A 144,179-nucleotide genomic window follows, 5' to 3' on the forward strand; every position below is an offset into this window, starting at 1 on the left:
AGAAGAGCAAGCCAAAGGTGATAAATTATGCTGCTTATATCCATGACAACCTGGTGAAGATGGGCAACAAAAATCCCACCTACATTGTGTCAGGTGAACTGATAACAAAAGTGGTTTATGGAGCACTGCATGCCAAGGGAAACTGGCCAGAACTTCCTTCACAGAATGATTGGCTAAGGTTGAAAGAAGATAAAGAAGAAGAACCACCCAAGGGACCAAGAGTAGCCACAAGGTTGAAGCATCGGCTAGAGACCGTGCTAGAAGAGCCACCAGAGCCGAAGAAAGAAAAGAAGGAAAGTGTACAAGTGCCGATCAAGGAGACCAAGTCACAGAAAGCGGCATGGCTAGAAAGATTGATGGAAAGCTTCAAAGCCGAAAGAGCACTGAAAGGAGATTTGAGCGAGCTTTGGAAGCCCTCACTAGAAGCCATGTCGGGATCATCCCGAAGGGTGCACAGAGATAGATTTGAAGACTACATCAAAAACTTCGAGATCCTGGATGCTACAACAGAAAATATTTCGAATGTTCCTTTTACAGAAGAAGAAGTGGATGAAGTACGACGGCAACTGCTAGAAGAGCAGAAGGCTAAGAAAGAGAGCAAAAGACCAAGGCGGACCGGGACTTCAAGAAGAAGCCACCAACTCCACCGTCAAGCCCGGAGTCCAACCCACTGCCATCACCACCTCCTCTTAGCCCTCCACAAACCCAACAAAAGGAGGAGCTAGACACATCTGATGAACACGAAGATTTTAAGCAAGAAAAGAGCCAAGGGGAAGAGCATAAAGAAGAAGTTAAGCCCAAAGATAAGCAGCCAAAGCCAGAGGAAAGAAAGTTTAACACATTCCTTGATCTACTAGCTGCGAGGTATTCAAGAGAAGAGGCAGCTACTATGGCATTTGAGCTGGCAAGCACAAGACCCAAAGAACCGATGCAGAGCCTGTGGTTAGTAGAACTGAAAGAGATGGCCACTGATACAGTGGACCTACATCCACCTACCAATGACTGGGATGTGGTGATGCACAAGCTAACCGGGCTCAGGGGCAAAATCATTGGCCACGAAGAGTGAGATTGCTAATCTCAAAACCACTGAAGTTCAGATCAAGTCTGAAGTTGACTCTCTTTAAAAACAGGGCCAACAGTATATAGAGAAAGAAGCAGAGCTGCAAGCCAGTCTGGCTATGGCATTACAAAGATGCCAGGAGATGGAACGAGAAAATCAGGCTACAGATCAAAGACTTCAAAGAGCTGAAGAAGAATACAAGAAAATCAGCAAGTCCTTGACAGATGCAGAGAGGGAAAGGGACAACCTAACCCTGCAACTTGCTGAAGAATCCAAAGAAGTGGAAGCCATGAGGAATGCCAAAGAGAAGGCAGAGATAGAGCATGAAGTAAGCCAGGATGAGGTCATCGAGCTGAAAGATCAGATTAAAGTCAAAGATCAAACCATCCCCAATGGCTACGAGCATCTCCTGCCAGAGTCAGAGCTACTAGCTCGACTCACACCACTTCAGAGACTGATTTATATGAAGAACAAATGAAGAAGCTCCAAAAGGAGTTAACCCTGGAGAAGCGGCAAAGACTGATGTTGGCTGAGGGCTCTATGTAATGCAGAACCGACTGGAAGAAGAGCACAAGGCTATGCAAAATGATCTTGAAGCCATCAAGATAAAGCTCGAGGAGGCGAAAAAGATAAATGCCGATCTGAACGACCTCCTTGTGAATATGGGAGAGCAAGCAGAAGAGAAGAAGAAAACATTTCATAAGAAGATAGAAGAGCTGAGAGGCCAGCAACAAACCGAAGAGCAGCAGTTTAGCACTGGGCCAACAACCATGGAGGGAATAGACATAGAGAATGTGGCAGATCCAGTGGACACCACCATGCAAGAGGAAATCCTTGTGGGACCCTCACAAGAGCCACAAGATCTGACCCAAGAAGAAGAAGAGAAGTTGCAAAAGGCCATAGAAGCGGCAGTCAGAGACACAACCAAAGAAGCCTTGGAATTGGAGCAGAGGGTCTTTAAATCAATGACTATTCAGAAGATAGATGCCAGCAACCTTCGGCATGAATGGCTACAGCCCTCTCTCCCATATCCTCTGCTGAAATATGAAGCTGCCACGATCAACAAGCGGATCAGAGAGGAGCCAACAGTGCCAATGTACAAAGCAGACATCTCCAAACCTGAAGGGGTCAAGTTAATAGTCGACTCTCAGCCCAGGTGGAGAAAGGCATGACTGACAAAGTATCCACAGTATCTAATCCATCTGGTAGAGGCACCTAAAGTGAGCAGAGACAACCTCAATTTCTGCCCCCTACCAAGGATGAGGACGTGGAAAGCCCACGAGTTGCTGCAGAAAAGCCAACCCACTTGGCTAAATTACCCGAAGCTGCCAGGCTCGAAGGCAAGCGAGAGAATAAGTGAGCAATACATGGTGAAAACCCTCACGGGCGCCATCAAATTGTTCACTGGCTCGCCTGACCTATCTTGCATCATGATGAGAAAGACATGTAAAACACTTTTGGCAATCTTCAAGACCTTCAAACCAGGCCAGGCAACTGACAGTATCTTCTTCTTTCAAGATACATAAAGATGTGCATACCATCTGTCTCGTCAGCGTTCTCACGAGGTGATACATGCATTGTATCAAAGGATCATGTTTTTGCCATCCTATCACCTCCAAGCCTTTGAAGAAGCCTTCTACACCGGCTTCTTCACAATCAGCACAGATATATTCAGCCCGACGCTATTAGCTCAACATGCAAGATATGAGTCACTTCTCAAGATGAGAGAAAGCCTACGTTGAAGAAGCAGCTAAACAGCCATGTCGGGGACGACATGAACAAGGAGGGGGGGAGTGTTAGCGGCTGGACACACCCTACGGAAAATGACTGCTCGACACATTATTATTTTTTATAATTATTCATTTATTGAGAAAACCCGACATTTCACCTTTGTAAATATTGGGGCTTACAGAAGTTTCCAGATTGTATCCCAGTTTTGACATTTAGATTGAGTAGATGGTTAAATTGGAACATTAGGGTTTGAGATTGTAAGGTATTTATACCACTTTTTGACCTTAATGAAGAACCTTTGTCATTTTTAAAAAGTGAAGTCTGTGAGTGAGCGTACTGTGTACGAGAGAGAGTGAGAGCTTCATCTTGACGCTACGCGTGCACCGGTGGTCGGAATTGAGTGGGGAGAAGTGTAGCGTGTTGCCCCCGACGAGAGCTACGTGCCAATACCTACATTGCGCGTGTACGGTCCGGTTTTGCGAGCTCGACCTATGAGCTTCATCTGGTGATTCGGTGAGCATACGTTATCTGTTTTCGCATTTCAGCATATCCAAGCGTTCGCATTGAGTAGAGCTACACATTAGGCACTTTAGTTTTCGAAAACGACGACCTGCAAATTTCGGCTAGACATCCTACGTAATTTTGCACCAGGTGTTTAGGGTTGGGATTTTGGTTCTTAGACCTTAGGGAGAGCAACCTATTGGTGTTAGTAGGGTCTCCTTCAAGTTCTTTGGCGTTTCGAGACCGTTTGATGGGTATTTGGCTCTTGGAAGCGTTGTAGGAAATCTCCTCTTATGCTCCTAAAGGCTGTAGCTTAGACATTGGGTAGAGACCTCTGTAGGAATTAGTCAAGAGTCGGTCGAGTGTAGATTGACACCGTATGCTTGCTTCCACGCGCCTACGGGTCGAGCTTCGTCCTTAGGTGACAAATCTTGTTAGGTGAGTTCACGCTGTGCTGACGTCCATCGCGGCGTATCCGCCAACAGCAAGAAGACTCTCTCTCTCCTTCTGAAGCTTTTAATGGAAAGCTTACCACGTACTCCATGCTTGTGAGAAGGGAAGCCTACACCAACAACTCTTGGCTTTGTGATGCAAATCCAACCAAGAGCCAAGCTTCAATGCATGCTCATCTCCTCTACCATGCTAATTACTAAGCTAAGCTATGCTTATATGAGTGACTATGTGAGGACATGTACATCTTTCTCGTAAGACTACTCCTTCTTCCTCTCAGTCTACTCTCATACCCCGCTAGCTCTCACCATCTTCGAAGGTGTGTGAGGTCTTGGGTCTGAGATCGTGAGGGAATTGATGTTGTGTTTGATAAGTGTATTGCTTAGTGCTTGAAGTTTCCATCTTCATTGCACTAGCTAGTATTGAAGGAACACAAAGAATTGTATTGTAAAATGTCTCTCTTGATGGGAGAAACCATAATACAAAGCCTTTTGGAGGGGGGACTGGCTCCATGAAAACCCGGTCCTCAAATGTTGTCAATTGCTTAATTTCTCTCTCTTTTGAAGTATTGTTCATGCTATCTAACTAGGTGTTATACTTTTTGTTGCTCTATCCACCTAAGCACTCTTGTTATTCTCATTAGGAATCTATTCTAATGAAATGCTCACTATGTTCATGCTATTTTCCGCTACACACAAGTTACTAGACTATTAAATGTTACAGAATTCTTGCCCGTCGTGTGCCTTAATCGAGCCTTGGGAAACTTAAGCAAGACCCAGTCATTTTGTTTAAAGGTTAGGGCTCTTCTGTGCTTATCAACAGTAGCCTTTTGCCTTTTTTGAGAGATGGATATAGCATCCTTAATCTTTTGGAAAGATAGGCTATATTCATCTGCAGCGAAGATCTTCCCTTGTACCTTGAGTAGCAGGGACTTTTTGATCTTCCCTCTATCACCTCAAAAGGTGCTTTTCCCGTGGAAGTATGTACAATGTTATTGTAAGCATACTCCACTAAGGGTAAGTACTTCTCCCATTGGGACTTTTGATCTACTTCTGTGACATAAGCTTTTAGTAGATCAAGAATTGTTAGGTTAGCTATTTCACTTTGGCCATCCGTTTGAGATGATAGGCCAAAGAGAAGTTTAGCCTTGTACTTAAATTCTCAAAGAGACCCTTCCAAAAATTACTGGTCATTCCAGAATCTCTATTCGAAACTATAGACATTGGCAAGCCATGGTATTTGAAGATTTGTGATATAAAGAGGGTTGCCATTTGATGGGCTTTAATAGTCTTTTTGACAGGTATGAAATGTGCTTGTTTGTTAAACCTTTCTACTATCGTCCATATTCCTGTATTCCCATGGATAGACTTGGGGAATCCAAAGATAAAATCCATGGATATGCTCTCCCACGGTGAATTATGGATTGGCAAGGGTTGAAGCAATCGAGGTTGCTTCCCTCTATCAAACTTCCTCTTTTGGCATACCACACATTTGAAACATACTCTTGTATGTTTGCTTTCATGGCATGCCAATAGAAATATGTTTCTATCCCTTTAGGGTAGTATGAATCCCTCTATGCCCCGCATAAGGAGGGGCATGAGATTCATACATTAGTTTCTCACGTAGTGAGTTAGTAACGCATAGTCTATTGCCATAGATAAGATAACCATCATGTAGGGTAAATGGTTCTTCCTTCTTTCCTAGTGCAAGGGCTGAAATCACATCTCTAAAATCGGAATCGATAGCGTACTCATGTATCATAAAAGATAGATCATTGTGAGCTGCTATGGATACCGCATTCACTCTCGGTCATCTTGAGAGTGCATCGGCTACTTGATTATGCTTGCCAGCAATGTAAGCAATATGAAAATGAAATTGTGATAGACTTGAATAACTTCTCCATCAAGCGGTTAAATGTGGCTAGTGCATTGGTCCAGCCAAAAGACATGACAATGTACTCGTAAAGACCAAACATAGTGCGAAATGCGGTCTTTACAATGTCTTGATCAACTATCCTTATTTGATGGTAGCCACTTTTTAGGTCAATTCTACTGAAGTAGGTCGACCCTTGTAGCTTATCAAATAGGTCTTCTACCCGTGGAATGGGAAACCTATTCTTGATAGTGATCCTATTTAGTGCTCTACAGTCGACACGCATATGATACTGTTGAAGATGATGAAATAGGAAACAGAAGGAAGACAACAACTCAGAGTAGGAAGAAGATGGAGAAGGAGAAGACACGGAGCTTGCGTATGAGATCTCTGTAGTCTCTCTCTCTGTATTAGAATAATAGTGTCTACAAACTCAGAGCTACAAAGCTTATATGAAACCCTAAGAGATAAGGTGTCCTTTCACACCGAATGTCTAGGGGGAAAAACCCAGTGGGAGAAAAGTGCCCCTGATGAAGCGCGTATACACACTAACACTACTACATGTCTACAAATCCCCCCTGTAGTGATAGTGTGAATCCGTACAAGGTAGCAGATCATCATGTGTATGAGAGTAAGCCCAAAGCTTTTCGGAAAGCTTCAAACTTTTCTCGTGATAACGCCTTCATAAATAGATCTGCAATGTTATCCTGTGTAGGACAGTAAGTTAGTGTGATCTCCCCTGCATGTAGCCTTTTCCTGACATAGTGGTAGTGAACCTCTATGTGCTTTGTTCTTGCATGAAATACTGGATTCCTTGCAACTGCCATAGCACTCTGACTGTCAGTGAAAATGGTAGTGGGTGCCTGTTGACACTCACAAAGATCTGCCAATAACCTGCGTATCCATACACAATCAACTGTTGCCGTGAAAGCTGCCCTTTACTCAGCTTCACAAGTTGATGTAGCCACTGTGGGTTGCTTCTTGCTTAGCCAAGATATACATGCATTTCCCAAGAAAAAACAATTGCCACTTGTGGAATGTCATGTGTCAAAATCACCAGCCCAATCTGAATCGCTGTAACCAAGAAGCTGCATAGAACTGTGCTTTCCATACATATCCCCCCTTGGAAAGAACATGGCAAGATTAGGGGTACCTGAAAGGTAACGAAGTATGTGCTTCACAGCCTACCAATGATGCATACCTGGGCTGTGCATAAATCTGCTTGCTTGTGAAACCCCAAATTGAATGTCTGGACGAGTGTTGCCTACCAAATATATCAAGCAACCAACCGCTGCTGCATAAGTATGTACATCAAAAGGTTCTCCAGCATCGTGCATGCTCAACTTTGATCCAGTTTCTACAGGTGTAGAGATTGGTTTACAATTTTGCATACCAAACTTGTCCAAAATTTTATGCAAATATTTTGCCTGCAACATGTATATGCCACCCTCTGATTGCACAAACTGAATACCCAAGTAATAATGTAGCAAACCAAGATCAGACATCTCAAAGGTTTTTCTCAAAGCATCTTTAAACGCTTCAATTTCATCTGCAGTATTGCCTGTAAGAAGCATATCATCCACATAAAGTGTTAGCATAATGAGAACTCCATCTCTCTTTTTGACATACAAAGTACTTTCTGTTGGACTATTCTGAAATCCCTGGCCAATCAAATAAGTATGTATCTTCTCATACCATGCTCTTGGAGCCTGTTTGAGACCATACAAAGCTTTACGCAATCTACATACCTTTTGCTCTTGACCTTTTACAATAAAACCACTTGGTTGACTTACATAAACTTCTTCCTGCAAATCACCATTCAAAAAAGCAGTTTTGATATCCAACTGATGCACTTTCCAACCATGATGAGCAACAATTGCAACTAGTGATCTAATTGTGGACGCACGAGAAGTAGGAGCAAAGGTTTCATCATAATCTATGCCTTTCTGTTGCGCATAGCCTTTTGCCACAAGCCTTGCTTTGTACCTGTCAACAATACCATCTTGTTTCCTTTTTACCTTAAAAACCCACTTTGTACCAATAGGCTTTTTACCTGTAGGCAAGTCCACTAGATCCCATGTATGATTCTTATGAATAGAATCAATTTCTTGCTGCATAGCATCTTTCCACTGAACACACTCTAAAGCTTGTTCAAATGAATCAGGCTCATCTGCATCACAAAGAGTGCTAAAGCAAGCCAAATCTACTTGCTCTCTGCCAAAAGTAGTACCAGCATGTGTTTTTCGTGGCAACGGTGCATCCAACTTGCTATCCTGCAAAGTTTTCTGAACCCATTTAGGCAAGGTTCTTTCTTCTCTAAGAACTTCTTGCTCTTCACACACAATTTCCTCTACATCATGAGGTGTCACATGCTGATCAAAAGATTGATTAAGATTATCAACCTATTGTGATTCTTGATTCTCCACAAAAGAAGGAAGCAAACCTTCAAATACATCATGTGTCTGCATATGCGGTACATCAAAAGCAACCATAGGTTGAGCAGTAGTTTCTGCAAAAATCTACACAAAATCTCAGCACAAAGCTAAGACAAGCTGCTTCCCAAAAGAACTATTTACCTGAAGAAAATCTGTCAAAAAGCACACCCTCTTGATCTAAACGCCTCCGAAAAGTAACTTCTGCTACGCTGCTCAGAACAAAATTCTGAGGGCTCGAACGGCTTCGAAAGGGGGTTAAACCACGGGTCGCCTGCTCAGAATACTCCCGGAACGTCGAGGATGCTCCCACGAGCAAATTTTCTGAAAACTGCCTAAAAACTGCGATTGCGCGCGCGGACGCGAAAACGCAAGTAGAGGCTCTGGAAATCACCTCGCTCTGATACCAATTGTTGAAGATGATGAAACAGGAAACAGAAGGAAGACAACAACTCAGAGTAGGAAGAAGATGGAGAAGGAGAAGACACAGAGCTTGCGTACGAGATCTCTGTAGTCTCTCTCTCTGTATTAGAATAATAGTGTATACAAACTCAGAGCTACAAAGCTTATATGAAACCCTAAGAGATAAGGTGTCCTTTCACACCGGATGTCCAGGGGGAAAAACCCAGTGGGAGAAAAGTGCCCCTGGTGAAGCGCGTATACACACTAACACTACTACATGTCTACAGATATGTGTCGTCTTTCTTTTGCACTAATAACACTGGTGAACAAAAAGGAGATGAGCTAGGCCTAACCATGCCCTTCTCAACTAACTCATGCACTTGCCACATAATCTCCTCTCGTTGAGCTTGGGAAACTCTATAGGGAGGTTTATTAGGTGGTGAACTTCCCGGAAGAAGTTCAATTGCATGGTCATCATTACCTCATTTAGGAGGTAGTTCACAAGGGATATCATCAATAAAAACATCTTGGAACCCTTTAAGGAAATTGGATAACTCTAATTTCTTTTGATTGTTTATATTTTCTTTTGCTAAAGCATTAGGTTCATTTTGAGAATCTTTAACAAAAAACATGTACACGGAAATAAAGCTCTTTATTGACTTATTGAAAGCTTGCTTATGTACAAGAGGTATGGTACTACCCAACTCCTTAGCATCTATGTACATATCTTTTTCCCTAAACCTAAAGTAGATTTTCCTTTCAGGGAATTTAACATTGGCATCCATGTGATAAATCCATGGTGCCCCTAGGATTACATCGTCATGCTTGAGAGGAGAGATAAAGAAATCCTCCTTGTCCACATAGCTTTGGACATGGAGCCTCAATTTTCTGATTAAGGGAGTGAATGAGGCTTCTTGCCCCTTGAAAGCACCATCGGCAGGTAGGATATCTCCCATCTCATAGGCTTGGATGCCTAGCTTGGTGGCCAACTCTGTGGATATGAAATTGTGAGTAGAACCATGGTCAAAGAGAATAAAAGCATCATGTTTTCTTACCTTTCCCCAAGCATGGCATAGAAGAGATCCTTTGTGATGAGCATCCTCTTCTTGAATTTCAACCAAGGTAGCTCTAGGAGGCTCTAGGAAAAAGCACGATAGGTGTGCCCTTGCTCCCCGCACTTGAAACAACGGTTACATTTCCGATAAACGCTCAAGCTCTTCAAGAGAGATTTTATTTTTGCCTTTATAAACATCCTTCTCCTTAGCTTTGTTGTTGTTGGCGTTGCCTTTGAGAGACTTTTGGATGTTGTCCTTCCCCTTAGGCTCGTTACGGTCCTTGTTTTCAGTGGGCTTAAGATTTCTCTTAGCCCCTTGTTGGAAGTTGATTTGTGAAGCCACCATGGTATGGTGTATGACCGCAGATATGGTGCATGGCCTTTGGGAGCTAACATACTCCGCCATATCCTCAGTTCAACCCGCACAAAATTGTTGTTTTGCTCTCCAAAATCCATCTTTTTGAAGACAGTGGCTTTGAGATGTAAATCTTAAAACTTGTCTACATATTTGTGAATAGATTCGTACGGAGAGAGCTTCAAGTTTTGCCATTCGGTGAGTACTTTGTCTTTGGAATCGATAGCAAAAAACTGCTTCAGAGTGGAAGCTCTTAAAGATTTCCATGTTCATGGAGCTTCACCGTTTGCTTGTAGGCTACACCACCATTGCCTGGCAGACTTTTGAAAATGAAGAGCTACATGGTGTAGCTTAGAGGACTCCATGAAGCCGTCATCTCCAAACGCCGCATCAAACTGTTGGATAAAGGCAAAGACTTTGTCGGTAGCACCAAAAGTGCCATCATAGGTAAGGAAAGAGATGTTCTTTTCTCCCTCTTTGAACTTTTTGAGCTTGGACGACCTCTTCCAGGCGGCATAGGATTTACTATGGCCTCTTCTTTTAGGTGGTTCAAGAGCTGCACCATCACTTTCTTCAGAAGGGGAAGAGTATGAGGAGGATGGAGAAGAGGGTGACCTCTTTCTTGCCTTTTTCTTCCCTTGTTCCTCCTTGTCTGCACCATCACTTTCTTCAGAAGAGGAAGAGGATGAAGAAGATGGAGAAGAGGGTGACCTCTTTCTTGCCTTTTTCTTCTCTTGTTTTCTCTCGTCCCTCTTTGAATTATGGAGTAGAGAAGTGTGCGATGGTCTTCTCCATTTAGAGGTGTTGGAGAGCGTTTTGCCCATCTTCTTCGTAGAGCCATCTCCGCCGAGGTGGCAAGAGACTCACTTCTTTCTCATTCCTTCAATGGGGGCTCTACCGTTGAAACTTGGGTTCTCCTTTGGAAAGGAGATATGTCATCGAGTAGTAGATTCTTGAGCCCTTCGTACGGATCCTCTTCTTCTTCCCTTATTGGAGAGAGTCCTCTTTTGGAAGTCTCACCAGGAATTTCCTAGGTATTCTCTCTTCTTGGTGGAGAGTTTGGAGAATACCATAGTTGCACAATTGTTGTAGCACTTCACCTTGGAGGGATGGGTTGCCCAGGGCTTAATGAAGCCTACAAACATGATAGTTTACAAGCATAGGGCATCATTAGTTGCTCTTTCATTAGCAAAATCAAAGCTATCAACATTCATTTCAATCTCTTTCCCCTTGTCAGCTAGACTAGCAAATTTTAAGTATAAATTTTTACTTGTACTTTGGAACTTCAATCCTTAGTTGCAACTCCTCTTTACCTTCAAATATAAGCACTCAAGCATCTATACCCGTGGCTCGAATATTATTAATTGCAAGGAATAGAAGAGAGGGTCCACAAAGCCAAGATAGCACCGGTTCCTGTCAAGCTCCTAATAGCTCAATAATGGTTAAGCCATAGGCAAGCCCCATAGGACTCCATTATTAAGACCATAGCTCTCGACGGTGTCCCCGTTAATTGCATAAAGCAGGCGTGCTTCAAGGATGAAAAGTCCCTATAATAACACCAACCATTTGTAGCAAGCTTGAGGACCTTTCTTCTTGAGCAAGAAAAGAGAAACCAATAGCTCTGATACCAATGTAACATCTAATGCACTAGTAACTTGTGTGTAGCGGAAATTGATAACATAGTGAGCATTTCATTAAGAGCAAGTTCCTAATGAGCATAGATAGAGTACTTAATTTGAGAAAGCAACATAGCAATTTAAACCTAGTAAATTCGGCATTGACAATACTTGAAAAGAGAGAGAAATAGAACAATTGACAACATTTGAGGACTGGATTTACATGCAGCCAGTCCCCCATTCATAAAGGCTTTGTATTATAGTTTCTCCCATCAAAGGAGACTTTTGTACAATACAATCTTTGTGTTCCTTGATAAAACTAGTTGGTGTAATGAAGGTGGAAGCTTCATACACCAAATTATGCTTGAAAAACACACCTACTGTCCCTAGCCTCAGTGCCAAGACCTCACACACATTCAAAAATGGTTAGAGCTAGCAGGGAATGAGGATAGATTGAGAGGAAGAAGAGGTATCTTACGAGAAAGAAGTATTCTTCTCACATAATGACTCCAATTGTCATAATAACTAATATCTAATTCTCCTAAATGATTTTCTCATGTTAAACTGACTATGTACCAAGGGAGAAAAAGCTAGAATATTGATTAGGCTGGCAGACCGGTCACAATAGGGATCGAAAGAAGGGGAAATAGGGATCCAAAGGGGGGCCATATGCAAAAGAGCAATGTGCATCAATGGGCTTCAAAGACCCCAAGGTTCATCCCATTAAGACTTCCAAAATGCTAAGGTTCCAAAATTAAATGAAATCTTCAATGGTCAAACCTTAGGGAAAATTGGATGCTCGTGAGAAGACTCAAAAGTCTTCCCACATCCCTATCCAGGAGGGGGCGAGCCATTTTTGTAGGGGATGAGAGAGAAACACACACACACACACGCTCTTCCAAGATCCTGTTACACAAAGGGCATAGTGGACACATGTCAGCTTCCTAGCCCAGTTGCCCCCAAGGTGCATTCAAATCCTATTGGATGGCCATAGAGGTGGACCAATGAGAATTAGGCTAGAGTACATTTAGTTTAATTCATTTTAAAACACTTGATAAAAGAATTAATAGAAATTAAACTCTCTGGAAGACTATTGGACAGTCTCCCAAGGGGTCCAATGACCATTCAGCAGCCCAATGGCTTGCATGATTCCTATTGGCCAGAAGACTAAGAGGTCCAATGAGAGATTAATTGAATTATTTAAATACCTAAAGCTCTCACAAAAGGGGAAACGGGGACACATGTGACAAGGCTAGCAATTATGATTCTAATTTCCTATTGGCTAAGCTTGGCATGAGCCAATGAGGGGCCAGCAAGAGGGGTCGACCAAGAGAGAGAGGGGGCTGATTTTTGCAAGGCATTATCACACACACACTCACACAAACTCATGTGTGAAGTAAAGAAGACGATCTCCTTCTCAAGCTTTAATGGAAATCTCATCATCTACTCCAAGCTTGTGAGAAGGGAGGCCTACACCAACAACTCTTGGCTTTGTGATGCAAATCCAACCAAGAGCCAAGCTCCAATGCATGATCATATCCTCTACCATGCTAATTACTAAGCTATGCTAAGCTATTGAGAGTGATTATGTGAGGAGACATACTTCTTTCTCGTAAGAATACTTCTTCTTCCTCTCAATCTACTCTCATACCCCGCTAGCTCTCACCATCTTCGAAGGTGTGTGAGGTATTGGGAACCGTGAGGGAATTGATGTTGTGTTTTCAAGTTTAAGCTTGGTGCTTAAAGCTTCCATCTTCATTGCACCAGCAAGTTATTGAAGGAACACAAAGTATTGTATTGTAAAATGTCTCCCTTGATGGGGGATAACCTATAATACAAAGCCTTTTAAAGGGGGGACCGGCTCCATGTAAATCCGGTCCTCAACTGTTGTCAATAGCTTAATTTCTCTCTCTTTTTGAAGTATTGTTCATGCCTATCTAACTAGGTGTTATGCTTTTGTTTCTCTCTCCATCCAAGCACTCTTTCTATGCTCATTAGGAATCTATTCTTAATGAAATGCTCACTATGTCTATGTTATTTTCCGCTACACACAAGTTACTAGACCATTAATTGTTACATTGGTATCAGAGCACAAGGTTTCTCTTTTCTGGCTCAAGAAGAGAGGTCCTCAAGCTAACTATAAATGGTTGGTCTTATTAATTGCAATTGAGTAAGTAGAATAGGGATTTTTTAGCCTTGCAGTGCGCCTACTTCGTGCAGATAACGGGGCATGATCATCGAGAGCTATGATCTTAACAGTGGAGTCCTATGGGGCTTGCCTACGGCTTAACCACTATTGAGCTATTAGAAGCTTGACAGGAGCCGGTGCTATTTTGGTGGTGAAAGACCCTCTCTTCTATTCCTCGCAATTAGTGATATTCGAGCCACGGGTACAGGAGCTTGAGTGCTTTTTCTAAAGGGGTTAAGAGGAGTCGCAACTTGGGCTTGAAGTGCCAAAGTACACTTAAAAATTTTACACCTAAAATTTGTTAGAATGGCTGATGATAGTAAAGAGAGTGAAATTAATGTTGATAACTTTGATTTTGCTAATGAACAAGCTACTAATGATGCCCCTATGCATTCAATTACCTTGTTACTAGGCCTCAACAAGCCATGGGCAATCCATCCCTCCAAGGTGAAGTGAAACAGTAGCTACGTGCTCATGGGATTCTCCAAACTCCCCACCAAGAAGAGAGAGTACATAGGAAGCCTCCTTGTGAGACTTCCAAAAGAGGCCTCTCTCCGATAAGGGAAGAAGAAGAGGATCCCTACAAAGGGCTCAAAAATCTACTACTTGACAACGCATCTCCTTCCCAAAGAAGAACTCAAGTTTCAATGGTAGAGCCCCCACCAAAAGAATGAGAAAGAAGTGTCTCATGCCACCTCGGCGGAGATGGCTCCACAAAGACGGTGGGCAAAACGCTCTCCAGTACCCCCTGAACGGAGAAGACCATCGCACACTTCTCTACACCATAATTCAAAGAGGGACGAGAGAAAACAAGAGAAGAAAAAGGCGAGAAAGAGATCACCCTCTTCTCCATATTCTTCATCCTCTTCCTCTTATGAAGAAAGCGATGGTGCAGACAAGGAGGAACAAGGGAAGAACAAGGCGAGAAAGAGGTCACCCTCTTCTCCATCCTCCTCAAATTCTTCCTCTTCTGAAGAAAGTGATGGTGCAGCTCTTGAACCACCTAAAAGAAGAATCCATAGGAAATCCTATGCCCCGTGGAAGAGTTCATCCAAGCTCAAAAAGTTCAAAGAGGGAGGAAAGAACATCTCTTTCCTTACCTACGATGGCACCTTTGGTGCTACGGACAAAGTCTTGGCCTTTATCCAACAATCCAATGCGGCGTTTGGAGATGAGGGCTTCATGGAGTCCTCTAAGCTACGCCATGTAGCTTTGCATTTTCAAAAGTCCGCCAGGCAATGGTGGTCTAGCCCATGGGCAAACGGTGAAGCTCCACAAACATGAAAGCTTTAAGAGCTTCCATCATGAAGTAGTTTTTGGCAACCGATGCCAAAGACAAAGTACTCACTGAATGGCGAAGCTTGAAGCTTTCTCCCTACGAATCTATCCACAAACATGTAGACAAGTTTTGGGACTTACATCTCAAAGCCACTGTCTTCAAAAAGATGGATTTTGAAGAGCAAAAATAACAATTTTGTGCGGGTTTAACTGAAGATATGGTGGAGTATGTCAACTCCCAAAGGCCACGCACCATATTTGCGGTCATATACCATACTATGGTGGCTTCACGAATCAATTTCCTACAAGGGGCTAAGAGAAATCTTAAGCCCATGAAAAACAAGGACCGTAATAACGAGCCTAAGGGGAAGGACCATGTACAAAAGTCTCCCAAAGGCAACGCCAACGACAACAAAGCTAAGTTGAAGGGAGTTTATGAAGGCAAAAGTAAACTCTCTCCTGAAGAGCTTGAGCGTTATCATAAAGATAACCGTTGTTTCAAGTGCGGGGAGCAAGGACATGCTTATCATGCTTGTCCCCACAAGAATACATGAAATGAGCCTCCTAGAGCTACCTTGGTTGAAATCCAAAGGATCTCCTCTATGCCATGCTTCGGGAAAGGTAAGAGAACATGATGCTTTTATTCTCTTTGACCCTGGTTCTACTCACAATTTCATATCCATAGAGTTGGCCACCAAGCTAGGCATCCAAGCCTATGAGATCGGAGATGTCCTACTTGCCGATGGTGCTTTCAAGGGGCAAGAAGCCTCGGTCACTCTGTTAATTGGTAAATTGAGGCTCCATGTCCAAAACTATGTGGACAAGGAGGATTTCTTTATCTCTCCTCTCAAGCACGAGGATGTAATCCTAGGGGCACCATGGTTTGATCGCATGGCTGCCAATGTTAAATTCCCTAAAAGGCAAATCTACTTTAGGTTCAGGAAAAAAGATATATACATAGATGCTAAGGAGTTGGGTAACACCATACCCATTGTACATACGCAACCTTTCAATGAGTCAATAAAGAGCTCTATTTCCGTATACATGATTTTTGTTAAAGATTCTCAAAATGAACCTAATGCTTTAGCAAAAGAAAATATAAACAATCACAAGGAATTAGAGTTATCCAATTATCTCAAGGGATTTCAAGATGTCTTTATTGATGACATCCCTTGTGAACTACCTCTCCTAAACGAGGAAATGATGACCATGCAATTGAACTTCTTCCAGGAAGTTCACTGCCTAATAAACCTCCTTATAGAGTTTCTCAAGCTCAACAAGAGGAGACTATGCGGCAAGTGCATGATTTAGTTGAGAAGGGCATGGTTAGGCCTAGCTCATCTCCATTTTGTTCACTGGTTTTATTAGTGCAAAAGAAAGACGGCACATATCATATGTGTGTCGATAGAGCACTAAATAGGATCACTATCAAAAATAGGTTTCCCGTTCAACGGGCAGAAGACCTATTTGATAAGCTACAAGGATTGACCTAAAAAGTGGCTACCATCAAATAAGGATAGTTGATCAAGACATTGTAAAGACCGCATTTCGCACTATGTTTGGTCTTTACGACTACATTGTCATGCCTTTTGGCTTGACCAATGCACCAATCACATTTAACCGCTTGAGGGAGAAGCTATCCAGGCCTCATCAAAGCTTTATTGGAGTGTTCTTTGATGATATAATCATCTACTCTAATTCACTAGACGAACACAAGCAACATCTCCAGGTAATATTTCAAGTCTTACAAGAGAATAAACTTTATATTAATCAAAAGAAAAGTGATTTTTTCTTACAAGAGATTCATTATTTAGGTCACATTATCTCTCAAGATTGCATCCAAATGGATCCATCAAAGCTAGAGATAATAAAAGGATGGCCTAATCCAAGGAGTCTACATGAACTAAGAAGCTTTATAGGTATGTGTCATACTCTAGATGCTTTATAGAAAAATTCTCACAAATCGTGGGACCATTACATGACCTAACAAACAAAAACAGTAGGTATGCATGGTCTGCCAAGGAGAACAATGCTTTCGAAAAGCTTAAAGGAAAGCTTATCTCTCAACCTGTGCTTACACTACCGGATCTCTCAAGGCCATTTGAGGTCCAATGTGACGCTTGTGGTGATTGTCTTGGAGCTATTTTGCTCCAAGAAGGGCATGCCATAGCCTATGAAAGTTGAAGGCTCGACCCTGTTGAGAAAGCTCTAGGCATATATGAAAAGGAACTCCTCACAGTTCTACATGCCTTAGACTCGTGGAAGCACTATTTATTGGGGATTCCTTTCATTCTACAAACAGATCACCAAAGCCTTAAGTACTTCATGACGCAAACCAAGCTCTCTGACAAACAAATGAGGTGGGAAAGTTTCCTTTTGCAATTTCATTTTCATATTGCTCACATTGCTGGCAAGCATAATCAAGTAGTCGATGCACTCTCAAGACGACCGAGAGTAAATGCGGTTTCCATAGCAACTCACAATGATCTATCTTCTATGATAGAAGAGTACACGATTGATCCCGATTTTAGAGATGTGATTTTAGCCCTTGCACTAGGGAAGAAAGAAGAACCATTTACCCTACAAGATGGTTATCTTATATGGTAATAGACTATGCATTACTAACTCACTATGTGAGTGTATGAATCCCATGCTCCTCCTTATGCGGGGCATAGAGGGATTCAGTCTACCCTAAAAGGGATAGAAACATATTCTATTGGCCTGCCATGAAAGCAAACATACACGAGTATGTTTCAAAATGTGTGAGATGTCAAAAGGAGAAGTTTGATAGAGGGAAGCAACCTGGATTGCTTCAACCTTTGCCAATCCCTAATTCACCATGCGAGAGCATATCCATGGATTTTATCTTTGGATTGCCCAAGTCTATCCATGGGAATACAAGAATATGGACGATAGTAGACAAGTTTAGCAAACAAGCACATTTCATACCTATCAAAAAGACTATCAAAGCCCATCAAATGGCAACCCTCTTTATATCACAAATCTTTAAGTACCATGGCTTGCCAATGTCCATAGTGTCAGATAGAGATCCTAGAATGACTAGTAATTTTTGAAAGGGTCTCTTTGAGAATTTTAGGTACAAGGCTAAACTTCTCTTCGGCCTATCATCCTCAAACGGATGGCCAAAGTGAAATAACTAAGCTAACAATTCTTGACCTACTAAAAGCCTATGTAACAGAAGTAGATCAAAGGTCCCAATGGGAGAAGTACTTACCCTTAGTGGAGTATGCTTACAATAACACTCTACATACTTCCACGGGAAAAGAACCTTTCGAGGTAATTGAGGGAAGATCAAAAAGCCCCAGCTACTTAAGGTACACAGGAAGATCTTTGCTTCTGCAGATGAGTATAGTCGAGACCTACAAGAATCTTTCCAAAAGATTAAGGATGCTATCTCTATCTCACCACGAAGGCAAAAGGCTGCTGCTGATAAGCACAGAAGATCTCAAGCCTTTAAACAAAATGATCGGGTCTTACTTAAATTTCCCAAGGCTCGATTAAGGCATACGACTGACAAGAATCCTACGGGACACCAAAAGTACTATGGTAAATTAGCAAAAAGGTACTATGGTCCCTTCCAGATTCTTGGACCAATCAATGAGATCGCCTATCAACTCAAGTTGCCCAGTCATTGGCTCATACACAATGCTTTCCATGTGAGCCTACTAAAGCCTTACAAAGGAGAGCCACCTCAAGAACCAACTATTGAAGACCCACTGGAGATCGAGGACCAACAAGAGGTGTTGCAGTCCAAGTCCATTCTCCGACATGAAGACAAGGTATTGAGAGGCAGTAAGATTATCCGACGTTATCTTATTAAATTTAAGAACTATCCTTTTGAAGATGCTAGATGGATGCAAGGCATACAATTAAAGGATAACCTAAACCTTTTCAATGCTTACAATGATTCCCTAGAGTAAGCAAATGTAAAAATGTTTGAATGAACAAAGTTTTGTCTTATAAGACTCTCTTTTTCTTTATAGTGCACACATATTAATAAATATGCATGCTTAGGATCATGTTTGCGGAGATGATGTCTCCCGAACACCAAGTAGAGCTTGTCACTCTACTATGGAAGATTGATACGGACTAATGTGCAGACATGCTTGCGGTAGCTAATGCTCTCAAGCACCAAATGGACTAGTCATCCATTATGGGACGATGTAGTAGGCTAAAATAGGGATCCTCTACCCACTAGCAAACAGACTAATGACTAGGCTGTATCTTCTCTACCTCATAGTCAAGGACGACTATGATTTCTAAAGAGAGGTAATTTCATAATAACTAATATGTAATTCTCTTAAATGATTTTCTCATGTTAAACTGATCATTTAATATGGGGAAGTACCAAGGGAGAAAAAGCTAGAATATTGGTTAGGTTGGCAGACCGGTCATAGTAGGGATCCAAAGGAGGGAAAATAGGGATCCAAATGGGGGCCGTCTATAAAAGAGAAATGTGCATCATTGGGCTTCAGAGACCCTAAGGTTCAGCCCATTAAGACTTCCAAAATGCTAAGGTTCCAAAATTAAATGAAATCTTCAATGGTCAAACCTTAGGGAAAATTGGATGCTTGTGGGAAGACTCAAAAGTCTTCCCACATACCTATCCAAGAGGGGCGAGCCATTTTTGTAGGAGATGAGAGAGAAACACACACACACTCTTCCAAGCTCTCTTTACACAAAGGGCATAGTGGACACATGTCAACTTCCTAGCCCAGTTGCCCCCAAGTGCATTCAAATCCTAGTGGGTGGCCATAGAGGTGGACCAATGAGAACTAGGCTAGAGTACATTTAGTTTAATTCATTTAAAAACACTTGATAAAAGAACCAATAGAAATTAAGCTCTCTAGAAGACTATTGGATAGTCTCCCAAGGGGTTCAATGAGCATTCAACAATCCAATGGCTTGCCTGATTCCTATTGGCCAGAAGACTAAGAGATTCACTGAGAGATTAATTGAATTATTTAAATACCTAAAGCTCTCACAAAAGGGGAAAGGGGGACACATGTGACAAGGCTAGCGATTATGCTTCTAATTTCCTACTGGCTAAGCTTGGCATGAGCCAATGAGGGGCAAGCAAGAGGAATTAGCAAGAGGGGTCGACCAAGAGAGAGGGGGGGCTAATTTTTGCAAGGCATTATCACACACACACACTCACACAAACTCATGTGTGAAGTAAAGAAGACTATCTCCTTCTCAAGCTTTAATGAAAAGCTCATCATCTACTCCAAGCTTGTGAGAAGGGGGGCCTACACCAACAACTCTTGGCTTTGTGATGCAAATCTAACCAAGAGCCAAGTTCCAATGCATTCTCATATCCTCTACCATGCTAATTAATTAGCTATGCTAAGCTATTGAGAGTGAGACATACTTCTTTCTCATAAGAATATTTCTTCTTCCTCTCGATCTACTTTCATACCCCGCTAGCTCTCACCATCTTCGAAGCTGTGTGAGGTCTTGGGTCTGAGACCGTGAGGGAATTGATGTTGTGTTTCCAAGTGTAAGCTTGGTGCTTAAAGATTCCATATTCATTGCACCAGCAAGTTATTGAAGGAACACAAAGTATTGTATTGTAAAATGTCTCCCTTTATGGGGAAACCTATAATACAAAGCCTTTTGGAGGGGGACCGGCTCCATGTAAATCCGGTCCTCAACTTTTGTCAATAGCTTAATTTCTCTCTCTTTTTGAAGTATTGTTCATGCCTATCTAAGTACGTGTTATGCTTTTGTTGCTCTCTCCATCCAAGCACTCTTGCTATGCTCATTAGGAATCTATTCTTAATGAAATGCTCACTATGTCTATGTTATTTTCCGCTACACACAAGTTACTAGACCATTAAACATTACACTAATAGCATAGCTTAGCTTAGTAATTAGCATGGTAGAGGAGATGAGCATGCCATTGAAGCTTGGCTCTTGGTTGGTTTTGCATTCCATAGTCAAGAGTTGTTGGTGTAGGCCTCTACTTCTCAATGCTTGGAGAAGGAGATGGAGTTCTTGCTCAACATATAACATGTGTGTGTGTGTGTGTGTGTGTGTGTGTGTGTGTGTGTGTGTGTGTGTGTGTGTGTGTGTGTGTGTGTGTGTGTGTGTGTGTGTGTGTGTGTGTGTGTGTGTGTGTGTGTGTGTGTAGCAAAGTGTGAGTCTAAAAATGCCAAGCTCTCTCTCTCACTTGGTCCACCCCTCTTAATTTTTGCTCATGCTGCTCTCGTTGGCTCCTGCAAAGCTTAGCCAAACACAAATTAGAAGCATAATTGATAGCCTTGTGACACGTGTCCCCCTTTCCCCTTTTGTGAGAGCTTTAGGTAATTAAATAATTCAGCTAAACTCTGATTGGACATCTTAGTCTTCTGGCCAATAGGAACCAGGCAAGCCATTGGGCTGTTGAATGCTCATTGGACCCCTTGGTAGACTGTCCAATAGTTTTCTAGGGAGCTTAATTTCTATTAGTTCGTTTATCAAGAATTTTTTAATTGATTAGACTAATTTTACTCTAGCCTAATTCTCATTGGTCCACCTCGCCATCCAATAGGATTTGAGGGGTGGTTGGTGTGCAACAAAGATAGAGAGAGTGCGAGAGAGAGAGAGAGAGAGAGAGAGAGAGAGAGAGAGAGAGAGAGAGAGAGAGAGAGAGAGAGAGAGAGAGAGAGAGAGAGACAGAGAGAGAGAGAGAGAGCATGATACAGGGATGTGGGGTGGAGCTCCCAAATCTCATTGTATGAGAACGGTGTGAGAATAAGTGAGAGCTCCTTATTCTTTGTATGTATAAAGATAAGGAGATAAATGTGGGTGATTGCTGGACACTTGTCGACGGACACGGGCAAAGCACGGTGAGGTACACTGCTTTTACCTAACATTCTCCCACTAAAGGCTGTGTGCCAATAAGTGGCAATAAGATTAGCCTACAACTAGTATATACAAGAGGTGAAAGAAGAAAACTCTCAACCTATGCCCACTGGCTCACTCCAAACATGTGAGTGCATCTGTAACTGCTCTAGTGGAAATGCAACATACATACCACTAGGGCTAGATCCACAATGACACTCCTAATGCAGGTATCGAGTGATGACCTGCATGTCTCAATGCCAGTGTCAATCATCGCACAACTGACAACTCCCACTGCAAATGCACCAACCATATAAGCAAGATCAGGTCTCAAGACCAAAAGGTCAGACATGAGAGACTCAAAATCCGATGAAACATGCACCATGTGTGCCAACCTATCCCTATCAGCAACCTCAGTGCCATATACATCCTCATCAGGAACCACCTGACTATGCATCACCATGTCAGCATCGTTTGGCAAAGGCATATCTACTGAGAATGACTGCAAAATCAAAAGATCAACACCACTGCAATCACACACAACTATCTGAAGGACGCTGTCAACCTCAAACATATTAGACGCATCATATAACAATGCATCGGTCTCTGGCTCAACTGATGTCACCTCAACTGATGACTGACCAAGCTGTGCGTCTCCAAAGATACCATTGTTTGCATGAATGTCACCACAAGACAAATGCACAACCTACTCTCCATGCAGCACATCCGCAAAGACACACCTCGTCTCTCGCTCCAAACATGACAGCAAATACAAAGAAACTGCACCGCCTCCTGTGTCAAAAATATGTAAAGGGTATACCAGACCACTCTTAGCACCTCTGGCTATCACTGGTGATCTCCTATGCATCTGAAATGACCACTCTCCAAGCAGTACACAATGTGCACTACTCTGCAATTGACGCACTGAAATGAGACTCTGGCTAAGTCCTAGTACATAACGTATATCTCGTAGCGTAAGCAATGCACCGCTAGGTAAAGACATGCATACATCTCTAACACCCTCTATGTCATATGTTGAACCATTAGCAAACTGTACACAACCATGTCTCCCACTAGAGAAAGAGAAAAATAAATCACGACGTGGCATCACGTGAAAAAACTACATGCTTGTCTAGTAGAAAACACGTAGACAATGTGCTATCCCAAGACACAAAGTAGTCTGAAGGCAAGATAGACTCAAAAGTGAGATGCTCGTCACATGCATATTCTCTAGCATTTGTCCTCATAGTATCACCATGCACCTGCCTCTTTCACTCCCTCATATGCCTGAATCAATGGTGCCAAATATGCCCATCGTGGTCGTAGTGCCAACATGTCAGTTGCGATCGTGAGCAAGAACCACCTCTAATCTAAAGTGTCTCCATATCCATGTCAAAACTATGGCAAACAATGCTCGAGATCACAAGACACTCTCCCACCCAAGAGCAAACCACTACCTCAAGCAAAGAAGGTGAGCAAATGGTCAAGCTCACTAGCCTCTGCAATAGGCATACATATTTGGTAAAATTTTGGCAGAGTCTCCTCTACAACTGGAGCAAAAAACTCAATAGTAAATTGCAATGGAGACAACAAATGCCCAAATTGCCCATCCGGGAATGTCCTCATCCAAAATCACCTCACAAAGTCATACACAGAGCCAAACAAATGACATACATATGTGAGTGAAAATTGCTGCCAAAATGTGTCAATGAATGTGCAATGTGCTAGAAAATCGTAGCATTCACCACCTGTGTAAAAGTGGGAGTCAAAACTCAACCACTATCAAGAGGAACAAGAAATGTACTTGTAGAGTAACACAAGCTCGTGTATGGTTGAAAAATATGGCTGCAAATCATCCCCAAAGCAACCCCAAATTCAAATCTTAAATAGCTGAAGAAACAGGTCACAATTGTGCTACAAATTAGCTTACAATTGAGCCAAACATAGGCACCTGCAAAGAGGGAATGATGGCTGAAAAATTCAGCTCACAAAGGACCCTCAAACCTGCTTGTAAACCTGTCAATGTAAGATCTAAGCTCGATCACAAACTATGGCAAGTAAACTCCAACCACTATCCCACAAAACCATAAAAGCAAAAGCTCAAGACACCTGCTGTGTCAAAACCGATATGCAAGCCAAAACACTGCAAAAGATGTCCTCAACTGCAAATGGCAACACCTGTGGGAGTACTAGACTCAACCTGTAGTAGCTAGGAGTCAAAACTGGAAGCTCCAAATGGTTGAGCACTCATAGCTCAAGACCAAAAATGCAGAGCAAAACACGACCGTGATGTATCACTCAAAAGGAAAAGCACAACATATAAATTCTGAGTGCTACAAGCAATCACAATCTCGATTGCACCAACGATACGCATAAAACTGCTGGGAAAATGTCACTAGAGTTTCGTCAGCAAAATGGCTACAAAACCAGTTACCAAAGTGACTACACGCTCAAAACCATGAGCAACCAAAGCACATCAAACTGCACTTCAAATGCATGCACCAATCTCCACACTTTGCATACATCATTGCAAACACCTGCAAATCTAGTACACAAATACTTGCTCTACCTGTGAGACTGCCAAAAAAACATGCTCAAGGCATACATTGTCAAGCTCAAATTGCAATCACGTGAGTCTCCCTAAGCATTTGACCACACAGATCATACATCATATCCTCCCACCTGTGAGCAAACTTGCAGCCAATACCACTCTCACATCCGAGAGCAAACCATGTGTGGAATCCTTGACACACAATAAACAGTTGCTGCTGCAAAAATTTTAGAGGTCAAAATCAGTCCAAATGGACATCACCATTGCATTTGGAGTGTGCCAAAGCCCCAGGTTACACCCTAACCTTGCATAAATCGCATTTCGTATGCAAAAGTTACGCAAAAACACTGTTTTTGGAACCCAAAAAATGACATGCGGAAATAAAAATCTGCATTCTTCCTGCAAGTATGGATGCAAAAAAGCATACACTTTCAATACACCCTCCTTTCAAGTTTGTTAATGTCCTTCAAGCTTCCATGAGCACAGATCTGGTGGTTACCCACCGATCTCAAGCTTCCACCAAAAACAAGCTCACCATAGTCAAAAGCTCACTTCTTTGTTGCACTCCATCTGTCGCAAAGCCAAAGCTCAAATACCAATTTTGAAAGAATGGATCGTAGGCGTGCGTGTGGGCAGTGAATGTGGAGAGAGAGAGAGAGAGAGAGAGAGAGAGAGAGAGAAAGAGAGAGAGAGAGAGAGAGAGAGAGAGAGAGAGAACGACACAGGGATGTGGGGTGGAGCTCCCAAATCTCACTGTATAAGAACATTGTGAGAATGAGTGAGATCTCCTTATTCTTTGTATGTATAAAGAATAAGGAGATAAATGTGGACGGTCGGACACTGGTTGGCAGACACAGACAAAGCACGGTGAGACACATCGGCTTTACCTAACATGATCCTCTAGTGACACAGTGCCTATTCAACAAGCAGGGAAGCCTTTCATGTTTTTTTGAAGAATTTGACATGCTGACATGCAATTACATAATATATCCCTATTGTGAAGGGTAAGTCTTAACTCCTAACAATTTTTTATAGGCCAGTGCAGTCTTATTATCTTCAATATTTTGGAGAAAGATGTTATATTTATGAACTCACTGCCAAGTATTCATGGGAGAAGTAAAGTTTAAGCCTGAAGTATGATCTATGCTTGATGGCCCCTTGTTTTTTATCAGTAGCTCTTTGATTGATGTCTACTTGCAATGCTGCCAAACTTATTGTTGGTCACCGGAGTACCACAAACAAGGATTACAATATAGAATCCTTCAAGTACTACAATAAAAAGGTGTCTTTACAAACAGACTCAACATCGTGTGGATGAAGGGTGCTTGCCAACATATGGAGATATCTTGAGTCAAGGTGTAGGATGACTACACTCATTGTAATTGTGCATCACATGTGCCATTGATTTGTTTTGAATTTTTAACTTATGTACTCATGTTCTTTATTTATTTTTTCTATTTGCTACAGTTGCATGAATATCCAGAGTCTTGGGTCACATGGGTGAAAGAGAAGGGTGTTTCTATGGTCTTGAAAAGATCAATAAATCCAAATAAGCCATGCAAGCAAGGAAGGGGAAAAGGAGCATGATTGCAGGCTCGTAGCAACGTAATGTGGTTAAATAAGATGTTGCTTATTGTGCAATCTATAGCTAGACATGTTGGTGTTTGAGTTTGATAGCATCGGGTTCCATTATCTTGGCAATGGCTACACTTCTATGTTGTTTAATCATGCGTGCTCTCTTAATGGTTAAGACTTTGTAGTGCAAATTCTACAAAATGAGAAGGGTTGTGATCATGTAAGTTGATGGGATATGCGTGCAAGAAGTCCAGATTTTTGAGGTTCTTGGTGTTGTGTGATAGGTTGTTGTCATAGTGTCTCTCACTATACGAGGACCACTACTTTGGCTTTGTCTGGGGCTTCATCTTCTGTAGCTCGTGCATAAGGATGGATGAGCTACCCTTCAAGAAACTTAAATCCTTAATAATAAAAAATCTCAAGCTAGAGTTGCATGAGACATGATGAATTGAGGCATGAGGAGCCTCATGAGCGCCTTAGTTAATGGCCTCCCAGCTCATGAGGAGCCTCATGAGCGCCTTAGTTAATGGCCTCCCAGCATACGGAGATGATGGAGGATGCTCTTGTGTCTCCAACTTCTTTATATGTTGGAAATGTTTAAAGATCAGCAAGAAAAGGTTGTATACTATGAAGGTGGTCCAAAATATAGGCACCAATGCCAACCATTGTGACCTCATCCATCATGAGGGATTGTGTAAGGGTTTGTGTATTGTGGACCTTGGAAAGTTGAAATTGATGCAAGAATGAGGTCCCATCGTCGATAAGTGGAAGTACTTCAAATTTTGATACCACAGTTGTCAAATAAGTGGAGACAAAGAGTCCATATTGTGGGCCTCAATGGAGAGGGCTTTGTTGCTATGTGAAAGCCCTCAATGGAGAGGGCTTTGTTGCTGTGAAATTTTCAAGTTGAGGCAATGGAACTCTTTTCAGCTGCTCAAGTGAGCAAAAGAGGCAATCTAATCAAGATGATGCCAATTGCTCCAATCAAAGGGACTATCCCTTACCCTTCAAGTATGCTAGGATTAACTAGAACCATTTCACCCTTTTTGCAGCACAAAAGAGCTCAAAAATCAAAGGGACTATCCCTTGGCCTTCAAGTATGCCATGGAGTTGGATTAATAAGAATCACTTCACCATTTCTACAGCATAAAAGAGCTGAGAAAATGCAGTAGGTTATAGACAGTCCAAGAATAGTAATTATGGTTAATTTTGTGATGGATAGCGGTCTCAATCAGCAGCTGACGTAGATTTAGGTCCCTCATAGTTGTGAATCTGTAGGCACATCCAAAGCTACCCACGATACACGTTCTTCTACAGAGGAAGACCTCAAGTAGGTGAAATTTGATGAAAGTTGCAAAAGCATTCTGGACTTAGTGCAGGAGCATAGAGGCAAGGGGGAAAGATATGGACATATTGGTCTTACTGTCTGTGATGAAGTTGAAGTTACTGTTGACAATGGTGAAGTGCACTTATCTTCAATAGCTCATTTAGCCCCAACAATGCAGGTTGCATCTCAAAATGACTCTTCATGTTCCTTTCTTGTAACAATCACTCTATACACCGAGCAAGAGAATAATCAGGCTCACAATCGCAAGCGCTGGAACATAGTTGGGTGTGCAAGAAAGATAACAGATGCAATACACAAGCAATTATGTTGTAAAAGGTACTATCACGGCTTGGGGTCATCATCAATGTCAAGGAAAGGTTCGTCTTAGCTTGGGCTAGAACTTGCATTGAATCTTTAAATTATTTTGAACACAATAAAGAGTAAGAAAAAGTGATGAAATCACAAGGCTTGCCCTTGAGAGGAGTGAAAGGTAAAGACTACTTTTGAAATTTTAAAAAAGTGAAAATCTTGAGGCCTCCAAGTATATTCACATGGAGATGTAACAAAGCATCTTGAGAATAACTGCAAACAAGGAAATACATCAAGTGCACAAATATTTCTAGGTAGCTTGAGTAACATTTAATGCACTAGTAACTTGTGTGTAGCGGAAAATGATAAGCATTTCATTAAGAACAAGTTCCTAATGATCATAGAGAGAGTACTTAGTTGGAGAAAGCAACATAGCAATTACACCTAGCTAGTTTGGCATAGACAATACTTGAAAAGAGAAAGTACTTAGTTGGAGAAAGCAACATAGCAATTACACCTAGATAGTTTGGCATAGACAATACTTGAAAAGAGAGAGAAATACAACAGTTGAGGACCGAATTTACATGGAGCCGGTCCCCCCTCCAAAAATCTTTGTATTATAGCTTTTTCGATCAAGGGAGACTTTTGTACAATACAATCTTTGTGTTCCGTGACAAAACCCATTGGTGCAATGAAGATGGAAGCTTCATGCACCAAATTATGCTTGAAAAACACACCTAGTGGGCCTAGCCTCAGTCCCAAGACCTCACACACCTTCAAAGATGGTGAGAGCTAGCAGGGAATGAGGAAAGATGAAGAGGAAGAAGATGTATCTTACAAGAAAGAAGTATTCTCCTCAAATAATCACTCTTATAGCATAGCTTAGCTTAGTAATTAGCACGGTAGAGGAGATGAGCATGCCATTGAAGCATGGCTCTTCGTTGGATTTGCATTCATAGCCAAGAGTTGTTAGTGTAGGCCTCTACTTCTCAATGCTTGGAGAAGGAGATGGAGTTCTTGCTCAACACATGAGTAGTCTTGTGACAAGTGTCCCCCTTTCCCCTTTTGTGAAAGCTTTAGGTAATTAAAATAATTTATGTAAACTCTCATTGGACCTTTTAGTCTTCTGGCCAATAGGAATCAAGCAAGCCATTGGGTCGATGGATGCTCATTGGACCCCTTGGTAGACTATCTAATAGTCTTCTAGGGAGCTTAATTTCTATTGGTTCCTTTATCAAGAATATTTAAATTGATTAGACTAATTTTACTCTAGCCTAATTCTCACTGGTCCACCTGTATGGCCATCCAATAGGATTGGAGGGGAGACTGGGGGCATATAGGCTAGGAGCCTTCCATGTGTCCATTATTCCCTTTGTGTAAAGGGAGAGCTTGGGAGTGTGTGTGTGTGTGTGTGTGTGTGTTTCTCTCTTCCCCTACATGTAGGGCTCGCCTCCTCCTTCCTAGGAATGTGGGAAGACTTTTTAGTCTTCCCATAACCATCCAATTTTCCCCACTTTTGGCCATTGGGCTTTTTTAATTCAATTTTGGAACCTTAGCCTATGGAAGTCTTAATGGAGCTGAACCTTAGGTCTTTTAAGCTCCATTGATGGACATTGCTCTTTTGCAGACTGTCCCCCTTTGGATCCTTATTTTCCCTCCTTTGGATCCTTGTTGAGACCGGTATGGCAGTCTTACCAATATTCTAGCTTTTACTCACTTGGTACCTCCCCATATTAAATGATCAGTTTAACATGAGAAAATCATTTGGGAGAATTAGATATTAGTTTTTATGACATTCCCTCTCTCTTGAAATCATAGTCGTCCTTGACTATGAGATAGAGAAGATACAGCAGTCATTAGTCGGTTTGCTAGCGGGTAGAGGATCCCTATTTTACCCTACGACACTGTTCCCAAATGAATGACTAGTCCATTTGGTGCTTGGAGCCTTAGCTGCCGCAAGCATGTTTGCACATTAGTCCATATCAATCTTCCATAGTAGATTGACAAGCTCTACTATGTGTTCGGGAGACGTCGTCTCCACAAACATGATCCTAAGCATGCATACTTATTAAAATTTGTGCACAATAAAGAAAAAGAGAGTCTTATAAGACAAAAAACTTTGTTCATTTTATACATATTTACATTTGCTTACTCGGGAATCATTGTGCTGCAACACCTCTTCTTGGTCCTCGATCTTCGGTGGGTCTTCAATGGTTGCTTCTTGAGGTGGCTCTCCTTTGTAAGGCTTTAGTAGGCTCAGGTGGAAAGCATTGTGTATGAGCCAATGGTTGGGAAACTTGAGCTGATAGGCCATTGGCCTAAGAATTCAAAAGGGCCATAGTACCTTTTTGCTAACTTAGCATAGTACTTTTTGTGTCTTGTAGGGTTCTTGCTCGTCGTGTGCCTTAATTGAGGGTTGGGAAACTTAAGTAAGACCCAATCATTTTGTTTAAAGGCTAGAGCTCTTATGTGCTTATCTCAGCAGCAGTCTTTTGCCTTTGCTGAGATATGGATATAGCATCCTTAATCTTTTGGGAAGATTCTTGCAGATCTCGGCTATATTCATCTGCAGCAAAGATCTTCCCATGTACTTTGAGTAGTAGGGGACTTTTTTTTCTTCCCTTGATCACCTCAAAACGTGCTTTTCCCGTGGAAGTATGTACAGTGTTATTGTAAGCATACTCCACTAAACGTAAGTACTTCTCCCATTGGGACTTTTCATTTACTTTTGTAACATAAGCTTTTAGTAGATCAAGAATTGTTAGGTTAGCTATTTCACTTTGGCCATCTGTTTGAGGGTGATAGGCCGAAGAGAAGTTTAGCATTGTACCTAAATTCTCAAAGAGACCCTTCCAAAAATTACTGGTCATTCTAGGATCTCTATCTGGCACTATGGACATTGGCAAGCCGTGGTACTTGAATATTTATGATATAAAGAGGGTTGACATTTCATGGGCTTTGATAGTATTTTTGTCAAGTATGAAATGTGCTTGTTTGCTACACCTGTCCACTATCATCCATATTCCTATATTCCCATGGATAGAATTGGGAAATTCAAAGATAAAATCCATGCATATGCTCTGCCATGGTGAATTAGGGATTGGAAAAGGTTGAAGCAGTCCAGGTTGCTTCCCTCTATCAAACTTTGTCTTTTGGCATACCACACATTTTGAAACATACTCTTGTATGTTTGCTTTCATGGTGACATGCCAATAGAAGTATGTTTCTATCCCTCTTAGGGTAGATTGAATCCCTCTATTGCCCACATAAGGAGGAGCATGAAATTCATACATTACTTTCTCACATAGTGAGTTAGTAACACATATTCTGTTTCCATAGAGAAGATAATCATCTTGTAAGGTAAATGGTTCTTCTTGCTTCCCTAATTCAAGGGCTGAAACCACATCTTTAAAATTGGGATAGATAGCATACTCATCTATCATAGAAGACAGATCATTGTGAGTTGCTATGGGATAGCGTTCACTCTTGATCATCTTGAGAGTGCATCGGCTACTTGATTATGCTTGCCAGCAATGTGAGCAATATAAAAATGGAATTGCAAAAGGAAATTTTCCCACCTCATTTGTTTGTCGGAGAGCTTGTTCTGTGTCATAAAGTACTTAAGGCTTTGGTGATCCGTTTGCAGAATGAAAGGAGTCCCCAATAAATAGTGCTTCCACGAGTCTAGAGCATGTAGAACTGCTAAGAGTTCCTTCTCATATATACCTAGCGCTTGCTCAACAAAGTTGAGCCTTTGACTTTCATAGGCTATGGCGTGCCCTTCTTGGAGCAAAATAGCTCCAAGGCAATCACCACAGGCGTTGCATTGGACCTCAAATGGCTTTGAGAGATCCGGCAGTGTAAGCACAGGTTGAGATATAAGCTTCTCTTTAAGCTTTTTGAAAGCATTGTTCTCCTTGGTGGACCATATATACTTAGAGTTTTTCTTTGTTAGGTCATGTAATGGTCTCGCAATTTGTGAGAACTTTTCTATGAAGCATCTATAGTATGCACACATACCTATAAAGCATCTTAGTTCATGCAAATTCCTAGGATTAGGCCATCCTTTTATTACCTCTAACTTTGATGGATCCATTTGGATGCCATCTTGAGAGATAATGTGACCTAAATATTGAATCTCTTGTAAGAAAAATTCACTTTTCTTTCGATTTATATAAAGCTTATTCTCTCATAAAACTTGAAATATTACCTAGAGGTGTTGCTTGTGTTCATCTAATGAATTAGAGTAGTGTTAAGTATGGAGCCTGATTTACCTTGTAATCTTCTATGGTAAAAGCGCACATTTGTAAGGCCCCCATTATGAGGAGAAGCCATCGTGCGTGAAGGAAAATCACTTGCCGAAAACCAAAATTTTCACGGCCAAACATCAGAGGCAACTTTAGGGGCCTCGGGGGCGGAAGCCCCTGAGACTTTTTTTTTCCTCGCCAGAATATTCCTTTTCGCCGGAATATTATGGCCGGACGACGGCCGAAAAGTGGTCGAAAAACAATCGTCGGTTGGCCGGTGGTCAGAAGTCAATGGCTGGTGGCCGGTGACCAAATTCAATGGCCGGTGGCCGAATTCAAAAGCGGACTTGTCTTCTCAAGGGCGGCCACACATGGGCGGATTGGAGGGTCCGATTTGGACTTATCTACACAAGGGCGGCCACACATGGGCGGATTGGAGGGTCCGATTTGGACTTATCTACACAAGGGCGGCTACACATGGCTGCCTCTCATGAGAGAGGGCAGCCCTTTTGGCCTATAAAAGGAGGCCATTTCTACACACATTTCATAGTGTGAGGTTGATGCAACAAGGTGGGTGTGAGGTGGTGAGAGTGAAGCAAGGCGGGAGCTCTATTAAGGGTATAATCCCTTTGTAAATTACTTCTTGTTTTGAAGTACTAAAGCCATTGAGTGGATGCTTTCCCGTGGACGTAGCCCACATTGGGTGAACCACGTATATCGTGTGTACTCTCTCTCTCTCTCTCTCTCTCTCTCTCTCTCTCTCTCTCTCTCTCTCTCTCTCTCTCTCTCTCTCTACTCTATCATCTCGTGTATGTAAACTTGTCTCTCTCCATCAAGTAATCTACTCAATTATCTATTTAGCTACGTCTTATTTCCTAACAAGTAGATGATTATATCATCAAAGAACACTCTAGTAAAGCTTCAATGAGGCCTGAATAGCTTCTCCATCAGACGGTTGAATGTGGCTAGTGCATTGGTCAAGCCAAAAGGCGTGACAATGTACTTGTAAAGACCAAACGTAGTGCAAAATTTGGTATTCACAATGTCTTGATCAACTATCCTTATTTGATGATAGCCACTTTTTAGGTCAATCCTACTGAAGTAGGTCGATCCCTGTAGCTTATCAAATAGGTCTTCTACCCGTAGAACGGGAAATCTATTCTTGATAGTGATCCTATTTAGTGCTCTATAGTTGACACACATACGATATGTGCCATCTTTCTTTTGCATTAATAAAACTGGAGAAAAAATGGAGATGATCTAGGCCTAACCATTCCTTTCTGAATCAACTCATGCACTTGCAGCATAATCTCCTCTTGTTGAGCTTGAGAAACTCAACAAGAAGGTTTATTAGGCGGGTGAGCTTCCTGGAAGAAGCTCAATTGCATGGTCGGCATCCCCTCGTTTGGGAGGTAGCTCACAAGGGATGTCATCAATAAAAACATCTTGGAATCCATTTAGGAAATTAGATAACTCTAATTCCTTTTGATTCCCTATATCTTCTTTTGCTAAAACATTAGGTTCATTTTGAGAGTCTTTAACAAAAATCATGTACACGGAAATAGAGCTCTTTATTGACTTATTAAAAGCTTGCTTATGTACAATGGGTATGGTGCTACTTGACTCCTTAGCATCTATGTACATATCTTTTTCCTTGTACCTAAAGTAGATTTTCCTTTCAGGGAATTTAACATTGGCAGCCATGCGATCAAACCATGGTGCCCCTAGGATTACATCCTCATGCTTGAGAGGAGAGATGAAGAAATCCTCCTTGTCCACGTAGCTTTGGACATAGAGCCTCAATTTCCCAATTAAGGGAGTGGCTGAGACTTCTTGTCCCTTGAAAGCACCATCGGCATCAGATAGGACATCTCCCATCTCATAGGCTTGGATGCCTAGCTTGGTGCCAACTCCATGGATATGATGTTGTGAGTAGAACCAGGATCAAAGAGAATGAAAGCATCATTTTTTCTTACCTTTCCCCAACAATGACATAGAGGAGATCCTTTGTGATGAGCATCCTCTTCTTGAACTTTGACTATAGAAGCTCTATGAGGCTCATTATGTGTATTCTTGTGGGGCAAGCACGATAGGCATGCCCTTGCTCCCCGCACTTGTAACAACAGTTATCTTTTCGATAACACTCTAGCTCTTCAGGAGAGAGTTTATTTTTTCCTTTATAAACTCCCTTCTCCTTGGCTTTGTTGTTGTTGGAGTTGCCTTTGTGAGACTTTTGGACATTGTCCTTCCCCCTAGGATCACTACGGTCCTTGCTTTCCATGGGCTTAAGATTTCTCTTAGCCCTTGTTGGAAATTGATTCTTGAAGCCACCATGGTATGGTGTATGACCAAAGATATGGTGCAAGGCCTTTGGGAGTTAACATACTCTGCCATATCCTTAGATAAACCCGCACAAATTTGTTGTTTTTGCTCTCCAAAATCCATCTTGTTGTAGATAGTGGCTTTGAGTTGTAAATCCCAAAACTTGTCTACATATTTGTGAATAGATTCATAGGGAGAGAGCTTCAAGATTCTCCGTTTGGTGAGTACTTTTTCTTTGGCATCGCTAGCCAAAAACTGTCTCATGATGGAAGCTCTTAAAGCTTCCCATGTTCGTGGAGCTTCACCGTTTGCTCGTAGGCTAGACCACCATTTCCTGGAGAACTTTTGAAAGTGCTACAACAATTTCACACCTATGGTATTCTCCAAATTCCCCACCAAGAAGAGAGACTACCTAGGAAAGCAACATAGTAATTACACCTAGCTAGTTTGGAATAGACAATACTTGAAAAGAGAGAGAAATAGAACAATTGAAAACAGTTGAGGACCAGATTTACATGGAGACGCCCCCCCCCTCCAAAAAGGCTTTGTATTATAGCTTCTCCCATCAAGGGAGACTTTTGTACAATACAATCTTTGTGTTTAATGACAAAACTTGTTGGTGCAATGAAGATGGAAGCTTCATGCATCAAATTATGCTTGAAAAACACACCTAGTGGGCCTAGCCTTAGTCCCAAGACCTCACACACCTTCAAAGATGGTGAGAGCTAGCAAGGAATGAGGAAAGATGAAGAGGAAGAAGATGTATCTTACGAGAAATAAGTATTCTCCTCACATAATCACTCTTATAGCATAGCTTAGCTTAGTAATTAGCAGGGTAGAGAAGATGAGCATGACATTAAAGCTTGTCTCTTGGTTGGATTTGCATTCCATAGCCAAGAGTTGTTGGTGTAGGCCTCTACTTCTCAATGCTTGGAGAAGGAGATGGAGTTCTTGCTCAGCACATGAGTTGTGTGTGTGAGTAGAAAAATTAGCTAGCCTAAAAATGCCAACTCTCTCTCTTCTTGATCGGCCCCTCTTCCCATTTTCTCTTGACGGCTTCCCATTGGCTCCTATAGAGCTCAGCCAATAGCAATTAAGAAGCATAGTTGATAGTCTTGTGAAAAGTGTCTCCCTTTCCCCTTCTGTGAGAGATTTAGGTAAGTAAAATAATTTATTTAAACTCTCATTAGACCTTTTAGTCTTCTGGACAATAGGAATCAAGCAAGTCATTGGGCTACTATATGCTCATTGGACCCCTTGGTAGACTGTCCAATAGTCTTCTAGGGAGTTTAATTTCTATTGGTTCTTTTATCAAGCAGTTTTAAATTGATTAGAATAATTTTTCTCTAGCCTAATTCTCAATGGTCCACCTCTATGGCCATCCAATAGGATTTGAGGGGAGATTGGGGGCATCTGTACTAGGAGCCTGTCATGTGTCCATTATTCCCTTTGTGTAAAGGGAGAGCTTGGGCATGTGTGTGTGTGTGTGTGTGTGTGTGTGTGTGTGTGTGTGTGTGTGTGTGTGTGTGTGTGTGTGTGTGTGTGTGTGTGTGTGTGTGTGTGTTTGTGTGTGTGTTTTTCTCTCGCTTCCCCTGCCTTTAGGGCTTGCCCCTTCCTTCCTAGGGATGTGGGAAGACTTTTTAGTCTTCCCATAACCATCCAATTTCCCACTTTTGGCCATTGGACTTTTTTAATTAAATTTTGGAACCTTAGCCTATGGAAGTCTTAATGGAGCTAAACCTTAGGTCTTTTAAGCTCCATTCATGCGCATTGCTCTTTTGCATACTGTCCCCCTTTGGATCCCTATTTTCCCTCCTTTGGATCCCTGCTAAGACCGGTCAGGCAGCCTTACCAATATTCTAGATTTTACTCCCCTGGTACCTCCCCATATTAAATGATCAATTTAACATGAGAATATCATTTGGGAGAATTAGATATTAGTTTTTATGATAGCTTGCCTAAGTTAACTTTGTTGATAGTAATGAAGATGTACCCCTATGGAGAAACAAAAAGGACATGAACTAGGACAACAAGGCTAAGTAGCAAGAGGGTAAATATTTGGAAGCTTTTATACCCAAACTTAGATGAGAGCATAAAGATTATCCAAACACCTTGTAAGCTCTTCAAATTATTTAACAATTGTTCAGACAAATCATATTTAGAAATAAGCAAGACCGTAAGTATAATTTTTGAGCTAATGAATCTTGATTTCCCACCATAAGTTCCAAAAGGTCAGAAGTATATAATCCATCTTACAGTATGTTATTGGCAGACTGCCCACAACTAGTCTAAGATTAAATTTCAACATATTTGACTGGTGTAGTCTCACCAAAAAAAAAAAAGCCCAGAGGAGCTTGTGGGGACTAGCTTCCTGGAGAAAAAAGAAGATTAGTAGACCAGCATGTTGAAAATGCTCCTATCTTTTAGAACAATGCAAAGGCTAACTTTTGGGAATTGAAACAAGCACATGCCATGTCCTTACATTGGTAGGTTACTTGCAGCGCAAAGATTACTAGCATAATGAGCAGTGTGTAGCCATGGAATTCTTGGGAGCAATTGTGGTCATTTTGATAAATCTTGCCATTATAGCCACATGGAAAGCTATTGATGCCAAACATTTTTTTCTTCCTTTTTTTGTAAAGGGGCATTAACTAAGCACTGTCTTATGTACATGCAAGCCATGGGAAAGATAGTTGACATTTGTTTTTCTATTTCTATAAAGAGAGATAGTGAGTAGTGGGTCAAACACAATCTTTCTTATCTTCTTTTGTAGACAGTTGTGATTTTGCACCTTGTTACAAAGGTATGCAATTTGCCTTGAATAAGCACGGCATGATTTTTATTGTTTGTTGACTATGGTGAGTTAAGTCTTATTACTTTTTGGTAAACACTATTTTCTTTGCGGATTTCCTTGTCACAAGCTCTACTTCACATATACTGGCTCATGTTTTACTTTTTATACTTTGCATATATATCCTGAACTTTTATTTTGTAGACACGCCTCGTGATTTTATCACTTTTTTACTAAAAATAGAAAAGAAAAAATTGGCTTGTTTTTTTCTTTGCAATTTTTCCATTGGTAGATCGATAAAGTAGTGCTTGCTATGATTATAAATTCCTTGGGAGTAAGAGACATCTTACTCAGATACTTGCGTGATCTTGGGAACGAGAGAGAGAGAGAGGAACATTGGTAGCAGTTGGGGATGTCAAGGTGACAAGGACAACAGCTTGATGATGGGAAGACCTGCTTGAGTGGGAGAACCAAAAGCACTCAAGGCAGGGGCAAGGTGCTATAGTAGTACCACTTATCGGCACATTCGCCTTTAAGTGGGATATTGTTGGGGTAAAGACAGTGTGTCTCTTATCCCGGTCGGTCACGTCAGAGACGTCCGACCACCCATTACTTGTACACACCTTATTCTTTACTAGATACAAGAATAAGGGGCTCTCTCACACACATTGTGTTGAGTTGATCCACCCACATCCTGTGTTCTCTCTCTCTCTCTCTCTCTCTCTCTCTCTCTCTCTCTCTCTCTCTCTCTCTCTCTCTCTCTCCCCCCCCCCCCCTTCTCACTCTCCGCACATGCACCGCATTCGCGCACTCACGTTGTCTGTCATCCTAGAGATCACACATAGTTTGGCGGCCTTATAGTAGTATGTACAGTAGGTAAGGGAGGAAACCCGTCTCAGCCTATGCCCGTTGGCTCTTTCAAATCCAATGCATGCCCTCATGTAGGCTCTAGCGGTGTGCAAAAGAGTATCCCTACTAGAATCAACATGCATATCTTGTAGGTATTCTGTAATGATCTGCATCGCTCCATGATGCATCATGCTAGTGTCACTCACCACACGATTGATAACCCCAATTGCAAAGGCTCCCACTACAATTGTTATGTCGAGTCTCAACACTAAGAGGTTGTATATGATAGTCCTAAAGACTAATGACAAATGTGTAATCTCTACCAACATGTCCATGTCAATCGCATCACTCCCATGTGCAGTGACCTCTGCCACTCTATCCACAGTAGGTATCTCAACCCTCACTATATCACCACTAGAACTAGTCGCATATGGACGCATCAATCCTGACTCAAGGGTAGTCTTCACTCCCTCATCATCCATAGGGACTGCATCCTCATGTCCTGGCATCACCATATCAGCCTCTAGCATGAGCATGTCAAAGATCTCCATATCCCTCATCTCTGTGGTAGGAGGCATCTCTGTCCTAAGAGTATCAATCCATTGTGTCTCGCTAGAGCATGGCCGTTCTAACTCGCTATCTACATACATGTCGTGCATAGAACTCTGAAGCTCAACCGCAAAAGTACATATTTGTAAAGTCATTGAGACTGCATTGTCTCGCACATGTAACTCACTGCTCTCCTTCGTGACTGACAAAGCATCCAAATCTGTCACCACCATCAGTCACTGCTCTAGTCATGCACTCAAAGAGCTGTCCTGCTCTACATGTCTGTCCTCATGCATGCACAATGAGCAAAGTGTCACTCTGCTCATCAACAAAGCGTACTCGCCTAGAATGCAAACGTTTGCATGGAAACGAACTCACAAAGACTATGGCCTCTCTAACACTAAGAACATAGAGAAGAGTCAAACAAGCACCATGATGGCCCCATGCTATCACAAGAGAACCTCTCCTCATCAAGTAAGACTCATCAGTCAATTGAACATGACACCCATGATTGCTAAGTTATGAGATGGAGATCAAACTCCTGTACACATCACACACATACTGAACATCATGGAACACAAGCATACTCCCACTCGCAAAGTGAAAATGAACATCACCCACACCATGAATACCATCCTTTCTTAGAGCAGAAAATGACTCCCAGTGAGGAGTAACATGGTGCAAAGCACTGCTATCCAAATGTCAATCATTAAACAAAGTCCATGCATGTCTAGGTGAACTTGTGGAAGTAGGAGTGTCTACCACACTTGTACTCTCAGCAACAACCAATGGAAACCTCCGATGTCTCCAATGCGTGAAACAGCGTCTCTTCATGTGCCATGTCTATCACAACGCCAGCAAACCACATGTCTGTGCCTATGAGATCTGCCTGATACACCAACCTGTGTATCCAATGACAAACTGCCAGTGCAAGATGCCATAGCTGAGTGCAAACGAGTCTATAGATTAGTCCACACAAAGCGTAAATGCATTGTCCACAAAAGCATAACTGCTCAAAAATATGTAAAATAAATCCAGCTGATCAAACACCTACTACCAAAACAACGGCAAACATCGCATGAAGCGCATAACCCTCTGCCACAACCAAGAACCAATCATGTATAATAAGTGACCATACGCAATGAGAGTGCAAGCAAAATGACCATCTGCATAGGCACAAGCCAAAACTTGGCTAAAACAGCTCTCTAGCACTTGTCTCACAAAAGCCAAAAAATTTGGTGAAAAATCGGCAGAGTCTCCTCTGTGATTGGAGTAAAATCTCAATGCAAATCTCAACCATAAAACCATATGTAAGATTCCAAAGTGGGAGAATCTATTGACCACTACAAACTGACAAAAAATTTTCAACAAAAGTTATGGCAAATTGGAAGTAAACCACACCGCTATAGTCTCTGAAAGAGGACTTTAAATCATGAACCATAACACTCAATGACAATGAGTAGAAATGTCAAAATGGCTCCACAATCTCACATACAATGGCAATCCGCACTCAATGTACATCCACAAAGTGACCGCGTATAAACAAGCACCAGAAGAGTTGCAATCTAGAAACCTAATCAATGCAAAAACAATGCTCTCAAGCGAGCTCACCGGCACTCAAAAGTGCTCGCCAAAATATACATGTATAATGGACATCAACCATGCGCCACAACCATATGAAAATCCATTCACAAGATCAAAATAAAGCACAAAATCACTACCAAAGTATCATGTGAACATTTGTGAAAGAAGCTCCACATGTGTGCTCGAAAAACCGCATCTCTCAAGAGGCGCTTTGATCATGTGTGAACGCCTCCGTGCTTCGTTGCCCAAATCTACCAAAAAATCCTCAAACCACAAGCTCTACACAAACTGAAATTTCATCTTCATTTTAGAATTTACGCACCCAACTTTGAGCATATGTCGTGCTTCCAAAAGTGCATCACACTCGCACACTATGTAAAACAAAAAACCTGAAATTTTCGTATACAATAAATTTGAGCTGAATATCAGCAAAATGGTGAGAAATTTGCAGAAAGTTTCTTTTGCAAAGTTGTAGATCACATCAAAACAGAGGGGCTTAGCGGGCAGAATATTCAGATCTGCATTATACAAGCAAAAAAATTAAATTTTAAAACAATGATGTTGCGCACACAATTTTTAGGGCAACACCTTCACCTACACACTGTCTTCCACACACTTTTCTAAGCTTCCACAAGAGCATACATCACTCTCACCTCAACTCACAAGCTCCCATTGCATTCTCACAAAGCTTCCAAGATTTCTTGATCTCTTCACCGCCGAGAGAGAGCAAGCTACACCTCAAAGCTCTCGACACCCAATTGTGTGTGCGCGAATGCGGTGCGTGTGTCGGGAGAGAGAGAGAGAGAGAGAGAGAGAGAGAGAGAGAGAGAGAGAGAGAGAGAGAGAGAGAGAGAGAGAGAGAGAGAGAGAGAGAGAGAACACAAGATAGGGGTGGACTAGCTCAACAAAATGTGTATGGGAGAGCCTCTTATTCTTCTATCTAGTAAAGAAAAAGGCGCCTTTACCCCAATAGACAGAGGGTGAAGAGGGGCAAGTGGACACAGTGAGCGGGGTAGCCTGTTTGGGATGTAGATATATGGCTACAATGGAAGCATGGCTTATGGAGCTACTTTGAAGGAGGCCCAAGGAGGAAGTGGTTGCCCTGACTCCACCCATAGCACTCATCTATGAGCCGTACAGCCTCCTTCGCCACACAGGCTTGCACCCAGCTCAACCACTTCCTCTCCTTTGGACATTTCACATCTTGATTTTCAATCTGATGGCTCTTGCAAGTCCCCTTTTCTCCAAAGTAGTGACCATTAGAAAAATTTTGAACTCATTTTTGGGCCTTTTAAGAGTGCCACATCATCAAAGTTGTACAAAAGAAAGCAACCCGGTAGACCCCTCTAAATATTGCTTAGAACCCCATAATATGACCTATCATTGGAAAGTTCTTGAAAAATGGATTCTAAAGAGCCAAGGTCCGAAAATTTTGGATGACTTCTATGAAAGTTATGACATTTTTTTTCAATCAGCCAGGTTTTTTTACCGTTACGGTAATCTAAAATCACCTTTTTCTAGATCTACATGAAGGCAATGTCCGATACATGCATGCTATATATCAATAGATAGCATTTGAAGAGTAGATTCTAAATAGCCAACCTCCGACAAGTTTGGATCTTATTTGCAAAAAATTTATCGATCCCCACTTTTTAAAAGCTATTCCACATCAACAATTCTTACAAGGCCCATTTTTTAGTCCAAACTTTTCCTAATGATGAGAGGTCTTCTCGAAGTTGGGGGATAAGCCGCCAAAGAAGGCACACAATTCCTTGGTTCTGTCTTCTCTCTTTACCCTTTTTTGGCATGCATAGAGGAGAGAGACAGCCATGTCATTATAGTAGAGGATAATCTTCTTGTTGGGGTTTCAGGCCTCAATGGAGAAGATAATGCCAGTGTTGAGGTTAACCTACCAGATGTGGGTGACGCGGTGCTGAGATTGAACTCATTGACGGTTGCCTTTGTAATTGAGTGAGCTGCACATATGTGTTAGCTTTGTGAGAATAATGTTTGCATCATTTGCATGTATGCATGCAAAAGTTGGAGTGCAGTAGAAGTAGTACAAATCAAATTCTAGCTGGCCTCATCCAAATAGAGTGCATAGCATGAATCTACATCTAAGAAATAGTGAAGGGATAAATATTCATTTGAGAAATATTGAGGGGAAAAATATTAAGGCTCTTAGAGTTTTGAGACTATAAAATATACAAAAAAATGCAGAGATGAGAAGGAGTTCCAAATCTACTGTGGCTAATCATGCTCGGCTTGGAAGGTTCGAGACTTGATGAGCCAGTTGGCTGGAAAAGCTGTTCATCTTTGAGTGTTCAGATCTCAAAGTGCACGATTTAGTAGGTGGGTTAGGAAAAGCTGAATCTAACATATCGCCCTATTGTTTGGACAATAAAAAAGCACATGTACATCATTGCATGTCAGTAAAGCACTTCATTTCTTATCGAAATTCATTGATGTTTTATCAATTTTCTTGGTTTAGAATTTTACACATTTCTTCCTTTAGTTTGGTTTACCTGCATGTTGTTTTCACAACTATATGTCAATCAAGATCTATACATATTAATTAGACACACAACTCTTTGCATATGGTTGCTAGCCAATGCATGTAGTGTATTATAGTAGTGAATGCACCTTGTGCATTAGTCCTAAATAATGGATTCCATAATATATATCTCCTCGTTTCTCCCATACTAGGTCTCAGTATGAGGTTTTCAAGGCCTACAAGACTACAGTCCAAGCGTCAAAAATCTAGGGAGCGAGCTGCAACCAGATTGAAACTAGCTCGCCGTCCATATGTTAGGTCATGGTTTGAAATTACTGCACTGTATAAAGATTGGACCATGCAGTGTGACATTCTTACTCACAATCTAGAAATATGTCCCTCTTGCACGGTGACAGACCTCACATATAATGATAAACAAAATCATCGGACAAATGAAAGAGACAGTCTTGATGCCCTCACTTCAGTCTTAAATCAACACCATCTTCAAGGGCCACCAAGCAAGACTGGTTTTAATTTTATATTCCCATGACACTTGACATTGTAGTAGAGTCACACATGGTTGTAACCTTTTGGTCTCATCGATCATTTTGGGCTTTTGAAGACGTTAATATAACATTTCATTTCATCTCCATATCTCTCTCTCTCTCTCTCTCTCTCTCTCTCTCTCTCTCTCTCTCTCTCTCTCTCTCTCTCTCCATGTGGATCAATGAGAAAAGATGAATCGTATTTCCTATTGGCATGCTCGTGCTCCCTTGCAACTAGAAACATAATGGCTTGCTATCTCCCTGCTGTATCCATATCATGACAACCTAGCAATGAATGAATACATCTTGAACTTCTTTTTGTTGCTTTCAAATGCTTCAAATTTTGTCCAAAAATCGAAAAGAGTCTCAAGTGTGCCCTTATTTTCTTTGGTTAGGAAAAATGTTTTTGGCAAGCCCTTGTTTTGATGGAGTACAAGCTTAGAGAGGTTGTAATAAGGTTAGGAAAAATGTTTTTGGCAAGCCCTTGTTTTGATGGACTACAAGCTTAGAGAGGTTGTACTCGGTGCTACTAAGCCCAGGCTCATGTGCATGAGTTTGGGTTGTTGATTAATACAAGTCAACATGTGCTAGATGACGATGGAGGCTGAACCCATAATGTGACAGCCATCGTACAATTTCCTCTTTTTCTTCCTCGTGAATAATGGTGTCTCCTAGCTAGGGTTGCACTATGCACCTTCCCATACATAAGCTCCTTGTTTTGAGATCTATAGACTCTCAACTCTCAACTCTCTCTCTCTCTCTCTCTCTCTCTCTCTCTCTCTCTCTCTCTCTCTCTCTCTCTCTCTCTCTCTCTCTCTCTCTCTCTCTCTATAATGTTTATTTTAGCTTTTAGCTTTCATTTTACTTCATTTTATTTCGTACCCAAACATTGTATCCACCATGATTGTATCAGTTTGGTTGCTTATGTCATTTTGACCTTTTGAAGACGTTTAATATAACATGTCATTTCATCTCTCTCTCTCTCTCTCTCTCTCTCTCTCTCTCTCTCTCTCTCTCTCTCTCTCTCTCTCTCACACACACACACACACACACACACACACACACACACACACACACACACACACAGTGTGTTCATGTTTAGTTTTTTTAGGAGGAGTCAATGCATTCTTGTTTGAGCTAAGGACTCTTGAATTGAAAAGATTTGATGCTTGCTACTGGGGGGGGGGGGTGTGAAAGTACTGAATGAGGGCTAACATAGCACAATGTGGATATGTGTGTGGTACAAGATGAGCATGGTGTACTATCCTCAAAAGAGCTATGTCATAGGAGACCCATCATCGGTCACTAGCAAATTTCATCAATTCTCCTCCATGGTCAGTAGTTTGATTAGGCGATGTGCATGTCGGGCCAAAGTGACCCGAATCCTCTGATGCAGTCTTCGGCGGTGTTGTGTAGTCCTCCACAATCGTGGGCGTCTTGGTCGCTCGATCGATCAACGTGCCTTTGGCTGTTGTGGTAGTTGCTCCTCCGAACCGCTCTAAAGAAGTCTAAGATCCGTCTCGTAGACTGGCTAGCCTCTCCTCTTTGCACACTCCAGCAAAAACAGTCCTAGACATCTCTGGTCCTCATAGCCCATGACTCTAGAGAGTGGTCCAAAGCCCTCTCTAACATGCAGTGAAAGCATCCTTGTATCTCATAGTAGATTGGGCAATGGCATGTGTAGTGCAACTCTGTCTCTAGCTCCATGTGACATAGGAGACATGTCCTGGCCTCTGCTGGTACTCTGCTAGTAGATGTGCATATCTGACCAATAGCGCATCGTATTCCATGAGATAAGAGGGTGTCAATGTATCTGGGCCTCGTCACAAAACCATCCTCAATAAGCTAGAGAAGATGCTCTCTATAGAAAACCATCGTCGTGCCCAGTTTCTACACCGGCTACATCTAAGTCCTCCTGGTATCTAGCTGAGTCAAGTCCTGGCGGATGAGCCTGGTGATCTCGAACTATGTACTCAAAGAGGATGCATCCAATGAGTACTTGAAAGGGGGCAATCTCTCCATGCTGAACCTATGTCCTTGAAACCATGATGTCATCTCCCCATACCAACATGTTGGATCTCCCTGCATAGCTAGCTGTCAAGAGGACTCAAGTGTTAGGCAGGCATATCTATCTTTGGGGAGGTCCCATAAGTGTTGTATAAAGGAGAGAGAACCCGTCAACCGCCGCCCAAATTTTCCCTACCCTTTCTATGCCCGCCACCTCAACCTCATGCCACGGAATCCTCTTTGACATTCCACGTTTTTTCAAACTTGTCCACACATCATACAAGATTTTGCAATTTTAGCCAACTATAATAAACTAAAAGTCAACATCTCAAAAGCATTATCTTCTCCATCCCAAATTTTGTGATGAGCCCAAGTGCAAAAAATTTGTGAGAATGTAAAACAACGGGAAACTTCAAAATCGTCATTTTGTAAAATCTTTAAAGGTACTACTTAAGCCGTGGAATTTTGAAAAAAAAAAAAGGCAATTTCATACACATGCTAAATTGCAATTCTTTCAAAATAACAATGAGAATTTTCACAAATTTACATTCTTCTCAAGAGGATTTTCTCCTTCACCCTTTCCTCTGGATTGGTTAGTTCGATTTTTCAACCGCAAGGCTGAGCTGAGACACTTTTCCTGAACACTGCATGCAAAATTTAAAAATCTACTATTGAGCATTACTTGCACCTACAGCTACAATAATGGGATCATCTTTCATAGTCATTCTAGGGGAACGATTAGGTGCCCATTAGTGCCTATTTCATTTGCCAAGGTTTGAAAGGTTCAGAAGTAACGTGCAGATTAATTTCCCTACAAAGTTTCGTCTTTTTTAAAAAATTGGGCGGCTGTATGGGATAGCTATTTCATCTAAATATGTTATCATGTCGTTGAGATGCATTTGATACACTCTTTTATTAACATGTAGTCAAGCTCAGCCAATAACACAAGTCTGGCTTCTTAAAATTCAAGCATTTCGTAAAGCTCTCACATGATTGTCAAAACACCACCTTGAAGATGAGCGACACGGTCATTTAAAATTATCAAAACCCCCGAAAGAAAAAAGCCAAACAGACTTTTTGTTTGTTTTTGTTTTGAGCCAAACAGACTTTTTGCACACATCTGCATTTGAGAAAAGTGAGCCAGCTAAAATGGAGGCATTATGAGAGAGAGAGAGAGATTTAACGTCTTCAAGAGGCCAAGTTCGGTCTATGAGACAAACAGTCAGGACATACGTATGACAGAAAGATGACACTTCACTGCGATGTATACGGGCGTAAGGATGATCAAATCTAGGGCCTTTTTGACCTGCATTTCTCAAGGTACACATTCACAAGACAGTCCCTTGTTCTAGATCACACAGCAAAATAACATCCCGTACAAATATAGCGTGAAACAAATCTTCCCTCACTGAGTTGCCCCTTCCTTCATTCATATTACAATCCGCAATATGGGGATGCGGGCAAAAATCGATGCCATGCATCAGACTTAAAAGAAGCAAAGCTCTATCAATTTTTTCAAGAGATCCTGGCTAAATTTCTCAGCATTGAAGCATCCCTTTTTATGCGACCTCCATAGAGATGCCCATACTTGAACTCCACTGCATTGCGCTCCTCAACAAATGATGAATCCTGGCTCAAGTCTACAACTTGAAACCTTGTAAAGAAAACACACGAGCATGTTAAGCAAGCAACAACTCAAATAAGCGACTTGGATAGCCATGCATATAAAAGAACTATATGCATAGCTGAATATAGAAGTGAGCCCACTACCTGCCATTGCTCAGATCTGTCTTAGACTTCAACCGCTTTTTCTTAATCAGTTCCTTGGGTGGAGAAGGCTCCACATTACCTTCAGTCTCAGCCCTGGACACACATTATGAATCAGGAAAACAATTTAAAGCATGAGTTTCCTAACGCAATGAAGGCAAACCTTGACCTTTCGCGTGCAGTCAAGAACTGTACTACGCTGTCATCAAGCAGGTCATCTCTCTGTGCTGTTTGTGTATCCTCCTTTTCCGCCTTCGGCTCGTCCAGAGGACTCAATCCCTCATCCCCAGATGCTTTCTCACTTTTCCTTGCAGCTGCCCTTTCCCGTACCTTTTTTTTCGCCTCTGCTGCAATCCTTGAGTGATAGATCACTGTTAGTGCTTGCATCTGCAAATGACTAGTTTGGTATCTTTCGGAAATTGTCACTTACCTTCTCTCATTTGCTCTCTCTTCACTTCTGAGCTGTTGAGCCTTGCTCTTGCCCTGTTTCATTTAGGAGTAAACACAAGAATTAGACATACACAAGCATGAAGTCTTAAAACAAATTTTCCAAGTCAATAGCCGCATTTATAAACACTATCCCAAGGCTACGATGTTTTTCATAGGAGACCTTGCCAGCAGAAAATTTTGAGTACTACTAGGCACAATGTCCTCCAGACACAAAGGGGACAAATTTGCAGCACATGCAGTGTATCATTCATGCACATGCAGTGTATCATTCATGCACAATGTGGAGTGTTGGATTCCGTTCACAGGTTAGAAGTTACAAGTCACGAAGTGTTTGTTTTGTGTTTCGCTACCCTTTGGTGGTTCCATTTCCCATGCTGAAATGTACATCAATTTTTTCCTAACGAGTGAGGTTTGATCAGTTTTGGGTGAAGACACCTGACATTCAGAATATCCGCCGTAGATGCTTGTCTGTCGCCGAGAATCCTCGTAGCCAATCCGCCAATCCAATGCGAAGTCCAAGCCAGCGTGGCTCCGCTGCCCCAAAAGGGGAGAGCAAATCGGGGCCAGAGAGGATGAGGCGATCCGATGGAGGGAGAGTCGATGCCAATGGTGAAGGCTCCCCCGCCCTAGGGGGGGGGGACTCAACCGTGATGTGTGAAGGTGGGCATCCAAAAATAGCAAAGTGCATAGGAAGGTGTTAGGTGCAACGGAATGATTGTTTGTGCTTTGCTCAAGATGAGTGCTCCGAACTGTGCTCAAGGTTTCCTTTGTTCTTATGGATGGGAGAGCCTTCCGTTCTTAATGAGAGAATGCTATGATCACAAACAAAGTGAATGGACACTGTGCGTGCAAGTGTATGAGACTGAGAGATAGAGAGAGAAGAGAGATACGACACCAGAGACGTTGTAAAACCCTCCTCCGAAGGCCCCACTCTCGTTGGCGAGAGTGGTCTACTTATGATTGCACAATCTAGTACAAATGGTATGCATGAGATTGATGCAAGTCTAAGCTGTGTCCACAATGACGACGGTGATGACGAAGTCGACCTAAGGACTGAAATCTGCAATCTTTCTACTGCTGTCCAAAAACGCTATGGGCTGAAATCTGCGGCTAAGTCGTAGGTAAAACACTGATTCTGGGACTGTTTCTGTGGGTCTTTGACGTTGAAAATCTGCAGGTTTAGGGCTGAAAACAGAGGTGTCTTTAGGCTGAAAACTAATGGTCTTTCTGGGCTGAATCTGCTACTCTTCTAGGGCGGAACTTGCAGGTGCTTTAATGCTGTAAAACGCTGATGCAATGCCTCCAAAAACGCTCATGCAAAGCTGGTCCTTGCAAAAACGCTAGGTGGCTGGGTACTGTGGCGATGCAAATCTGATGCAAAAACGCTAGTGACTGGGTACTGCTGGCGTTAGTGCTAGATGAAGAAAACGCTAGGTATGCTGCTTGGAGAAAACGCCAAGGCTTGGGATCTTGCTTGGAGGGAATCCACCAAGGGTCCTCTGAGAAGTTGCCTACTGAGCTTGGCTCCTATTGCCTCTTCTGCCATTTAGTGCTAACTTTGGTTTGCTTATATATTTTCTTAGCAAAATTGCCCTACCTACTTTTGTTGGAAAGTCATTTAAATTAATAAGTGAAAAATGCCAAAAATAGGTAAAATAGGCTAAATGCACTGGAAAATTCCCCTGACTAATTCTGATGGATTCTTATGGGAATGCTTATGATCATGCTGTGTGCAACCAGAGGATATACATCTACACTAAGTGACTGGGCATGCATGGTCTACGAATAGACTCACAAAAGTGCCAGATCACTTCTAATCTAAACTGACTGGACTGACTGAACCCTGATCATGTTGTAGCTTGTCCACGGACACATAGGGTTGGATGTGTCACGTGACAGAAGGCCTGTCTAGGCTCTTGAGGCCTTAGGTCCCTCTTAAGAGCAAAAAATGCTCAAGTGCAATGGCTGCCCAGCGTTTCTAAAACACCAGAGGGAGGTAAAACCATGTTGCCTGCAAAACTGCAACCATGCACAAAGCGCCAAAGATCTGCAAGGGGGAATCACAGCACCAGCAGGAAGAGACCTCCCCCCTGGCTACCTACGTACCCATTGTAGAAGGCAGGAACTACCTCAAACAGGCGGCTAACAAATACCAGAGGCTTCCAAAAGCAGTAACCAAAGAGTTACCACAATAACTAACAGTGCACAGTCAATCAAACACCAATCTGAGACCCTATAAAGAGGACCCACTATTCATTTTCGGGGGACGTTGTCACACCTTGTAATCCTACGCTCTCTCTCTTCTTGAGCACTTTGCTCTTTGGATCTCTTGGAATCCCAAAGTCCTGTTACTATATCTGGAGCCATTTAGTGGCATACTTTGTACTTTCCAGTGTTACTACCAGTGTCCTCTGATTAGTCTTTTGAATGCCATTCCAATTCCAGTCTCTGTGTCTCTCCTCATTTCATTTCCAGTTCTATCTTTCGGTATTTTGAAGTATGATCTGATCCTTAACTCGCCATTTCATTTCCAGTTCTATCTTTCAGTATTTTGAAGTCTGATCTGATCCTTCAAGTCTGATATCACTAACCCTAAGTACCAACCTGGAACAGCTGTCTGAACATATCCAGCTCATTCCATTTTGGCGATAAGGGTGGTTTGAGCCAAATTGCTGTAAGTCAGACGAACTACCTCCCAGTTGATATTAGAGCTATTGTATATCGACGATGGCACCCAGAAGGAGCACACGAGGTCGACGACCAACCACTCGATTCAGGGAGAACCCAGATCGAGTCAATCCGATTCCAGCAGAGACGAAGCCAGACTCTGACACTGATCAGCAACCTGGAACGAGACTGATGTCGCTCCGGGAGAGGGCACTGTTGAGGAATCACAAGATTCACACCATTCCAGTCATTCCAAGTGGAGGAGGACGGATCTCAAAAAGGTCACAAACATACTCATGAAAGTGAAGGAAGCAGAATAAGTCCTCGCATAAGCCGGCTAAGAAGACTCTAGAAGACACGGTCTCAAAGACAGAAACAAAGAAATGTGACGTTGATACTGACCAGTATAATAGGAAGAAACCCAAACAGAAAGCCAATACACAAAACCAGAACCAGTCGGAGCAATGAACATTCCTGCAATCGAAAGATTTCTTTTCCAGTATTCGAAGGCGGCAAAAGGGATGATCCTTACGTACACATTCAAGCCTTTGAGCAATACGCAGAATTGAAGGACATTGATGAAGATGAATGGGAGGAATACTTCCCACAAACATTGAAGGAAGCACCTCGGAAATGGTACTACCGTTACCCAGATTGCAGACTGAAGTCGTACAACAAGCTCATTAAGGCATTTAAGGTGGAATATTCAGACAATAGGGGGGATGAAGACATTTTATGCAAGCTTGATAAGATTAAGCAAGGGAAGTTGTCAATCAGGAGTTGTGTGGAAAAAATCAAGGAGCTAACCAGACAACTACAAGAACCTCCCTCGGAAAACCAAATGCGAGTCTGGTTCTTGAATGGCTTTCGAAGTAAGAAATTGAGAGAACAGAGAGTACTAGGAAATTCAATGATTTGGTACAAAGGATACTAAAACTGGAGCAACAAGCTAAGAAGGAAAGGGGCCATAAGAGAAGACAGTCCAGTGACAGTGAGTCTTCTACGGAAGAAAGCTCTGGGTCTAGTTCCAGTTCCAGTTCATCGACGATGAATCGGAAGAAAAAGGGGTTCTAGACCAAGAAGATTGAAGAAATGTGGGACTGATTGCTAAGACAGCAAAAACGAGACCCTCAATGAAGAGAGGGGAGATATAAAGGATCACATGTTCAATGAATGCTCTCAATGAACATATTGTAAGGCTTTCGGACATGTTTGAAACAATTGTGGGATCAGAATTCACCATTTCAAGAAGGGGAAGAATTTGTCAATGATTGCACTCACTAGTCCTGAAGCATCTAAGGCAACTGGAGCCGGTGCGTCTAAAGAGAATGAAACAAGCACTAGTACTCGGACTGGTCAAGGGCGGTATCAAAATGGCGCTAGTAGGGGCAGAGGCAGGGGAGATTTTTCAAAGCGGAATCTGAATTGTTACCAGTGTGGTAAGTATGGCCACTTCACAGCTCAATTTCCAGATTCACACAAGCCAGAGGTGCCTGAACAGAAAACGCAAGAACGAGTACCAATAAGGGCAGTCACCAGAAGTAAGAGGGTGGTGATCGAAGAGCTTCCAGATGAAGAAGAGAATCATACTGCTAAGGCCAAAAGGTAAAGACTGCTCGTTGTTGCTGCCTGCACCCGCCCCCTCTCCCCCCCTTTCGCCATCGTCGCCGTCCCCCATGCCCTCGCGCTGCTCTCTCGCCCACTCCTCCTCGCGCTGCCCTTCCTGCCCGTCGCCAACGAGCTAAGCCTCGCTCGCTACCCAGCCCGTTTCAGCCCCCCTCGCCGCTGCCCTTTTCCCAGACAGCCCGCAACCAACTGCCCATTGTCCATCCCGCCCGTCCACCCCTTCTCTCTGTCCACCCCTCGCCTACATTTTGCCTTTAGCCCTCTCCCTCTCCCTTCTTGCTTGACGGGCTTCACCAGCACCATCGACGTGCTCGGTCCAGCAGGATTCCCCCCTTTCGTCGATGCTCCTCCGCTTCTTCTTCACAGCAGCAGACACAGATGGCGGCTCATGCTCCACCGCAGAGGGACACCAATGAAGCCCCCTCGCCCGACCCCGTTGAGCCCACCATTCGACGTGCTCTTTCACCGACAAATCAAGCGAGCCTAGCCGCAGAGGTAGAGCGCTTGCAGGCGACTTCTGTCATCTGCAAGATTCTAGGCACCAGACCTAGCAGAGGAGAGTTGCGTGACCTTCTCCTGGCCGGCCTTCTTGCAGAGGTGGGCAAGATCTTGGACGTTCAGATCCTCGGACGAGGCTACTATCAGATCGAGTTTGAGACTTCCAAGATGGCGTCCAAGATCATCGCCATGAGCCCCTTGACCATCCGAGCAGTTCGAGCCCACTTTTGACAGTGGAGACATGGTTTTGACCCTGCTTCAGATGCGTTGGTAGAGGAGGCAGACAGGCAGACATCCCCATCTCCGTCTGCTTTCCTGGTTTGCGGAGGGAGTACCTACCACTTTTGTCTAGGATAGGCTCAGCGATTGGGACTGTCCTGGAGACACCTCGCACGACAGCCTCAGTAGCTGCCAAGGCGGCCGGCATTCCCTCAGTTCGCGTTCTGGTTAGGGATACTCACACTCTCCCGAAGGTCATCCTCCTTCCTCGGGTGAGTGGAGGTTGGTTTAGACACAGCATGGAGTATTCGGGCCTCCGAACAAGTGCTTCATTTGTATACAAATGGGCCATCTTGCGAAGGCCTGTCCACGGAGGAGGCCCCGACCTACACCATAGACTCAGCCCCAACCTGCAAGGGCTGGCCAACAGCCACAGGCAGAGCCACCCTCCGAGCCTGGGGCTCCAGCGGAGGAGGGATGGCAGCAGGTTCGTGGTCGACGCTGGCAGGGACCACAGCGAGAGCCTGGCACTCAGAGTGGTCCTCAGGTGCCTGCCCAACAGCAGTGGGTTCCCACGGGGAACCGATTCGATCCTCTTGAGCAAGACGAGGTCCCTGCTCCAACCCCCACCTCAGCTTCACCCTCAACAGCCCCTCCTCCCCCCCAGTTCCCTCCTCCTTATCAGCCTCCCCCCCCCGCCTCCTATTCTCGCCGCCTCTCCCCCTCCCCCCTCTACTTTTGCCGATCCCCCCCGCCCCTCTTCTCCCCCTCCTCCCCTTGCTCCTTCACACCCCCCCCCCTGCTCCAGTTCCACAATCAACTCAAGGGGCAGGGCCATCTCCGGCTGCTAGGAGATCTCTTGCCAACGCCTTTGCCACAAGTCGCTTGGCGAGAGAGGGACAGCCTTTCTTGCGACCCCCTTTACAAGTACAAACGTCTCCCTTTGCAGCAGTCCCTCAAGGTCTGACGAGCTTTGACATTCGGCGCCGATGGGACTTCTTTGCCTACGACTTTACACGCTTTCTCGGCGACTCCTCTTTAGACCTTGAGGCAACCTGCTTCAGGGTTCATGTTCTGTTCCTTGCAGCCAGGGGGTTAGAGGCCTTGGACTCGGCAGTTGGCTTCTCTTTTCCCCTTTGCGGCAGGGACCAGACTGAGTGGACCCTCGACTCAATGTTGGAGTGGCTGCATACACAGACCCTAGAGTTCTCTCATCACATGGGAGACCTAGGAGTTACACACATGCTTTTACTCTGTGGCCATTGGCCAAGTTTGCGGTGACTCCTCCAGATGCAGCAAGATGTAAACACATTATGGTTCACTTCTTTGCTGATACTCAGTGCTCGCCATGCTATGTATACATTCATGAGGACTCCTGGACAGAGGAGGTTGCTTTACGTACGGCTCGAACTACTTGGGCTTGGGCCAGACACTCTTTGCAGTCACACCTATCTAGAGGACGCTCGAATGCGGATTACTCCCCATCCAAGCCAGCCTCGAAGATAGCACGTTTAGCTGCTGCGGCAGCATCTACTCTTCTCGCTCCCCATGAGGATCGTCTCATGGAACGTGCAGGGACTAGGTGGGCCCCAGTTTCAGCGTCAAGAGGGGCTGATTACGTCAAGAGCTTCAATGTTGCCTTGTGGGAGGAGAGATTGGTGACCTTATGCTACAAGAGCATCATTTGTGTTAGAGCCGCATTACGTTGTGGTCAGCTCTTGCGTGGACGTTATGATACTTGTTGGTCAGCTGCTTTTGGACCTGGAGGCATCCAGGGTGGGGTATGTATAACTATTGCGGATTCTATGCAGAAGGCCATTGTGGGCAGAGGGATTATTGTGCCAGGCTGGGCTCACTGGATCACTATGCAAGTTCAGGGTTGCCTTGTGGGCTTCCTGAACATATATGCGCCCAATGTGGCGAGTGCACGAGCAGAGTTTTGGGCCGCAGGCAGAGCAGTGGTGCATATGGGGTGACTTCAACATGTTGGAGGACCCTTCTGACAGGATTGGTGTGGACTACTCCAAAGGTAATGATACTGTGCATGGAGTGGAGCTGGCAGCTTGGGAGAGGTTTTGTATGGCTGAGGGTTTCAGATGTGTGGCAGCACTCTAGCTTTGTGAGGCCCCCAGACAGCCTCGCCTTCTCTCGTTCGGACCGCGGAGTGGGAGGAGTGAATCTATCGCGGATAGATCGCTTCTACACTAGTAACCATTTCTGTGACTTGGGTGGGACAGTTGGCATTCTGGCAGGGACTGTAACAGACTTGGACACTCCAAGTCAAGAATCAATCGCGAAAGCAGAGTGGGAGGAGTGAATCTATCGCGGATAGATCGCTTCTACACTAGTGACCATTTCTGTGACTTGGGTGGGAAAGTTGGCATTCTGGCAGGGACTGTAACAGACTTGGACACTCCAAGTCAAGAATCAATCGCGACAGCACCAAATAACCACTTCAAAACAGTTCACAGTTCACAATAGATTTGCACTGGCCCGGCGGAGTTCCATGCCTAGAGATATTGGCCCCAAAGACTAGCGCCCCTTTCGGTATTTCTTTTTGTATTAATCAGTTCAAAGTACAAGAGTGGTTGGGTCTCACTCTCAAACTCTGCGTCCAGATGCTCTCCAGAGTGGGAGCCCAATCCACATATTTATTGTTTACAAGGGATGCCAAAAGCAGAGCCCCGAAAGCTTCAAATCAAAAGCCTAAAAATAGAAGCAAAGTTTCTTTCTCTCACAAGCTCTCTTGAGCTTTAGAAAAATAAAGCAAAAGTATTCTCTCTCTCTCTCTCTCTCTCTCTCTCTCTCTCTCTCTCTCTCTCTCTCAAATTGCGTAGAGAAAAGCAACTGACGGCAACCCGTAATTCAAGCCGCATTTTCCAGAATTATGTCGTACGGTGCCACCTCATCATGTCAGCACTTTTTCCGGGATTCTGCCCTACTGCCCTAGGGTTAGGGTTAGGGTTAAGGCATAGTAGTCTCGTACGGTCCCGTACGTTTTGTACGCGTACGATGATGTGCGGTACTAAACGAACTAAAAAAAATTATGATGTACAATGACGTTATGTACGTTCAAATTTAAAAAAACAAATAATTCTCAAGTGTAAGGGCCTAAGGCTTAGGCCTTAATACTTACTTATAGAAACTTGACATTTGTATAGATTACAAGTTAGTAGTTACAATACTACATAGTACATAGTACAATGTAAAGAGTCAAGACTCAAAGACTAAAGAGAATGAGCATTACATAAACCAAAATGATCATTGAAATTTGATAAGTAGAGACCAAGTGGCAAGGGCTACAAAGTACTCAAAAAGTGGCAAGGGATACAAAAAAGTGGGGGGACCAAGTGGCAAGGGCTACAAAGTACTCAAAAAGTGACACACCATAATAGAGAGACTAAATAGTAAAGCCACTAGTCACTAGTGCTCTCATCATCGTCCTCATCTTCCTCTTCTGAGCCTTGCTCATCAACATCATCCTCTTCCTCACAAGAGTCGAAGGATGACGGCTCATAATCTCCATCACTAATGAGGTTGCCTTCATCATCATACTCTGGCTCTCGAGGCTCTCTATCCTCCATAGTGATGGCCGCCACACAAGAGCCGCTTCCGGAGCCTCGCCGCACATAGGTCCTAGGAGCCTCCGTGGGTGTTGTTGATGCTTTGCCTCTACCTCTTGTAGCCCTGGCACCTCTGTCTCTTGTAGCCGATGTAACTCCATGGATGACGACCTTCTTGCGTGATCGTGTGCGAGAAACCCGGCGATCAATCTCCTCAAGCTCCAAGTAGAGCTCACGAAAAATCATTTGCTCCTCAGGGTCTTGCTCTTTATTGACACTCTTTAGAGTGTCAATGGTAAGTGTGAGCTCATCCACGTTGACCTATTTGACATTTACAACATTGGACAATGAAAACATAATTAGTATATTCAAACTAATTAAAGACTAGACTCTAGAGTATAGAAAATGGAGTGAGTAGTGATTATAATTTATAAGTTATACCTGTCGAGCCATAGGCATCTCATGCATAGAGCGCAACATGCGTAAATTGGAGCGACAATAGATAAGTCGCTCTAATTGCTTCGTTGAGAGCTTGTTTCGGATTTTGGTGTGGATGAGGGAGTATGCGGACCAATTACGCTCACATGCTCCCGATGAGCAATCCTAAAACACATCAAGAGAGGCATAAGCTATAAGAGACAATAGTTGAAGAGATTAAGCATAAAATGTAAAAGGTTGAGGCTTGTCGCTTACTTGGCCAAGAACCCTCAAAGCAAGTCGTTTGAGAGTAGGCAATTGATAGCCAAAGCTCTCCCACCAAAATAAAGGCTTCACCAAGGATTGCCGCTTCCAACACAAGTTGGAAGTAAATGCGGTGCCTCCTTGGTCGCTATAGTTGATTACCTCTTGGAGAAATGCTCCAATGTCCTCTTCTTTTAGCACCTTAAAGAGGTAATTGTTGCGCTCCTCAATAAGCTCTTGATTTGCAAAGAGTTCGGGCTTCTTGTAAGCCGGATGCAAGAGAGCCGCAAAGTAATGGATAGGTCTCTTCATCCAATCCCACCGCTTTGTGATTAGGAGGAGAATGTCGTCTCTCTTGGGAGAGTCCTCGAGGTAATCACTACAAGAAGAGAGAGGAAATGTACTAAGTAGAGAAACAAGCATGTAGAATTTAAATATATAGAGAATGACATATGTAATAATAAATATGTAGTTATACCGTGTTCCATCGGGAGCCCCATCTAGGATTGTAGACTTCTCAATCTCCTTGTAAGCTTCCTCCATGAAGTGCCATAGAAGCCCAATAGTTGCCCCTTCCATGTCGGTCATGCGGAGAGCCTTGTACAAGGGCAAGATCGCAACGACAAGACCCTTAATTTCTTGCCAAAACTCCTCCCGCAAGCAAAGCCGTTGGATGGCTTTTGCATCTTGTTGGGAAGCGGCGGACTCTCCATTCATCCACTCCTTAAACTCATCGGAGACCATGGTCTTTTGTATTTTGTTTTGCACATCATAGAGCCGCTCTAAAAGTAGCCACATGGCGGCAAAGCGAGTGGCCGATGGCTTCTTCAACTCAAGGTCGGAGTAGGTGCGGTAAATGGCAAGCACCCTCACTTTGCCATTGATGAAATTGATGATGGAGAGTGCTTGGTTGAGGATATCTTTCACCCAACCTAGCTCCCCTATGTCTTCAAAGAGAAGGTCAAGGCAATGAGAGGCACATGGAGTCCATACTATGGATGGAAATTCCTTCTCTAGCCTCTTACTCATTGCCTTGCAATTTGAAGCATTGTCGGTAATCACTTGCACGACATGCTCCGCACCAACCTACACAAGAGGCATTTGTGACAAGAAGAGTTAAAACTTAAAAATTAAAACATAGGACTCATTGGCAATTGCTCAAGACATAAAGGCTCGATTTACGGTTTTACCTCAAGAATGGCTTGGCGAATGTGCTTCCAAATGAATGCCCCGGTCACTTTCTTCCCTCTCGAACCCGCATCCACCGCCCGTAAGAAGTACGTGCCAAGAGGACAAGAAACAAGAATGTTGATGATGCCCCTCTTCTTGCGGTCGCTCCATCCGTCGGAGAGGATAGAGCATCCATACTTTGCCCAACCCGCACGTACGGGCTCAAGTGACTTGTCAATCCTTGCCCTCTCTTCATCAAGCTTCTTTGTTCTCATGTCATGGTATAACACACCCGTCCACCCTTCGCATGGACCAACCGCCGCAATTGCTATGATCATCCTCTTCCATCGCTCCAACCGAAGAATGTTGAAGGAGGGATTGCATTCAATCACCGTGCGGGCAATCTCTATTTCCGCGATTCTTTGTCTCTCCTTGAGGAAAGACAAGGGGCCGGAGCATCCACCCACCGATTTCGCAAGAGAAGTTTGCTTTGCCGTCTTCGGAGGCCGGCCACCATCACTTGAAGACCCCTTGGACTTCTTGGACTTCTTGGAGGAGGCACTACCATCACATGAGGCCGCGGTGGCACCGGTAGCCATGGACATAGTTGGAGAGGCCTCTTCCTCCGAATCGGAGCTATCAACATCCGGCGACACGAACTCATCCGAGGTGACTCTACCCTTGCGTGTCTTCAATGGAAGATACTTTCTCTTGCATTCCGCAAGGATATCTTCGGGGATATTAGGACATGGCCCCGCTTGTCCTCCTATCTTTGTCAAGTGGATGATGAGACGGGTGACGGAAGAGGTCATAGCTTTTGGGCAATATTTGCACCACCACTTGCAAGAGTTTTGCTTGCCCCCCACCCGCTCAAAATATCGGCAATGCTTCTCAAAGGCTTCATGAAGAGGAGGCGGCATTATGTAGTATGTAGCTAGTAGCTACTAGTATGATGTACGATGTATCAATAGATTAGAGAGAGAGAGAGAGAGAGAGAGAGAGAGAGAGAGAGAGAGAGGGAGGGAGAGAGAGAGAGACCCAAGGAAGCTTGAAGGAGAGACCCGTCACGGTGTCACCCAAGGGACCTTGAAGGAGAGAGATGGTAGACCCAATGGAGACTCGAGAGCTTGAGAGCTTGAAGCTTCAATGGAAGCACATGGAGATGAGAGGGTAGAGCATTGAGAGGCTTAGGGCTAAAGCTTGTAGCTTGTAGTTGTAGGTTGTGTTGGATAACAAAGGGGAAGGGTTGCTTAAATAGGAGAGGAAGAGCATGTGAGGCTTGACATTTGAGCAATGGGCATTGGCCCTTGGGCAATAAGCATGGCAATGTGCCAATGGCCCATGGGCAATAAGCATGGCATTTGGCTTCAAAACTGCCCGCAAACGGCTCCAAAAGGCCTATAAACTGGACGTTGCAAAACGGTCAAAATGCTGCCAACGGTCATAAACTGCCGAAAAAAACAGGCCGGACGGAACGAACGGAACGCACGGGACGGGACGGATCTGGCCAGACGGAACGAGAGGTTCCGTTCGACGTACGAAAACTACCCTGGGTTAAGGTTAGGGTTTCTGCTGTTTTAGGGTTTTTGGTAGATTTTAGGGTTTGCAGGTTTTAGGGTTAGGGTTTTCAGAATTTAGGGTTTCATCAGGTTTTAGGGTTAGGGTTTCCAGAATTAGGGTTTTCAGCAGCAATTAGGGTTTCAGTTTTTGGGCAGCCACGTCATCACTTTGTGACATACCCCCCTCTTGAAAGCATTGTAATCGCCCTCGATTATGCCTGCAAAACAAACAGAGGCCATAAACGTCTTAGCACACATTGACTGTTAGTACCTACGTACTAGGAACACACATCTAGCACATGTACCAATCAATAGTCACATCACAGGACATCACTAGACATCACATGACATTTAACATTCATTCGGATCTTAGACCATGATTTATCGGCAATGTAGCTAGCAATCGCATCTAGATCCAATCGGGACCACATCGATGTCCGATTGACTAACCCCTATTGCAACCATGTCTATTCGAGATCAATCAGACCAAAAAGCTGCAGTCATTTCGTCTATCAGTTCCTACACTTACAAAGAAGTCGAGAACAAATTAGTATCATAATCAGGAATTCCATTTCATAAAGTCATACAGCAAAATACTGTCAGCTTTCAGTATCCCTGAAGCTCAAAGAGACATCAGTGACTCTAGTATCAAAATCAAGGCATCTGTTGACAAAGGAGTGGAGTAACTCCCCTCTTGTGCATCCCACTGCACCAGATCTCCGGCTAAGCTGAATTCTGGGTTCCATTTGGAGTAGACTATGCTAAACCAAACGCCTCAAGGTAAAGTTTAACAATCTGAGGAGTATCTGCCAAGTCCCCCTCCTCCATACACTTCGCATCCAATGTAGGATAGTTCTTGAACTTAACCAAGAACCGCCTTCGGACTTTACCTTTATTCTTCGTATCCTTATGTGCCAAAATCTGTTCAGGAACAAGGATCTCCTCGTTTTCTTCCACTTCGGGTTGCTCATCAGGCTCCCCATCATCAGGCACATCACCTATGAAAGGTTTCAAGAGACTCACAGGAAATGCATTGTCAATCCTCCAAGTGTCAGGCAGTTTCAGTCGGAAGGAGACATCATTTATCTTTTCAGAGATCTGGAAAGGTCCGTAGTATCACATACTAAGCTTTGGAAAAAGCCTCTCCTTTCCTTTTTTCTTTCTCAGGCGTGCCTTCTCAAAACGTAAAGGCACCCAATCATCCTCCTTCAATTTCAAGTCGCGACGATGACGATCCGCTGCCTTTTTCTGTCGTTCTTGAGATTTCTGCAAAGTCTCGCGAACCTTGGCAAAAGTCGTATCTAAGTCTCGCGTATATTCATCCGCTTCAAAATTCTTATCTTTCGTGCTTAGGAAGGGTGGAACCTTCGCAGCACCTTCAACAATCTCAAATGGCGCCTTCCCCGTCGAAGAGTGTATCGTGTTATTGTAGGCAAATTCCACCAAAGGTAGGTACTTTTCCCATTGAGTCTTCTGATCCGAGATATAAAACTTCAATAAATCTAGAACCACTGAATTGGCAATCTCAGATTGCCCGTCAGTCTGCGGGTGGAACGATCACGGGAACTGCAACCGCGTGCCAATGTTCTCCCAAATTGCCTTCCAAAACTAACTCGTAAATCTGGGCTCCCTGTCAGAGACACTCGTCTCAGGCATGCCATGTAATCTGAAGATCTGGGCCACAAACAGTCTCGCTAAGTGATCCGGCTTGACTGTCTTCTTCACTGGAATGAAATGAGCCTGTTTGCTAAATCTGTCAATAACAGTCCAGATACCATCGTGACCACTCTGTGTTCTCGGGAGATCAAAAATGAAATCCATTGCAATACTTTCCCAGGGCGGGTGGGTATGGGTAAAGGCTGGAACAATCCCTGTGCTTTATGCCTATTAAACTTGACCTTCTGGCATACTAAGCAACTGCGCACAAATTCTTCCACATCCTTTTTGAGTCTCGGCCAAAAGAAATATCTCTCTACCCCTTTCATGGTGGTAGCAATGCCGCGTTGACCCGTAAAAGGTGGATAGTAGCATTCAGTCATAACCTTTTCCCTCAACGGTTGTGTAACGCACAACATGGTTTTTCTCATCAAGTAGCCATCCCGAATGGAATATCCCGCTATTGTCTTCCCATCCCGTATCCGTGTGAAAACGTCTGCAAAATCTGTATCTGTGGCATACTGGTCGAGCATATCCTCGAAGCTCCTACGATGTATCGCAGAAATAGCCAGAACCAACGGCTTCCGAGACAAAGCATCTGCCACCACATTCTTCTGTCCTTGAACATGGACAATCTGGAAGTGAAACTGTGACAAGATGTTCGCCCATTGCATCTACTTTTCCGAAAGCTGCTTCTGTGACAAGAAATAGCGCAAACTCTGATGGTCTATAAAGACAGTAAAATCCGCTCCGAGTAGGTAATGCCGCCACTGAGTAAGAGCATGGATAACCGCCAAAAGCTCTTTCTCATAATCTGTGTTGTCATCTCCGTCCTTGAGAACAATCGGCTCTCGTAAGCAATGACATGGCCTTCTTGCATTAAGACCGCACCCAAACTACGACCACAAGCATCACAATATACTTCAAATGACTTCTGCAAGTCCGGCAAAGTCAAAACTGGTCCCGTAGTCAATTTCTCTTTCAATGTTAGAAAGGAAGTCACCTCTGTGGGTCCCCACAGGAAAGGGACTCCTTTCTGTGTCAAGATATGCAAAGGGGAAGCAACCTCTGCAAACTTTCGAATGAACCGCCTGTAGTAGGAACACACTCCCAAGAAGCTTCTAACTTCATGGACATTCTTCAAATCGGGCCAATCGCAGATAGTCTCTATCTTGGCCAGATCCATTTGCACTCCTGCTGCTGAGACAATGTGTCCCAAAAAGTGTATCTCTGGTAGGAAAAATTCACTTTTCTTTGCATTAATCACTAACTTGTGATCTCGTAATGCCTGAAAGATCTGAAGCAGATGATCTCTGTGTTCTGCCTCATTCTTGGAGAAAACAATGATATCGTCAAAGAAAGTGCCAACAAATAGCCTATACTCTCGAAAGATCCTGTCCATCATCCGGTTAAATGTCACAGGAGCATTAGTTAAGCCAAAAGGCATCACCAAAAACTCAAAAAACCCAAAAGTCGCCCGAAAAGCTGTCTTGTAGACGTCTCACAGCGCGATTCTAATCTGATAATATCCACTCTTCAAATCAATCCTGCTAAAGCACAAGGATCCCTGTAATCTGTCGAGTATATCATCGATCCTAGGGATCGGAAATCTGTTCTTGATGGTGATTTTGTTGAGAGCTCTATAATCGATGCACATTCTCCAAGATCCGTCTTTCTTCAAAACCAACAACACTGGAGAGCAATACGGTGAAGTACTAGGCTGGACAAGACCCTTTTCCAAGAGGTCTTTCACTTGGTTCATAATCTCTTCATTCTGTGCTCGGCTCACACGGTAAGGTGGCCGGTTCGGTGGTGTGCTGGTGTGCTACCAGGTATCAAATCAATGGTATGATCTTCAAGACGAGCAGGTGGTAACTCGCCTGGTAGGCCCTCTGAGAAGCAATCGGCGTGAGAGTGGAGAAAATCTTGGCGTTCTTTATCAAGTTTAGACATAGTTGTCCTATCCTTATCGCTCAATTCTTTCATAAAGATCGAGTAAACAAACAGTCTGGTGTTAGGTGTAGCGGAATGAATGTTTGTGCTTTGCTCAAGATGAGTGCTCCGAACTGTGCTCAAGGTTCCTTTTGTTCTTATGGAAGGGAGAGCCTTCCGTTCTTAATGAGAGAATGCTATGATCACAAACAAAGTGAATGGACACTGTGCGTGCAAGTGTATGAGACTGAGAGATAGAGAGAGAAGAGAGATACGACACTAGAGACGTTGTAAAACCCTCCTCCGAAGGCCCCACTCTCATCGGCCAGAGTGGTCTACTATTGATTGCACAAACTGGTACAAACTGAATACATGTGACTGATGCAAGTCTAGGCTATGTCGGTGATGACGACGGGGACGATGAAGTCGACCTAAGGGCTGAAATCTGAAATCTTTGATCTGCTGTCCAAAAACACTATGGGCTGAAATCTGCAAATCTTGTATCTGCTCAATTCTGACTCTATGTCAATGACGATGTCGATGGAGACCATGCGACGACGACACGCGGAAAACGCAGATGCTGAAATCGGCGTTTTCCGGGCTGAAACTGTAAACTTGGCGGAAACTGATCGTGCGGCGAGGAACTGCTGCAGGAAGGTGAGATCTGTGAGGTTCGGGACTTTATCTGCGGTTGCTAACTGCTGAAACTGAAAACGCTGATGTTCCTTGACTTTCCGTCGCGGAGAATCTGCAAAACACTAGGGTTGGCTGCAGATGCAAAAACGCTAGGGCTGAAAATCTGCAATTATGAGGCCAGTTGTTTTGCAAATGCAAAACGCTAGGCTGATCTGATGTCCTACTGCTGCCGGAATCTGCAAGTGCAAATCGCTGGCTGATTTGGTCCAAAAACACTAGGCTGTTGCGTTGGAGCAAAAACGCTAGGTCTCTTGGGGGGGTTCTGTTGGGGTTCTGCTGAGAAGGTGCCTGTTGAGCATGTGCTCCTGCTGCCTCTTTTGCCAAATAGTGCTAGCTCTAGTTTGCTTATATACAAACTTAGCAAAATTGCCCTACCTACTTTTGTTGGAAAGTCACTTAAAAATAATAAGTGAAAAATGCCAAAAATAGGTAAAATAGGTCAAATGCACCGGAACATCCCCTAACTGATTCTAATGGATTCTGATGGGAATACTGATGATCATGTTGTGTGCAACCAGAGGATATGCATCTACACTAAGTGACTGGGCATGCACGGTCTACAAATAGACTCACAAATGTGCCAGATCACTTCTAATCTAGACTGACTAGACTTGACGGAAACCCTGTTATGGTGTAGCTTATCCACGGACACATAGGGTTGGATCTGTCAAGTGACACCCCCTCCTTTTCAAAGTGAGGTACTGGTACCGAACTGTATGGCGTCGAGGGAGATCGCCAATAGCATCCGGAATCCTGGAAGGGACTCTTCGCCGGCCCACTCTGATGTGTGGGTCGTGCGGTACTTGAACTTCATAAAGGTCTACAAAGTCTTCTTCTTTGGGCCACGCCGAAAGCGACACAAAATCTCCTGTGGCTCCTTCAATGCTTCACCTTCATCGAGAGTCATGCTTCTTTCTTCTTCAAGAATCTCCATGGCTGAAAATTCCTGAAACCATTTCCAACACAAAACCATGAACCTACCCATTCCATGCAAAGTGAAGGAAAAAAATCTTGTCTTCCTCAAAGACTGTGCATGCAATGTAGATGAACCAATAGACAGAGTGCTAAACCGTTCACCACATACACACAAACAATGAGATCGAATCTCTCTTTTGATCTAGAGCAATCAATTGTGGCAATTCACAAAGGAAATGCCCATGCTTGGTGCTCATACTTTCATGTGCTCGTTCTACAAATGTGTCATGCCAAGGAAAAGACATGGAATGTGACTTCCTTGAATGCATACTTTTCAGCTTTTCATGAACAATCCGCATACATTCGTGCTCATCCATGAGTGAAACGTGCTCAACGTACAATATGTCATGCCTAGGAAAAGGGATCACATAAAGACGCTGACTAAAATACAGGAAACGATCACGAATGAGACTCGAACAATGCGTGCGTATCAATCATGCGAACACAGAATACTTCCTATAAGGGTTCCTTGGATCTAGACTCGAAAGCCAAGATCGGTTCTTCCTGAATGATCGAATCGTCCTGTGGGGGTTCTTTGGACCTCGACTCGAAAGCCAAGATCGGTTCTTTGTGATTGATCGAATCTACAACGAGGTTAGCTTCGCTAGAAAAAGCATCAACTAGCACATCATCCTTGTGAACAATCACATCATCTTCATGCAAATCATCATGCTCGTGAGAAATCACATCTTGATCATGCAAATCATCATGCTTGTCTTTATCATCCAAATCATCATGCTGATCACTGTCAATCAAATCATCATGTTGCTCACAATCATGCAAATCCTGTGTGTCATGCTTGGGAGAAGAAGACACTGAGAGAGTCTCCTTTCCCCAAATCTCTTGTATCTGTGCCTGAACTTGAGAATAGAGTCGCCAGAACTCTTTGTTTTTGTCGATCGCTCTGTTCTTGTATTGCTTTGGCTTCCTTTCTTGCTGCTTCTCTTTCGGCTCTTCTTTCTGCCTGTCTGCATTTCTGCAATCCATTTCTGCTTTTCTTTCTGCATTTCTTGGTTCGCCTTCTAACTTCCTTTCCATAAACATCTGGTTCAAAGCCTCCATAGGAGTTGGTGCAATCCCTGACGTAGATGGGGAAAGGGGAGGGTCGGGAAAACCCCCTGGTGAGGAAAATTCTTCTTCGCCTCTCTCATGCTCATCACCTCCAAGCGAAGTATCCATTCCGCTTCGAGTGATGACCATTCTGAAGTCGTGGGTTCTTGTGGGTTCTTGTGGTCTTGGGTTCTTAAGTTCACAAGGAACTTGGGTTCTTGAGGGTCTTGGGTTCTTGGGTTCTTCAGGTTCTTGAGGTTCTTAAGGTTCTTGAGGTTTTCTTTCGCTTGCAATCTGTGTTAGAGAAGGATCTTCTCTTCACCCGAGTTCTGCTCTTTTCCGCGGACGCACCCCTTGGCGGCCTTGCACTCACACCAAGGTTGCTTTTTCCCACCTCACGTCGATTGGCCGGCCGCTAAGTGCACAGTCCGCTCTTGATGAGTGAAAAGAGACACAAGGGGAGGCTGGACAAGCCCTTCTTTCCTGGGATTCCTGTCACTCTTCAAAATCACGATTAAGAATCGACACGCCCAAGCGAACTTGGGTCCGTGCGACCTCAACAAGCAAAAAACTTCTTGTGATTCTTGTGGTTCTTTTCTTGAGTGATACAGAACACTGCCAAAGCTTTGATACCAATGTTAGGTGCAGCGGAATGAATGTTTGCGCTTTGCTCAAGATGAGTGCTCCGAACTGTGCTCAAGGTTCCTTTTGTTCTTATGGAAGGGAGAGCCTTCCGTTCTTAATGAGAGAATGCTATGATCACAAACAAAGTGAATGGACACTGTGCGTGCAAGTGTATGAGACTGAGAGATAGAGAGAGAAGAGAGATACGACACCAGAGACGTTGTAAAACCCTCCTCCGAAGGCCCCACTCTCGTCGGCGAGAGTGGTCTACTATTGATTGCACAAACTGGTACAAACTAAATACATGTGACTAATGCAAGTCTAGGCTATGTCGGTGATGATGACGGGGACGACGAAGTCGACCTAAGGGCTGAAATCTGTAATCTTTGATCTGCTGTCCAAAAACGCTATGGGCTGAAATCTGCAAATCTTGTATCTGCTCAATTCTGACTCTATGTCGATGACAATGTCGATGGCGACGATGCGACGACGACGCGCTAAAAACGCAGATGCTGAAATCTGCGTTTTCCGGGCTGAAACTGTAAACTTGGCGGAAACTGATCGTGCGGCGAGGAACTGCTGCGGGAAGGTGAGATCTACGAGGTTCGGGACTTTATCTGCGGTTGCTAACTGCTGAAAACTGAAAACGCTGATGTTCCTTGACTTTCCGTCGCGGAGAATCTGCAAAACACTAGGGTTGGCTGCAGATGCAAAAACGCTAGGGCTGAAAATCTGCAATTATGACGCCGGTTGTTTTGCAAATGCAAAACGCTAGGCTGATCTGATGTCCTATTGCTGCCGGAATCTGCAAGAGCAAATTGCTGGCTGATCTGGTCCAAAAATGCTAGATTGGACTTGACGGAAACCCTATTGTGGTGTAGCTTGTCCACGGACACATAGGGTTGGATGTGTCACGTGACAACTAGATTTCATTAATTTTGAAATGGCCGAAGCCAATACAATAGGGACAGACTCGCCCTTCAGTTTAATGTCAAGTAGAATGGTTATGCCCTTCTCTGTAGTCAATGTCGCTTTCCTCGCCCGATAATCGACCACGGCGTTCTTCTTGTGGTACCACGGAATCCCCAAGAGAACATCACAACCTTCCAAAGGCATTATGAAAAAGTCCTCATGCCCCAAATACCCCTGACAATGCAACCGAAGTTTATCAATGACAGGTGTAATGGCTACGTCCCTGCCGGGTGCCGCTAGAAGAGCCTCCGCATGTGGTCCTATCCGATCGGGAGTAATCTTGAGCCGCGCCGCCAATTCCGGTGAAATGAAGTTGGCCTTGGCTCCTCCATCAAAGAAGATCAGGGCCTCTTGGTCTTTCACTTTGCCCCAAGCTTGGCAAAGTTCTGACTCATCAACTCTTGAATAGAAGCTGACTTCTGTTCCAAGCATGATCTCGGATCTCTGTAGGTAGACCTAAGGTAAACCGCTCAATCTGTTCTCTGAACGAAATCTTCTTGAATGAAGAGGCGGGTAGAAAAGAGCTCTCGCAATAAGCGTCCACTGTATCCTTCTTGGTCATCCGAAGATGGTTCCAAGCAGCTCGTATATCGCGTTCATACTCTTGAGTCAGCCAAGAAGAAATAAAAAGCTTCTTAAATTTCAGCCATTTAACTGGCCCAGTCTTGTTTAAAAGAAGCGTGGACCACCAAGTTCGAGCATTCCCCTTAAAATAAGAGGAAGCTCTCCGAATCTTGGAGTGCTCTTAGTAGCGTCCTCCCGCGAAAGCGATGTCAAACTGCTCTATAAAAGACAAAGCCTTGGTAGCATCTTTGTATCCTGAAAAAGTGTCAAATTTGATCGACTATCCACCTCCTTAAACTCTCGGAATTTCTTGCTTTTATCTTCCAAAAAGTCATACTGGTTGGCTTTATAAAAATTCTTCTTGTTCGCATAAAAGTTGTCGTCATTAGAATCTAAAGTGTCTGTAGACAAGTCCTCTGTAGAACTGTCACTCACTGGGCGAGATTTAGACTTCTTTGCCTTTTTATTGCCCTTTCCGAAGCGTTGTTTCTTGCTTCGCTTTTTGCCTTTTCTGTCTTCTTCGCTTGAATCTGAAGAGCTAGAAGAACTGTCAGAAGAAGAAGAAGAAGAAGAAGAAGAAGAAGAAGAACTGGGTACTCCTTCAAACCGAACACGCTTCATCTGTTTCTTTGCTTTGTCAGCTGTTGATTGATGACCCAAATAACCCGGGAAGTCAGTGCCTTTCTTCTGCTTTTTGCCATGCTTTTTGGCTTTGTCTGCGTGTCAAAAAGCTGTGGTGTTGTGGTTTTCTGTCACTACTCGTGCACTTCCTGAAAAGAAGTCTCGCTCATATATTTTGCCAATTTTGGGTCCTTCGCAAAACTGAGCATCATCTTTGTTGCATCACCGATCAATTGACAACGCATCATCTCTTGTCGCTCCGCCTGAGTAGGCCGAGGCGGGCCATACTCTCTGTAGAATCTTCATTGTGATCCCTGCCCGCATCTCCAGATGCAGAGGGAGTCGATTGGTCCTTGCATGAAGCCATAGGTGCCGCGGAAAAAAAATTGGGATCGGATTTCCCGTAGAAGAGAAATCAGCCGTGCTCTGATACCACTGTAACCGACTTGGACACTCCAAGTCAAGAATCAATCTCGATAGCACCAAATAACCACTTCAAAACAGTTCACAGTTCACAATAGATTTGCACTCACCCGGCGGAGTTCCGTGCCTAGAGATATTGGCCCCAAAGACTGGCGCCCCTTTCGGTATTTCTTTTTGTATTAATCAGTTCAAAGTACAAGAGTGGTTGGGTCTCACTCTCAGACTCTGCGTCCAAATGCTCTCCAGAGTGGGAGCCCAATCCACATATTTATTGTTTACAAGAGATGCCAAAAGCAAAGCCCCAAAAGCTTCAAATCAAAAGCCTAAAAATAAAAGCAAAGTTTCTCTCTCTCACAAGCTCTCTTGAGCTTTAGAAAAATAAAGCAAAAGTACTCTCTCTCTCTCTCTCTCTCTCTCTCTCTCTCTCTCTCTCTCTCTCTCTCTCTCTCTCTCTCTCTCTCTCTCTCTCTCTCTCTCTCTCTCTATCTCAAATTGCATAGAAAAGCAACTGACGGCAACCCGTAATTCACGCCGCATTTTCCGGAATTATGCCGTACGGTGCCACGTCATCATGTCAGCGCTTTTTCAGGGATTCTGTCCTGCTGCCCTAGGGTTAGGATTAGGGTTAGGGTTTCTGCTGTTTTAGGGTTTGCAGGTTTTAGGGTTAGGGTTTCCAGAATTTAGGGTTTCAGCAGGTTTTAGGGTTAGGGTTTCCAGAATTAGGGTTTTCAGCAGCAGTTAGGGTTTCAGTTTCTGGGCAGCCACGTCATCACTTTGTGACAGGGACTTCCTTCTCGAACCATGCACCAGTGATCCTCACAGTGGCGGATAGACAGAGGAGGGGGAGCACGATGCTTCGCATCCCTGAGAGGGTCTTGCTGCACTCTGCACTTAGAGAGCAAGTAGAGGCTCTCTGGATAGAGAGCTTGGACATGCAGGACTCTCTTGCTGACAGAGTGGCCTCAGGACTAGCTCAGCTTAGTCGCTTCTTTCTCCAAGAGTCTTTGGCTCGCTTGGCAGCAACGAGAGAGGAGGAGCAGCGTCTCAGATGGGGCGTTGCTTCCTTGCAGAGGATGCAGGAGCAGCATCCAGACAGTCCTTGGTTGGAGGAGCAGTTACAGCAGGCTCGCCAAGAGCTTGTTAGCACAGAGGAGCGGCGCCATGAGTTTGCTCTCCATCGACAAGCATCTCAGTGGACACAGGTGGGTGACAAAGTGACTGGTGCTTTCTTCGAGGCAGTGGGACCTCGGCATACGCATGCCAAGGTCAGTCAGTTGAGGAGGCCCGACGAGTCAGTTGCTTTTGAGCCAGAGGACATGCGTGCAGTTGCTACTGACTTTTATCGTGAGTTACTGTCTGCAGAGCCTCAGACAGAGCGTCAGGATGCATGCAAGGAGCAAGTGTGGGCACAGATGCCTTGCCTTGTGACTGAGGAGATGCATCAGAGGCTTGAGCTGCCACTTCAGCTTGAGGAGTTGCACACGGCTCTTAGTGCACTTCCCCGTGGTAGCTGTCCAGGTGAGGATGGCTTGACTCCCAGTTTTTTCTTGGAGTGCTAGGACTTGCTTCACCCAGATCTCTGTAGTGCTTTTCAGTACATCTTGCACACAAGAGAGATGCCTGACAACATGAGTGAGGGTCTCATCTACCTCATTCCCAAGGAGGGTGGCTCCTTGGATGAGATTCGACAGTGGCACCCCATCACCATCCTCAACTCAGCCTACAAAATTCTTGCCAAGGAACTGAGCTTGAGGATTCAACCACTTCTAGAGAGCCTTATACATGGGACTCGGACAGATTTTGTCAAGGAACGCAGTATCCTTGACAACATATATACCTAGATGAATCAAGGATAAGCCCAGATTCACCCTTGAACAAAAGTGCAAGGTATAGACCCATGGTAGTCACCCACAAGACAATATACCCATCAGCTCCATTATGCATAGTATTGACTAAATACCACGACATCCCCACTAACGTCGTCAGTGCCCAATAGTGGATGTAGAACTAGGTACTAACATATGCTCCCCAACACAACACACACCACACGCACACACACGAGCATACATCAACACGAAGTATCCTTGACAACATCTTTACTTTTTGGGAGGCTTCTGCCCTAGCGCGGCTCCGTGGTGAGGATCTGGTAATTCTTCTTCTCGATTTTGAGAAGGCTTATGACAGAGTTGACTGGGACTTTCTGGAGGGCACTTTACGTAGGATGGGCTTCTCAGATGCTTGGATCAGAGGGGTGTCAGCTTTGCACAGACGGGCACACAGTCGGGTACTTTTGTCAGGAGGTATAGGTGATCGTTTCATGCTCACACGTTCGGTCAGACGGGGCTGCCCTCTTGCCCCTTTCCTCTTTCTGTTCTATGCTGAGGCGATGAGCAAGTTTTTGGTGTCGTAGCAGGTTGGTCTACGGGGCTTAGCACTTCCTATTCGGGGAGATGAGCTATTGGACGCTAAGTTTGCTGACGACTCAACCTTGTACGTGGATGGCCAGGAGGCCAACCTTCACAGTTGCAAGCAGGCTCTTGAGACATTCTGTTGTGCATATGGCGCACTGATCAACTGGAGAAAGACAGTGGCTTTGTCGGTTGGTAGTGCTCCTGTTCCCAATTGGATGCCACGGGAGGGTTTCAAGTGGATTTCCCCAAGGACACCAATTCGGTATCTAGGCTGTCAGGTTGGTTTAGACTTGTCTCCCGAGCAACAGATTGCTCCACCCCTCCTGTCTATCAGGAGAAAGTTGCTACATTGGAGCTCCGCACGACTTTCTTTGGCTAGCAGAGTTGTAGTGGCCAACCAGGTGTTGTTGGCTACTATGTGGTACATCACTTCTTGCTGGATCTTCTCGAGTTCTTGTATCAGCCAGGTAGAGAGGCTGATCAAGAACTTCCTTTGGTCAGGGCGTGACACTCAGACAACCCGGGCCAAAGTGGCTTGGCAAGTCATCACTCTTCCTTGTTCACAGGGAGCGCTTGGGATCATAGACCCAACACAGCAGAGCAGAGCCCAGTTCATCGTCCGAGGACTTCTTCCAGGTGAGGAGCCCTGGCAGGAGTTCTTGCTGCAGCGGCTTCGTGCTAGGGTGCCTCAGGCAGGAGGCCCCTGGCAACCTTCGACCAGATGGATCTTCACAGAGATGCACAGAGTTGGCTTGAGCAGGAGACTGAAGGACCGCTTCACTGTGGGTTTGCTTCGATCTTGTTAGCACTTGCGGCGAGGCCTAGAGCAGCGGCAGCCTACTTGCACGGAGGAGCGCCTTCGACAGCCCCTTGTTTGGAACCCCATGGTTAGCACTCAGAGAGGCCACCTGGTTGGTAGTCGACCTCATGTTTCCTGGGGTCCCATGGCAGCGGGTCCAACACGCTCTTTAGGTGACTGGCTACAGTTTTCAGGCTTGTCAGAGGAGCTGCAAGGCTTTCAGTTGCACGGCATGAGAGGGGTGCAGAGCATGTGCCAGGACATCTTAAAGGCAGTACCAGTTGAGTGGCTCACACCTCTCGAGTCAGTAGCGCCCAGATGGATGGGAGCCTTCACGCGTCTGGAGGTTCTCATCTCAGTTCTGGCTTGTTCAAAGACTGTTCCCTCCCTGTTTTTCGAGTTACAGGGTGAGGGACGCCTACAGCGAGTTGCAGTAGAGGCCCCGGAGGTGATTGAGTGCTGTTTTCAAAGGATCCGAGTGGTGGGCATCTGTGGGAGGACTTGTGTCATCGATCCTGATTCAGCTGCTCTTGAGACTAGACATTGGAGACTGCGGGCTTGGGAGTGTTGTCCACTACCACGAGTACAACGGGATCCTCGAGAGTGGCTATGGAGGGACCCTTTCTCTTCTTCAGACCACCCAGGTGTCCCTTTCTTTCAGTACACTGTTCGACTGGGACGTCACATTCTGGCAGCACAGAGAGAGAGGCATGCCCTGCTGCAGCACCTCATTGGCAAGAGGAGGGTCTCACAACTGAGTTCTTGGCAGCTTTTTGGGAGAGGTTGTGGAACTCCAGACCGTTGAGGCGAGTCACTTTGTTTCAGTGGTGGCTGGTCGCACACAGAGCTACAGCAGATGGAAGCTGGCTTGTGCATAGTGGTCTCTCGGCCGCATGCGCAACTTGTGACCATCTTGTGGCACAGCAGGTGTGGCTTCGTGTTCTTCGGCTGATGCCTGCTCTCTCCACGGCTCAGCAGTACACTTTGGGGGCAGCTGCTTGGTCCACTCTCATGGGCCCGGCACTACAGTTTGAGCTATCCACCAGCAGAATGATAGTGATGCAGGGAGGGCGACCTACACTCCAGTCTGCCACATAGCTTACTCTACAGGAGTGGTGCAATGAGAGAGAGGAGTGCTGGGAGCTCATCAGTGGCCTGACACTCTGGTTCATCTGGCAGGCCCGTTGCTTCCGCATCTTTGAGGCTCACCCTGTACCACCAGTAGAGACTGTTCGTGATCTTTGGTTAGAGCTGATCCACACTCTCAGAAGACAGCTCGAGAGACTTCAGGGCAGCTCCGACCGCATGAGGGAGTGCAGAGAGGCCTTCCTCCGACTTTGGTGTCCTGGGCTTTTTTTCACCATGGTCCAGGGTGTACTCAGATGGCACTACCGTCCATATGTGTGGCTTTTCCCTCCTCCCATTTCCAGATTTAGCCTCATTGTACATATGTTGTTTTGTCATTGGGAGTCTCCCCATCATGGTTGTTGTAGCCCTCTCTCGGAGAGGTGGTTGTAGCCCTATGGGCAGTTTCATTAACTAATAGAAGGATATTTTTCTTGGAAAAAAAGGGCCAAAAGGTATGGAAGGCTAAGGGAAAAGAGAAGGTTGTAGATGAATTGCAAGATCAGAGGGAGTTTGTAGCGAAAATTACTAAGAATTTGACCAGAAAGCTGCCAGAACAACCAGAATGTTTTGAAGCTTGAACAGTTCAAAAGCTACCACCTCAATCTTCGGAACCTATGAAGAAGGAGGCAGCAGTAGCCTTGAGGAGTCTATGATTGCGCGGTGGAGAGTCTGGTAAGTGAGACAAGGCAAGTCAGAGCAGACTTGACCGAGGTTGGAGTCAATGGCATGATGAAGGATCGAGCGGGTTCATCACAAAGCCAGTCAGCCACCAGACGAAAAAACACAGGATGGAAATGTGAAGATACTCAAGGGGAGGAATCTTCTGGTTTAGATAGTTGTAGCTCTGGCAACGAGCAGGATGAATATAACCGGCTTGTACACCGTAGAGGGCGGTACTAATTCAATTACCTATTAACAGCACTATGAAGAAAAGAGAACACAGATGCGTCCAGCGACTAGAATGTCACTGCGCACACGAGACCGACACTCTGTAGGCCCCAAAGACTGGCGCCCCTTTCGGTATTTCTGAAAGTAGACGATCCGAACACTTGGATCAAACTCTCACAAAGCTGTCCAAACCTAGCAAGGGCTGAAAACACAGGTTTCCGACCTGATTTCGGCAACATAACGGCGCCAGAACCCCTGTAGGTCAAAAGTACTTGTCCAAGAAGGATTCCCTCCCGATTTGGGAGCTTTCTGGTGAGCTGTAACAAACTTTCAGCATGCTGAAATTCCCTGTTTTGCCACTGACAAGTGCCCAAAACCCTGTACACGCATCCCAAGGCTTTCCTTGGGCTCCCGTGGCATTCTCTTGCAATTTTGGTGTGAAACCCTAAACCTGCAGAAAAACACAGCAGGCTATAATTCTCTGTTTTGGATCGTTTTTAGCGGAGTGAACACGTCTACGCGTGTCCCAAGCCCTCCCGCACGCAATGGGACAGTTCCCCTGTAAATTGGACAAGTTTTCACGCGAGAAAACTCTCCAAATTCACAGTCTTTCGCAATGGAATTGTGCATACCTATGGGGGATTAGCAATAAGCTAATCCGGTTCCTGTTCAGAAGGTTGTTGCCTTGGCAAACACGCATAAAACCCTCAGAACTATATATGATCATCTGAGTAGGCCAACTAGTGGGGCATTACCATATGTGCAAAAGGGGGGAGAGAGATGCGCGAGAGCAGATCATCGCGCTATATGAGACAAAGGAGAAGGCAAGCTTTCCGTCACAAATTGATGGCGTGGCAGTTCTGCCCGGACACACACGCGGACAAATGATGACATGGCAGAATAGTACGGACCCCCGTGATCCGCACTTACAGATGACGTGGATTGCCGACGTGGCAAATTGTACGGACGCGCTGACTGCTGACGTGGCAGAACAGTACGGAATTCCGCTTTTTGCGCTGATAGCTGTACGAAATTTCCGTGAATTGCCCTGACTGCTTTTTGCAGTTTTTGGACCCAGTTGCTTCTTTGGAATACTTTGCTTTTGAGTTTAACTGCTTTTGGCATCCCTTGTAAGAATAAAAGGAACCTTAGGGGCCTCACTTCTCAGAGCATCTGGACGCAGAGTCTGAGAGCGGATGTCCCCTATGGGTGTTGTGCTTTGCTCAAAGATTAATACAAAAGGAAATACCGAAAGGAACGCCAGTCTTTGGGGCCAATCTCTCTTGGCATGAAACTACGTCGAGCCGTGCCGAATTAATTAAATTGTGAAGCGTGTTAAGTGAATCTCTGATCAGAAGACTCAATGGGAACAAAATTTGCCTTTGGTGGAATTTGCCTACAAAAACATGGTTCACTCTTCGATAGGGAAAGCGCCATTTGAGATAATTGAAGGTCCTCAGAAGGTCCCTCCCTTTCTCGGCACTAAAGACAAGATTTTTGAAGCGGAACAGTACACAAGGGACTTGGACACTGCTTTTGCCAAGGACACAAGAAGGCAGCAGATCAACATCAACGCGACTTGAAATAAAAGGAAGACGATTGGGTACTCTTACGTTTTGAAAAAGCACGCCTATTGAAACGAAAGGGAAAGGAGCGGCTTTTTTCAAAGCTTAGCATGAGGTATTATGGCCCTTTCCAGATTAAAGAAAAGACAAATGACGTCTCTTTTCACAATGCATTCCATGTGAGTCTCTTGAAACCTTTTAAAGGTGAAGTGCCAGTTGATAGGGAGCCTGATGAGCAACCCGAAGTGGAAGAGAGCGAGGAGATACTCGTTCTTGAACAGATTTTGGTACACAAGGAAAGAAAAGTGAAAGGTAAAGTGATTCGGCGGTTCTTAGTTAAATTCAAAAACTATCCGGCATTGGATGCGAAGTGGATGGAGGAGGAGACCTAGCAGATACTCCTCAGATTTTGGAACTTTACCCTAAAGCATTCGGTTTAGCTGCGTCTACTCCGAGAGATCTCGCAGATTAGCAAGGTTGAATCTGGTGCAAAGAGATTACACAAGAGGGGAGTCACTCCGCTCCTTTGTCACAGATTACCTGGATTGAATAGAGTCACTAATATCCCTTTGGGTTTGAGGGATACTGCTGTGCTGACACTATTCTGATGTATGACTTTATGAAATAGAATTCCTGAAATTGAACATGAATAATTTGTGCTCTCTCGTGTGACTTGTTTGAGTGCAAGAACTGAAACACAAAATGACTCCAGCATTTCGGTCTTATAAATCTCTATAGACATGATCGCAATAAGGATTAGTTAATCCGACGTCAGTGAGGTCCAGGATGGATCTAGATGCGATTACTAAATACGTTGCTAGCAGTCATGGTCTGAGATTTGGAATGAATTTTTATGTGATTGATCATGTGATGTCATGTGCAGTGATGTGATGTCGTCTTTGTGGACCCATTTGCTTTTGGGAATACTTTGCTTTTGAGTTTAACTGCTTTTGGGCTCTGCTTTTGGCATCCCTTATAAGAATAAAAGGACCCTTCGGGGCCTCACTTCTCAGAGCATCTGGACGTAGAGTGTGAGAGCGGAGGTCCCCTACGGGAGTTGTACTTTGCTCAAAGATTAATACAAAAAGAAATACTGAAAGGGGCGCCAGTCTTTGGGGCCAATCTCTTGGCACAGAACTCCATTGGGCCGTGTCGAATCGATTAAATTGTGAAGCGTACTAAGTGAATCTCTCTCATGTCCCACGACAGAATTTAGACTTGGGGTGTCCAAGTTTGTTACACTTTCCATTGAAGCTGTGAACCTGCACCCACTACTCACACACACTTTGTAAGTCACCTATGTGATAAAAAATCAGCTCAACCCTCATTTGGGCGCCCCCTCTTTGCTGAGGTGTCCTGCAAGTTGCTCTCCTGCTGCCAAGGGTCCAGTTTGCCCCTTTGGTTTAATTCCCTAGTTCCCACCAACTTATAAAGTTGTAAGTGACTTGCCAAGTGACCCAAAATTCATATGGCACACAGTGGCTTCCATACTCATCAGAATTCAACGCTAACTGGCCCGACCAGTCCCAGACTGACCGACATAGACTCCCGATGTGAGAAACTTGTTCGGCCACAACCGTTTCACATTGGCCATGCAATGTCCACTTGCACCTTTTCAAGGGTTCCACGGAAAACAAGTAAAAAGAAAATAAATAAAAATATGTAGTACATATTTAAACAAGACAACAGGAAAAATACACCTCCAGGTGACACACCCCACCCTTGAAATACTACAAGCTACCTCGCTTGCTGCCAATAATACATGCGGATATCTCTTGATATCACATATATTCTATGATGGGAATCCAAGATATACATGCTTCCGGAAATGTAGCGTTGGACAATTAAACAAACCCACCAACCTGGCTACCACACATATATCAAGCATAGAAGTCTTCTGGTGTACTCTCAAGCACAAACCCACCAACCTGGCTACCACACATATATCAAGCATAGAAGTCTTCTGGTGTACTCTCAAGCACAAACTTCTCTAGCCAAATTTTGTATGGAAAGAGTAGATACAATTGTTTAACTACTCCTTTGAGCATCATGAACCATGCTCTCACCTAGCTCCAAAGAGCTACATCAAGTCACTGTGGGTTCCATCTGAAAGGGTTCAAGATATAGTTACAATAGCTGAGTTGAATCAACCAATTCACACTCTTCCATCCATTTAGCATCCAAGGATGGATAGTTCTTGAACTTCACCAAATAGCATCTTGCAACCTTTCCTCTAACCTCCCTTTCTTTGTGTGTCAATATCTGTTCATGAACAAGAATCTCATCCAATTCTTCCACTTTGGGTTGTTCCTCATCAAGCATATTCTCTGCCACATCACCAACAAAGGGCTTAGAAGGCTAACATGAAAAGCATTATGTATTTTCCAGCCGTCTGGTAGCTTCAATCTATAAGCTACATCGCTGATCTTTTTTGAAATCTGGAAAGGACCACAATATCGCATGCTAAGCTTAGGTCACACGTTCCTTGCCTTGCCTTTCCATTAACCTGGCTTGTCACGTGCACATCTAATCCTATATATACGTGGACAAGTTGTTCCTATTTCTAGGGTTTAGGAAGCCTAGGAAGTGTTCTAGCACCATTGTGAGCCTGTGCGCAGGCCGTGCATGTCCAGGCACTTAGAGTGGCTGCATACCCTCTAGAGCATTACCACCCAGTACCCATAGCATGAGCATTATCACCCGCATGAACCAGTTTCATAACTGCACATGAACCAACCCTTAGCACTTAATGTTATAAGTGACATTCACTTAATAAATTAAAAGGGAAAATCGTGGGAGTCTCCTAAAGGCTGCTCGACCCAGCAAATGTGGAGTATAAAGGGAGACCTAGCGCTTGAAGAAAGGGCAGAAAGCAAGCAAAGAGCTCTAGGCACAAGTCAGCAGTGCAGCAAGGGGGCCTTCTCTAATGTTTTCTCAGCAGAGCACCCAGCATTTGGACACCAGCTTCAGCGTTTTCAGTTTCAGCACTTAGCCTCGCGAGATCCTTCAACACCCGTTGTAGAGCCTCGCCAGAGTACCCGTCACGACCCATATCAACCTGGCGTTTTCAGTTTCCAGCAATCACAGCCAGCGTTTTGCTACTTCAGCCCATATCTGCCAGCAATAGCAGTTTTCAGCCCTTAGCTTCATCGAATCCGACCCGATCCAGTTGCAAATCTTTGTCGCAAGTCCCACCTTGTTGTTGCAGATCAGCCCGCATTCAGATTTCAGCCCAAAACAGCCTAGCATTTTGCAGTTCCATCACCGATCAGCCAGCGTTTTTGCTTTCAGCCCGTGCTCGTCTCGAAGGTCACCGATCAGCCCCGTGGCGGTAGTCAGTTGCAAATCCATAGCATTTTAATATTTCAGCCTTAGCACCGTCATCGTCATCCGTCATCATTGACATAGCCTCGTCTAGCATCATAACATCAAGACCATTGTACCAACCTTTGTGCAATCTAAAGCAAATACCTCTCTAGCAATAGAGAGGGGAGCCCTGGGAGGGGGGTTTGGGACCCCATTTGGTGTTGTATCTTCTCCCTCTCTCTCCTTAGCACTCTCATTCACTTGCACTCTCAGTTTCACCCACTTGTTTTGGTCATTGCACATTCTCTCTAAGTACGGAAGGCTCTCCCTTCCATTAAGTAAAAGGAACCTTGAGCACCCACTGATCACTCATCTTGAGCCATACACAATATTCGTTTCCGCTGCACATTACATTGGTATCAAAGCTCTTTGGAAGTTTTCGGTATCGTCACTTAAGGAAAGAACCACAAGAATTTCTTTTGCTTGTTGTGAATCACGTAACCCAAGACCACTTGGGCGTGTCGATCCCTAATCTATGTTTTTAAAGAGTGGCAGGTAACCCAAGAAAGAAGGGCTTGTCTAGCCTCCCCTCGTTCCTCTTTTCCACTCATTGAGAGCGGACCTTGCACTTAGCGGCAGGCCAATCGACGTGAGGTGGAAAAAAGCAACCTTGGTGTGAGCGCAAGGCCACCAAGGGGTGCACCCGCAAGAAAGAGTCGAGCTTGGGTAAGAGAAAAGCCTTCTTAAACGCATATTGCAAGCCAAGAACTCAAGAACCTCACGACCTTCAAAAAACTCAAGAACCTCAAGAACTCAAGAACCCAAATGCTCAAGAATTCAGTGCATGGTCATCACCCGAAGCATTTTCATATTTCAGCCTTAGCACCGTCGTTGCCATCGTCATCCATCGTCGTCGACATAGCCTCATCTAGCATCATAGCATCAAGACCATTGTACAGGCTTTGTGCAATCTTAAGCAAATACCTTTCTAGCAATAGAGAGGGGGGCACTTGGAGGGGGGTTTGGGATCCCATTTGGTGTCGTATCTTCTCTCTCTCTCTCTCTCTCTCTCTCTCTCTCTCTCTCTCTCTCTCTCTCTCTCTCTTTAGCACTCTCATTCACTTGCAGTCTCACTTTCACCCACTTGTTTTAGTCATTGCACATTCTCTCTCTAAGTACGGAAGGCTCTTCCTTCCGTTAAGTAAAAGGAACCTTCAACACCCACTAATCACTCATCTTGAGCCATACACAATATTCGTTTCCGCTGCACATTACATTGGTATCAGAGCTCTTTGGAAGTGTTCGGTATCATCACTCAAGGAAAGACCACAAGAATTTTTTTTGCTTCTTGTGGTCGCACGTAACCCAAGACCACTTGGGTGTGTCGATCCCTAATCTGTGTTTTTGAAGAGTGGCAGGTAACCCAAGAAAGAAGGGCTTGTCTAGCCTCCCCTCGTTCCTCTTTTCCACTCATTGAGAGCGGACCTTGCACTTAGCGGGAGGCCAATCGACGTGAGGTGGGAAAAAGCAACCTTGGTGTGAGCGCAAGGCCGCCAAGGGGTGCACCCGCAGGAAAGAGTCGAGCTTGGGTAAGAGAAAAGCCTTCTTAAACGCATATTGCAAAGCCAAGAACTCAAGAACCTCACAACCTTCAAGAACTCAAGAACCTCAAGCAAGTACTCAAGAACTCAGTGCATGGTCATCACCCGAAGCGGAATGGATACTTTGCGTGAAGGTGATGGAGTTGGAGAAGAAGAAGTTCCTACATTAGGAGGATCGTTCCCTGATCCTCCCCCATCCCCATCTACGCCACGGATTGCACCAAACCTATGAAGGCATTGGTCAAGTGGATGATGGGCATGACGCTACAACAAGAGGCGCAACGCGCCGCCATGGAAGAAAGAAGGGCAGCCATGGAGCTTGAGCGTGAGCAAGCATGCCTGGCGGCCGAAGAACAAAGGGTAGCTATGGAGCTCGAGCATGAAAAAGCACGTGAGACTCAACGCATAGCAGCCGAAGAAAAGCAAACGGCTCTAGATTTAGAGCAGGAGGCGCAGAGGGATCAACACATGCAAGAGTTGATCCTTCAAGTACTCAACCCCAAGACCGAGCCACTCAAAGAAGCAGGTGAATCTTCTCTAGCACAGGTAGAGACGACCACTCCAACAATCCAGTCGCTAAGAAGTTGACGTTTAATAAGTTTGATAGTAAGATGGATGCTTCTGTGATTCATTCGTGGTTACATCAATTTAATGCTTTCTTTGCGACTTACAAGAAGACAAGTAACAGTAAAGTTTGACGGCTGCCAAGTATCTAGCAAGGGATGCCATTAGTTGGTATCAAGCTTGGCAGGAGTCACAGTTGGCTGAGCACCTTGAGCATGTCGAGGAAGGCGTTTTTCTCTCTCTGAGTTGGAGCGACTTCCAACTTCCAAGACAAGCTCAAGGCTCGCTTCATGCCACCACAGTACATAGATCGGTTAAAAGAAGATTGGTATGGTCTCAAGCAAAATGGATCTCCGGTCATGTCTTTTTCTAAATGTATTTTGCAGATTGGCCTCCAATTTCGAAAGTCGGATGCCAAAAGAAAGGAGGCTTTGCTTTTCGGGTTAGACGAGTACATCAAATTTGATGTGCAAGTCTCTAGCCCTACGAACTACAACACGGCAGTGGCGATTGCTCTCGCCCAAGAAATGAAGCACAACAAAAGCAAGCCTAAGGAGGCCAAGTGTCACGGGGACATGGCAGATGTTAACTATGTCACGAGGACGTGACAACTGCTAACTTTAGTTGTTGGTTTCTTTCCAATGGGTTTTGTTTTATTTTTGAGACCCTCTTTTTGAAGTAGCAAACGGTTGGACATTGTATGGCCAATGTGAACGGTAGTTTCACCCACAGACGGGAAGTGGTCGGCACTGGAATTCGTATAGTAAGAGGATGTCTAGGCTCACAGCAAGATCATATAGGTCCCCCCGTCGCACTTAGCAAGTTGGTGGATACTAGGAAGTGAACTCAATAAAGGCATAAAGTCAAGGTGGGACTATCAGTAGAAAACATCCGACAGTTGGGCCACATTGCATTTTTGGATGCGATCCCAATGAGGATAGATAATGAGAAGACCATTGGGAGCCCGACGGCATCATTTCCTAAAATTTAGGGAACTGCTATTTTGGGCCGTGAAATGCGTTCGCGTCATTACCTCCGGTATGACTAGGGGAACATTTTACAACTCTGTCGCGAAGTCAAACTGAGCAACCAGTCGGGAGATTTTTAGGCGGCAAACCCGAAACGGGAAAATGCTTGTAAATGCGCCAAGTGGCACATTTATGTGCACTTGCCTAATGCAAAGAAGAGGTAGCACTGAATTTATAGCGGGGAGGCTCATTTTGAGTTTTCCTGCCATAGGTTAAGAGCTATGGAGTGCTTCCTTTCCCTCTATGTACAGTGTGGTGCCAGGAGTGATGCCATGCACGCTACACACTGCTCTCTCTCTCCCTTACGTGCAGTTATGTGATGCCCCACAAGAGGGCTTTTCATTTGACTCATGTACAGTTGTGTGGGTTCATGCGCGATTGCCGAGGCAAGAGCCTCTTGCACAGGTACTGGGTTAGCTAGTGGCTAATCCCCCGCAGGAACAGGAGAATTCGGGCAGGTTTCACGTGGGAAATCTCGTCCGATTCAAAGGGCAAGTAGCCCTACAAGTGCAAGAGCTCGAGGACTTGCTACAGATGCGACCGGCACGCGAAACGGAGCCCAAAACAGGGAATTACAGCCTGCTGTGTATTTTTGCAGGTTTAGGGTTTCGGCCTTAAACGGTCCCTCATACCCCCAAGAGGTTCGGGGACGCGAGGGGACCGCTGTAGAGGTGATCTGGCGCATTTTCGGGGCAGGAAACAGAGAATTCAGCGTGCTGCAGATTCTCGCCAGGTTTTGCAAAGTGTCCATATGCGTCGGGAAAGTCATCTATTGCGTGGGGATACTGACTGTGAAGCGTCCTAGTACAGTTATGCTGCCGAAATCGGGCCAGAACAGGTGTTTCTCAGCCTGGATTATGCGGGGCAGCTCGTAGGAGATCATAGGTTTTATTCCCTCTGTTAAAGAATAAAGAAATACCGAAAGGGGCGCCAATTTTGGGGCCTACCGGTTGTCGGCGTCTGCTCGGGGCATTCTATCTTCCGAGCCGTGTATGTATTCAAGTGATAATTCCCGTCGCAGGTTCTATTTGCAAAGTGCTCTGTGTGTGTGTCTAAAGTAAAGAATTTCGGGTGAAAGCAAATGCCTACCGCCCCACGGGCCGGTTTCATGGTTCCCTTGCCGGGATATCAATCACTTTTTCCTCAAAGAGTGAGCCTCGGTTGTTTTCGGTAAAGACACAATGCAGGAATGCGGGATTACACAATGGCCGACAAAGGGAAGGGCATTATGGAAGAGGGTTCCTCTTCAAAGGACAGATAAGAAATCCCTAAGGTTTTCAAGATTGGCGAGAGCTCACGGCCATGTCAATCTGTACCTCCTGTCAATGTGAATGTCCCTCCAGTAGTACAGGGCTTTATGACTGGGCAACTTGAGGATGATGCGTTCAGGACTCAGCTAGTTGCCGCGGTGAATGTCTTTTCGCAGCTGGTGCAGAATCCAAGGTTTATGGAGTTCTTGCAAGCGCCACCAGTGCAACAGCAAAATAGGCAACCTACACCGCGTACGGAAATTGTGGGGGCTCAAGCCCAGGTACTTCATGCGTCTCAGGAGGATAGGGAACACTCACATGTTGCGGAGTCGGGGGCTCCAAAACAGGTTCCTCCCGTACTTGAACAGGTGGCTAGAACGCCTATTCCACAGGTTATGCCAGTTCAGCCCGCCACCTTTCAGAGCCAGCATGCTGTCTTGAATGGACAGGGAACTAGATACCAGGCAATGCACCCAGGTCTTCCACCACCCACGGTACATCCTGGGTATTTCGGGAGTGGATCAGTGTTCCAAAGTATGGTTGGTTATGCGCCTGGAAGTCAGCCGTACATGCCAGGAACAGTGTTTGGGGGTATGCAAGGCATCATGCCAAACCCTATGTATGGTAGTATCGGCATGCAGCAAGGTTTTCAGAGCAACCACGGCTAGTTTGGGGTGCCACAGGGTAATTTTTGCCTGGCTGGTTTTCCTGGACAGCGGCCAGATATCGCACCTCTGACGCAAAATGTGAATGGCCAAGATGTGCCGATCATGCCTACTACAGTGCCCATGTTGAAGACCATTCCATACGACAATTTGGGGGCACTGGAGAAGCCAAAAGCTTACAAAGAAGGTGGTGCAGCTGTAACGTTCAGTACTTTCAGTGGCTTTGAAGATAAAGCAAAGGCTTTTACTTTCCTCCAGTAGTTTGATACAGCTTATGCAGGAGGAAATTTCACAAAAGCCTCGAAGGTCAGGAAAGCTGTCACTTTCTTAGAGGACAATGCGCTTACATGGTCGACAACATTGTTAATGCAAGGGCAGACACCCACCACTTGGGTTTACTTCAAGCAAATGTTTGCATCTACTTGGCTGTCAAATGCATTTAAAGCCGACGTCATGACAGATTGGCATCAGCTTACTTCAGCTTCGTGCAAGAGCTTGCTGGAGTACAATAGGAGGTTTTGTAAAGCGTTACTCTCAGTGACCTCCTACAGATTTGTGCCATTGACAGAGCAGATAGAGAAGTACTGTTGTGGGCTGCCTAAAGGGCTTCGCGAATTACTGTACAAAGAACAGAGTGGCTACCCTCACTCAGCTTATGGAAGTTGCGAACACTGGTCTTGCTTTGTTGAAAGGAGAGGACAGTGGGTTTCCGAGCAACGACAAAGGAGGGCAGCAAAAGAAAAATTCAGCGAAGAAGCCCTTTGTGAAAACGGCTCCTAATGCGTCACAGGGAAAAGGCCACCAAAGACAAGGATTCAGCCGGGACTTCTGGAGTGCAGGCAAAGAAACAGAAAAGGAAGCCTTTTGTGCGCAAGTCGCTCGAGGAAAAGAAGGTCCTAATGGCTGAAAACAGATGCTTTATATGCGAGCAGCCTGGTCACTTTGCTACCAATTGTCCACAAAGGAAAATACCAGCAGACTCTGATGATAAAGAGGACCAAAAAGGCAAGAAGCCCAAACCCACAGCAGGTTTGGTGTTGTCACAAACGAGAGCGCATAACAATATAAAATACATTCGGATAAATAGGATTTATCACTTATTACTGAAGCCAGAGGATATAGAGAGAAATAAATAGAGAGAGAGAGATAGAGAGTGAGAAGATCGACACAATACTGGGGACCAGAAGATGGGCTGGTTCCCCCCCCCCGTAATAGTATCTTTATTACTGAGGAGAAGTCTACACAAGCACTTGAACCGAACGTATTACCACGTTCGTTCTAGAATAAGACTTGATGGTTCCCGGAAGCCTCAGCTTCCGATTCCTAGGGCAAAACCCTATTCCAAGGAACTTCCGTTCCTTATTCCAATTCCTCGAGAATCAAGGTTCTCGCTCACCTTCCAGACTCAGGGCATGGCATCCCTGCAACTCTCTTTCCAGAGTCCTCTTCCCGCAGAACAACTATGCTTTCCCGGACACGAAGTCCTTACTTGGGAATCCCAACTTCCATATCACAACTTGAGAGACTACCTCTCTCCCATCCATGGATCTACTTCCCAAACTCGGGTACGAAACCCTTGGGCTGATCTGGCTCTAGTTCCTCAGAGCGCTTTTCTCCTGCAAAGGCTCATGCCTTCCTCTGCTCCTACTCCCTCACGAAGAGGAAGTACACCTGCAATCAAATACTCAAAGATCAGAACATGAAAATCGTTACCTTCAAAGTCTCGACGCTCGAAACGCAACTCGATTCTCGAAAAGCAATTCCTCGGAAGAGATCTCTCCATAGAAAATCCTCTCTTCCAATCCTACACACAAAAGAGGTGTGTTCTCGGGTTCCTTCTCGTAAATCAGCCCCGTCTACGACATTTATGGACTGAAAATAGAGAAAAACAGCAACTTGTCGCGATGGAAACACGCTTTGTAGGCACTTCTTTGCGAGGGAACTCGCGCACTGGGTCTTGGCGACATCTGGTACACTTGCGGCAGCCATGGGCATCACCGGCAACGTCTTCTTTACAGCTGAAATCTGCAGTAGCATCTCCTCCTTGCAAAGATTGGTCCTCTCCTCTGAGTGAGGGCATGTGATGCTTTTATAGCTCCTAGCCACGAGCACGAATAACTGCTCGCGTAGAGATCGCGGCCGTTTTTTTTTTTTCTTTATTTTTTTTTCAAAAATTTGTTTTTTTTCAAAAAAAAAATCGTTGTTCTGCCAGAAAAAGAGAGAGAGAGAGAGAGAGAGAGAGAGAGAGCGAGAGAGAGAGAGAGAGAGAGAGAGAGAGAGAGAGAGAGAGAGAGAGAGAGAGAAAACGCTGGCTGATCTGTTGCCTTATTTATCAGATAGCTGCCCACTTATTAAGTGAACAGCCGACGTATTTTAAAAATAGTCTGAACCTGCCCAAAAACTCAATAAAACCTTATAAGTTAAAAACAATGCTTTCACAGCACTTCCCAGGCGTCCCTGGATGCAATCACATACACAGTTGCAATGCAGACATAGACTTCCTCGCGGGAAAGCAGATGCTTTCCCGAAAAGCAATCCCGCTTTCTCAGAAAGCATCTGTTTTTCCTCAAAGTTTCCTCTGAACCCATCTTCATTCAAGTGCTTGCTTTTCCTTGTGCACAATTCTAACACAGTTCGGAATTTCCTCCCGACTATGGATATTCCCTTTCCGATGCACCAGTCACCCACCTTGTGACGCATCAAGAATACCCATCACCTAGTCCTTTCCTACCGAACTTACGGTACAATCTTTTTCACGATGCTCTATGTCACCCATCCTATGACGCATCAGAGATGTCTCTTCCCGGACGGTCGGATACTTCTTTCCGATGCTCCCTGTCACCCATCCGATGTGACGCATCAAAAGTACCCGTTCCTAGTGGCCTTACAGATATTCCCGTTCTCAGTGTTCCCGTCATTACTTTAAATGACGCACTAGGAATACTCTGTACTCGGATGTCTCCAGTGAGAAAAACCCTCTCACTTAAAATTCCAATAATTCATTTAGAATTATTTTTTCCTTGGTGTTCCAAGCGAGAAAACCCTCTCACTTATAAATCCAATAATTCATTTAAAATTATTTTTTTGTAAGATAAAGCCAATTTAGCAACAGGTGCCAGACATGGTGGGTGACAGGCCCAGTATAGATGCCAGAGAGTTATACAGGGCATGGGGTAAAGTTAGGGATCAGACGGCACTCGTCTTCTTTGATCCAGGTGCCAAAGCCAACTTTATCGCACCAAAGTTAGCTATGAAGCTGGGCATTAGAGTTGAAGAGATGGGGTACACAGCAGAGGCAGGGTTGGCATGTCCTGGCCACTTGGAGTGTGTTACTCCCATCATTGGAAAGCTGCGTCTGCATATTCAGTCGTATGTGGACACAGAAGAGTTCTACATCATGCCGTTGGAAATATGTGACGCCTTGTTGGGAATCCCGTGGATCTTCTGAGTGCATGGAGTCTTGGATGCCTACAACAAAAAGATCACTGTATAGCATAGGGGCAAAACTCACATCTTGGATGGAAAGCTTAAAGGAGAGTCAGTCCCTACTGTATCTGCTTCTGCTATCACTTCTGTAACAAAGAATCATCTTTCTATGTACTTGATTTTTGCACGTGATGTCTCATATAGTGATCAGTTAAATTTATCTGTGTTAGATAATGAAAGGTCAGCATTTTTGCAAAAGTTTAGTGACTGTTTTTCTGATTCATTACCGTCGCAATTGCCGCCAGAGAGACCTGAGGTCCATCGGATAGATTTGGTGCAAGGGTGCAGCCCACCAAATAGACCTCCCTACAGGGTTAGTGTGGCGCAGCAGAAAGAGATTATGTATACCTAGATGAATCCAGGATAAGCCCAGATTCACCCTTGAAGGAAAGTGCAAGGTATAGACCCATGGTAGTCACCCACAAGACAATATAACCATCAGCTCCATCATGCATAGTATTGACTAAATACCACGACATCCCCACTAACGTCGTCAATGCCCAATAGTGGGTGTAGAACTAGGTAGTAACATATGCTCCCCAACACAACACACACCACACGCACACACACATGAGCACACATACAGAAAGAGATTATGGGCCAGGTTGAGGAGTTATTAGAGAAGGGGCTGATTCAGCCTAGTTCTTCACCCTTTTGCTTCCCAGTGCTCCTAGTGCAGAAGAAGGATGGATAATGGCGCATGTGTATTGATTACCGTGCGTTGAATAAGAATACCATCAAGAATAGGTTTCCTATTCCTCGAATTGATGATATTCTCGATCGTTAAGAGGGTGCTTCAATTTTCAGTAGCATAGACCTTAAGAGTGGGTACCATCAGATTCATATAAGGCCAGAGGATGTGCACAAGACTGCGTTTAGAACGGCATTTGGTCTTTATGAGTTTCTAGTGATGCCGTTTGGGCTAACAAATGCTCTTGCCACATTCAACAGAATGATGGACCGGATTTTCCACTCACATCAGCAGTTTGTTGGAACATTCTTCGATGACATGATAGTGTATTCGAAGAATGAAGAGGAGCATAGGCGTCACTTGACCATTGTGTTCGAAGAGCTGCACAGTCACAGGTTACTTGTCAATCCTAAGAAAAGTGAATTCTTCCTTGAAGAGATCCACTTTCTTGGCCACAAAGTCTCAAAGGATGGTGTTAGAATGGATCCCGCAAAGGTCGAAGCTATCGAGACATGGCCAGACTTGAAGACTGTGCACGATGTCAGAAGCTTCTTGGGATTGTGTTCCTACTATAGAAGGTTTATCAGAAATTTTGCAGAGATAGCATCGCCTCTTCACACATTGCAAAAGAAAGAGGTCACTTTCAGATCGACCCAAAAAGAGATTTCAGGAAAAGTTGACTTCAGATCCAGTAATTGTTTTTTGCCAGATCTCAAGAAGTCATTTGTGGTCCAGTGTGACGCGTGTGGCAGTAGCATCGGAGCAGTGCTAATGCAAGACGGACGGGTAGTAGCTTATGAAAGCTGAATTTTGCAAGGGCCAGAGAGGACTATGCAAGTCTATGAAAAAGAGCTCTTGGCCATGATTCATGCGCTTTCTAGCTAGAAGCACTACCTCTTAGGTGCTGATTTTGTTGTCCAAACAGATCATCAGACCTTGCGATACTTCTTGACACAGTCAAAGTTATCCGAAAAGCATATGCGATGGGCAAACATTCTTTCCATGTTCCACTTCCAGATTATGCATGTGGAAGGCAAGAAGAATGTTGTGGCTGATGCGTTATCAAGAAAGCCACAAATTTCAGATGTGTCAATTCCTTATCATCATGGGCTAGATGACATGAAGGAACAGTATACTACTGATGAAGATTTTGCAAGGATCTTTGACCAGTTACAAGAGGGGCAACATCACGAGCACTACCTCCTCAGAGATGGTTTTATGATGATGCATGGCAGACTTTGTGTCACTAGGCCACTGCGACAAAAGGTCATAGAAGAGAGTCATGTCCCACCGTATGCAGGGCATCGTGGCATTGATGCGACAGTTAAAGCGGTAGAGACATTCTTCTATTGGCCTACCTTGAGGAGAGATGTGGATGCCTTTGTGCGAGCATGCATAATTTGCCAAAAGGTCAAGTTTGATTGGCAAACGGCACCAGGGTTGTTACAACCACTACCAATTCCGGATAAGCCATGGGAAAGCATTGCTATGGACTTTATCTTTGATCTTTCAAGAACGCCAACAGGGAATGATGGTATATGGACCATTATCAGCAGGTTCAGCAAGCAGGCCCATTTTATCCCTATCAGGAAGAAGATAAAATCTGATCAGATGGCACCCTTGTTCATGTACAATGTGTTTAAGTACCATGGTATGCCACAATCGATTATCAGTGATCGTGATCCTCGCATGACCAGTTTGTTCTGGAGAGGATTGTTTGAGAACATGGGCACTACGCTCAAGTTCTCGTCTTCGTTTCATCCACAAACTGATGGACAGTCAGAAGAGGCTAATTCTACCGTCTTAGATCTGCTAAAATGCTATGTGTCAGAAATAAGGGCAAGTGGCAACAGTATTTGCCTATGCTTGAATATGCGTACAATAATACGGTGCATTCTTCTATTGGCAAAGCACCTTTTGAGATTGTTGAAGGCGGCAAAAAAGTTCCTCCCATTTTGCATACAAAGGACAAGATCTTTGAGGCAGATCGATATGTTGAGAACATGGATGAAATGTACAAGAAAATTAAAGAAGACTCGGGCAAAACAGAAAAAGGTTGTTGATCGTCATTGTCGTGAATTGTTGTTATCACTTGGTGATTGGGTTCTGTTAAGGTTCGAAAAGGCAAGGTTAAAGAAAATGAAGGGCAAGGAACGGCTGTTTCCTAAGCTCAGTATGTGTTACTATGGGCCTTTTCAAGTGCTTGACAAGATCAGCGATGTGGATTACAGGCTGAAATTGCCTGATGCATGGAAGATTCATAATGCGTTTCACGTGAGTCTTCTAAGACCCTTCATGCGTGATGTGCCACAAGATATGCCAGATGAGGATCAGCCAGAAGTTGAGGAACTTGATGAGATCCTCGTACCTGAGCAAGTTTTGGCACATAAGGACAGAAAAGTTAAAGGACAAGTTGCAAGACGCTACTTGGTGAAGTTCAAGAACTATCCGCCTATGGATGCAAAGTGGATGGAAGAGCATGAACTGTCAAAGTCACCAAATGTATTGCAGCTTTACCTTGAAGCCTTTGGGTTACAACCTACTTATGCCCCAACCCAACGTGTGCAAAGGAGGGGTAACGATGGAGCTAGTACATCAAATGTACATATGATTCAGTGTAATAGATGGAAATGAAAAAAGTATGAAGGTCTCATTAAGTTATTTGTATCTAAGTGTTACGACCTTTCTTGCGGATACATGAGATGATAAAAGAGTGTTAATAGCACAAGATCATCAGTGGCGTGTATTTATGGTATGCAATCGATGACATTTGAGATTTCAAGAGGGGGGTATGTCACGGGGACGTGGCAGCTGTTAACTATGTCACGAGGACGTGGCAACTGCTAACTTTAGTTGTTGGTTTCTTTCCAATGGATTTTGTTTTATTTTTGAGACCCTCTTTTTGAAGTAGCAAACGGTCGGACATTGTATGGCCAGTGGAACGGGAGTTTCACCCGCAGACGGGAAGTGGTCGGCACTGGAATTCGTATAGTAAGAGGATGTCTAGGCTCACAGCAACATCATATAGGTCCCCCCGTCGCACTTAGCAAGTTGGTCGATACTAGGAAGTGAACTCAATAAAGGCATAAAGTCAAGGTGGGACTATCATTAGAAAATATCCGACACTTGGGCCACATTGCATTTTTGGATGCGGTCCCAATGAGGATAGATGGTCAGAAGACCATTGGGAGCCCGACGGAATCATTTCCTAAAATTTTGGGAACTGCTATTTTGGGCCGTGAAATGTGTTCGCGTCATTACCTCCGGTATGACTAGGGGAACATTTTACAACTCTGCCGCGAAGTCAAACGAGCAACCAGTCGGGAGATTTTTAGGCGGCAAACCCGAAACGGGGGAGGCTCATTTTGAGTTTTCCTGCCATAGGTTAAGAGCTATGGAGTGCTTCCTTTCCCTCTATGTACAATGTGGTGCCAGGAGTGATGCCCTGCACACTACACACTGCTCTCTCTCTCCCTTACGTGCAGTTATGTGATGCCCCATAAGAGGGCTTTTCATTTGACTCATGTACAGTTGTGTGGGTTCATGCGCGATTGCCGAGGCAAGAGCCTCTTGCACAGGTACTGGGTTAGCTAGTGGCTAATCCCCCGCAGGAACAGGAGAATTCGGGCAGGTTTCACGTGGGAAATCTCGTCCGATTCAAAGGGCAAGTAGCCCTACAAGTGCGAGAGCTCGAGGACTTGCTACAGATGCGACCGGCACGCGAAACGGAGCCCAAAATAGGGAATTACAGCGTGCTGTGTATTTTTGCAGGTTTAGGGTTGCGGCCCTAAACGGTCCCTAATACCCCCAAGAGGTTCAGGGACGTGAGGGGACCGCTGTAGAGGTGATCTGGCGCATTTTCGGGGCAGAAAACAGAGAATTCAGCATGCTGCAGATTCTCGCCAGGTTTTGCAAAGTGTCCGTATGCGTCGGGAAAGTCATCTATTGCGTGGGGACACTGACTGTGAAGCGTCCTAGTACATTTATGCTGCCGAAATCGGGCCAGAACAGGTGTTTCTCAGCCTGGATTATGCGGGGCAGCTCATACGAGATCACAAGTTTCATTCCCTCTGTTAAAGAATAAAGAAATACCGAAAGGGGCGCCAATTTTGGGGCCTACCAGTTGTCGGCGTCTGCTCGGGGCATGCTATCTTCTGAGACGTGTGTGTATTCAAGTGTTAATTCCCGTCACAAGTTCTTTTTGCAAAGTGCTCTGTGTGTGTGTGTCTAAGTAAAGAATTTCGGGTGAAAGCCAACGCCTACCGCCCCACGGGCCAGTTTCACCAAGTCATCTCAAAGTACCTTTCAAAACCCTCAGAACCCATCGAATGGTAAGAACGGTAAGACCAATGGTAAGCATAATGGTAACTCTTCTTCTCGATCTTCTCCCACTCCTAGAGCACAGAACTCTCACAACGAATCTAAGGGAAAGAACAAATCTCAAGATAAACCTAAGTTGACACCTAATGAAAAGTCTGCTCAAGGAATTGTAGAAGGATGGTTAACTCTAGAAGAAAGAGCCGCTCATGGCAAAGAAGGAAGATGCTATCAATGTCACACCAAGGGTCACGTTAAGAAAGATTGTCCTAAGAAAGCACCACCAAAAGCATCCACAGACTCCACATCTTCTCTCAGCACTTTGATGAACCCAAAAAGCACACATGCCTCTGATGAACACATTGATGAGTCTCTCTTTAAGTGTTATGACAACTATCGTGGGTACGTTCAACCATCTATGGTAGGTCGTTTTGGAGACATAATTGGTGTGTTTTTTTTTTTTTTTCCTAGATAACACTCTCATTTTTTTTGCCTCATGGGAACAGCATGAACGGGATGTGGAAAGGGTTTTAGCCCGTTTAGATGAGTGTCAGCTGTACATTGCAGCTAAGAAGTCAAAATGTTTTCTCACTGAAGTCAGGTTGGACCCCGCAAAGGTGGAACAGGTTTGTAATTGGGATTTGCCCAAAACTGCATATGATGTGCGTTCTTGTTTAGGTCTTTGTCAGGCTTATAGTTCGCATATCAAGGATTTTGAACGCATTGCCGCACCCATGACTCATGTTTTGAAAGGGGTGAAAACTCGCCAACAGCCCGTTGTTTTGCCCGAGGCAACCATTGAGACGTTCGACGCTCGGCACGTGGCGGCCTGAAGCTCCGTCTCTCATCCTTGCCTCTGATCGATGCGAGCAACGTTGCCATAGGAGTTGTGCTACAACAGCATGGCCGCCCAATTGCATTTCTCAATAGGAAGTTGAACAGTGCTGAAAAGAATTATTCTGTGTATGATAAGGAACTTCTCTCAATAATTCATTCTCTCAAGCATTGGAAGCATTTTTGTATGGTAATGCTGGTGCTGAATGGCTGGTTTTGTGACGATACGGGGAGATAATGGCTGAAAACCGATCAGGCAAAACCCCACGATTTGGTGATTGCTGGCTAAAATGTTACTTGTTAGTAAGTTAACATTTAAGAGGTGCTTCACATGCAGGTAAACTACCTAGGCCGGGTAATATAAACTTGAATGGGAACACTCCCCAGTGCCCACACCTAGCAGACACTTGCTGAAAACGGCCTATAGCCTTACTAGAGGGCAGTAAACTTTAGCTTTTACCCAAATTATCATCTAACTTCCCTTTACTTTACGACACAAAGTAACTTCACAAATAAACCTGTAACTGAAATTCACCACTTCAAAACAATTTACGACTTGGTAGCTAGAGTGCTCCCAAGTAGACAATGCATAGTTACCTAGAACGGGAAATTAGGATGGGAATGGGGAACGGGGACCTGAAAATGGCCATTCCCTGTAACTATGAGACAATGACACTTTGTAGGCCCCAAAGACTGACGCCCCTTTCAATATTTCTATATTCAGTTGCAAATAAATGACCTGAACCTTTCACCGAACTCTCACCAAGCTGTCCGAACCAATTTCGGCAACATAACAACGCTGAAACCCCTGTAGGTCAAAAATCCACGTCTAGGACGGTTTCTCTTGCACTTTGGAAGCTTTCTGGTGAGCTGCAGGTCAATTTCAGCATGCTGTAATTCAAGGTTGCATCCGTACGTAGATACGGTACGGCACATATCCGTACGTACAGAAAGGTACGGTACGGAGGTTTTTTTTAAAATGGGGCCTTTTGTCGTGCACGTGGTCGGAATAGCTTAGCGAGGGTTATTTAGAGGCGCCAGCATTTTGTGGTCTTGTCAGACTCTGTAAGTTTTTACAGAGGACTAGAGAAAAGCAGAGAGCTCTCTATTGCAAAGAGAAAAGAGTTGCAGAGGCTTAGTAGAGGCAATACCATGTGCCAGACCTTCTCCCAAGGTACTCTTCGCGATCAATCCTCTTGTGCTTGTCTACGTTTGTACCCATGTGAAAATGTAAAATTTTGGTATAGTTTATGTTAAAAAAATAGGCTACGTACTGTAACGTACCTTCAAATTTTATCAGTACAAAGGTACGTACCTTACGAATTGAGACCAAACCGAATCTTACGTACCTTTCTACCTTGCTGTAATTTCCTGTTTTGGTTACTGTCACGCGCTCAAAGCCCTATGGCTTTCCCGAGGCTCCCTTGGTGTTATCTTGTAGTTTCGGTGCAAAACCCTAAACCTGCAAATAAACACAGCAGGCTGTGATTTTCTGTTTTGGATCGTTTAGGGTGGAGCAAACACGTCTACGCGTGTCTCAAGAGCTCTGGCAGGCAATGGGATGCTTCCCCTTTGAATTGGGCAAGTTTTCACGCAAGAAAAATCTCCGTTCTTTCAATTTGTGGCGATGGAACTGTGCGTACCTGTGGGGGATTAGCAATTAGCTAATTCGGTTCTTGTACGGAAGGCTCTTGCCTTGGCAAATGCGCATAAAACCCACAGAACTGTACATGGTGATCTGAGAAGCCCAACTAGTGGGGCATTACCATATGTGCATGGGGGAGAAAGGGATGCACGAGAGCAAATCATTACGCTACATGAGACAAGGGAGAAGGCAAGCTGTGCATTAAAGCTATGCTCACCTCGACCCATTAAAACCTTTATATTGTAAGGCTTCTACACAATATTTATAATCAACAATAGCGTTTTTTACTGTTGTCTCTCTCTCTCTCTCTCTCTCTCTCTCTCTCTCTCTCTCTCTCTCTCACATTCTGTTGCATCTCCTCCACGCCATGGCTTCCCACCGCCAGCATCCTCCATAGCCATAGTTCCCAACACATGGTATCAGAGCGAGATGTGTGTTGCCTCTCAAAAGGCGCTGTGGGCAGAAGCATAGGCACTGCAGGCGGCCATACTCTCAGAGGTGGCGTTCTAAAATGCAGTTGGGTTTCCCTGCAAGAGGTTGAGGAGCTTGTCTAAAGGCCACAGTTGGCACTCGCAGGCATACAGGCCCCCTCTCAAAATGCTGTGTAGCTTCTTGGCGCAGGTTGAAGGCAGCATATCGAAACGCAGCTGGTGCAGAGGGGAGCGCAGGTAGGTAGAGCTTCTAATCGTCTGCAAAGGGCAGTTGTGAAGCATACCTTTCAAAACGCTGCTGGTGGTTGGCAGTTTTCTCAAGACCTTCTCGTAGCGTGTAAACGCATTGTAAGGAGAAAAGCAAGGCTCAATAAGAGCATAGTATTTGCAGCATCTTAAAAGTCTACCAAAACCCTTTTGTTCCTCATATACTGCATAGAGTTTTTGGGCGAGTTCTCGATGTATATCCACCAAGATACTACCGCATTGGGAAGCTACGAAGTTTTTGGATTTGTGCAATCCTTAGGTATCTTGATGCTACTATTGTTTGCCAAAGACTCGGTACATCACCACAGAGTTCACAAAGGTTTCTTATTCTTCTCTTGCATATGTATGCACCCAACAATGAGGCAAGTGATTCAAAACATGAAGAAGTACTTAATCACGGAGTTTTACGACCTTCACATAATCACGATTAGCTCGATGGATATTGATCACATAGTGATTTTTCAACGATTTTGCTTCGAGAATGTGGTACTGGACTGTGCAAATTGCTTTTATCAATCAAGTGTCGTAGAAGTTTTTTGTCTTTTGTCCACAAAATTATCTGTAAAGCCTCTTTTACATTATCTGTAGTCAGTTATTGTCATGTTTGTCAGTTGTCATCATATCAAAATTGTACGGGCTCTAGACACTGCCACATAAATAAGTGGTAAGACCACCCTTTGTTGTTTGGTCGGGTTCTAGTATGTCTCACTCTGATGGTTGTTTGAGGGAAGTACACACACACACACCTATGCTATAGTCAAGGGGGGGACTTCTACTCATGGTTTCAGGTGATTGGACTCTGCCATGGTCTGTCTCGAGTCCATTGTCAGTGGTTTGGGCTTGAGGGGGGAGTTGTTGGGGATTCAATCCCTTTGTCTGGTGTCTTAGCCTTTTAGCCTATGGGAATACCCTCATAAAGCATGCAAGGAAAGGTTTGTTAAAGGTTGAGTTTTGCATGGCAAGAAAAACCCTTTATATTGTAAGGCTTCTACACAATAATTATAATCAACAATAGTGTTTTTTATTGCTCTCCCCCCCCCCCCCCCCTCCTCTCTCTCTCTCTCTCTCTCTCTCTCTCTCTCTCTCTCTCTCTCTCTCTCTCTCTCTCTCTCTCTCTCTCTCTCTCTCTCTCTCTCTCGTTCTGCTGCATCTCCTCCACGTCATGGCTCCTCACCGCCTGCATCCTCCATAACCACACTTCCCAACAAGCTTTGCATTAAAGCTATGATCACCTGCAGCCACTACTCACACACACATTGTACTCAATTAATGAGCTCCAATACAGCCCTCAATTTTGGGCGCCCCCTCTTGGGACGAGAGCTTCTGGATGTGAGTGTTGGCCTGCAGGGTGCTCTCCTAATACCCACCAACTTATGAAGTCCTGTTGAGGCGCCTAAAAGACTTTTAAATGAGCCTAGCCACGTCTTTACTAGTCAGATTACAGTGCCAATTGGCCAACCATCTCGTGGCTGCCTGGCCTCAACTCCTACAGGTGAAACTTTCCACCAACGGCCGTTAGTATTTGTCACAGTCTCCTGACATAGCCCCCTCTTGAAATTGCAAACATCCTCGATTCCAATGCATCCTATACATGCCATAGATAATTTAGTGCAATCGGCACTCTTTTATCATCGCATGTATCCGCGAGAAAGACTGTCAAACATATGTACAAATGACTTAATGAAACCATCATATTTTTGTCATTTTTGTCTATCATGGAAGTGAGCATTGTACCTTTTAACATTTGTCAAGCAATGTACAATTCTATTGCCTTGAATCCGTATGTACATGAGAAGTGCTAGCTCCAACATCAACCCCCTATTAAGAATGTGCCAGGACCTTTGACCTTTTCTCTACTGAAGTGATCTGAGTTGGAGAATACGTGGGTTGTAAACCAAAGGCTTCAAGTTAATGCCGCAATAGATTTGGTGACTCTACCAGTTGACTTTTTTCCATCCACTTTGCATCCATAGGTGGATAGTTCTTGAACTTCACTAAAGAACGTCTTGCAACTTTTCCCTTAACTTTTCTTTCTTTTATGTGCCAAAATCTGCTCAGGTATCAAGATCTCATCAAGTTCCTCAACTTCACATTGATCTTCATATGGCATATCTTCTGGCACATCTCCCACGAAAGGTTAGAAGACTCACACGAAACGCATTATGAATCTTCCAACTCTCTGGCAACTTTACCCTGTAAGCAATATCGTTGATCTTGTCAATTACTTGAAAAGGCCGATAATAACGCATATTGAGCTTGGGAAATAACCTTCCCTTGCCCTTCATCTTCTATAATCTTGCCTCTTCAAATCGCAATAGAACCCAATCACCATGTGAAAACAAGAGTTCACGTCGGTGCCGATCAGCAACTCTTTTTTGCTTTGCCCGAGTCTTCTCCAAGACAAGCTTAATTTTCTTATACATTTCATCCATATTTTCGACATATCGATCTGCTTTAAAAATCTTATCCTTCGTCTGCAAAATGGGAAAAAACTTTTGTGAGTGTGCGCGTGTGCGGAAGCGTGAGAGAGAGAGAGACCACAAACGCAAGATGTGGTGAAGAGGAGGCGATCAACCCCCCATGACCCAATACACAATGACCGAATGATATGGAAGTGGATACCCCCCTGGCCCCATAAATAGGTGCCCAAGAGGAGGTAGATAAAATCCCCCACGACCCAACAAGAAAAGAAATATATATATGAGGATGAGGGCGTCCGGGCAAGGTGGACGGCCGGCCCAAACTCGGGCGGCCGGACCAGGTACAACCTAGACTATGGGTGGCCAGCCCGGACACATACTAGCCGTACAAGTATGCCCTAGACCTATGTGAAGCAACAAAGTGGTGTAAGTCTAACATTCCCTCTCAGCATCGGATGTTGAACAAACCGCATGAAGCCGAAGATGTGGGACAGAATCCGCGCCAACAACTCCACCAAACCACAACTCAGTGTGGCTCTCAATGTGAATGAGCTAGGAGTGACCTACTGCCCACGTCGGGGGATAAGTCTGTTGTAAGGTTACGAAGGGTGAGTGTAAGCAACTCTGAAGGTAACTCTGAAGGTAGCAATCCAAATGATCAGGAGTGTAGAAGAGCAACTGCACTACCATCCAAGCCAAGCTTCGGGTGACTCCGGATGTAGGTGCGTAATGATGCCTGATCTCCCGCATCTCGCGGGTAAACTCTCCAAGAAAGTCCAAAGCACTGAAGTCCCACTCCAGTCTGCAGATCCAAGCAATGAACCTGTCCAAGAAGAGATCCAAGATCCTCTCCCTAAGTCCATGTAGATGCTCCTGTGTGAGCAAGTGATATGACGTGTCGAGGTCAAGTGCTGAGTGTCTGTCCAGCAAAGATGGTGGTGTCTTCTCTGGGAATGTCGTGATCCCAGATGCCATGAGCATGGCCATATCTTGTGTAAACTCCTCTGAAGAGTGCATAGGTGTGTCCATAGCAAACCACAAGTCACCACCCCCTCTAGAGTGCGCAATCGCCGAATGATGGCTGGAATGACTGGATCTCCCAAGGATCGTACGCCCGTAGATGATCAAGCCAATGTCGAAGATACCATGTACTACAGTAGTCACTGAGAGACCGCACGGACCACCACCAGATGGTGTCCTGGCAGGAGGTAACTTCATCCTCTATGTAAAACACAAGGCGTCGGACTGTTGTCCACCCAAAAACACAACTGTGAGGTGATGAAAACGCTGCTGTCCAGAGATTTTCAGCCTGCTCGTACGCTCTCGACACGATCCGGAGCGGTGCATAGGGTGTGGGGAGGGCAGGGAATCAATGTAGCAACCCAAAGTGGGCTGAAAACAGAGAAAACAGCAGGTGTGTGGCTGAAATCTGATGATCTGAAGAAGAACAAGACCAGCAAGGCACCGGATGCCAAGCCGGTGTGGAAGGCAAGATCTCTTGGAGTTTGGATAGCGGTGCCCCCCTCTTGCAAAAACGCTGACCTCCTTGCCAAAAACGCTGGCAATTCAGCCCTAAAACGCAGATCTGGTGCCCTCCAGCAAAAACGCAAGGGTCTTTCTGTGCATGTGGTGCCCTGCCTTGCACTTGCTGAAAACGCTGGTGGTTTCTTGCTGGACAGCTCCACCAAAAAACGCAGGTGAATGCTGAAAACGCAGCTAGAAGAGAGCATTTCCGGCGACGAAACTGCCCCAAAATAGTAGCGCTGGCAGCCAGAAGCAAAAACGCAAGTAAAGCTGATGAGATCTTGCAAAAAGCAGGTGGCATAGCATTCCTTCGCGAGAAACGTTGTCCAGTATGCCCTCTTGCAGAGATCATTGGCTGTTTTGCAGAAACGCTGGCTGTTGTGATCCCTTGGGAGGAGTACTTGATGCGGATGATGCGCCTTGGACTCAACTAGTGACTGATACCATGTGTGCCCGTGCGGAAGCGTGAGAGAGAGAGAGAGAGAGAGAGAGAGAGAGAGAGAGAGAGAGAGAGAGAGAGAGAGTAGACAACACAAAACGCTATGTGTGGAAGAGGGGGCGATCAACCCCCATGATTACCATGGGCAGAAGACCCACTACAAAATGACCAAATAGTGTGGAAGTGGGTATCCCCTAGCCCTATAAATAGGTGCCCAAGGGAAGGTAGGGCAAAGCCTGGAAAAATCCCCCACGACCCAACAAGAAATACATGAAGTATATATGAGGAGCCCGGACAAAGGTGGGCGGCCTGCCCAGAAGCGGGCAGCCGGACAATGCAGTGTAAGGTGCGCTCAGGATGAGTGCTCCGAACTTTGCTCAAGGGTTCCTTTTACTTACAGAAGGGAGAGCCTTCCATTCTTAATGAGAGAGTGCAAGTGCAATGACAACAAACAAAGTGAATGCTACTATGAATGAAAGTGTTGAGAGAGAGAGAGAGAAGAATATGACACCATATGGGTTCTCAAACCCCCTCCAAGGGCCCCCCTCTCTATGGCGAGAGGTCTGTGCTTTAGATTGCACAAATCTAGTACAATGGTCTAGATGCAATGGACTTGCCGACGATGTCGGCGACAATGGTGGCGTCGACAAGGACGGGCTGAAAACTGAAAACGCTAGGGCTGATATGCTGAAATCTGAAATGCTGATCTGCTGCTGAAACTTGACACCGTGTCGGAGTGTACGGCAGTGACGACGACTTGATGGCTATGTGCTGAAAACGCTGATGCTGAAAGCTGAAAACTGCGGGCTGAATTGGAAAACGCTATCTGAACTGATGAGACGATGAGGATCTGATAGTGGAGAGGTGAGATCAACGAGGCTGAAGAGTGAACCGGCAATGGCTAAGGGCTGAAACTCAAAACGCTAACCTGATCACTTGGTGGCAACGGCGGAAGACTGAAAACACTACACTGGCTGGATCTGGCAAAACGCCAGGTGCTAAAGAACTGAAAACGCTGGCTGATATGGGAGATGCCAAAATGCCAGGGGTTCTTGTTGGCTGAAAACGCTGGGCTCTCTGCCGGTGTGCTTAGGAAAAGCACTACAAGTCTCGGACTTCTTCTGCTGCCTCTTCTGCCGGAAATGGTCGGCCCCCTCTGCTCCCTTTATAGCTGCCACATGTTGGGTCGAGCAGCCCTTCCTACAGCCCCACGACCCTGGTAAAATGGCATTAATAAAATAATAAAAATGGCTAGAAATTGTACTGCCTCAAAATTGGGTTCACTGACTGGAAATTGGACATGCGGGGTACTAATGGTTGTGCAATCAAAGGGTATACAACTACTCTAAGTGCCTGGACATGCACGGCCTGAGCACAGGCTCACAAGGGTACCAGAACACTTCCTAGGCTAACATGAACCATAGTCGGATAGGTTGTCGACATGCACATAGGGTTAGATGTGCACGTGACATGCAGCCTATATGCATATGCAAAGGGAGGCCAACCCGGAGTCACACTAGCCGTACATGCATGCCCTCAATCTATGAAGCAGCAGAGTGGTGTAAGTCTAACGCCTTTTTGCCACCCTCAACAATTTCAAAGGGTGCCTTGCCTGTTGACGATTACACAGTATTGTCCTATACATACTCGAGCAAAGGTAAATATACCTAGATGAATTCAGGATAAGCCCAGATTCACCCTTAAAGGAAAGGTGAATACTCTTCCCACTTGCCCTTATTGTCTAACACATAGCATTTGAGCAAGTCTAAGACAGTAGAATTAACCTCTTCCACTTGTCCATCAGTTTGGGGATTAAATGAAGATGAAAAATTGAAGCATAGTGCCCATGTTTTCAAACAAGCCTCTCCAAAACAGACTTGTCATGCAAGGATCACGACCATTGATGATTGATTGTGGAATATCATGGTACTTAAACACATTATACATGAACAATCATGCCATTTGATCAAATTTTATCTTCTTCTTGATAAGAATAAAATGAGCCTGTTTGATGACCTTGCAAATAATGGTCATATACCATCATTCCTTGTCGGCCTTCTGAGAAGATCAAAGATAAAATCCATAGCGATACTTTTCTAGAATAGGCAATGATTGTAATAACCCTAGTGCCTTTTGCCTGTCAGACTTGACCTTTTGGTAAATCATGCATGCTCGCACGAAGGCCTTGACAACACCTCTCCTCAAAGTAGACCAATAAAAGAATGTCTCGACCACTTTCACTGTCGCATCTACACCACGATGCCCTGCATACGGTGGGATATGACTCTCTACCATAACCTTATGTCGCAATGGCCTCGTAAAACATAGTTTGTTGTGCATCATCATAAAACCATCCCTCAAGAGATAGTGCTCATGGCGTTGTCCATCTAACGATTGTTCAAAGATCCTTGCAAAATCTTCATCAGTAGCATATTGTTTCTTCATATCATCAAGCTCATGATGATAAGGGATTGACACAGTTGAAATTCGCAGCTTTCTTGACAATGCATCAGTCACAACATTCTTTTTGCCTTCCACATGCACAATCTGAAAGTGGAACATAGATAAAATGTTGGCCCATCGCACATGCTTTTCAGATAGCTTTGATTGTATCAAGAAGTATCGCAAGGTCTAATGATATGTTTGGACAACAAAATCAGCACTTAGTAGGTAGTGTATCCAACTTAAAAGCGCATGAATCACAACCAGTAGCTCTTTCACATAGACTTGCATAGTCTTTTCTGGCCTTGCAAAATTCTGCTTTCATAGGCTACTACGCGACCATCTTGCATTAATACTGCCCCAATACTATTGCCAAGTTATCAAACTGGACCACAAATGACTTCTTCAGATCTGGCAAAATGATTATTGGATAAGAAGTCATCTTTTCCATCAAGAGATTAAAAGTTGAAATCTCTTTTTGTGTCCATTTGAAAGTGACCTCTTTCTTTTGTAAAGCATGTAGGGGTGAAGCAATCTCGGTAAAATTTCGGATGAACTTTCTGTAACAGAAACATAATCCCAAGAAGCTACGAACGTCATGCACATTCTTCAAAGCTGGCCATGCCTTGATTGCTTCAACCTTGGCAGGATCCATTTGGGCATCATCCTTTGACACTATGTGCACTAGAAAGTGGATTTCTTCCTGGAAGAATTCGCTTTTCTTGCCGTTGATGAGAAACTTGTTACTGCGTAACTCTTCGAATGCAATGGTCAAACGATGCCTATGCTCCTCTTCATTCTTCGAATAGACTATCATGACATCAAAGAATGTGCCAACAAACTTTTGATGTGGGCGGAAAATCCTATCCATCATCCTTTACCATTGCATCCGGAATGGCACGAAGATTGGCTTGGATGGCAGTGCAATTACTCTTATCCCCTCCTGATCGGTAGGATTGTTACCTTCAGAGTTGTTTACACTCAACAGCAGTAGCCTCACAGCAATCTTCTTCCCAAACCTGGTCCTGGCTCATGTAGATAGAGAGCCACGTAGAGTCTCAATTGGTTCCATTATTGACGCAAATGCTTTGATTGATTCTCTCTCTCTCTCTCTCTCTCTCTCTCTCTCTCTCTCTCTCTCTCTCTCTCTCTCTCTCTCTCTCTCTCAAACACACACACATACACACAAAAGAGTAGCTATATGCCTATATACTCATTATTTCCGGTGGGTGATTTACATGCTTTTAAGTCGAGCTAGTGTGTGACATGGCTTTGTGACTTGGGGGGCTGACACTACTTTCCAGGGTTGCACTAGCTATATGAGGGGACAACAACAGATCTAGTCTTTTTCCTAATGGACTTGGGATAAAGATGGGACAGGCTAGACGTGCTCCCTTCCACGGTGTTTGAATTTGAACCCCACCTCGTGGCAGTGTCTTTGTCACCATATGCGGTATTGCATTGCGGATTATTTGGAAAGCTAGATGCGTACAATACACTTCTCACGGCCAGTGCAATACCACAGCTGGCTCTTTTACGGCAGCAGGAGAGTGTTGCAGTCTTCCTCTGGAAGCCTAGGTGAAAGGCTCACATGAGCATCCCTAGAGGTTTATTTGTACTTACTATACAGATCTCTCTCTCTCTCTCTCTCTCTCTCTCTCTCTCTCTCTCTCTCTCTCTCTCTGTGTGTGTGTGTGTGTGTGTGCGCGCGCGCGCGTGCGCACGCAAGTGAAGTTACTATTGAAAGAAAGCTACCTCTATCATGGTTAAAACCTCCGGAAATTCTTCATCAGAATTTGCATCATCATCCAAATACCTGGCACCTCGTTTCTTTGCTCCATTCTCCTCCTCCTGATGAGGACATGGGAACGCTAAATTACTGTTTCAAGCAAGGAAAGCTTATGCTAATATAGTTGAACTTACAGGTGGCAGCTGCCCTCCTAGTTCATCGTCGCTTACTTCTTCGAGCTCTTCCTCTGTGAAGGTCTTCTTCATCGCTCGCTCTCTCTCTCTCTCTCTCTCTCTCTCTCTCTTTTTTCTTCACCTCCGTCTTTAGTGGTGGATACCAAGCATCTAACATTGAAATAAACGACTACAAAGTGCATTGGCAAATCTTTTTTGGCCTGCCAGAGGGCAAAGGCTATAGCATTGCCTTCTCTTTTTTGGGGACTAAAGTAGGAAAAACGTTGAGTTTTATTTTTAAGCATTTTTTGATAGGCTAAAAATGTTGATTGGTTGAAATAAAATAGCGGGCACTCATTGAAATGAAGTGTGTAAATCTAATGATGGACATGTTTTGAGTTTTGAAATATGAAATGAGCGCTCATTATCAAGAAAAAGATTTTGGGTTGCTCAAAACCTTTGAAAGCATGAAACTTTGACACTTTACATGTTAAATGATAAAGCCTTAGAGGTTCCACAAATCCCAAGAGTCACTTTTTCATTTTGAGAATTTCATTCACCTTTGAAAGTTTAAGCAATAGACTAAAGTTGTCATTTTTGTTAGTTAAACCTTCACGGAAGGAATTTATCTTTTAGAGCTTTAATCTTTAAAGATTTTTTATTTTTATTTTTAGAGATTTTAAAGCTAAGTTTAGAACTTAAAGATGTAGAACTTTTGAAGTAAGGTCTCCAATGATCCAATGAGGATCAAGAGTTTTTTTTTATTAGAAGGTAAAACTTTGAATTAAAGAAAGTGAAAATGTTACATGGATCCACAGGTAGGGGGAGGGTCACCCCGAGACGCTAGAGTTTTAAAACTTAGAACTTTAAAGCTTTTAAAGTGGGATTTACAACTTAAGGATCTACAGTTTTAAATTTGTAAAAAGGACTTTAGAAATTAAAAATGTAGAATTTTTAAAGTGGGGTGTAGAGCATAGAGATCTAAAGCTTAGGGTGTAGAGGTTAAGGGTGCTTTTTTAATTCAATTGTCTGTGCTTATGTTTTTTTTTTTAAAGCTTAGAGATGTAGAGATTTTAAAGTGGGATCTAGCCTCAGATCAAGGCCTAAAATTGACGCCTAATTTTTTTGTCAATGGTTATTTTGCTTATCAAAACAAGTGCTTTAAAAAAAACTCATGTCATTTGACATGCTAGAATCTCAAAATTGTCTGTCATTTTTTGTATTTATATCTTTAAGTTAACGTTATATATGGCAAATTATATAAGTTGATTGCATTACACAAAGCATATGAAAGGGGGCTTGAAAAATTGCATGTCAAAAGAAATTTTTATCATGCCTGGCAGGCTTGGTGATTTTATCACTTGTTAAAAAAATTTGCATGTGTATTTATTAGACACTTGCTTGCGCGACCCGCCTACCGACGGGTCTCGCTCGCTCTTACTATGACACAAACTTTATTAATGACATACATGCCAGAACTCTGAGCGGCTCTCTCTTTGGATGGGTGTTGTCACACACACACACACACACACACACACAGTCCTGTATCCAGTTCTCGTGGGTGGTCCTCTCTCTCTCTCTCTCTCTCTCTCTCTCTCTCTCTCTCTCTCTCTCTCTCTCTCCATATCAGGTGTGGCTGGATGCTGCGAGAGCATATCTGTCTAGCTCTCCAGTTTCTCTCCATCGTTAGACTCTCTCTCTCTCTCTCTCTCTCTCTCTCTCTCTCTCTCTCTCTCTCTCTCTCTCTCTCTCTCTCTCTCTCTCTCTCTCTCTGGATACTCTCTTTAGTTCACATTGCAGAGCAAGTGGACATGTCACGTCGAGTTCAGTGGTGAAAAAGAACAAAAAATACCTAGTAGTATATTTACAGGTTTTAGAACAATTATCATGTTGTCGATAAGCTGAATGAGTTCACCTTGATGGTTTTCATAGCAATGCAATCCATGTCACCGTGACTAATTTTCCCTAACTCTCTCATGTTTTTACTCAAGCTAGACTTGTAAAGACCTTGGATACATTCACTTCTTAGTCCTCCCATGATTTCTAACTATCACGCTTTTACTTTGCAATTGGTTTTAAAGTTTTCTTTGAGTGTTACCATGCACCAAGTGATTTTTTCCGAGCAAGGACAAACCCGAGCAAGTGTTTGTACACGATATAGTAAATTTTATCGTCAACAGAATACTTATCGTTTGTTATATATTCATGCACCACAACAAAAAGGGTTATCAATGGATATACTACCTCCTAAATTCCAAAAGATCAAAGTTTACTTTTAAGAAAATAAACACAATATTTGAAAATATTATCTTCTCTCTTAGGCTCGCTTGGGATTCACATGTTTTGAGAAGAAAGTAAGATTAATAGACTGATAAGAGCTCTAGCCTTGTACTTAATGCTCAAGTCATCGTAAATTTCTTTTTGTAAGGTCATTTGTAGTGCTCCTGTGTCTAGTACTTTGGTTCTTGATTGTCATTTATACTTGAGAGCATGTGAATCCTTCCTTATCTTAGAAGCATCAATTTGATAGCAATTTATTGCACCTCATTATCTCATTTATACACCAATCGTCTTTTCCATGTCGTCTTGCCCTATCTATACTACAAGACTGTGATCTTCATAAAAGACACCCTTCTTACACGACACATTGCTGGCAAACACCATTAATTATGAAAGACTTATTTTGTTACAATAGAATCATGTCTTTCCTTAATTGATCAATATAGGAATTTTTTAATCAATTTACAAAAACAACAACCAAAATTTATAGAGTTCTATGCCTAAAATTTTCTAGAAAGGCATCGTCATAACTGAAAAAAATTAGTTGTAAATAAATAAACTAATTAGGATCTTTTTACCATACAATATGACAACCTCAAAGCTTAGGGGCGTGAGTCTTCATATGAAGAGCTTCTTTCACAAAAGATTGAAGATGCTACTCCTTTCTATTGTGAATCATTGTTTGAATAAGTATGGCAAATGTCAGATATCAGGAAGGCCATAACATTCACCACTCAATGGACAAGCACATTATAATTGGAATATGATTTACATCCTTGCTCATGCGGAATATTCATGTCACCACCAATCATAAGAGGCAAATTCTTCTCCAATCTATGAAGATCAAAGCCATGCACTACTCTAAAAGGTAGTATTGGAGCCTTCTTCACATCTGAAACGATAGTTTCAACAAGAGGGGAAGCCGTTGTAGTGACTTTGCATAGTAATTTTGTTGAAAAAAAATGCAATCTTTTTTGAGCTTGTGTTTGCTCAAGATAAGATTGTATGGAAATCTTACTAGCTAGATGAGGGAAAGAGCTGCATCGTATTGAGAACGCATTGTTTTGCAATGGATCATGAAAGAACGACGCTAAGTGAGAGAAGATGCTTAGACCTCTCCCTCTCTCTCTCTCTCTCTCTCTCTCTCTCTCTCTCTCTCTGTGTGTGTGTGTGTGTGTGTGTGTGTGTGTGTGTGTGTGTGTGTGTGTGTGTGTGTGTGTCAAAAATGAGAAACAATATCACTATCAGGGGCACATTAATTAGCGATCGATTTTCAACAAAAGTGCCATAGAAAACCGGTCTTTAGTGTATTTTTAAAGCACAAAAATTAAAAATTCTCGGTTAGTTTTGAGGGTCACCTAGAAGGAAACCGGTTAGATTTGGCAGATTAAAGTGTTAAACCCTCAAAAAATCCTAAATTTTATGTGGAGATTTTCAATGCTCTCCTTTTTCCCATTGATTCTTAGGTGTTTCGGAAAAATGTGTCTCGGCCTAATATCATACCCTTTTCAATTTCGAAAATGCCAATATGTCCCAACAATTTTTTTTTTAAAAGTACGATACAAATCCCAAGAGATGCCAGTTGCAAAGACAAAGGACAGAACTGACAAAAGGAAGGACGTGGAGTCATATACTATAGCACGCTGGCATGAGCAATAGCGTGGTTCAATGACTCACAATCATTAACAAATCGTGGCCAGGCAGGTTTTTGGGGGCTTGGTTATATTTTTTCATTAATGCGTTGCACTATGTCGGGCAGCACTATGCAGCCTCCTACGTTGTTAGCGCAGTTGATTGGAAGATGCGCATATGAAGCAGTGAGAGTTCGAGTCCAGCTTGCTAAGTTTTTGGTTGGGGGACTATTTCGCAACCTACCTTGGCCATAAGTTGACGCAGGCAAGCTGAGAGAGAGAGAGAGAGAGAGAGAGAGAGAGAGAGAGAGAGAGAGAGAGAGAGAGAGAGAGAGAGAGAGAGAGAGAGAGAGGTGCTCGCCTCTTCTCTCCTACCAAAAAATTGTAGCTTGAGCTTGAGCTTGCCATCCCACTTTGGCCAGTATGCGGGCAAAAGTCGATGAGAGAGAGAGAGAGAGAGAGAGAGAGAGAGAGAGAGAGAGAGAGAGAGAGAGAGAGAGAGAGAGAGAGAGAGAGAGAGAGATGCCTCCTTGAAGGAGGAGAGAAGGTAGACGAGGCTTACCTCCCTGCGCTTCTAGGTATCCATCTTCCTGAAGCACTCTGTGTTATTAACCTCACCTGAAGCTTTCCATTCTCGACCCACCACACGTTATTAACCTCACCTGAAGCTTTCCATTCTTACCCTTGTGTTGCAGTACGTCATCCTTTGCACCCACACAATGAGCTCCAGGCAAAGTGCCCAAGACTTTTGCCCTTCCTCTCCTCCTGATAGCCAAATATTGAGCCCAAGATTCCATGGCGGCCTCGACCACAACCACAACCACAACGTATATTTTGATTTCAATCGAAGTAACACGAGTACTACTGGAGACTCCCATAACATAACCTCTCATGAAGACTTTAGCCTTAGGGAATACAACACAGACTCTTGTGGAGGCCCACCTGGAATGAACGAGAGCATTATATGTTCCCATGAAGAGCTTACAGGTTTTCAAAGGTTCTGGAACCCTAAGTGGGAGGTTATGTGGAAAGAGGTGAAGCTTCAGGGTTGCCTAGCACGCCCAATGATTGCTGTCAACTTTTCGCAGATGGTGTTCCAATTTATTGCCGTCGCATTTGTCGGCCACTTGGGTGAGCTTGCCCTGTCTAGCAGCTCCATAGCCACCTCAGTAGCCAATGTAACATGCGTATGCATGATCTCTCTCTCTCTCTCTCTCTCTCTCTCTCTCTCTCTCTCTCTCTCTCTCTCTCTCTCTCTCTCTCTCTCTCTCTCTCTCTCTCTCTCTGTGTGTGTGTGTGTGTGTGTGTGTGTGTGTGTGTGTGTGTGTGTGTGTGTGTGTGTGTGTGTGTGTGTGTGTGTGTGTGTGTGTGTGTGTGTGTGTGGGCGGGTTCAGACGAGCCCGTCGGCATTCTCTGTGCCTCCGCTCGTGATGTTCACATGAGACAGGCTAGCAAACTCTACTGTAATGGTGCAAACTCTACACAACAAGGAGGGTCTGGAGATCACATGTTTTCTTTTGCCCAATGGGTGTCTTCCAGAGAGGACACACACCTTGTCCCCTCACGCTACCTTCGCCTCGTCTGAACCCAACCTCTCTGAACCCCGGCGCGAGCTCTTTCAGACAGTTTTTTTTAAAAACTGTCTGAGAGAGAGAGAGAGAGAGAGAGAGAGAGAGAGAGAGAGAGAGAGAGAGAGAGAGAGAGAGAGAGAGAGAGAGAGAGAGAGAGAGAGAGATAAGCCAACACTACTCGCTTGAGGCGGTTAGCGTTATCTTTGCTAGCAGCCTTGTGTTTTTTTCAAGAGAAACCACACCGTCGAAGACGATGGAATCTCGCGAGGAGCTTGACCAGAAGGCCTGCGCTAGAGAGACGGTCATTCTTGGAGGCACTGGAGGTAAGACCTTGGAAGCGCAGGAGCGGCGCCTTGCGGAAGGGCGCATCAAGAGAGGGTAGACATGAAAAGAGAAGATGGGGATGGAATGATACCACGAAATGGGAAAGAAGGGTGGGCTCTCCAACCTGGAGCAGTTTGGCAGTGAGGCAGCTGAGGAGAAGGCAGTGCCGATTGATGAGTCAAAAATATAGGACTCAGTAGAAAAAAATGTCCCATCAGTGCATATTGTATCTTTTTGCTGTTCTCGGTGGGAATTACGCTACTACTAGCAGTAGTTTTTCGGCTGTAGATTAGCTTAATTAGTGCACATATTGTATCTTTTTGTTGTGCTCGGTGGTGGGAATTGCGATCTTAGTCTTCTACTAGCACTAGTTTTTTGGCTGCTGTGGATTAGCTTCTGTAAACCTAAAGCTCTTGCTTTTGTAATTGCTAATAGCTCCTACTCGCTCAACTTCAAATAAATTCCATTAAGTGAGAATATTCTGCTCGTCGCCCCTCACCCCTGCTTCTTCCTCGCCCTTGCTTCCTCCTCGTCCCTGCACTCTTCTCCCAAGCGATCTTTTTTTGACATCGCTCTCTCTCTCTCTCTCTCTCTCTCTCTCTCTCTCTCTCTCTCTCTCTTCTATCCTCTCTCTCTCTTCTCTCTTCAGGTTGAGAGAGAGAGAGAGGACTTCCAGCGCCCACATCTTTAAATTGGATGTTCTTGGTATCAGTAAAAAGGATGTACAAGTGCATATGCATGAAAATGGTACCTTGGAAATCAGTGGGGAGTTCAAGAATGTGGAAGAGAAAGGATCCGTGACATGGTATGCCGCAGAGAGATTGCTTGGCCATTTTGTTCGACAATTTCAATTGCCTGATAATGTTAAATTGATGATGTGAAAGTTGTAGTTGAAGATGGTGTGCTAACCATCACTATCCCTAAGAGACACCAAGTGAATTCCGTCGCCAGAAATGTGTCTGTTTTATAATTAAGCTTTAACAAACAATGCTACTTATTTAATGTGCTACCTATTATTGTTGCTTGCTTCATCAGAAAAAATGTAAAAAGGAAATGGTATAGTGGTTGTCAATGTGCGTCTTTCTTTGTCAGAAAAAATGGAAAATGCAATGTGCTAGTCGAGGATATGTCTACAAAATGTTTTAAGGGTGTGTTGGTGCTGCTCATGCACATATGTCTGCACACAGCTTTGTGCGAGGCAGTTGTGACACAACTTAAGAGGAAGATGTCAATGGTCTTCCCGATTGGGCACAATGAGATAGTAAGCAGAAGGCAGTGTTCAACGGGGAGAGAGAGAGAGAGAGAGAGAGAGAGAGAGAGAGAGAGAGAGAGAGAGAGAGAGAGAGAGAGAGAATCATGCCTACCCATTCTCGTGTAGCACAGATATGGAGGTCCATGGGGCGGATTGAGGAGGAGGGTGTCAATCTCATCGAGGGCAGGGTCAGATCAAAGTCGACGTTTGGTATCTCTAAACGCTACTCAAGAAAATAGAGAGAATCGTAGACACGAACCACTTCATGTTGCCATGTGGCAGTTTTTGTTGTGCTTGAAGTCACCTAAGAAATCATGTTTGGTTTCTGTTTTGTATATGTGCCTTGCCCTATCTCACTCGCTTTAGGGATTTCTCGGAAAATCTCGCTCGACCTTTGAGATTCCTCGTTGCGAAAAAGGTTTCATAGTCTCTCTGTTAATGTGGTTATGTATTTACACAACCATGTCTGTAGGTGTGTTGGTTATAGAATTACGTGTTTTGCGAGGCCTCTCTGTGTGTGTATCATTAACTTATATAATAATAGACCTAAGGTATGTGATGCCTTCAGAGCAAAAGTTTATGACATGTAGCACTGTATGAGAACAATAGGTATCAAGAATACATCTTCTTACTTTGCAAAAATGTCTAAAATATCATGGAGAACCTTTACCAAACTCTTTGCACTAATATAGACGTTCATGCAGTATAGATGTTTATATCATGTGAACACACTTGCATAAACATACATGCACATTCAGAACTAAATTGGGCTTGCTCACCAACGGATGCAGAAAGAGGACCTTCGTGTGTAGGAGACGTCTTCAATATCTTTCCTGCGCCACAGTTGAATGAAGCATGCATGCTGGAACATAATGAAAGGGGGTGTGTCACCAAAGCTATCAGTAAGGTGCATGGGCCTGTTGGGCCAGTAGTTGCCAATGCTTCCCTTTCTGCACTTTTTTACTGGCACATGCATGAAATAGGTGAATGTGCACATGCATACACACACACACACACACACACACACACACACACAGTTGGCTTTTACTACAATGTCTATTGTCCCAAGTGTTGCCCTTGTCGACTTAGCGCATGCATGCTCATGCCACATATATTGCCTTTGCGAGCAACACACATTGAGAATGCTGCTAAATATTTGTTGTTGATGGCATCAACTTTGAATAATCAGTTGCTATTGTATAGTATTCAAGTTTGTAACCTGGAGCAACTTGTAAGCATTCTTGGCACTAACGCACGACACTACATGATGTAGATCATCACCAACATCAACATCATTATAACACTTATCATCTTCCCTTAGAGAATGGGGCTCAACATTTGCTTCTATTATAGCTACTACGTGAAGCACCTTTTGGGTTTGGTATGACACAATTTATGGGGTTGCCTCATTTAGTTGCAGTAGCTATGTGCTAGAGTAATATAGTGCCTTTAGTGTATTTTTTAGGACAAAATTCAAAATTCTCGGTTGATTTGGAGGATCGTTGTAACGAAAATCGGTTGAATTTGGAGGATTTTAGTGTAAAAACTGATAAAAATCCTAAAATTTTAACCAAAAACCAGGTAATTTTCAATGGGTTCCTTTTTCCATTGGTTCACGTAAAGTTTTTGGTGAGTACTGGTTCAATGTGTAGGGTTTTTGTTGCAGAAAATACTTGTGATAATATCGCTGGGATGATTGTCGAAGATGTCTCGATCGCCTATGATGCACAACTTCTTGTTCTTGAGCACGTCGTTTAGCTTTACTTATGTGCCTGTCATATCATTGGTGGGGGTCTCCTTTCATAGACGTGTAGCTAGCTGTATTATTAATGTGGAAGGTCGCAACTGAAGTCCAATACATTGTTGAGGGCAGCTTACGACGATGGCGCTTGCCTGCACAAACGAAGGTGGGAGACCCACACATATGTAATTGTTGACCTTGTAGATTGCCAAGCTTTGTTGATTTTGCTAGCGAGTGCTCATAGCTGTGATCTCCTAGTTGAGGAATCGGCATACTCCATAGGCACCCATGCATTGGCGCAGTTGTGCACCGCCAGTTAGAATAACATCATCTACCAAACACAGAGTAGTACACCTGAGCCACCTCACTTCCTATTGTGTACTTGAGGATTTTGTTTCTCGTACGTCTTCGTAAATGCATCTTGTAGACTTAATGTTGTGTCTCCTGCTCATTCTACACAATACTATAAGTGTTGTGCAACCGCATGACAAAACAGTTATTACAGCCTTTGCCTCCACTAATTATCCCACCACAGTTTCTCCATCTCAGATGACCTACCGTACTCACCTCTTTCGTTGCCTTGGGACGATCATCTCCGTGATGGCTGTTAGCTAAAGCCCACTTGCAAATGTGACCACCTCCTCGGCCCTTCTGTCCTTGATCGCCCCTTGCTGCTCTCCGCGATGTTTCAGGCCGGGTTGCAAAACTGACGGGTATGATGTGCTTTCTTGGAAGTTGGAATAGTTTATCCAAGAAGCTAGGTGTCTCACTCTCTCTCTCATAAGGACGTCGGAACTCACCGGATGCAGCGAAGTTTGACACATAGCACTGGAAAACCAGTCTCCTTAATATATAGTAAGATTGGGAAAATTACCAAAATACCCCTCTAGTTTGTGGAAATTCCAAAAATACCCTTGTATATATTTTGGTTGGATTGATCAAGATTGTCTAATCATTATTCTTTTTGACAATTGAGATTCGTTTTTGAGTGCGTAGCATGTAATTTGTCACAAATTATCCTACAAAAAAGGCAATTGTGTTCGAAAACAATGAAGCAATTCATCTCCAAAGCCTACATAACCAACTCAAATTCTTGTTATAGCATCTTGTATTGATAGACAATCAATCTTCTTATGAAAAGCTAGAACTTTTTGTTATCTTTGGAGAAATTTAATCTCACAACCAGGGGTTTTTTGGAAATCTGGAAAATTTGGAAGGCATTTTGACAAAATAGTGGGGGTATATTGGGAATTTATTAAATTTGAGGGGTATTTTGGGAATTTCCACAAAGTAGACGGGTAGTTTTCGTTATATTATTTTGGCCCCCATCTTGAAGTTACTATATCTATTATCATTTTGGCCTCAAACGTCTCTCTCTCTCTCTCTCTCTCTCTCTCTCTCTCTCTCTCTCTCTCTCTCTCTCACACACACACACACACACACACACACACACACACACACACAACACACACAGTTTGTCATGCGCGAACACATAGAGGGGATATTCTCTCTCTCTCTCTCTCTCTCTCTCTCTCTCTCTCTCTCTCTCTCTCTCTCTCTCTCTCTCTCTCTCTCTCTCTCTCTCTCTCTCTCTCTCACCGTTCGATGCTAAGCTAGACTGGGCCTGCAATCTCATCGTCAATCGTTCTCTCTTGAAGCATTCATTGCAGAGCATGAGGATGTCGCGCTCAGTCACCAGTGGCGCTCATTGTGTGTGCATCGTGTGTGTGTCGCGCTCACTGTCTCGCCGGGCTGACTTGTGAGACTCAGAGCACACTCGCCGTCTCCCCTCACTCAGGCGAGTATGGCTGAGTTTGGATGTTGGAACTCACCGGATGCAGCACAGTTTGACACATGGCACTAGAAAACCAGTCTCCTTGATATGTAGTATAGATATGTGATGATTGATTACGTCTATAGTTGTCTCTAAAATGGTTCAATTTCATGGCTTTCTCTACAATTGTGTGAGCAGTGAAACCAAGGCACTACTCTTTGTCGTTCATGTTTTGATAGATTTTGGAGCGCAGTTGATTGTTGTGGAACACGAGTGGATGAGTAGAACCAATTGATAGACAATAGCAATGGCTTAGATTGGAACTTGATGACCATTGGGAAGAAGCAAGTTGTGTCCCAGTTGGTTGTTGTGGAACACGAGTGGATGAGTAGAACCAATTGATAGACAATAGCAATGGCTTAGATTGGAACTTGATGACCATTGGGAAGAAGCAAGTTGTGTCCCACAGGGCTCATGATACGACAGAGGGCAATAAAAGGGATAATTAAATCAAGCAAAGGGTTACAACTTAATAATTATGCTTAAACCTTATTCCTTAACCTACTATGGTAGTTTTTTTGCAGATTACCATTCAGCCTGGTAATATCGCCGGCCATTTAGTCTCTAGATCGGGGACCCATCTTTGAGACACCCATCTTACTTTGAATCAAGCATAGTCAATTTTCTCTTACTTCTCGTAGTAGAACCTGAGAGAGAGAGAGAGAGAGAGAGAGAGAGAGAGAGAGAGAGAGAGAGAGAGAGAGAGAGAGAGAGAGAGAGAGAGAGAGAGAGAGAGAGAGAGAGAGAGAGTCTGAAAATGGGGCTAAACACGTGATTATGGTAGTGATTAGGACGTGATTAGTGATGATATTTATATGATGCAAAGGTTGTTAAGTAAATGGTTGGAGATCATATACGCTTGTGTTGCAAATCTAGGGAGAAGCCCAGTTGTTGCTTCTTTTTTTGTTACAATGTTGCTGATTTGCAATATCGTGAAGGACCCATCACTTGATATATATACTACATGAGGTTTCTCCACACACACACACACACAGTGATCGGTTTGCGCAAGCACCTACCTGCGAAAATAAAGCAATGAAGATCTGTGTCGATCATCTCTAGCATCGTGTTGAAGAATCGAAGAGGAATAACACATAAGTAATGGTGATCATAGACATGATGGTTACGGCTCGATCAAGAGGAAAGGTTAGGCATCTTGTGCATGGCCATCGTAGGAAGAACAGGTCAAGCCCAGTGTCTGCCTCCTAGTACCTGCTCGTCAGGTTGCACCACCCCGCCCTTATCGCTCGCCAATTGATCCTATCATGATTCTCCCCTTTTGTCATATTCGGAGTTCTTACTCATCAGATCGTACCACAAATCCCTCATCACTCGCCAAATGATTCTCCCATGTTGATCCTCCCCTCTTATCATACCTAGAGTCTCTTGCTCCCACCCACCTCTGAGTTCCTCCCCACCATCATCGTTGCTTGTTGGATCATTGCCTCCAAATTGTTGGTCATTTTTTGCACATGGTCACCCAACGCATGCCTTCTCTGTCACCTTCTCCACCACCTGCTCATCAAGTCACACCACCATGTCCTCATCGCTTACCATGATGCGGATAAGCGTGGTATTATTGGGAGCTCGTACTCAGAGTCTCTTACTTCGACCCACTCCTCCTCACTGTCATCGCCATAGTTGTTTGCTTACTAGATGATCACCTTCGGATTACTGGTTATTTCATGGTGGGTGAGGTCAAAGATGACCAGCCAATGCTAACAAATTTTTAGAGCATCTATGTTGTTGGCTTCCAACTCTGTGCAGGCCTTTGAAACGAGGAAGCAATCGGATCGTTGTCGTCGGCTCCTATTGCGCTGCTTTTTAGTGTTGATTTAAAAACAGTGCATAAAGCCATAAATCCTAGCCGTGTGATCTGGGTTGAGGGCAATGGCTGAAAAAGGCTACACATCTCAGTAATCTAAATCGAGGTCGCTCACGATTAAGCCGTGTGGCTCAATATGGTGGCCTTAATGGAAAAAAGGAACCTGTGCTCATCAAGTAAAGAAGAGGAAAGTGGAAGAGAACTACGCTCTTTCCTTCTCATCTCTCCTCTCTCCTCTCTCGTTATTTCAAAACTTTTATTTGACATAAATTTACACTAAAGTATTTAGTGGTGAGTTTGAGCTATTTTAAGAGACCTTAGTATATTTTGGAACTCTTGGGAGCAGTTGTGGACAAGAAGAGGAAACTGCAATAATCTTTCTATCATCGAGATTGAAGAGCAGGTCTTGAATTTTGGGAGTGTTCCTACTATGCTCTTTCCTTCTCATCTCTCTCTCTCTCTCTCTCTCTCTCTCTCTCTCTCTCTAAACTTTTATTTGACATAAATTTACACTAAAGTATTTAATGGTGATTTTGTGCTATTTTAAGAGGCCTTAGTATATCTTGGAACTCTTGGGAGCAGTTGTGGACCTTTGGATAAAGTGTTCGGGTTCAGGCCAAGTGGCCGGCTGCCCATCACTAACCATGGACTTATTCTTTTGGACATATCTTCGGTATGGAAAGAGAGCAAGCAGGTAGCAGTAACGTCGGAGCAAGCGAAAGGAGAAGCAAGAGTAGAAAGAGAAGCCTCTTTCTCATCGATATTGGCATCGAAAAGAGAGAAGAGGGGCTGATTTCAGCACGAATACAGATCAATCAGATGTTTTCTCTTCTCAAATACACACACTCTCGGCATCGGCTTTCTCGGTTTCGGCGTCCTCGACATCGGATCTCTTGTTTTCGGCATCGGCTTCGGTGTTTTCGACATCGACATCGATTTTCAGCTTTTGACCCTTTTTCAACATCGACGAGTAGGTTTTTTCACACACACAAGAGCACACAATGATGTATGTATTATGTGGTTCAAAGATCGACTTTCTCTGAGTGTTTCGCTGTAGCCACATCGGCTTACAGATACAGGTTCACACATTCATAGAAGTTTATTTGCTACATATATGCTTTCTTCTCGACCATTTTCAAAGATTTTTGTTTCTGCCATACCATTTATGGCATCTGCAATAGCGTGCAGTGTTGTAGACTCTGTTTGAGATTCCGGTCGAGAGGTATTCCCAAAGTGTTGCTCATTATGGCTGATCCTTTCGTTTTGTGAGCCATTTTTAAGCCATTATGATGTCGAAGTGCTGCCAAAACTTGCATCTAATGTTTGTCTCTTTATGCCATTGATAGATTCGCCTATGGTTGATAGATTCATGTTGCACTAGGAGTCTTATGTGTTGTTTTATACATGATTAGTACTTGTCGTACTACTGAGCTCTGTTGAGAGCGGTTTTTTACTCCCTGTCGGGAGAGGTCAGTACGGATTGCTTGCATCTTTTTGCCGCTTGTTTGTGCACAATTTTGCTACACTAGCATAGTTTTTCGTCACATGTACATTGAGTTGCAAATACTACCTTTTGATACGATGTTGTGGAGCCATTTTTTGGCTTGTTCTTGGTGGTTACCCGATTGTTTTTTAGACTCGGTCCGAAAGAGCCCTTTTTGAGATTGTGGCTAGTTCCTTGAGTTTGGCATAGCCTTGTGAGGGTCGTTGCATGAGGTTTTTGGAAGCCGAGCACTGGGGGTCGGGTTACCCAGTGCGAGGTGGATTAGGTTGCTAGAGATCCCTTTTCGTGGCCTCACCATAGGTTATGTATAGATGAGTATAGGTGCTTTGACGTCGATTTGGTAGTCATATGGTAGTTATTTGAGTAGTTCATGCCAGTCTATGCCTAGTGATTACACCTTGATTGGTTTATGCGCTATTTTTGGTTGAGTTTTGCTTGAGATTTTGATCTCCAAACAGAGGAGACTTTGTCGGAATTTTCCCGCGAGTCATCCACATGCGTTCTTGGCACACTTGAGTGATTAAACATAGTGATTTTGTTGCATATTGTTTTGAGGTTTTGCTCCTGTTATTGCAGGGGAAGTCTATTGAAATTTTCCTAGAAATCTATCCATAAGTCTTTTGTCACATTCTCTTGAATTATGGCTGCTAGTAGTGCTTTGGACAAGGAAGAGGAGTACTACATCAAAAGGTTTGATGGCACAAACTTTGCAATTTGGAAGCAGCATATGCAAGATGTATTGATCAATAAGGGATTGATAGCACCTTTGCGTGAGAGAAAAGAGAATGCATACACTGACGATCAGTGGGAAGTTTTTGAATGAGCATGCTATGGAGACCATTCACCTGCACCTTGGTGAATCCATTTACTTCACAATAATGGATAAGACCAATGCCAAAGATTTATGGGATGCCCTATGTGCAGCATGGGATGGAAAACGTGCCTCGAACAAGGTTTTCTTATGAAAAAACTTATGTGCAAGCAACAACATTAGCTCTCATTTGAATGAGTTCAACAATGTCTTTCTTCCAAAGTCTTAACTTTGATGATGAGATGAAGGCTATTTTCTTGGTATGTTCATTGCCATCGTCATGGGATACATTCAATACAGCCATAAGTGACTCCACGCCTAAGGGAAAGCTTGTTTCAAGTGATGTTAGTAGCACATTTCTCATTGAGGAGATTAGATGCCGGTCTCTTGATGTGAGTGGGCATGGTGATGCATATATGGCTAGAGGCAACCGTGACAAGCCAAGGCAGTGTGGTTGTAGTCGCGATCGTTCTCAGGATCATAGGAACAATCATAGCAAGAGTCATGGAAGAGACATGAAAAACATTGAATGTTATCATCGCCATAAAAAAAGACATGTGAAGAAGGATGGATGTGCATTACGACGTAAGAAAGGCAAAGAAAAGGTGAAGTCTGACACACCTACGAGCGTTGTGAAGATAGAAGAACTAAATATTGTCAAGTTTCATGCTATTGAGACTGTTCTTGATGTATTGAAGCCACAAGATGTATTGATCTTCACCTTATATCTGAGTCTTGATGCATTGCTAGCTCTTCACAAGTGTTATGCCCAGAATTGGATAGTGGACTCATGTGCTAGTTTTCATGTGACTCCTCATAAGGAGTGGTTCTCTACATATACTACTACACATGGTACAGTGAAGGGAAATTCTTATGAGCTTGATATATGTGGTATTGGGGCCATAAAACTTTCTATGCATAATGGCACTGAGTTTATGCTGCAGAATTTTGGACATGTACCCAAATTGACAAAAAGTTTTGGACGATTAGACGATTTGGGTTTCACTACCTTTTTTGCACATGGTTCTTGGATTATCAAGAAAGGAAACCTGGTCATGATTAAAGGCCAAATTGGGCTCATTGTATTCACTTTATGTCTCTTCAGTGAAAGAGAATTCTATTTTTGTAACCGAGCTGATGTCGTTGTGGCATAGCCAACTGAGAGATATGAGTCAAAAAAGAATGAAGGTATTGCAACGTTTTGGCTATATCCCTGTGTTAGATTACTTTGACTTTTATTAATGTGAGCATTGCATTTATGGAAAACAAACTAGGTTGACCTCTGCGCCTTTACTAGTTCTTGTTCATAGTGTCTTATGCGAACCTATGCATGTTAAGTCTCTAGGGGGGACACTACACTTCTTAACATTCACAGATAACTCTACTAGGAAGGTGTGGTTTTATCTTTTGAAGCACAAGAGTGAATTCTTTAGTGTCTTTCAAAAGTTCTTAGCAATGGTAGAAAACCAGTCAGGTAGAAAGCTTGAAGCTTTGCGAATTGACAATGGAGGCGAGTATGTCTCCTCTAAATTCAAAGACTTCTATAGTAACAAGGAATTAGAAGACAATTCACCACACCTTACACACCCACTCAAAACGGTGTGGCAGAATGGATAAATAGTATTATTCAAGAACGGGTGACTTCTATGTTGTCTACGGCCACTTTACCTCAAGAGTTTTGGGGGGAAGTTGTCATGACGAATGTTTACTTGATAAATTGGTCACCTAGTACACCACTCAAATATAAGATTCCGCATGAGATGTGGACGGGCAAATAGCCTAATTATGATGGATTACGTGTATTTTGGTATGAGGCATTCTCACATGTGCCCAAAGAGCTTAGACAAAAGCTGGATCCCAAATCACACAAGTGCATCTTCATTGGATGGGATATCATCTCTGGCACCTGAAAACTAAGAAGGTTATATAGGTGATATTCAACAATTCTAAGATGCATAGACAACTAGTGAAAGAGATTGAATATCACAAAGTAAGGTTTGAGGATGTTCCCTCACCACCATCTATGCAGAATGTTGGACGTGGTAATGATGCACCTTCCACTAGTACACAAACAAGTGTTGCTCCAGAGAGAGCAAAATCAAGCACTGTCATAAAAACTAATATCTAATTCTCCCAAATGATTTTCTCATGTTAAACTGATCATTTAATATGGGGAAGTACAAGGGGAGTAAAAGTTAGAATATTGGTAAGGCTGCCATACCGGTCTCTGCAGGGATCCAAAGGAGGGAAAATAGGGATCCAACGGGGGACAGTCTGCAAAAGAGCGATGTGCTTCAAGGGGGCTTAAAAGGCCTAAGGTTCAGCTCCATTAAGAATTCCATTGTCTAAGGTTCCTAATTTTTTATTCAATTGTCCGAAGGCCAATGTAGGGGAAAATTGGATGGTCATGGGAAGACTAAAAAGTTTTCCCACATCCCTATCAAGGAGGGGGCGATCCATGAGAGTAGGGGATCAGAGAGAAACACACGCACACACTCCATGCTTCCCCTTTACACAAAGGGAATACTGGACACATGTCAGGCTCCTAGGCCAGTTGCCCCCAACACGCACGCCTACAATTCATTCCTTAACAGATCAAGTATGGATACTTGCATAGCTATAGCCTTAGGACGATCCCTCATAAGACACCTAAAGTCAAAGGAAATACATTCCCCAATGAGGCCCATGTAGGCATGCACTAATAATTAGCAAAGGGGCAACACATACATGAGACAGATAAATATCACAATATCACCAACCTTAATGTTGGGGTTTACAAGCATATTTGTGTCTTGAGGGAATATGTCACAGTACACCTCATCATCCCCATGCATACAGACATCCACAACGATTTTCCTTGTAACTTTTTCACAAAGGAGGGAGTCGGATGCTCTTAAAATTTATGCTTGCTCTGTAAGGATAGCATTCTTCTGATATCCTGTTTTTCTCTCTCTCAACCTCCTTGCTTGCTTTGATATCCTTGGCCATTCTTGTGTCATACCAATGTGTAACATATTCAATGACAACCCTTGACTTCTTCTGCTACTAGGCAGAAGGAATATTTAAAATTTGATAGGCCCTAAGGTCCTCACTAGAAATTGGCTCCATAACCTTATCAAACTTGTACCTTAGTCTTGAAACAAACACAAAATATTTTCTCATAAGTGTGACCATGTGTGAGCAAATGCAATTGCAATGTAGCTATAATTCATAAAGTCTATTATTAAGAAATCCTCAACAGCATCCTAAAGGCACATCAAGGCTTGAGATTGCCACCTTACTGAAACAAAAGTTTTACTTCTCATCATGTTGACCAATATGTCAGATATCTCCTTGACAACTCTTATGAAGGGTAGCCAAGGGATAAGAAGACAAGTAGATTTTTGTGCTTTCCTTATCTCCCTTAAAGATTTCACATGATAATTCATTCTCTTCCTTGGAGTGGGCGTGTGTGAGGAGGTTTTGGAACTGGCTTCTCCTTCTCATTCTTCTCTGATTTTGGCTTGACAATTGGTTCCTCTTGGTTTTCATTATGTTTCTCTAACTCCTCTGGAACTTTGTAAACTTTTTTGGTAGTTGCTTTGTTCTTGCCATATGAGCAAGAACAAGGGGATGTCATGCGATAACCGATAAGAATGCCCGAAGGGAGCAATAAGATGTGTTTTTAACTTTCTTAAGCCTATCGTATCGTGCCTTGCAGGATGATAGAAAGATGTCGTTGAATGGCAGATGGGAATGCCCGAACGGAGCAATGAGGTGTGCTCCAAAATTTGAATACTTTGTTGTATTGCGCCGTGCGGGATGGTAGGAAGATGTCATGGGATGCATATGAGAAAGGCCAAACAGATCAATGTGTAAGGTGTGAGATTTTTCCTAGAGTACTAGAGTATGAGTCAAGGAGGGAAAATGTGGAATTATCCCACATGTAGTGATGCAAGGCTATAGAGCTACTTGAAGCTCATTTCATGAATGAATAAATGCATTATATCTCTCTTGTTTATGGTGATCTTGTGATGGCTTAGCAACAACTCAAGATCATGTTCATGAGTCCAAGTTAAGTGATCTTGGAACCTAATTCGCTTGAGAAATAATCTAGCCAACACACACTCATTTGTGTGCACGATGTTTCTCTTTCATCCACCCTAGCTAGCACAATCCCATTCCCATCAAGTGGTATGGGAGCACCAGGTTATGCTAGCTAGGTTTGCCATTATGCATTTGTGTGTTAGTATAATTAGCATTCCTTAATTATCATTAGCAAGATCCATTAGGTTTACTCTCCTATCACATATCTCATGCCTAATTAGTATTCCATTGGTTAACATGATCATGTTCTTGAGCTAAAGACTCTTGATCCACTACTCATTGGCTAATTGAAATACTAATTATCATTAGAGTTCATTAATCTATCATTAACAACTTGCATTTGCATTTTAGATTGCATTCAAGCCTACTTTTGCTCATCTTGCATCAAAATCTACTCATCACTTTAATAAAATTATCACTTGCAATCGGTGTGTGTGCGTAGCCTGCCTCAAGAGCTTTTATTCAATCCTATAAATGCCAAATTTGAGTTAAAACTCAAGGTTAATGCTCAAACTGAGTTTTGCTAAATTAAGTTTTCTATGTGGATTCCCTACTACAGATCCTAAAATTTAAAAATTATGTATGTGTGTGTGTGTGTGTGTATGTGCGTGCGTGCGTGCGTGTGTGTGTGTGTGTGTGTGTGTGTGTGTGTGTGTGTGTGTGTGTGTGTGTGTGTGTGTGTGTGTGTGTGTGTGCCCTAAAAGTCTTTTGAAGCCATTAAGTATCCCTTCCTTGGTATGAGCCACCCCTTCAAGACTTGAAGAGGATGATATCCTCTCCTAGACTTCACATTATTAGAGTCAAGAGAGGTATACCCTTGTCATCAACAATCCTATGGGTTTGCATAGGCTTGGCAATTCACACTACCCACACAAGACCGCCTGCCAGCACGCCATCTACTAAGTCCAACTCGTCAACATCTGCCTCTTGCCATGCAGTAGTTGTCGGCCTTCTTCTCGCCGCCCCATTTGTGCCATACTCCACAGTTGCCTCACTTGCCAGGTAGTATTGCAGCATTGATGCTCTCCCAACTCGTCCATCCTCATCAGCATCACCCATTCTCGCTATGCAACCCTGCCATCGCATGTACCTTTGCATCGCCATCCATGCGTGGGGTTCTTCAAGGATATCCTCGATGCCCTAGACCTCGCCTTTAGCAGTGAATGATGTCCAAGCTCCAAGGCCACCATCCCACTGCCCTCGACAGCAAGCCTGCAAGTCGGTAGTCCCTTTTTGTTTTTAACATTAAAAGATAAAATATTCAAAAAATTTAAAAAAGAATCACTAAAGCACCACCACGATCAAGAGCTCCCTCTTGCTAAAGCCTTGCACGCTAACCAAGCCCTCATTCCCATGCCCCAAGGGCATCCTATCTCAAGGTTGGCTCAAACTCCCCTAAGGACGTGTTCCAAATTGCAGCAAAATTGAAGCCATCAAACTTCAAAGCTTCAACAAGGCAACTCAAAGGATTTTCTTGAGCATCGATTGGGCTCCTTCTAGCATTAAACACAAAGAAGATCCTTACAAAGCTCTAAGAAACCAAAGATTGTGAAGGGTGACTTCACGCAAGTGAAGAGGTACTTCACATTGAAGGAAAATCTTAAAGTACGCATTAAAGTTGAAAATGTGTCCCAACACAACAAAACAATGTATGCCTCATTGATCATCAAGGATATGAGCATGTTCTCATGTACGGAGTTCCAAAAAATGGCCTCGGAGAGTCTCCAAGTGCAAAGACCGCTCCAAGGCACCATGGGGAACTTCAAAAGTTCACATTACTATTTTTGCATTGCACTTGTTTCTCCAATAAAGCCCAATTGCACAACAAAATGGGGAAGAAGCACTTGCTCAAGGGGAGGATACGAAGGCAAAGACCATGTAGTAGTTGAAGACAAAGCATTGAAGAATACGAAGGTGCTCTTAGATTAGAGCAAAGCAAACATTTTTCAAGATTTTGCTCTTGGATTAGAGCGTTGTTTTTTCTCCTGTGTTGGAGTGTGCTCTGGCTTGGAGTATTATGTTGTTTGTCTCTTGGATCGGGGATGTATGTGTCTGTGCTCTTGGATTGGAGTGTCGTCTTTCTTCATCAAGTTGTAGCCCAAAGTTCAAGGGGATGATTCCTCTTGTATTGACATCCTTAGGGGATACCATGTGTCATCCTTAGTGGATAAATAAACTTCAATGTATTGTCCTAGTCCAAACCTCAAGGGGAGGATTGTAAGGTGTGAGGTTTGTCCTACAGTACTAGAGTATGAGTCAAGGAGGGAAAAGGTGGAATTATCCCACATGTAGTGTTGCAAGGCTATAGATATACTTAAAGCTCATTTCATTTCATGAATAAAAAAAGTCTATTTTTGCATTATATCTCTCTTGTTTATGGTGAGCTTGTGATGGCTTAGCAACACCTCAAGGTCATGTTTATGAGTCCAAGTTCAATTGATCTTGGAACCTAATTTTCTTGAGTGATAATCTAGCCAACACACACTCATTTGTGTGCACAAAGTGTCTCTTTCATCCACCCTAGCTAGCACGATCCCATTCCCATCACAATGGTTTATGCTTCAAACTTTGCCCCGCTCTATCGCACTGTGCGGGACATTAGAAAGGAGAAAGGCAACTACAAAAAGCTTTTCTTAATGCATGCACATTGCCCAAACAAAGTGAGGAGAACCCTTATAAGCAACTATGAGTAATCTCTATCGCTCCATGTGGGATGAAGCCAAAAATGAGCAAGAGCATAGGCGAAGATGACGCGATGGGAAGGGGTGCTAGCAAGCATTGGAATATTGCACCATGTGGCCAAGGGAGAATTTGGAATAAAATGAGTGAAAATTGCCAGAATGACGCGAACAAAAGATGCAAGCGAGGCCAACAATGTGTGCGTGCCATGGAGTTGTTATGCGATCGATAATCAGTACACATGACCGTTGGAGCCTTGCCACATGGCAAACGTGCATGCTTGGTCACCAAAGGTAATTTTTTGATTGCATATATACGATATATTTTCATTTTCCTCTCCCGTCCCATACCCTCCAAACACTCCTACATGGCGTGATATCGGTGTACCTTTTTTCTCGCAACCCTCTCTATTGCTTCGTAATGTATTGAAGCATTTGTCTAGCTTATCCCTCACGACGTGACCTCATTAGGAAAAATATGAACCCTCTAGGGGCCCTTTGGGATTAAGGTTAATTAGAGGCCAGCCAATGAGAAGAGGGTGGTGGACACACTCTATGCCCTCAAAAATGTAGGGGGACAAAGTAGTCTTACACTTCTTAAATGGGCTCTTACCTAGTGAGAAGGTGGGGTGGGGTGGGGGGGGGGGCATATGGAATCTCCAACTTCCCTCCTTTTTTATCCGGTTTTGAAAAAATCCCAAAAATTTGAAAATTTTCAAAACTCAAATTTTATCTTCTTAAAACCCCCCTAAATCTATTTTATGGTCAAAAAAGCATTTTTTGACCTCAAAAAGTCAAAACGTGCACCCAAAAACCCTAAAATTCAAAATTTTTAAAAAACTTTTGAAAAATATTTTTTTACTATCCAGAGCTCCCCCAAAAGTAGTCCTTAGGCAAAAAGTTATTTTCTCTCTCTAGAACCCCTTTTCCAACCCCTCCTTGGTTGCAACCATCACACTCATCCTCTACTTCAACACTCTCTCTGTCTACACCATCTCCATTGCTGCAGCAAGGAAGCTCCTCTCTCCTCCCCTACCACCTTTCATTGCCACACCAAGCAAGGGTTATCCACCTTCTCCTCCCATTGCCACACCAAGCAAGGTTATCCACCTTCTCCTCCCATTGCCACAAGGGTTAACCACCTTCTCATATCACTTTATCCCACCAATATTGTAGCAACAAGCAAGGTCCTGCTCCTCCTCCTAATTTTCTTTGCTCAACCATGGCCAAATCTACTTCGCAAAGGCGGCCAAAGGATGAGGTCACAGCACTTGCATGCCACAACCCTAGAGGTGTAGATGATGAGTGGGTGCCACAAGAGTTCACCAAAGGTGCTTGGGTATACATGCAACCATCTGCTATTGGCCCTCATCGTGTGCGGAATCGTGCAAACTTGGATCTTCATTGGAAAGGAAAGCTCCTTGGCTTCAAGAACCGCAAAGACAAGGGGACTGTAGCCATTGTGCAACATGTTTTCTCAATGTCAACCATGTATTTGGAACAACCACCTCGATTTCCAACACATTGTAATTACATGTTTTGAGAATACAAAGCTAGGTGTGAAATCACAGTGTAATGTTATTATGGATTCATACTTAAGATTTTTCATGCATTTATAGTCATATTTCCATCCACGTTGGTGGAGGAGCAGCCACTACATAGTCTCTCCGGCACATTCAATGCTATACATGCGGATATTGGAGCAACAATGTTCCCACATCTTTGCCCAACCAAACTGGTTCAAAGAAGGATTTTCTTCTATTCTCACTCCTATATTGTCCCTACTTTTACACAAGCGTTTGGAACGCTTGAACCCATCAAAGTAACTTCCTTATTAAGTATGGAGTGGCCGATGCCAGATTTGTGGTCGATAGCATCTTTCAAGCAAAAGATGATAATAGATGTCCAAAACTCTTTGAAATACTCTAAAGCTTCTAAATCTGTGGGCTTGAGTTGGTGTTTGCCTATTCATTGTTTTGTGCACATTTTTAAAGAGTTTGGATTTATGGAGACTACCACAATGCTTGTATGTAAAGATGTGCAATACGAGGAATTAGGAAAGCTTTTAGAAGAGGACTGGGGTTTTGTGGAGGGCATGCACAACGGGGACCGGTACCGTTGTAAGGTTGGAGCTTCAGTTATTGGAATGCACTATTTGAAATCCCGCACCTCCTTGTACATATAATTTCACTATAATCGTTGGATGTGCAAGCTTGGAGTGTGGACTCCCTTACAGAGTGTAGATGGCGCTATTGCAAGCTTTGACATTGTAGTGAAGATGCCCAACGATGCTTTGGAGGCATTCCAAGTGAGCAAGCATTGGACTCTCAGTAATGTGCGAGAACATTTGGTTATTATGGGTTTTGAGGCCCTTCAACAAGCACAATTTCGTTTACAAGGTCACAAAGTGAGAATCCTTCCACCACATTTTCAATACATCATGGTTTGTCGCTCATTGGATGCTTGTAATGAATGTCCGCAGGTTGGGAAGAGAATGGAAGACAAATTGAAGGTCGAGGAGGACTGGGGGATGGATGGAACTATGCTATCGATCTTATAACTTTGTAACTCTTGCAATTTTCAAAACGATCCCCGATGTAATCAACATGATTTTCTTCGGCAAATCATGCCTTTAAATAATTTTTCGCATTGAGATGAGAAATCATTTTTTGGTGAAAGTGCCTTTTTTTTTTAATGTCTTTAAAAAAGGGTCCATTATAAAAGGGGGGCCACCTAACTCATTCACTATTTTCACTTTTGCAACTCTTGAGCTCCTCCACTCTCTATCTACACCCCAGGCTAGACATGGATGCTTCCACAGCCTCTGCATCTGCAGCCACATCCACCCCTTTGTCACGCTTCATCCTCTTCCTCGAGGACACCAAATACAAAGGGAAGTTGGACCTCCACACCTTTTTTACTCGTCTCCCTGACCTTGACGCCACAATTGCCCTTCACATGGATGCATTTGCTGAGATTTTTGCGTTCATGGAGGAGCACATATTCTGTATCTATCTCCCCACATGCAGGGATCTGGGTGCCTTGTAATCTTTTGTGCTATATACACAAAGGTGATCGCCCATTCTCCAAGCGGTTGCAACGATTCCAAGAAATTGCAACCGATGCAGGCCATTACTTGGACGAGCAAGCCCCAGGGGTGTCAGCGCTCAAGAAGCGCAAGTTGGGGGTGGAGTACCTTTCTCGGCTCGCAACATTTATCTTCTTGGTGAGCGAGGAACCTGATTTGGAGGAGCTCTGCTTACCACACCTTCAGGTTGGGTCCTTTATCAAGGACACCAAGGAGCAGCAGGTTATCCCCATGAACCTTGCAGCAGAAGGAAAGACACTCCGGCTCGAGTACCCCAGGGGTCTTGAGGAAATGGTTGAGAAATCCATAGTTGTGGTTGGCCATAGTGACACTCCAGTGCCACTACCACTAACGGATGTGGCTATCCTAGAGCTAGAAATCAGCCACTTCTCCTCAATGGTAGTGGATGGGGAGGAGTATGTGTTTCTACATGATTTGGAGAAAGCATTTGGCCTGCGCATGGATGAATGCTTGAGCGTGCTATGCAACAGCACCAAATGTCCCTTAGACAATATGCCAGATGCCCTAGAAAGCAAGCTCTTGCCAGTTGGGGACTCTGTTTCTGACACTATTGCAGTTGTATGTGCGGAGGTCCTTGCAGTAGAGCAGTTGCACATGGCTGAGGAAGAATTCCAAGCCACGCAAGCCAAGGTTGAGGCTGCTAGGATGCCTATGCCATCATGCAGCCTCCCATCTGATGATCTAAAGCTCGTATCTGTGGTGCATGGGAGCATTGACTTGGATGCAAAGGGCAATAGGGAGGAGGACGACAAGGAACAGGAGGTAAACTGTATCCTAATTTTCATGTTACTATTTTATCCTTCATTGTCTTTTTTCTCAACCTTCATCGGTTTATGACAGGATGTCGTGGAGCTTGATGATTTTGCTGCAAGGAAGGGTGGCAAGCGGACGGGCTTTGGACCTCAAGCTTCCCTTGCGCATTACCTAGGACAACTCCCCCCTGGAGATGTGGCCATTATCCATAATGAATTTACTCCCCAAGCCCATTTTATGACTTGGTTGTTGAAAGCTTTGAGCAAGTTTTTGTGTTTGAGCACCATTGCTCAAACTGCGCATCAAGTGTTCCTAGTACGTAGATCCCTTGTATGCACAGCGTTTGGCACTGGCTTTCGTGGTAAAGTGCTTGCCCAGATAGGGATACATGCTTCCATTGGCTCAACTGACCCAAAAGCCATAGCGCAGTCCCTCTTGATTGGGGAGTTGCCTTACGCGCAAAATAGGCGCCAGGAAATGGTCAAGAAAATTATGAACTCCTCAGATACATGATGTAAAATCACCGTTTTGAAAGTAATAGGGAATTCCACATTTGCAGTTGTATGTGCGGAGGTCCTGGCAGCAGAGCAGTTGCACGTGGCTGATGAAGAATTCCAAGCCACGCAAGCAAGGTTGAGGCTGCTAGGATGCCTATGCCATCCCATCTGATGATCCAAAGGTCGTATCTGTGGTGCATGGGAGCATTGACTTGGATGCAAAGGGCAATAGGGAGGAGGACAACAAGGAGCAGGAAGTAAATTGTATCCTAATTTTCATGTTACTATTTTATCCTTCATTGTCTTTTTTCTCAACCTTCATCGGTTTATGACAGGATGTCGTGGAGGTTGATGATTTTGCTGCAAGGACGAGTGGCAAGCGGACGGGCTTTGGACCTCAAGCTTCCCTTGCGCATTACCTAGGACAACTCCCCCCTGGCGACGTGGCCATTATCCATAATGAATTTACTCCCCAAGCCCATTTTATGATTTGGTCGTTAAAAGCTTTGAGCAAGTTTTTGTGTTTGAGCACCATTGCTCAAACTGCGCATCAAGTGTTCCTAGTACGTAGATCCCTTGTATGCACAGCGTTTGGCACTGGCTTTCGTGGTAAAGTGCTTGCCCAGATAGGGATACATGCTTCCATTGGCTCAACTGACCCAAAGGCCATAGCGCAGTCCCTCTTGACTGGGGAGTTGCCTTACGCGCAAAATAGCCACCAGGAAATGGTTAAAAAAATTATGAACTCCTCAGATACATGATGTAAAATCACCGTTTTGGAAGTAATAAAAAATATTTGAAATTGTCTCTCTATCTTGCAAATTCTTTTGAATGTGATTTGTCAATCTTGAAAATTGTTTCAATTGGTGATAAGAAAATTGTTTTGATTGGTGACTTTGTAATTTCAAGTTCTGTATGTAATTTCAATCAATTTCAGTAAATTTAGGTATTTTATGTTCCCTAGGGGGTAGATAAGCCTACCAAGGGCCAAAAAAAGCCTGGCCACAAGGGGGCGCAAATGGCCCATCCATCAGTTTTGGATTGGCCATTTGGGCGCCCTTGTGGCCAGGCTTTATTTTGCCCATGGTAGGCTTATCTACCCCCTAGGATACTTACAAAGCACAAATTTATTGAAATGAATTGGTTTTGCATCATTAATTTAGATGTACCCTTTTTATGGCAATTCCATCATATGTTCACACTCAAGGATGCTAGAAAAGGTGAAATCAATTATGAAATGAAGTTTCCAGCACACTATCACCTGCTTTAGCTCTACCTAGTACACCCCTGCACCAAAAAGTCCAATTACATTGGACATTTAAAAAATCCAAATTAATGTTGCATAGACACTTGGTTTCACAATATGTTATTTTTTTTAATATCCTATAGGGAATTCAAAGCTTGAAATGGTCAAAAAAGGGTGTCCACAAGGATCCATGTAAAATAATGTTGCAAAACCAATAGGTTTTAGTAAATTTGTGCTTTTTAAGTACCCTTGGGGGTAGATAAGCCTACAAGGGGCAAAAAAAGCCTGGCCACAAGGGCGCTCAAATGGCCATCCAAAACTGATGGATGGGCCATTTGCGCGCCCTTGTGGCCAGGCTTTTTTTCCCCCCTTATAGGCTTATCTACCCCCAAGGGTACTTAAAAAGCACAAATTTACTGAAATTGACTGAAATTACATACAGAACTTGAAATTACAAAGTCATTTCATTACAAAGATAATAGACACAGTAGACACAATTGTTGATCATATTGTCATTGGAAAGTCAAAACATTACAAAGATAAGGGTGTACAATACAAAAAGAGGGGTAACTTCGGCTAATGCTCGAAGTCTTGTCGCAATCGACGTGCAAGCTGCATATCTTTTGGCTGTATTGTCACTCGCTTTGCATGAATGGCGCATAGGTTGGTATCTTCCAACACCAAAATGATGTGGGCCTCTGCAGCTTCTTGAATAGCCTCTAGCACTATTGCTTGCATTCTATACTGGTTTCCATAGCTTTGAAGCACCTCCTTCACTGTGCGAGCAAAGGGGGCGTGTCGAATCAAAAGCTCCGTAGTCTTCTGGTAGTGGCGGATTTCTGCAAATGCCCTTGTTATTTTTCGGCGCCGCGGCGGTTGTCTTGGGGGCACTTGCACATTTGCTGGCGGGCAGCGTTTAGGCTTCTTGAAAAACTTAGACTTGCACCTGTTTACATGCTTAGGGGCTGGTTCTGCAGCCTCTTCTGATTCATCCTCTTCCCTTGGCTGTCGATCTTGTTGTGTGGGGAGAGCTCCCTGGCCTCAAGGCAGTGTCTTCCCCCCAATGGCCACCCGGTGTGTGCGCGGTATTTCATCTCACAGCCATGGTGGCTCACTCTCTGATTCAGTGTCTGTATGGACCACCCGAGTCCTGGATGGTCCTGCTTGTGATTGGTGGCGCGACGGCTGCTCCCTATCGGACTCTGTTGTTTGTTGGCCCTGTTCTTCTCTCCAGCGCTGGGCACGTTGCTTCATTCTTTTTCTAGGTGTTATATCTTGAGGAGGTGGAGATTCAACAGTCCTCGATGACTCTCGTGCCCTACCACCATGCCCACTACCAGAAGAGTTCCTAGAACGGCTAGGTGTTCGTGGCTGTTTTCTTGTGCTTTTAAGCCATGCCGGCTTCTCACATCCTTGGAGGGTGTTTTTGTTGGCAGGCGGATGCTCTTTCGCGGTTTGTTTGGTGCGTGCCATTTCGTTGGTAAGAGCTCACCTGTTGTTAAGAAATGAGTGATTTATGAGAGCATGCAATATTTATAAGGGCCCATTTAAAAAGGGCCCTGTTCACACTAATTTTGAAAAAAAAAACTATTATTTTTTAAATAAACATGTCGATAAGAGTTGGACCCTGCGTTCACGTTTAGTGACTCGCGCAGTATCCACTTTGATCCTTGCCGCACTCTACATCGCCGCCATGCAGCATGCTTGGTGGGACCTTGCGACGTTTGCCACTTGTTGCTATGCTCTTGACGACTCCATTTTCGCACTTCAATATCAATCTTGGATTGTTGTGCACGCTCCATTGTGAGCTTACGAGCAAATGTTGTGCGAAAAAACCAGTTGAACATCTCCTCCAAATAATTGGATTGCACCATTCCACCACCATGTCGAGTGTTTTTGAAGTACACTCCCCTTGCTCGATAATGGGACTTCTCCATGCCTTGAGTGCTAAAAATTTCAAGCGATCCATACTTGTGCATAAAAAATGCACCATGCGCAAACAATATATGCTATTCACATGAGTAAACGATCCACATTATTTAATAAAAACAATCCCTTGTAATAAATACACCACGTAAAATGACTTACCATGTAATGTGTGATGTTATTTTCACCCCAAGAAAGGGTGAAGACCTTGGTAAAATCCGCCAAGGCTTTTTGAAATGATTGGCGTTGTTCTTCTGTTGTGCTGTTAAGGCCCATAAGCTTGACCATTTTATCAAAATGTGCCCAAACTTGCTTGCGCTTGTTTGCAAGCTCGCCATTTGAATCATTGTCAGTAGTAGCTTTGCATAACTCCTTCCAAAGCTCCCAAAGGTTACCTGCCTACTGGTTGGAGCTGTTTTAAGCATCATATCGACTTGTCTTTCCTTGGGAAACTTTCTTCAAAAAGTGTCTAGCTTTTTGTCCACTCATTGACACTTGTTGAGCAATTTCATGGGCCTCCCCTGTGTTCTTTGCAGCAACGATACGACACATTTCCACCGTGACAGCCAATGGAATTCAAGAGTACCTCCACTCTTTTGATCGCTTCCTGGGACTTTTCCAACGGTTTCATTGTGAAAGCATAGTCAATGTGGAGCTTCAATAGCCTATCAAAAATGCGCATTCAATGTACAAAAATGTACATTCGATAGAGGAAATGGAAAGATTGGATTCCAAGCGTAGTCCTTTTGATCACAGTCTAGGGCATTGAGCATGGGACATCTCAGAATAGTCGCTTCCCATTCTCTACCTTCATCTCCGACATCACGACAATCTAACCCTTGTTCTCCATGCCCTTGCCATGGAAGCATGGAACCGACCTTTGCAGTGCTCTTATGTGATTTTTGTCTATTAGGTTTGTACCCTCGAGTGCAAAATGGACAAGGCATGAGAGAAGAAGCCCCTTGTTTGCAGCCAAGCAAACACTTTATGGTCCTCAAATCCCCTCGAGTGGAAAATGTACAAGGCATGAGAGAAGAAGCCCCTTGTTTGCAGCCAAGCAAACACTTTATGGTCTTCAAATCCCTAGCTAAGTGCCACTCCACATCATAACTACCAAAACCCTCAATCTCCAACTTCTGACTTGCAATTTGGGAGTGTATTACTTCTGTGATCCATGGAGTTCTCTCAAAAATCCATGAAAGTACTCCATTGGTCTCTTTGGGCACCTCAATAGCACCCAACCACCGAATGTCTTTCTCTGATTGCACGCTAAAAGATGGGGTGGGAGATGGCTCAACTGAATCCATTCGCTTGGTTTGCAGAAGGGCCTTGTTCATTAGAGCGACACTTAGCCTCTCTAACCTTCAGCCTTTCACTATTTGACACTCATCGAGTTTCAGCACAAAAGTGACTTTTGTGCCAAGCACTACAAAATAAATAGTGCCAAGACCTTAAACTTTAGAGTCTATGATAAGAACAATACCAAAGAAAAAAGTAAAGTGTGTCACCTTCTTTAGGTAACTCGTAAAATCTAAGCATGGATTCTTGAAGCCTTCTAAGATCCACGAAAATATTGTTCCACATTGTGTAAGGAAAGCCCTTCTATGAAGGTCTTATGGATTGTTTCTTACCTTTTTCCCTTGTCTTTGTTGTGCACAAAGCATAAAGGGAAGTTGGCATTGTGTCCTCAATGTGTAGGTATGTCCCAATGCGGGAGAACACATCTTCCTTTGTGGCCTTCTTTGCGAGCTTGACCTTGTGAGGAACGGGAAATAGGTTTTCCACAATGCCATGTTCTTTGAGGGCATCCTTTAGGAGTTGGAAAATAGCCTGGTGCTGATTCTAGCCTCATCACAAGCTTGTTGCACGTCATCATCACTAACCACATTTCTTAATTTACGCATAAGGTCCTTGGTGAGGGACTGATCCTTAATGTGCTTACCTCCAGGTGATTGTAAGATAGAAATCACATCCTGGGTATTGAGACAACTAGTGAGAAGGTTGACTCGATCATCTTGGCTTGTTCCACCGCATGCCTCCTGGATAAAGTTTCTAGCAACAAATAAACATAAATGTTAGAAAATAGTGTGAAGTAAGAATGCATCATGCAAGTAAAGACCAAATCACCTTGTGGCTATAACTCGTCGTTTGCGTGCTCCTCTCGAATGTGCAAGAGTTTCAATGGATGAATACGTGCGTTTGCATTCCCTTGCACCAAGGGGTGTTTCTTTCAAGTATGTGATGGTGTTGGTAAGCTTCTGGATGTGGGACTCCTTTTCTTGCATTTGTTGTTCAAGAGTTTTAACCACCCTCTCCAAAGAGGCAACACTCTCTTGTGATGCCGTCGCCTTGAGGTGAAGAGCTTGACATTTGTGCATCCACATATGCACAAAAGCACCTACACCCATACACAACCGCTTGCAATAGCCTAACAAGCCTGCTTCTCCCCTCCCAAGAAATTGAAGAAATGTGGAAAGGCTATTAAACGGTGGATGGAAGCGGCTTATAGGATCGTAAGGGTACAAATGGCCATCCACCCAAATGTCAACATTGGTCTCACAAGCGGTGCGACGTTCCTGTGATGACCTTTGATCACCCTCACTAGCGGTCTTCTGTGCAAATGCCGTGGGTAAGCAAATATGTATGCTTTTGGTGTGCGGAGTACGTGGTGGTGGAAGCAAACCATTTGTGATGTCCATGAGCACCATGGAAGCTGTTGCGTGAGGAAGCAAATGATGAAAAGATAGAGGGGAAGGGTAGGGAGGTTGAGGAAGATGGGAGGAGAGAAGGAGGGAGGGGGGGGAGGGAGAGATTGGGAAGGAGGAGGAAGGTAGGGGCAGGGAGGGAGAGGAGAGGGAGAGAGGAGGGAGGAGGGAGGAGGGAGGAGGAGGAGAGAACAAAATGTTTTTTACTTTTTGGGAGAAAAGATTTTTGAAAAAATGGACTTTCTAAGCTTGTGGGTTAAAAAATGGGTCAAAAAATGATTTTTGGATATGTTATATGTTGGGAGGGAGTTTTAAGTAAAAATGATTTTTTTTAAAAAAAAGTCAAATTTTGACTCTTAGTGACCCACGTTTTTGCTGATGTGGACACACCCCTATGCTTCCTTCACTTTAAAAAAAGATAGAGAGAGAAAGTAACCCCTTAGGTCCACATCCTACATTTGTCTAAAAACATGCTAGAAAAGCTTACTCAAAACTACCTTCTTCAATGCCCTTGCCCCTTAACCCCACACAACATTAGCTTTAATCCCTAAAAATTAGGATTCCTTACAAGGCCCATGCAAGGTTCATATTTCTCCTAATGTTGTATAATTCCAAAATTCATTGAGACTACTATCATGCCATTTAGGCTTCATTTTTGAACACTACCATCTCCCTTTTATCTTTCTCCATCCATCACTTCCCTCCCCATCCATCAATTTCTTTCCCTCCCCATTCACCACCGAGTCTCCCGCACAACGTGATCGCGCATATCCATACATTCTAATTCTATGACATATCAGTCGTTTAGGTTTGATCCCTTGATACCATCTCCTATCAAATCATCCCCAAAGATTGAGCAAAAAGATGAGTCTGATTATTGAAGGTGAAGAGGAGATTTTGGAAGAGAGCCCAAGTGAGTAGCTTTTGGTTGCTATCATGGATGGTGGTGACATGGAAGGGTACACAAAGACATATGAAATATTCAATCCTAAATTTGATCTTGCAATTATCTTAGACAAATTGAAAGATATTCTGTCATAGGAGGTCAAAGAATTTGAAGAGGTAGTTGAGGGTCAGTGTTTTGTATTGGATGGCAAGAGTTATTGTCATCTAACTAAATTTGATACCAACCCAATTGAGAAAGGCAAATTAACAAGGAGATAAGGAATATTTTCCAAAAAGTCTTCTTTTGTTTGCCTATCGACCATCCACTTTGGTCATGTCCAAGAGATCTTGCGGAGGTGCCCCATGTGATGGTGAAGATGGAGGTGAATCATGAGTGGCCTGCCATGGTCAAGGGGTGAATGAGAGCGATGGTGATCCCCATTCACTCAGAACACTATGGCTGACCTCTGCATGATCGCCCTCTAGATCTTCATAATCGCTCTCCACCTCGATCACTTCTCTCTTCTTTGTCTTCCCTCACCCAATTGGCAAGGGTTATGGCTTGTCCATTGTGGAGTGTTTCTTTGTGTCTTTCTTTGCAGACGATCATTTGGTTGCATTGGGAGAGTACACATCCTCTGGCTCAACGGTCTCCTTCCGTGAACCTCTATGCTTCACTATTGAAATAGGGAACCAATTTAGCAAACCAATCAACCATGGCATGACGAAGCCCAAAAAAAATATTGTACAATACCTGCATAAAGATTTTCTTCTTTGCGCAGGTATTCCTTGTTGGGATAATCAAACCACCAAGGACATTTTACAAAAAACCAATTAAAAAAACATGCAATAAGAGGTGAGCACTTAAGTCACACCTATAAAACGATCATCGTGCCGTGCAAGCGAAGTGGGGTTGCTCGTCAAGCTCATGTGTGGACTTGATCCGAGCATTCCATTTTTGAAAAGCTTTGTGAAAGTGCTCTTTATGATAAACCTTCAAAGTATGCTGAAGTGTGCAACCATGCGTCTCTTCAGCTTTCAAGTGCAGGTCAGCAAAACAGGCTGGTCTTCTCCCTCCGTTTTCTCCACCATCTCAAGCACTCATCTGCACAAAATATCAATGTATGTATAAGACTTCCAACAAGCTAACTACCAAAACATAACAAACATCCCCACCTCTCTAGTTGCCACCACTACACATGGTAATAAAGCCATTGGATCCAACCTTTCTTCGTCAACACTATGCCATTCTCCTTTAAGGTTGAATCACCACCTTGAAGCATGTCAACTAAACAACACTTTCTGGCAAAACAAATAAGAAAACAAAGTTTATAAGGTCATAATCTTTGTGTCTCCATAAACGAACAATGAAAAACACTTAACTCACTCTTCTGTGCTTATTTGTACGCATGCTACTTTGGACACTCTAGAAGGTGTCATTTTTGTGCTCTTATCACCCCAGCCGATATATGAAATGCACTTTTGGAAAACTTGTTGCCATTCTTTGGATTTGCAATTGTCGCTATTACAAGCCCTTTGCAAGAGAAATGTTGCTCTGTTTGAGAAAGCGGTAAAGCAATACTCTATTCATACGCTTCCGGTGCCAAATTGTAATTGAAGCTCCCTTTTCATGGAAGAACTTCTATCTTGATGTTGTAGAAAGCATCAAACACTTCTTGTTGATTGAAAAACATGCACTCAAAACATGTGCAAGATCCACACAGTTTTATTTTGCATTTCCTTCATCAACACATACCTTCCAAATTAGTTGACCAAGGAGAGTCATGGGCAACTTGAGCCATTTTGATTTATTTGGCCCCCATAAGTGCAAGCCTTTTGCTGCCAATCTCGCCCTGTCAATTTTTTTTCCAAGGAGTGATGTTAGATCTGCTGCCCCAAACTTTCGCATCATAAAAATATCATGCACTGTAATGCGAGGGATTGATATCCTCGTAGCCCTACCAAGCACTCAAAAGTAAAACAAGATGCATGACGGATTGAGTTACACAAAAATTCATAGACTCCACTCAATTGTGCTTGTTTATCATGGCTAAAACAAGTAGGAATTTTGCTTTCTCCTCCGGTTTGAACTCTACAAGCACACAATCCACATGGGGGGCCTCTTCCATAGGGATGTCGTTTTTGTTCATCCAACGCATTCATGCCTCCAACCTATGATTCTCATCCCAAACCACAAAATATCTCTCGGCCATATGACCAAGCTCGGGGATAAGATGAAGCTCCTCATCTAAATCATATGACATGGCAAGATCTCTAGCAGAATGGCTGCGACGACCAAATTGGCTGTAATCTTTGCCGGCAATCCACTCACTAACAATGAACCTTGCCATGGTCGGTTGGTAACCTTTATATGCAATGGAGCATTGCAAATCCATTACCTGATCATCATGTGTGCAAATGGCAGGGTTGAAAAGAAGAAGACAAAGAGGTAGGCATGGCAATTTGGCATGGTATAAAGCTCTATGAGCATCTATCCAACCCAAAGAAATGTGCTTGTCCACCACATTTCCAAAGTACTCATTGCTGGTGTCATCTACTTCGGATGCAACTACCCCTCGAGTATCTGCCCCTTCGCTTGATCGTTCAATTCCATCTCCACGTGTCATAACAGACACGTGGAGATGGCATGGTATAAAGCTCTATGAGCATCTATCCAACCCAAAGAAATGTGCTTGTCCACCACATTTCCAAAGTACTCATTGCTGGTGTCATCTACTTCGGATGCAACTACCCCTCGAGTATCTGCCCCTTCGCTTGATCGTTCAATTCCATCTCCACGTGTCATAACAGACAAAGTACTCATTGCTGGTGTCATCTACTTCGGATGCAACTACCCCTCGAGTATCTGCCCCTTCGCTTGATCATTCAATTCCATCTCCACCTGTCATAACAGACACCATAAGGTCAAGAAACTCTCCATTTGGGATTGATCACTTTCTTGGATGGTTTGTATAGGCAATTCTTGCGTGCCACTAATAGAATCTCATCTACAACACCACTTTTGGATTGATTTTGAGTCCTCATAACGAAAGATAAAGATATTGGTATATAATGAAAGCTTTAGAGAAAGAGGGAAAGTAGAGAGCTTATGTGAACTAAATATACTGAGAGAGAGAGAGAGAGAGAGAGAGAGAGAGGGAGGGAGAGAGAGAGAGAGAGAGAGTTTAAGGTTGATAGTAGATTGAGAAATAGAAGAACAATTAGAATGTGAAGGAAAATGGAGATAATAGGAGACATAGAGAAACCTGTAACTTAAGAAAGAGAGAAAGAGATGAAGAAGAAATGAACTATTGCCCCAATAAAGTTCTAATTTAAAAATTAATTTTAAAAATTTTATTATTTAAAAATTTCATGTGTGTATGTGTGTGTGTGTTTATTATGAAAACACCCTTTGATATTCAAACTGTATAATTAAATTACATTAAATACCAACAAAGTACAAAACCATTGTGATATATGACAACCCATCTTTATTAATAAAGACCCAAATACAACAGTAAGGTAACAAGGTTGTGGCGACAAATCCTCTAAGGAACAAGGGGAGGTTTATACCTGCCGCTATCCAACTCCAAAGATGCATTAGAACACATGCTGACATTGCAGGAGGACAAGTACAATGCAACCTCAGCGGCTTGTTATCGCTGTCAATACCAAAAAAAAATCTTGCACACTAAGTGTCAGTACATTTTATTCAGGATATATTACAACTTTCTTGGCTAGTGGGGCAAGATATGGTCTAGTTCTAGACAATGGTTTTTTATTATTAGTTACAAGGTACTCCAGTTCCTGTTTTTCACGTTCTAATTCCATTTTCCTATTGATAGCTGCCATCTTGGCTGGGTCTATATAAGTATGCATCCTAGCTGTAAGTTTGTAAGTAAAATCCATGGTACTAGCTTTTTCCTGAAATACACATCTATTCATGAGATATTGGCAATCATTGTAAAATGCTATAAAGGAGGAATTTGACATATATCCTATGTTTATTGTAGAACTACAATAAAATATGAGCAATTTGACCATTATGAATAACAAAGTATTGTCTATTTTGTGAGTGCACGAATGCGGTGCGTGTGCGGAGAGTGAGAAGGAGAGAGAGGGAGACAGAGACCAGGACACATGATGTGGGGTGGAGCTCCCAAATCTCACTGTGTGAGCACCATATGAGAATATGAGTGAGAGCTCCTTATTCTTTGTATGTATAAAGAATAAGGAGATAAATGTGGGCAGTTGGACATTGGCCGACAGACACGGGCAAATCACGGTGAGGCACACCGCCTTTACCTAACATTCTCCCACTAAAGGCTGTGTTCCGATAAGTGGCGAGAAGACTAGCTTACAACTAGTATATACAAGAGGTGAGAGAAGACGACTCTCAACCTATGCCCACTGGCTCACTTTGTAACTGCTATACTGTAGATGCAACATGCATACCACTAGGGCTAGAGCTACGATGACACTCCTGATGCAGGTATCGAGTGACAACTTGCATGGCTCCACAATGGATAGTACCAGTGTCAGTCATCGCACGACTGACAACTCCCACTACAAATGCACCAACCGCATAAGCAAGATCAGGTCTCGAGACCAAAAGGTCAGACATGAGAGACCCGAAAGCTGAGGAAACATGCACTATGTGTGCCAACCTATCCCTGTCAGCAACCTCAGTGCCATATGCATCCTCATCAAGAACCACCTGACTATGCATCACCATGTGAGCATCGTCTGGCAAAGGCATATCTGCTGAGAATGACTGCAAAACCAAAAAATCAGCACCACTTCAATCACACACAGCTTTTTGAAGGACACTGTCGCCCTCAAACGTATCAGACGCATCATAGAACAATGCATCGGTCTCTGGCTCAACCGATGTCACCTCAACTGATGACTGACAAAGCTGTGCATTCCCAAAGATACCACTATCTGTGTGAACGTCACCACAAGACAAATGCACAACCTGCTCTCCATGCAGCACATCCGCAAAAGAGACATGCCTCGTCTCTCCCTCCAAACATGGCTGCAAATACACAGAGACTATACCGCCTCGTGTGTCAGAAATATGCAAAGAGTATACCAGACCACTCCTAGCACCTCTGCTATCACCAGTGATCCCCTATGCATCTGAAATGACCGCTCTCCCCCGGGGCGGTCACTTTTTAGAATGTGTATGATATCACGTGAGTTAACCGGAGAGGATTATTAAAAGACCAAAATGTATACATACAGAGGGGGGTGGGGTTTTTTTAAATAGGCTCACAATGTAAGTATAGTATGTATATTGGGGTATTATTAATTACCTCTTGAACACACGTGATATAGGGGTCTTTTGATAAGTGACTGCCCCGGGCGCTCTCCAAGAAGTACACAATGTCCACTACTATGCAACTGATGCACTGAAATGAGACTTTGACTGAGTCCTGGTACATAATGTACATCTCGTAGCGTAAGCAATGCACCGCTAGGTAAAGACATGCATACATCTCCAGCACCCTCTATGTCATATGATGAACCATCAGCAAACTGCACACAACCAAGTCTCCCACTAGAGAAAGAGCAAAACAAATCACGACGTGGTGTACCGTGAAAAACTGCATGCTCATCTAGTAGAAAACATGTAGACAATGTGCTATCCCAAGACACAAAGTAGTCTGAAGGCAAGCTAAACTCAAAAGTGACATGCCCGTCACATGCATACTCTCTAGCATCTGTCCTCATAGTAGCACCATGCATCTGCCTCTTCTACTGCCTCATACGCCTGAAGCAACGATGCCTAATATGCCCATCATGGTCGCAATGCCAACATGTCAGTCGCGATCGTGAACGAGAAGCACCTCTAACCTGAAGTGTCTCCATGTCCATGCCAGAACTATGGCAAACAGTGCTTGAGATCACAAGACTCTCCCACCCGAGACCAAAACACTGTCTCAAGCAGAGAAGAATACACAACTCCTCACTCTTGCGAGTGTGGATACAAAAACACAAAACTATGTCCAAACTGACAAAACTTGTCAAAGTGAGAGTAAACACTCGATCACAAACTATGGCGAGAATTTGGGAAAAAACCGACATAGTTTCCCCTGAAAACTGAGCAAAATCTCAAGTACAATCTCTACCATAAACCATAACACTACTCAATGCCAATGAGTAGAAATGCCAGTGATGTGTGTGAGCACACTAGGACCACCGGGGAATTTTTTCCCTCTTTAGGAGGTTCCCCCCCGTGCATTGTATATACACCCATCACTCTAGGGCTATCTATCTTTTCATTGCACACTAAGTGATACACTCTTTGTTGTGTGCCTTGAGCTTCCTTCGTCTTCTCCAAGCTGTGTATTTTTCTGCAACCCTAGTTCCATCATAGAGGTATCCTCTTCTATAACCATTTACCTGCCTTTAAGTTGCATCTAAGTGGCTTGTAGATCTTATTGGAGCTTTTCTATCTACTTTTGATATTCCTCCTCTTTGTGCATGAAGCTGAGAGAAATCTCTCTCCTCTGCATCTGCTCATTTTATATTCCTCATCTTTGTGCATGAAGCTTAGAGACATCTCTCTTCTCTGCATCTGATCTAGCTTTAGCTTTGCCTCCAAATCCTTACTTCATTTTTTTTAGAGCAGGATAGGATAAATCTGATCCCTAGAGTGTGCAGAATTTTGTATTAGTTCATAGCTTATCTGAAAGTTCCTTGATCCTTCAATCTAGCTTCAACTTGAGATACTTGGATGTTTTCAACATCCAGCTACATTTGTAGCCATTGAACATAGGCATTTGTATCCAAGACAATTGTATTTAGCTCTTGAATCTTCTTTTCCTAGTCCTCGCTTGCAAAGGAGGGTTGTTCCAACATCATAGCCATATCTATCATTTCTTCAAGATATTGGTGGTTGGCATTTTTTAATTTTTGTATTTCCATCTAAGACTGATCACGTAGGCACTAAACTCATCCAAAAAAGCATCTACCACTTCTATGTGAGTTTCCATAGATGGTGATTGCCTTCAAACTCTTGGAACTTGTTCTGTTGAGCATACACTCCTACTTTATCTTTTTGATGATGTGATGGGAAAAATAAGTGTAATATTTTATCACTTTCATTTTGACTACCCTGGAGGTGCTAGATTACTCTTTCTCTACCATCTTGTCCTCCACTTTGGTATCTTCCTTTGGATCTTCTTTTGAATCCTCCTCTTGCTCCATCTTTGTCTCTTCTTTAGTTTTCTCAAGAGAAATATCTATTGTATCATCTTTCATG

The 144,179-nt window shown here is 43.8% G+C and overlaps 2 protein-coding genes across 4 annotated transcripts; both read right to left on the minus strand.

The window, feature by feature from the left end:
• Nucleotides 1–46,216: 46,216 nt before the first annotated feature.
• On the minus strand, nucleotides 46,217–104,439 carry LOC147451796 (UDP-N-acetylmuramoyl-L-alanyl-D-glutamate-2, 6-diaminopimelate ligase). 2 transcript variants are annotated; one of them, XM_086518829.1, is made up of 6 exons: nucleotides 104,273–104,439; nucleotides 104,105–104,200; nucleotides 47,133–47,185; nucleotides 46,866–47,057; nucleotides 46,706–46,798; nucleotides 46,217–46,589 (listed from the first exon to the last, which is right to left on the minus strand). In XM_086518829.1, exons 1-6 carry the CDS (start codon nucleotides 104,342–104,344, stop codon nucleotides 46,451–46,453), a joined length of 645 nt encoding a protein of 214 aa, XP_086374955.1. In that variant the 5' UTR covers nucleotides 104,345–104,439; the 3' UTR covers nucleotides 46,217–46,450. The 2 variants fall into 2 exon arrangements, with proteins under 2 accessions (XP_086374955.1, XP_086374956.1); XM_086518830.1 differs by having other exon boundaries at nucleotides 46,872–47,057; nucleotides 104,273–104,431.
• On the minus strand, nucleotides 55,257–59,934 carry LOC147451797 (uncharacterized). 2 transcript variants are annotated; one of them, XM_086518828.1, is made up of 4 exons: nucleotides 57,645–59,934; nucleotides 56,419–57,492; nucleotides 56,167–56,328; nucleotides 55,257–56,046 (listed from the first exon to the last, which is right to left on the minus strand). In XM_086518828.1, exons 1-4 carry the CDS (start codon nucleotides 58,494–58,496, stop codon nucleotides 55,579–55,581), a joined length of 2,556 nt encoding a protein of 851 aa, XP_086374954.1. In that variant the 5' UTR covers nucleotides 58,497–59,934; the 3' UTR covers nucleotides 55,257–55,578. The 2 variants fall into 2 exon arrangements, with proteins under 2 accessions (XP_086374954.1, XP_086374953.1); XM_086518827.1 differs by lacking the exon at nucleotides 57,645–59,934 and having other exon boundaries at nucleotides 55,268–56,046; nucleotides 56,419–56,785; nucleotides 56,885–57,572.
• Nucleotides 104,440–144,179: the final 39,740 nt, after the last annotated feature.

Source organism: Adiantum capillus-veneris, chromosome 8, assembly GCF_014529385.1.
Source record: "Adiantum capillus-veneris isolate H3 chromosome 8, ASM1452938v2, whole genome shotgun sequence".
NCBI lineage: Eukaryota > Viridiplantae > Streptophyta > Polypodiopsida > Polypodiales > Pteridaceae > Adiantum > Adiantum capillus-veneris.

Coding starts and splice junctions, on each gene's coding strand:
- LOC147451797 (XM_086518828.1), bottom strand. CDS start 58,496: ATGCCGCCTCCTCTTCATGAAGCCTTTGAGAAGCATTGCCGATATTTT. Junction 57,493..57,644: donor CGGGTTCGAGAGGGAAGAAA/GTGACCGGGGCA, acceptor CCTCTTGTGTAG/GTTGGTGCGGAGCATGTCGT. Junction 56,329..56,418: donor CTTTGAGGGTTCTTGGCCAA/GTAAGCGACAAG, acceptor GATGTGTTTTAG/GATTGCTCATCGGGAGCATG.
- LOC147451796 (XM_086518829.1), bottom strand. CDS start 104,344: ATGAAGAAGACCTTCACAGAGGAAGAGCTCGAAGAAGTAAGCGACGAT. Junction 104,201..104,272: donor TAGGAGGGCAGCTGCCACCT/GTAAGTTCAACT, acceptor TGTCCTCATCAG/GAGGAGGAGAATGGAGCAAA. Junction 47,058..47,132: donor GAGAGAGCAAATGAGAGAAG/GTAAGTGACAAT, acceptor CTATCACTCAAG/GATTGCAGCAGAGGCGAAAA.